Source organism: Cynocephalus volans, chromosome 2 (genome assembly GCF_027409185.1).
Source record: "Cynocephalus volans isolate mCynVol1 chromosome 2, mCynVol1.pri, whole genome shotgun sequence".
NCBI classification, from domain to species: Eukaryota; Metazoa; Chordata; class Mammalia; order Dermoptera; family Cynocephalidae; genus Cynocephalus; species Cynocephalus volans.
In genome coordinates this window covers 59,186,843-59,310,257 of record NC_084461.1, presented here as the reverse complement: position 1 = coordinate 59,310,257, position 123,415 = coordinate 59,186,843, and the positions used below count along the sequence as shown (strand labels likewise).

Here is a 123,415-nt window from a genome sequence, read left to right as displayed (position 1 = left end):
GAGGTCAAGTAGGCAAGATTTTCACTTCAGTAAGTAACAGCACTCATAAGGGAGAAATTCGGAAAAGTTTCCAAATATGCCAGACTCATATTAAAACTATTAGGAGAAATCATAAGCAGTGACTCCCTTAAGCCCCATTATTCTTCAATTCAGTCAAATTAGAAACTTTTCCTTAAAAAACAGGGAATGAGATCTGGAAAGTGATGGGTATCAGGAGTCTTGGATTTCATTCTCTACCTTCCTCCTGAATCAGAAGGTCATTTCAGCAAGTCGTTTGATGATTTTATGCCCTTTTTAATCACTTCCAGAAAGCAGAATTGAGTACTTGTTATCTTCCACCAAGTGGACAGGAAAACAATGGAGAAGAAAGAAAGTTGGTTTTATTTTCCCATATAAAAAGTCACTGACTGAAGAAGTCAGTGACTGATGATAAGATGAACAGCATGTCAATTTAGATCCTTTGGACTGTCATCTACAAGACTGAGGAATGCCATACATTCAATGCATCAGCGAGTTGGTTTCTGAAAATGCATTGGGAAAAGTATGATTACTAAAATTTGCATAGCTGATTGTTAAAGATTCTGTTATAATTTTCAATTCTTTTCATACATTCACCACATCCAACCAATCTTCCAACAATAGCAACAACAAAAGGATGTGGGAGAATTATATTTTATAAAAGGGAGAATTGAAGTTTTTTAAATTTAGGTATCTTGGTTTTATCATGACAATTCAGCACAATTGAACGTGATGAGATCAGGGTACAAGAAAAGAAGAAGAAAGTATATTATTTCCTAGTTTAGAGAAATCTGGGAACCAGGGATGGGGAGGCTAGGATGTCAGGTCTAGGAAGGTCTCTTGCGGTTGCTCGAGTTGCTGCAGCTCTTTGGGGGAAGCCACAAAGGCACGACTGATTAGTAGAAGTAACCAATACATGTATTAGATGTGCTGACTATGGCTGCTTTCATGAAAAGATGTGAACCAGTCTACCCAAATTAAACATCTCCTGGGGCAGTTGGTGGGGGGTGGGGGGGGGTGGGGTTGGGGAGCTGTTGGTCAAAGGATATAAAGTTATAGTTAGATAGGAAGAATAAGTTTAAGAGATCTATTTTACAGCATGGTGACTATAGCTAATAATACATTGTATTCTTGAAAAATGCTGAGAGTGGATATTAAGTGCTCTCACTGCAAAAATGATAACTATGTGAAGTAATGCCTGTGTTAATTAGCTAGACTTAACCATTCCACAATGTATATATACTTCAAAACATCATATTGTGCATGAGAAATGCCAATTAAAATAAATAAATAAATAAATAAATAAAAATAAAACAAAATATAATACCAAAGACGCATATTTTAAAAAAAGACAAACTAATAAAAAAGTAGAGTAGTGGATGTGATAAAATGCCTGAAGTATTACTGTTACTAAGTAATACTGTTAGTAAATAAAAAATATACTAAATACATTTCATTAGATTCTCAGTTTTCTAAAGTCTAAACCAAACTTTAGTTGTGTTAGAAGAAAGTATACAACTCATCCACAAAAATATTTCTTCACAATATTAAATTACAGGAGTAATTTTCCATTGTGGTTTTAATCTTTACAGAGGAGACACCAAGAGTATAACAAAAATGGCATCTACTATTATTTTACCAGAAGACACATTATTAAAATGTACATTTAATTATTGTCTATATGTAAAAGTAAAGAGTTCAAGATATATTCTAAATCAGGGAAGCCAGTTCTTGGGAAGTTAAGATAACATGACCTCATCCTATTTCTTTAAATCATCTGATTCCACATTTCCTAAAATGTGCTGTAGAAAAACTGTTTGGCAGGATAACAGACGTTATTGGTTAAAAAGCATTCCAAGATAAATAAGCTGGGAAAATGCAGGTCAAATTAAATAGCTTTATTTAGTTCAGGGTGAACAGATCTTTAGTTGTGATATTATACACTTAAATTTGTAGAAGGTAATTACAGTGTACAACATTTCCCAACATCACTTAACCATGCACACATCTATCATGGAACATGATAGTGGAATCTACTTTGGAAAGTAAAGATCTATTGTTTTACTGTGGTAAAGCCTAGGCAATCTAGAGAGTTAGCAATACATCCATTATGATTGTTCCCTAAGTGCTAAATCACAACGAGGTTATGGTTTTAGGCCCAAATAGCAATGTTCTGCATTGTTATTTAAGTTATGTTCTAGATCCTTCAATTACCAAATTAAATATCATGGAGAGCTATTATTCTTTTTAAAATACAAATATATGTGCTTGCTTGATAATCTCATCAATTTATTTCCTCAAGATTCAGAACAACGGAGTTGCCAGACCATCAGACTTTTTTTGTTTTGTTTTTTGTTTAGTTTTAGACTTTTGTATTAAGGCATTTTATCAACCACGTGGTTGACACAAAGTAATTCTGGGACATATGATGCGAAAGAAATAATTTTGTCTTGAGAAACTTATATGTAAAGGTACAATCATCTCATCCACATCATGTGGCCCAGAATTCTTTTGCTGAGTAATGTTCAGGAACAAACAAACCCCAAATGGGTGGTTTATAACAATAAAGGTATATTTCTTTCTCAATTAGCTACAGTTTGAGTCATCTGCAGTTCTGTGTGTGTGTGTGTGTTTCCTATTCCAGGATCCAGGCTGAAAACAAAGCCTCCATCTATTGCATGTGACTTTTGTTCAGATACGACATACATTTCTATTGCTTTTATGCTGTGGGTAAAGCTAATAATGTGGCTAAACCAAACAGCAATGAGCAGAGATGTGCGTTACCTCTATAGAAAAGAACAGCAATGAAGGGGGTGGAGGGTAGATATTTAAACCTCTCATAGGAAATTACACATTTTTTACAAATATTAATTTTCATATAGTAAGATTTATCATAGGAAAGAATGGGTTTTTGTTGATTGCACATGTCAAGTTCAAGAAGGCTTTCTCAACTCATTTATACACATATCTTTTTAAGAAATGTATTTCTAATTAATTATATTGAATCGGTTATGAATTAATTTTCAGATGCAAGGACATATATTAATTTTATTTGAGGTGCATTGGGATAGTATACAATAACATTTGTTATCTTACACATTTTTTCACACAAATTTTATTTTATTTTATTTTATTTTTTTTGTCTTTTTCGTGACCGACACTCAGCCAGTGAGTGCACCGGCCATTCCTACAAAGGATCCGAACCCGCAGTGGGAGCGTTGCTGTGCTCCCAGCGCCGCTGCGCTCCCAGCGCCGCACTCTCCCGAGCGCGCCACGGGCTCAGCCCTTTTCACACAAATTTTAAATGCCAACTCTTTACATTCATTTCCAAGTACTAATTTTGCACTTTTAAATTTTTTTTTTTTTTTTTTTTTTAAAGATGACCGGTAAGGGGATCTTAACCCTTGACTTGGTGTGGTCAGCACCACGCTCAGCCAGTGAGCGAACCGGCCATCTGTATACGGGATCCGAACCCGGGGCCTTGGTGTTATCAGCACCGCACTCTCCCGAGTGAGCCACGGGCCGGCCCCTAATGTAAATTCTAAATAATGTGGATATTATCACTAAACCATCTTGGTATATCTTTGGTTACAATTGCAGTAATATTACAGAATAATGTCAGAGGAATGATATGTTTATAATTTTGTGTATATTTAAAGAAAAAGCCAAATGAGAAAGAGAAAACGAAGAGTTTTAGCTTCTTATCTGTTTCCTTCATCTTATGTTTCACTTGGAATATTTTCCCAGTTATGGAGAACAAGCAAAAGAGCAAAAATATTGCAATAGGCCTAGAAAATTACATACAATATTTTAAAACAATAGATTATTAATAATATCTTGGACCTTACGGTTGTCATGAAAATGTGTGGCTCAGATCTCCTGTGAGGGAAGCATAATTGACTGAGCCCAGCTGCATATCTCTGGATCCACTACTGCCTTCCCACTGTGGACACACTTCCCACAGGCTTCTCCCAGCCATGACAGCATGGCAGGGGTGTAAGCAGCCCCATTCTGCTGAGATGTGGGTTCCTCCAATGTCTAACTCTCTGGAGAAGACTCATTGTGCCAGGCAAAAATTTCTTGTAAGTTGGTTACTGCAGTCTGAAACTTTTCCTAACCAATTTTCTTCCTTCTCTCTCTTTCCACATTTGTCAGACCTGCATCGTGATCTGAAGGCTCTCCCCCATCTCTTTTGCTCCCATTCCCATTAAATCTCTTGCACATTTAATCACATCTTCGAATCTATTTTTAACAACTCAGACATGTATACAGTGGATACCTGTGAAAAATTCATCCATTTATTAAGACCGCAGCTGCTATTGTCTCTAAAAATTTGAAAATGCTTTGTGAATGTTGTGAGGTTATTTTTAGATATATATGTGGTTCTTTAGAAATTAAGTTAAACCCAATCTAATAACCACAATATGAACATCTTGTTCAGGAACAGTGGACAGCTGTTCAATTTCCATCCTTTTCCACATGGCATCCTTAGATGTACGCACAGGCATGTCATTTAGTGTTTGGATTTCAAAAATTATTAGCTTCTGAGTTTGCTGTTGCCTGCAAAGTAAGAATCGAGAAAATAAGCAGTATCTAGTACTTATGCAGAGAAAGTAGAAATTGTCAACTAATTTGAAATTAACATGTATTTTAGTTTGGTCAATGTTATAATAATTACGACATACAAAAAATAATGTTTTCTCTTAAGGATTTATTCTTCCGCCAAATATTATACATGTTCAACATTTTACAGTAATATTAATATATCATATCTGTAATACAAATCAATGGAGAGTAACTTTAAACAAAAAATATTGTTTATAGATCTACATATAATATGTATTTATAATTAAATATGTTCATAACTGAATAAATATTGTTCGAGCTCAAATTCATTCACAGTCAGCCACAATTGGCATTAATGGCTCAAATCTCTGAAAGAGTCTTTAAGATGATGTCACTGTACAAATAGAAAAATCAAGTTTTAAGGAATATTCTATCAGATCCTTCTTTTCTGTGACTTTCTGCTGTGGAATTTCATGAGGATGTCTTGGCCTGGTCTTGCTAATCAATGTGGCTAACTAACTTTAATGACAAGTTCCTCTTTGAAGCCGTCATTTACCTTGATTTTGTTGCAGTTAAACTAATGACTTGGTGTATATATTTGTCAGGACTTTCTGCTAAAATTACTGTGGTCTGTCTTTCCTGGACAATTTAAAGAAACAACAAAGAAACATAAAGGAGAAAAGAAAAAGCAAAAAGACTGGAGGAAGTATTTGCATTGTTGGAAGCTTCAACTACATTTATTAGAATGGATCTCAATACTTCATATGTGATAAATATTTTGATACATTTTATTGATATATTATATTCATGGTATTATAATAGTTAATTTGATTCACAGAAAATATATATATGAGAAATTAAAATTTTGGGTTGTTATTATCTTTGTATTTGGCAAATCAATAAACATAAAATGATAGAAAAAACAAAATGCCACCTAAATTAATGGTATCAAAAGAATGAATAAGAACAGTATCACTAAAAAACTTGAATTAAGAATTCAAGTAGAGAAAAAGTTTAGAGTCAAGAGAAATCACAAATCAGAAATTTGTAAAATATAATTAGTTATTTATATAATGCTATAAAAGCAGTATTATAAATTATTTCCCCCATAAAAGTTATTTGGCATTATTTCTATTTTTCAGGTGTCAATTTAATGTGTTAAATTCCACTCTTTGTGAGGTTATTATATTCAATTTTAGAATAACTATAAATTATACTATAGGAGATAATTAGAGAGGTTTGAACAAAATTATTTTAACATAAAAGATTTTTAAAAATTTTAAATATTCTTATGTAATTGTTTCTATTTATCTTGCTATATTAAATTTGATTTGGAAATAAATATAAGTGAATAAGAAAAATAGAGATCATGTTTCAATGAATCTAGTTTTTACCTTTAATCTTTCTAACATTCAGGTAATTTTAACATGTCAGTTCTCCCTAAATTGATCTGTAAATTCAATTCCAATCAAAATTCCATCATTTTTTTTTTGCAGTTAGACAGCACACCATCATACTTTTTAAAAATAAAAATGAACAAGCTGATTCTAAAACTTATATGGATATAAAAACTAAAATAACAAATATTGAAAAAGAAAAAGTTAAAAGACTTACACTATCAAAATTTGCTACAACGACTAAAGCGAAACAATGTGGTATTAGTAAAAGGAGGGACACATAAATCAATGGAACACAGTAGAGTCCAGAAATAAACCGATTTTTGATGGAGATGCAAAGATAAATCAATGGAGGAAAGAATAATTTTTCAACAAATGGTAGACATCCATATCCAAAAAATGAATCTTGAACTTTACTTTACATTATATTCAAAAATTAATTCAAAATGTTTCATTGACCTAAGTATAAAACCTAAAATTATAAAACTTCTATATAAAAACAGGAGAAAATTTTAGTGCCCTTGAATTAGGCAAAGATTTCTCTGACAGGACACAAAGCAGGAAAGAATTGATAAATTGGACTTCATCAAAATATATAATTATTCCTGTCTTCAAAAGACACTGTTGTTAAAATCAAAGCACAAACTACAGATTGGGGAAAAGGCAAAATGAGTGACAGACGTGTATCTAGAATATATAAAAAACTCTCAATAAGAAAACGAAAAACTTGGGCCAGCCTGTGGCTCACTCGGGAGAGTGTGGTGCTGACAACACCAAGTCAAGGGTTAAGATCCCCTTACCGGTCATCTTTAAAAAAAAAAAAAAAAGAAAACAAAAAACTTGATTTAAAAAGATCAACAAAATTGGCAAAACTTTATCTAGACTGATTAAAAAAAAAAGAGGGAAGACTGAAATTACTAAAATGAAGAATGAAAGAGGGGGACTGGATGGTTAGCTCAGTTGGTTAAAGTGTGGTGTTATAACACTGTTATGGATAAATATGCTGCCCAAAGTTCATGATTGGAATTTAATCCCCATTGTGACAGTGTTAGAAGAGTGGGAAATCCTATTACGGTAACTGGAAGATGAGGACTTAAGAGGTGATTAGATTGTGAGGACCATGCCCTAATGAATGGAGTAATCCATTGATGGTTTAATGGTGGTCATGGGCGTGGGTATGATGGCTTTATAAGGAGAGGAAATAAGAAGCTTAGCTCTCTCTTGCTCCTGCCATATTCACATATAACACCCTGCAGTGATGTGAAGAGTCACCACCCACCAACAAGGCCCTCACCAAATGTGGTTCCTGGACTTTGGACTCTCCAGCCTCTAAAACTATAAGAAATAAATTCTATGTCTTTACAAATTACCCAGTTTCAGGTACTTCTGTTATAAGAAACAGAAATGGACAAATGCAAACACCAAGGTCAATAGTTCAGATCTCCCCCAAAAAAGATCCCCAAGGTCAATAGTTCAGATCCCCAGCCACCAAAAAAAAAAAAAAAAGGAAAAAGGAATACTATGAATAACTGTATGCCAACAAATTGAAAAAATGGAAAAATTCCAAGAAATTAACAATTTACCAAAACTGATTCAAGAAGAAATACAAAACATGAATAGATCTACCTATATACCTATAACATGAAAAGAGAATGATTTAATAATTTTAAAAGTTCCCATGCAGAAAATCCCAGGCCCAGATGGCTTCACTGTAGAATATTCTTAAACATTTAAAAAAGAGCTAATACCAATTCTTAAAATATTTCTTCCAACAAACGGAAAAGGAGGGAATAATTCTCTACACATGTCAGTATAAAAATGATTACATGCCATGACCAAGTGGGATATAATTATCCCAGGAATGCAAAGGTGGCTTAACATCCAAAAAGCAATTAATGTAAATCAACATGTCAATAGAATAAAGGTCAAAAACGACATCAATAGATGTAGAAAAAGCATGTGACAAAATCCAACACTGTTTCATGTTAAAGCACTTAAACTAGGAACAGAAAGGAACTTGCTCTATCTGATAAAGGATATCTATAAAAAACCCACAGCTAACATCATACTTAATGGTGAAGGACTGAATGCTTTCCTTCTAGATCAGAAATAAGACAAGGATGTTCACTCTTGCCACTTTTACTAAACAATGTACTGGAGATTCTAGCCAGATAAATTATGCAAGAAAATGAAATAAAAGAATCTCAGGTTGGGAAAGAAAAGTAAAACTATATTTGCAGATGTCTTAATTTTGTATATAGAAAACTGCCATGGAATCTACTTAAAAAAAAAAAACTATTAAAACTAATTAACAAACTCACTAATATTCAAGATTAATATATGAAAATTAATTATATTTCTATGTGATAGAAATGAAAAATCCAAAAATAAAATTATGAAAAAAAATCCAATTATAATAGCATTGAAAATAATAAAATATTTAGGAATTAATTTAACAAAAGAAGTGTAAAACTTGTACTCTGAAAACTACAAAACATTATTGGAAGAAATTAAAGCAAAGCTAAGTAAACAGAAAGATATCCCATATTCATAGATCAGAAGACAATATTGCTATGAGGCAATACTTGCCGACTGACCTATGGATTTAACACAATTCCGTATCACAATCCCAGCTGTCTTCTTTGCAGAAATTGACAAACTGATCCTAAAATTCATATGAAAATTTAAGGGACTTTGAATGTAACCAGCAACTAAGTACAGCTGCTCTTCTGCCAGGAATAAAGGACTTGAGAGAGGTGTTGTGCAAGGTTTAGAAGTTTTATTCAGGAAGTGCAACCTGGGAGACAGACTGTAAACAGTCCAAAGGCTCAGGAGCCTCAGCAGAGTTTTGAAAGGGAAAAGTGTGGGAAACATGGGGGGAGGTTATTCCAATTGAGGAGCTGCCATGTGCAATCTTGCAGACACCAGGATTTTGTTATCTCATGGTCAGTCTTCTAACTCTTCAGCTTATCCTTGGGACACAGGTGTTATCTTGCTCCCACAAGGTGGATAACTGTCTTGTTCCCAAAAAGCTGTGACTCCAAAGGAAGAATGGTTAGTTTACCAAGTGTAATAGATTGAATAATGTCCCCCCAAAACTCACTGAAGCTTGAATTGTGTCCCCCAAGTTTTACGTATTAGAAACTTAGCCCCCACTGTGACTGTTAAGAGGTTGGGAAATCTTATTAGGGTAATTGAAAAGTGGAACCTTGAAGAGGTGATTGGATTGTAGGACCATGCTGTAGTGAATGGATTAAAAATGGTGGTCAGGGGTATCGTTCTGAGGGCTTTAAAAGAAGAGGAGAGTTTGTCTCTCTCCCTCTCTGCTCTCTCTGCTTCCACCATCTTGCAGTGAGACCCCTGAGTCACTATTGCCACCACCAGATGGACTTTGGACTTCCCAGCCTCAGAAACTGTAAGCAATAAATTTCATTTTCTTTATAAATCACCCAGTTCTGTGTACTCTGTTATAAGCAACACAAATGGACTAATACACCAAGTTCTTGATTAGCTCTTACTATCTTGCTCTTTCTGAGCACTAAATCATGCAGCATTTTCCCATGAGCTATGCTGTCAGCCAAGGTTACAAAAAGACTTCTTTATGGCTAGCATTCTGCTTAAAGCTGTGTTCTACAAAATGTCTCTTCTAAGGCTAATTGTCTATGACTATTTGTTGTGGTGGGCTCTTACAAGAACTGCCAAAACAAAGTTGGAGGATTCACATTTCTTGACTTCCAAACTTACTACAAAGCTCCAGTAATCAAAACCCCGTGGTAATGGCATAAGAATAGACATACAGATCAATGGAGTAGGATTGAGAGACTACACATAAACACTTACATTTATGACCAGTTGATTTTCTATAAGGTTGCTAAGACAATTGAATGTAGAAAGATCAATCCTTTCAACAAATGGTGCTGGAAAATCTGGAATAACTCTACATTAAAGAATGAAGGCAGATATGATCCTTACACAAACCCCAAAATTAACTCTAAAGGATCATAAACCAAAATGTAAGAGCTAAAATGACCAATATTCTTAGAAGAAGACAAAGGAGAAAATCTTCATGACCTTGGGTTAGCCTTCTAAGATATGACACCAAAAGCACAAACGACCAGAGAAAAAACTGATAAAGTGGAATTCATCAAAATTAAAAATCTTTTTGAGGGCAGGCCTGTAGCTCACTTGGGAGAGTGCGGTGCTGGTAACACCAAGGCCACGGGTTCGGATCCCTATATAGCGATGGCTGGTTAGCCTACTTGGGAGAGCACGGTGCTGACAACACCAAGTCAGGGGTTAAGATCACCTTACCGGTCATCTTTTAAAAAAAAAAAAAAATCTTTTAAACTTTAAAAGACACCATCAACAAAATAAAAAGACAACCTACAGACTGATAGAAAATATTTGCAAATCATACCTCAGATAAGGGTCTAGTATACAGAATATATAAAGAACTCTTACAACTCAATCATAAAAAGACAAATAACCCAACTAAAAAATAAACAATATATTTGTTTTTTGGTTTTGGCAGCTTGCTGGTAGTCCCATGCGCTAACCAAGTGAGCTGACCAGCCAGCCCTAGACACTGGATTTGAATAGGCATTTCTTCAGAGAAGATATACAAATTGCCAATAACCACATGCAGAAATGCTCAATATCAATAGTCATTAGGGAAATGCAAATTAAAACCCCTATGAGATATCACTTTGCACTCACTAGAATGACTATAACCAAAAACACAAACAATAACAGGTATTGGTGAGGATGTGGAGAAATTGGAACTCTCATATGTAGCTAGTGTTAATATAAAATGGTGTAGCCACTTTGAAAAACCCATTTGGCAGTTCCTCAAAATGTTAAACATAGAGTACTACAGTATATGGCCCAGCAATTCCACTCCTCGGTGAGAAGTGAAAACATACCTCACACAAAAACTTGTCCATGAATGTTCACAGAAGCATAATTATTCATAGTAGCCCCAAACTGGAAACAACCTAAATGTCCATCAACTGATCAATGGCTAAATAAATGGTGATATATCCATAAAGTGGAATATTATTTAGCCATGAAAAGAAGTACTAATACATGCTACAACATAGATAGCCCTTGAAAAATTTTGCTAGGAAAAAGAAGCCAGCACAAACGACCGTATATTGCATGATTCCATTCATATAAAATGTACAAAACAGGCAAATATACAGAGATGGACAGTAGATAAGTGGTTGTCCTGGGCTGGGGCAGTTGAAGGGATTGTGACTGCTAATGGGTAGGGGATTTCTTTTGGGGGCAATGAAAATGCTCTAAAATTGGTTGTGTGATGGTTGCATCACTGTGAATATACCAGAAATCAGGGCTGGCCCATTAGCTCACTTGGGAGAGCTTGGTGTAGATAACATCAAAGTCAAGGATTGGGATCCCTGGATCACCCAGCTGCCAAAACCAAAACACACTACAACAAAAAAACACTGAGTCATATAATTTAAATTGTATGTCATATAGATGATATCTCAATAAAGCTGCTAAGAAACATCAGATTTGAAATGTCCTCAAATTGTTTAAAACAAGTTTTTAAACACATTTAGCATATATTATGATGCAATAGTTTAGCAGCATTGCACATGTCTTTTTTAAATAATAAATTTTATATGCATGCCTTCAAAGTTCTGCATTCTGGAGAAGTTCTGTCAAAGAATATAGGGCTACTTTAAAGTTTGTTGGGAGTGCGGGACTTGAAATATTTTTAGGGTAAAGATTTTACATAGTTATGTCAGTTTTAAGCGAAAAAACCTATTTTTGGTTTGCAAAAACTAATGTGCTATCTTACGAAAATAGATCAGATATTAGACAAACTTAAAATTATAAATATACTAATCTTTTATAACCTTAAATCCTTGAGCACCTCACGTGCACACAGCATTGACCTTATTCTATAATCAGGAGAAATTTTAGAGCCTCAATTCTAAGTCCGGTTTTCCATATACCTAGGTATGTTGACTTTTGTGGAGTGGGTGGTTAAGAGAAGCGTGGGCCGGATCAGAAGAGGAATAAAGTGGCTTGTTACTGCGAGGAAAGGATTTACTAGTTCTCCCTGTTTCTAAACCACAGTAATCCTTAGGCCCAGCCAAGTTTTTTCACCACTACGAAGTCCCTTTGGTTATTCCAAAGTAATAAAGTTGATGACCCAGCACGTTTTGAAGAGCTCAGAGGGAGGCAGCGCCCGTCTCAGGAAACCAAGAGGCTCGGTGGCCCCAGGAGCAGCTTTCGAGGCCCACGGGCCCATCCCGTCGGTCTCCTCCCTGCTGCCACGCATCGCTCCCGCAGTCCCTCTGGCCTGCAACGCCCTCTTCATTTCTCGGTACTGAACGGCTGCTTCTGCAGGTCCGCCTGGACCTCGAACTTCAGCCCAGGTCCAGCTTTCTCGTGCAGGACTCCTAGGGACTCAACGTCTGCGGCGTCCTGTTTTACCCGAGCGCAGCTCACCCGCGTCTTGGCCTCTAAATCCGGAGCGGGAGGCGCAGGCGGAGGCGGAAGTGGCCAGAGCCAACATCCGGCGGCATCCAGGCCCCGAGGCCGCGCCCACGGCCCACAGCCACCTCGCGGGTCTTTCCGGGCCGGGGCAGCGCCCGCACGGTCACGTGGCGGCGGCGGCGGTGGCAGCGGCGCGTGCGCGTGCGACGAGGAGGCTCCGCGCCGGGTGAGCGCGCTGATGGGGGCGCGGTGGGGGCGGCGGGAGAGGGGCTGGGGCCCAGAAGGAGTCCGGGTTCCCAGTCCCGCGACAGACGCAGGGAGGGTGCCCAAGGCACCCTAGCGGGTGGAACGGCAGTGGGTGGGCAGAATCCGGGGTGGGAGTGCGTAGATGCGTGGAAACTCCGCAGGTGGTGGGCAAGCTGGCAACCTGGCTTCTTTTCCCCTAATGCCAGTTTAATGGCCTTGTCTGACATTGAAAAAAAAAAAATCGATTTCAAAGACCCTGTTTCTCTCCCCTCCTCCTTTATTTATTTTTGAGCCTTAAAATTACAACGCACTAAATTCAACGGAATATCCTGGTTTGGATCCTGGAACAGAAAAAGGACATCAGTAGTGAGACTCAGGAAGTCCTAACAAATGAGTGATTTAGTTAATAGTATGTACCAATGTTAATTTCTTAATTTTGATTCATGTATCCTAATGTTAACATTAAAGGAATTTGGGTAAAGATTATACAGGAGCTCTTAGTACTACCTTTGCAACTTACTATAAATCTAAAATTATTCTAAAATGAAAAGTTAAAAAACAAAAACAAGTGAAGTACAGCAGGCCACTGCTCACCAGGGAGGGCTCAAGTCATTTCCTCTTTGCCAAGCCTGACAGGAATTAGGTGTCTGTTTGACTAGCTTGTTTGCTAAGGCAGAGATCTCAGGCTAGTGGGTGTAGATGCTTTTAGCACAACTTTTCCCGCATGAATATGTTTTCTCTTTCAATTCTATCCAGTGCATATCTTTGGAATACCAGTTATTCATGAGCAAACATACTCCCTGCACTAGGGGATGTAGACCTGGCACATGCAATAAAACCCTAGTTCAGTTAAGAAGTAACGACTATTAAAAAGCTGCAGTACAGAGCTAGCAGGGCTCAGAGGTAGGAGAATTCACATCTGGCCCAGGAGAGTCAGGAAGAGGACACTGGAAGGAGTGTTGTCCTCAACTAAGGAGAAGCCTGAGAGGAGAAAGCATTCGTGGGGTGGAGAATGGCTCAAGCAGAGGCTTGGAGGTGACCAGAGCGGGGGAGTGGGTGGGAGTGGCGGGGGACGTGGTGCTGGGAGCAGGTGCAGTCCCTCTGATGTGGAAGCACAGAGTACACCCAGGGAGTACTGAGACAGATAAAACTGGAAATGGAAATTGGAGTCTTGAGGAATACAGGATGACACTTTAATTATATATGCCATGGGAGCCACGAAATGTTTTAGGACAAGAGAAGAACATCATTGGGTTTGTGCTTAGAGATTATTGACTTGGTTGGCTTGGAGCAGACCAATTAAGGTACTATGTGTTTTGCCCAGAAGTTGTGGGATGTTCAACCATGGCAACGAAGTTAATGTGCAAAGAATAACATGGTTTGGGGAGATTTTTGAGGATTAAGAGGACTTAGCAGCTGAAGGCATGTGAGCACCAAAGAGAAAAAAAACAGTAAAAAACAATTCCAAAGTTTCGCACCTGGGTATTTTGGAGCATGGTTGATGCATTTACAGAAATGGAGGACTCAGGAGGAGACCTTGGTTGAGGGGTGGGGAGGATAAAGAATTCGTTTTTGAACAAGCTGTGTTTGAATTGCTGGCAGGATATCCAGCTGGAGATGTGTATTTAAGAGTGTTAAGAGTGGAAGGCAAACATATATAGAAGGGACAGGAATAGGAAAAGGAGCCTGAGTGGGCAGATATGAGGCAGTCAGAGAGGAAGGAAGAGGATCTAATTTCTTGTGGGGTTGAGGTGCCAAGGTGGACCAGGGACCTGGGCAGGTGAGTCGGTAGTGTTGCAGCTTCTGCACAGGTTGGGGAGGCTGAGGAATGAGACAAGATCTTGGATTTAGCAATTAGGAAGTCATTAATCATTTTTCAAAGAGTTGTTTTTGTGGAAAGTGGGAAGACTTCTAATAGTCTGTGCTGTCTGGCCTTTCCCAAGTGGCCAGAGGACTGGACAAGGAGCTAGAGATGTGGTTTCTAGTCCTGGCTCTGCCACTAACTACCTTTGTAAATTTGGGCAAACCATGTATGCCTGGTCTGGAAGAGGGGAAAACATCCCTTGATAAAACCGAAAGGACCTTTTTATTCCTAGCAACACATAATAGTCCAGAGAACTGGTGTTCCATGGGGCACGCTTTAGAAAATGCTAACACAGAAACAGAATTTTAGAGCTCTAAAGAACCAAAAAATCCCTGTACTGGCCAGCTACCAAAAATAAAATTAAAATTAAAATAAAGTACCAAAAAATTTATCTAATCCCCTCATCTGACAAATGAAGAAACTAATACTCAAATTCTAACTCAGTAAACATTGATTTGGCTATGATAGTTGATTTCAAATATATCAGTGATGCCCAAAATGACCTTATAAAGTAGTTATGCTTAATCGCATTTTGAGGATAAAATAGGCCCCTAGAAGTTAAGTGATTTGCCCAGAATCAAAGAGTGGCAAGTGGTAGAGTGAGATTTGAACTCAGACCCTGAGTTACACATGCCTTCTCTGTTACACATGCAGCTGCCTCCCTGTCATCAACATCGAATACACTTAACTGGTTGAACAGAAGGTTAGTAACTTTAAATATTTTCACTTTCTTAGAAGTAATGTGTTCCAAAAATGAAGTTTGATTTTTACTGTATTATATATTAATATGACTATTAGCATATAGAAAGTGGAAGATCCTTGTTAGTATAGTAGAGAGTAAAAAAAAAAAAAAGCAGGTGGCTGAGTACACAGCCAACAGTCCCTGAAGTTACATTTTAAAAAGTAGTAGAGCATTGGCCCACGTGAAAACTCTCTGTATTCAACTCTGAATAGCAGGAAGACGTTCCCGTCACCTGAATACATGTGGTGCGTTAAAAAAAATTCTTAGCTAACCCTGCGATTGCTTACTCTTTCCTCTTACAGCTTTTTTCCCTGTGTTGACCAATTCCATTTTCTTTGCTGCTGGCTGCGAAGACCACACTCTTCTTAAGGCAGGCCCGAGGTTGCACTTAATAAGCAGGAATCTACTGCACTAAAGGTAAAACACAGCCTCCCAAGGGATTATTCTTTGATTCAGTAAATAATTTCCTATCTACCTTGTTGAATTAAAATAAAGTCTATTTTTTAAGGAAATAGCCTTGTAAGAGAACCAAGATGATTTTATAGAAATTTGGAAAAAATGAGTCCAATAGGCTGTGTTGAGAGTTGCTCAAACTAGCTATTTTAGACTTTTACTTTCAGTTCTATTTGATGTCATAAATAATAGAAACTTGGTATACGCTGATGTTAATTTCAATGAAATTCTCCAAATGACATAAAACAGTGGTTAAGGGTTTGGCTCTGACATCAGGAGTCTGGGTTCAAAATCCTTCTTCATCTCTCATTAGCTGTGTTACTCCACATCTCTGTGCCTCAGTTTAATTTTCTATACTTAACACAATAATAGTATTATCTTGCAGAGTATTTCTGAAGAGTAAGTAGAATAATCTAAGTAAAACATTTAAAGCAGTGCCTACCACACGGAAAGCAACCAACAGTGCTAGTTATTATTACAATATTAAAAAAAGTTGTTTCTCATTTAATGAGTCCAATTTTATAATTTTCTTATCTAGGAGAGCACAACTGATTGATAAACTTCTCTTCTTGTCCCCTAATCCAGTTTTGTTCGTTTTTTTCCTAAGCAGTTTTAGGTTTACAGAGAAATTGAGCAGAAAATATCGATAGTTCCTTTGTCTCCCCACCCCCACACATAGTTTCTCCTGTTATTAACATGTAACATTAGTGTGTGTGTTTATTACAATTATGAACCAATATTGCTCTATTATTAGTAACTTAATTTTACATTAGGGATCCATCTTTGTGTTCTACAGTTCTGTGGGTTTTGCCGAATGCATAATGTCATGTATTCACCATACAGTATTATGCAGTGTAGTTTTGCTGCCCTAAAAATCCCCTATGCTCCATCTATTCATCTTGTCATCTCTCCCTTCTTCCCTGATCTAATCCAGTTTTTTTGTGTTTTGTTTTTAAAAAATTTTTAACATCATATTCTGTAGGTATAATTTACGTATAATAAAATACACCTATTGTAAGTCTACATATTGACGAATTTTGACCAATTGCCACTCTAGTTAAGATGTAGAATTTTATTTTTTAGATGACCGGTAAGGGGATCTTAACCCTTGACTTGGTGTTGTCAGCACCACGCTCACCCAGTGAGCTAACCGGCCATCCCTATATATGATCCGAACCCGTGGCCTTGGTGTTATCAGCACCACACTCTCCCGAGTAAGCCATGGGCTGGCCCCAGATGTAGAACTTTTTGAATCAAAAAATGAAAGAAAGAAAAAGAAAACGTTGATATTAGAGAGGCAGAGAGTTGAACAGTGATTGTCAGAGATTGGGGTGATGGGAGACAAAGGGAGAGGCCAATAGGTGCAGAATTCAGTCAGACAGGAGGAATAAGTTCTGAGATTCTGTTGCCCAGTAGGATGACTACAGTTGAAAGTTTTATATACTACCTAATAGCTGGAGGAGACAAATGCATGAGGTGATTGATACATTAGCTACCTAACCCGATTATTATACAATATATATGTGTCAGAACATCAGATGGTACCCCATAAGTATGTATAATTACAATGTGTCAATTAAAAAAAAATTTAGAACTTTTTTCCATCACCCCAAAAAAGTTCCTTCATGAAGTTCCCTTTGAAGTCAGCCCTCCCACACTAGGCAACCATTAATCTGTTTACTGTCATTGTACATTAGTTTTGCCAGGATTTCATACAGTATGTGCTTCTTTTGTTAGCATAATGTCTATGAAATTCATCCAGGTGGTTGCATATATCAGAAATGAATTGTTGTTTATTGCTGAATATATTCTGTTTTATGGATGTACCACACTTTGTCTGTCTGCTTTCCTGCAGACACTTGGGCTGTTTCCAGGTTTTGACTAATTTGAGTAATGTGTGAACATTCATGCACACATCTTTGTATGGAAATAGACATATGCTTCCACTTCTCTTGGGTAAAAGAATGCAATTGCTGGGTCATGTGCTTATGAGAAACTGTCAAACTTTTCCACAGTGGTTGTACCACTTTATACTCCCACCCCCCGTTTTTGAGAATTTCACTTACTCCACATCTTCAGCAGCACTTAGACTTGTCAGCGGTGTGTGGCGGAATCTCTTTGTGGTTTGAATTTACAGGTGCCTGATGAGCGATGATGTTGAGCATCTTTCTATCCGTGTATCTTCTTTTATGACATATCTATTCAAATCTTTTAGGGCCCTTGTTTTTAATATTGAATATATATTGACCCTAAAAACAGTAGAAACCCCTTCATACATGATCAGTTTCATTTGGTATCTACATGTGGTATTATTACAAGTGGGAAAATAAGAAAGAGATCTCAGCAAAAAATGCAAGACTGAGATTAAATTTCCTTGAAAGTGCTGTTCAACTTAAAAAAGCGGGTATTTAGAGAAAGATGTCAGGTGTGTTGATGCTGCCCCCAACCCTTGGCCCCTGCCCCTGCCTCTGCATTTGGTTTTTTTAAGTGTGTCTTGAGAAAAGGATGAAATATTTCTTAACAGCTACAGCAAAGCAGCTGTTTTGAAATGCCTGGTGGTGAAAGCCCCTATTAACCGTACTCTGTACTGGAAGGACAAGGCTGAGCACTTTGGGTACTCTCCAGCTGCCCCACTGTCACCAAGTAGGTGACTGCAGTGGTCTACCCATGGGGAGGGCTCATTGATGGTGATTTCTCTGTAGGCATTTTTGCCAGGAGACATTTCCTTCTGGAAAGAAGGGCAGGCAGTAGCCCCACAGTATCCTGTGTGCAGTCTTTCTGAGATGACTGTTTTGTTTTTCTGCCCTAGACACAAGTATTTCACTTTGCTTGTTTGTTCCTTTCTTCATTCCTTTATTCCTTTATTAAACAAGTCCTTATTGAGCACAGATTATGTTTCAGATACTGTTCTAGACATGGAGAATACAGCGGTGAACCAAATGGACAGAAGCTGCTCCCCTTACGGAGCTTCTGTTCTTCGTAAGGCCATCTACAGCAGGTTTGGGCTCTGTTGGAGGAAAACGCTTGGGGCCGCCCTACCTATTGGGCAACCCTGCCTCTGAAGATGCCTCAGAGGCAGGCCTGCACCACCTCAGCTTCACCGGACTCTCACTTTTGTATTAACTTCACCCTTTTTATTGGCCCTGATTTTAGTGGTGTAATTTGTGAAATAAGTAAAATATGGAGTATGTTAGAAGGTCGTTGTGCTAAGGAGAAATTTAAAGTGGACAAGTGGGATAGGGAGGAGGAGCTTACAATTTTAGATGGTGTATTAGTCCATTTTGTGTTGCTGTGAGCGGATGAGGTCAGAGATGAGTGTTGTAGGGTCTTTGGCCATTGAAAAGGCTTTGGCCTTTACCGCAATGGAGCTGCAAAATGGTGGAGGGTTTTGAACTTAGGTGTGGCATGATTTGAGAGAGAAAGAGGGGGAGAGAATGAGAAAGGGGCACCTTCTTTCCTCCACCTATTCACTGTCCCAAATCACAAAACCTCTGCTGATTGTGTCTGTACAGGAACAGAAAGTGAACCAAGTGAAGCTGTAGTGCCCTGAGCACCTAAAGTGGATAAAGGGCCGAGGAGACAGAGGCAGAAGGTGGGAAACTTCCTGTAAATGTCCCATTTTTCAGAGACTTTTCTGGATTTTGTATTGCTCTTAGGCTTGTGTAAACAGAACCATTTCCTTCATAAGCTTGTATATTAAGAGTGTTCTGTTTCCTTGGCAAAGGCTGATCTGCTTTCTCCTGAGCAGTAGATTGTTACATTCAGTAAAAGCCTTTCCTGCTTCTCTGCAATTCACTGCAATCTTTATATATAAGAAAGGTCCAGCCCTTTATTTCAGTCCTGAAATGTTAAATATTTCTAATTGGACTACAAGTGGCATTAGTGTGTTAGTGCATCCCAGGGATATTCATACCTGCATAATACAGAAAGAACTTTTTTCCCCTGGAAAACCCACCTTTATTATACTGACGGTTTTTTGTTTTGTTCTGTTTAATTTTTATTTTTTAAAATTGTAAATTGAAAAATTGTAATCGTATATATTTACGGGGTACAAAGTAATATTATGATTTATGAATACAATATGGAATAATTAAATCAAGCTAATTAACATATCCATCACCTCAACTGAAATACTTAATTTATGTGATAAGAATGTTTGAAATTTACTCTTAGCAACTTTGAAATATACAGTATATTACTCTTTTTATTCACCATGCTGTGCAATATATCTCAAAGAAAAAAACCCTTATTCCTCCTCTCTAATTGAGGAATTGACTAATTCCTCCTGTCACATTGTACCCTTGACCGTCATCCCCCCATTTCCCCCACTCTCCCCCCGCCCAGCCTCTGGTAACTACTGTTCTGCTCTCTGCTTCTTTGTGTTTTATTGTTTTAGATTCCACATATAAGTGAGAACATGTAGTATTTGTCTGTCTGTGCCTGGCTTATTTCACTTAGCATAATATTTTCCAATTCCATCCATGTTGTGACAGATGACAAAATGTCTTTCTTTTTTAAGGCTGAATTGTATTTCATTGTGTATATATACACCACCTTTTTTTTTTTTTTGGCCAGTGGCTGGTACGAGGGATCCACACCCATGATCTTGAAGTTGTAAGGCTGTGCTCTAACCAATTGAGCTGCTCACCAGCTGGCCCCTATACCGCATTTTCTTTATCCATTTGTCTGTTGATGGACACTTAGTTTGATTCCATAACTTGGCTTTTGTGAGTAGTGCTGCAGTGAACATGGGAGTGCAGACATCTCTTCAACACACTGAATTCAAATCTTTTGGGTAAACTCAGAAATGGGATTGCTGGATCTACTGTTGGTTTTTTAACTACTGTTTTTCTTAACTACAGACACCCAGTTTTTCCTTATGATAAAGACAGTGTTTGGCTAATGAGCAAGGTGGTGAGGTCATCCAGTGAGTCAGAGGGACAGATCTGGGAAACAGAAGAGGATGATGACATGACAGAAGGTGATTTAGGGTATGGCCTCGGAAGAAGATCTGGTGGTGTTTATGAAGTTTCACATTTATTTACATCCAGAAAAAGATCAGATGGAAAGAACTTTAGCCCTCCCCCACTTCCAAGAAAGGGGAAAGAAAGAAGTGAAGCCGTTTTTCAGTATTCCGAGCATAAGAGCTTGCAAGATACATACCTTCAAGGGTCCAGAATTGCCAGTTACAGACGACAAAGTAGTACAGGTAAGAATGCCGAATTTCCTTTCCTTCCTCCTTTCCCCTGTGAATATTATCAGTGCTATACCCCTTCCAACACATAGTGATAACCATAGTGGATTTTAGAAATTCATCTTTATTCACCTCTTGTGACTGGCGATACTACAAAAGTAATCGATGTTTATATTTCCAAGTATTGTGAAAATTGTGAAATACAGTAGTTAATCTGCATTAATAATATATGTTTGTCAGTGATATCAGTAAGTGATTAATCATCTCGCTTTTTTTGTGATTTAGTTTTACTTATTTATTTATTCTTTTAGTCAACAGATATTTATTGGGTACCATTGGGTGTCAGGCACAGGTCTAGGTTCCTGGAATAATGTCAGTCAACAAAACAGTCAAATGCCCTAATGTCATGGATTTCACATTCTAGTAGAGGAGATAGAAAATAAACCTGCAAATCGACATATATTTAACATCTGGCAGTGGTAAGTGAAAGCCTAGTGAGTGATTGTCGGGGGTGGGGCACTACTGTCTCAGGCCAGCATTAGGGAAGACCTCTCTAAGGAGGTGACATTTGAGCACCTGAGTGAAGTGGGGAGCATGCCTCATGGTTATCTGGCAAAGGAGTGTTCCAGGAAGAACTCAGATGCTTCCGGTTCTTTTAGGATGTCATGAAATTCTCAAATATTGTCAAAACAGAATTAATCTTAATATATTATAACCAAAAAGAATTTATGCCTTACATTAGGGAAAGAATAAAATTGAGAGTCATATTTCTACAGAATGTTACAACTCCAAAATGATTGGGAATCCGTGGATGAGTCCATGCCTGTACTGTGGCACCAGCTCTTATTTGGCTGAATCTTTTGTAATACATGTTGTAAAATTTTCACTCCTGAAACTTCCCCCACCAAAGATGAGCAAACACTAATTAGAACAACACAAGAATAATTTAAGAAACATGGTTTCAAAATTTACAAAATGCATGTTGCAGCTTGGGGTTCATCCCCATCCTTCAGATTCTTCTTGAAATTAGCATGGGATTATTTATAGATTTTTCTCTTCCAGTTCCTTATTATACATAGAGGATGGATACTGTTTTGTAAGCAAGAAATGTAAAACTGAACATGATGCTAAGATGCCTTTAAACATGAGGAAACTGCTGGGATATAAACAAGATGTAATAGTAACAGTATGAGCTCCAGTTTTGTTGGTTTATGGACTTTTTGTCTTTTTATCAATGTTTCTCCAGTCCTAGGAAAGGGTATTGTATTAGTTTCTTGTTGCTAATAGATAATTTCCAAAATACCACAAATTTAGTGGCTTAAAACAACACAAATTTGTTATCTTACAGTTCTGGAGGTCAAAAGTCTAAAACAAATTTCACTGGGATAAAATCAAGGTGTTGGCAGGAGAGCCTCCTGTGTTCCTTCTGGAGGCTCTAGGGGAGAGTCTGTTCCCTTGCCTTTCCAGCTTCCAGAGGCTGTCTGCATTCTTCGGCTCATGGCCCCCTTCCTCTATCTTCAAAGCCAGCAATGGCTAGTTGAGCCTTTCCTACATCATGTCACTCTCACACTGACCCTCTTGACTCTCTTTCATTTATATGTACTCTTATGGGTATATTGGACCCACCTGGATAATCCAGTATAATCTCCCATCTCAAAATTCTCAATATGTTGATAACTTCAAGGTCAAGGGTTCAGATCCCTATACTGACCAGCTGAAAAAAGAGAATTCTTTTTTTTTTTTTAAAGATGACTGGTAAGGGGATCTTAACCCTTGACTTGCTGTTGTCAGCACCACGCTCCACCAAGTGAGCTAACCGGCCATCCCTATATAGGGATCCGAACCTGTGGCCTTGGTGTTATCAGCACCACACTCTCTCAAGTTAGCCATGGGCCGGCCCTGAAAAATGAAAATTCTTAATCACCTCTGCAAAGTCCCTTTTGCCGTGAATTCACAGATCCTGGGGATTAGGATGTGGACATCTTTGGCTGCCATTATTCTGCCTACCACAAGTATTAATAGAACAGAAGTTGTCATTGCCAATCCAATGTCACTTGTGTCCCTGTTTGGAACCCTGAATCATCATGGTAAAAACATGATTTAAGTTTTGCCTTGGATACCATCATGCTGATGGATTCAGAATAACAAAGGAAAAAATTGTTTTGAAAAATTTTTAATGGCCTTCAAAATATTTTTTCTAGTGTTATTTTTCTTTCTTTTACTTTTTACAGTTGCTTGCAATTTACCACCTTAATATTTTTTTTGTTGTGAGTGAGACAGAAATGAAGATAAAGCTCCTAGGAGGCTCAGTTTAATTTCTCAATTGATTACATTCAGGAGAGAATAATTGAAGTTACAGGAGCATTCTAGTCATTCTCCTTGGAAAGAAATTAAATTCAGCTTATTTGTTCGATATTCATACTACATTGATCAAGTGTATTAGTCCATTTTTGTGTTGCTGTAACAGAATACCTGAGAGTGAGTGATGTAAAGGAAAACGACATTTATTGCTTACAGTTGCTGAGGCTGGGAAGTCTGAAGTCCATCTGGTGGTGGTGACAGTGACTAAGGGGTGTCACATTGCAAGATGGTGGAAGCAGAAAGAGCAGAGAGAGAGCAAGACAGACTCTCCTCTTCTTTTAAAGCCCTCAGAACCACGCCCTTGACAATCATTTTTAATCCGTTCACTACTGCACGGCCCGACAATCCAATCACCCCTTCAATACTCCACCTCTCAATTACCATAATAGGATTTCCCGTCCTCTTGTCACAGTGGGGCTAAGTTTCTAATACATGAAACTTGGGGGACACAATTCAAGTTTCAGTGAGTTTTGAGGGGACATAATTCAATCCACTACATCAAGCTTAAGTCAAACACCAAAATCTTTTCATTTTACTCACTCACATTCATGTTTTTCTATTTTGTATCACCAATTCATTAACATCAATTTTATTTGAGAGTCCTTTTTTTAAGTCTTTTTATTCAAAGTATGTGTCTTCATTTGTGAAATGTTTTAAGCTACATATTTTTACAATCCAATCACCCCTTCAATACTCCACCTCTCAATTACCATAATAGGATTTCCCGTCCTCTTGTCACAGTGGGGCTAAGTTTCTAATACATGAAACTTGGGGGACACAATTCAAGTTTCAATGAGTTTTGAGGGGACATAATTCAATCCACTACATCAAGCTTAAGTCAAACACCAAAATCTTTTCATTTTACTCACTCACATTCATGTTTTTCTATTTTGTATCACCAATTCATTAACATCAATTTTATTTGAGAGTCCTTTTTTTAAGTCTTTTTATTCAAAGTATGTGTCTTCATTTGTGAAATGTTTTAAGCTACATATTTTTATCATTATTTGGTTTATTACAATTCTTTTTGGAATTAGGGAAAAACCTGTATGTGATATTTTATAAACAAATTCCTCATACTTAACTAGTTAAAGAAAATATTCAAGTTTTTTTTTTTTTTTCCGATAGATTCTAATTCAGAATTGTCAAATGAAGAATTAAGGCAACGGCTTCATGAAACCTTAGAGGTAGGTTCTCTGGCTAGTATAAAAATTCTCATGTGAATAAAGTCCACCAATAGGTATTGTGTTTAAGTAATACCAAAATTGTATGGAAGGCACATATTCTTGATTAACTACAGTCTAAAGCTGATACTTTTCAATTGACCTCCTGTTTCCTATCCTCCTCATCTCTTAAAGAGGCTACTTATGGAAACATGCCCACCAGTTCTTCCAGAAGTAGACCCTACTTCTGTAATATCCTCCTAGAGAAAATAGTTATTACTTCCTTCCCTCTATGTGTGGCTTGAAACAACCTGACTTTACTTAATCTCCTTGAAACCAGAAGACCAGAGTCTCTCAAGTAGTCTGAGGAGTCTGTCCCACTTGGTGGAAATAGCAATTTCTGTGAGGGATGGCTATCCTTTGGGAAACAGGAAGCCCACCTTTGAGTGTGTTTGTGACTCTTGTGAAAGCTACTGAATTGGTTTCCTAGGACTGCTGTGACAAAGTACCTGGTGGCTTAAAATTACAGAAATCGATTCTCTGTCAGTTCTTGCTCCCTCTGAAGTCTCCAGAGGAAAATTCTTCTTTGCCTCTTCTGGTGGTTGCTGCAGTTCTTGGCTTTCCTTGGCTGGTAGCTGCACAAATCCAGTCTCTGCCTCTGTCACCACATGGGCTTCTCCCCTGTGTGTCTGTATCTAAATTTCCTTCATTTTATAAGGACACCAGCCATTGGATTGGAGCTCACCCTCCAGTATGATGTCATCTTAACTTGCTTAATTCTGTTAATTAAACTAAATTTGTCCAGAGGCTGCTTCCTTACCTGGAGTCCCTACATAAGGAACTGCAACCTAACCGTTTGTAAACAAACAGAAAGCCTAATTCAGGAGTCTATTTTTTGTAACAACTAGCTGAGTCTCAGCCAATCACAACTGCTGAGCTTTAGCCAATCACAGGCTGCCAACTGATCAGACCATGTCCAAATTAGGCAAAAGCTGAGCTGATTGGTTGATCAAGCTGTTTCTATACCTCACTGCCATTTTGTCAATAAATGCTGCCTGGCTCACTTTGCAGAGCAGAGTTTTCTGAACCTCTTCTGTTTCTGAAGGCAGCCTGATTCATAAATTGTTCTTTGTTCAGTTAAACTGCTAAATTTAATTTGCCTAAAGTTTTTTGTTTTTTTAACACATCTGCAAAAACCCCGTTTTCTTTTCTTTTTTTTTTTTTTGAGATGACCGGTAAGGGGATCTTAACCCTTGACTTGGTGTTGTCAGCACCACGCTCTCCCAAGTGAGCTAACTGGCCATCCGTATATAGGGATCCGAACCCATGGCCTTGCTGTTATCAGCACCACGCTCTCCCAATTGAGCCACAGGCCGACCCCAAAACTCCATTTTCAAGTAAGGTCATTTTCACAGTAGCAGGGGGTTAGGACTTGAACATATTTTTGATGGGGGGACAAAATTCAACCCACAGCAGCTACTGTAGCTATGTAAATGGCCATGTGCTTATATTTTATGTGGCATAAAGATTTTTTTTTTTTCCATATTATTAGCTGTGTGGCCTACCTGGGTAAAAGCAAAAGATTTGGGCTTTTTAGTTACAACTGGCACCGAATAGTAAGGCTCTACCTCATTTGTGGGTGTTTTAAGCTAAGAATAAATGTAGACTAGCCAAATTGGTAATTTTGGGATTGCATATCTTACTGATAGGAAGACTAATTTTATTTCTGTCCTCAGGAGGTAGAAATTTTAAAAACTGATCTTGAGGCATCTCAAAGACAACTTGAAGGTAAAGAGGAAGCACTGAAAATTCTTCAAAGCATGGTAAGAAGTGATTTTTAAACTTTCATCATTTATACATTCCAATAATAAGTGGTATGATTTTAGCTTTTAATAGAAGAGCAGCAGTGCTTAATACAGATTTTTTAGGTACAGTTTTTTTTAACAGCTTTATAATTTATATATGACAAATTTCACTTATTTAAAGTGTGCAGCACAGTTTATTTTTATTAAACTTAAAGTTGTGCAGTTATCACTGCAATCTGATTTTAGAACATTCCCAACACCCCAGAAAAGGAACTTCGTGCCCATTAGCATTCCTCATTCCCACCTCAGCCCCAGACAACCACTAATCTGCTTCCTGTCACATAGATTTGCATTTTCTACCTTTTCTGTTTCATAGAAATAGAATCACACAATATGTGACTGGATTCTTTTGCATGTGGATTCGTTTGGTTAGCATGTTTTTGAGGTTCATGCATGATGTGGCATATATTGATACTTTTTTCCTTTTTATTGCCAAATAATACTCCATTGTATGGATATATCACATTTTGTTTATCCATTCACCAGTTAATGGACATTGGGGTTGTTTTCACTTTTAGACTATGGTGAATAATACTGCCATGAACATTTTCTTTGTGCGGAAAATTCATTCATTCTTTCCCACATTCAATGGAAAAGAGCCAAACCATGATCTGATTTTTGAACTATCAAACTCTCCACAAAAGGTGGTCACTGTGAAATTCTCAACTCAAGTTAATTTTCTGTTGTCTTAAGATAAAAATGCGAACTTCACTGTGCATACAGGAATGACTAGAAATTTCATTCGTACTGATGCCTTTTTAATTTTTCGTAGGCAATACTTGGCAAAGCTACAAGTCATACCCAGGCAGTGCTTCAAAAAACTGTGGAACAAAAGAGATCCTTGGAGAAGGTATTTGCCACTTTTAGTGTACACTCATTCAATAAGCTTTAAATAGAATTTACTGTTTCATCACACTAATGGATAGGTCATTTGTGTGTACCCTCTGCTAGGTGTGCTTCAATTTCTCATGGTATTCCCTTTTGTAGCTTACAATCTAAAACAGATTGTCACATGGGCAAAGAGTTCAGGGTACTTATACTTCCCCTTTTTAAGGTAGGAGGAGGCCTGCCAAATTGATATTTCCTGGTTTTCTTTTTATTTTTCTATTCTCTGCTTGCCTGGCAGGGCCTGCTTCTTTCTGATCATGCCATCATCACTCTGAAGTTAGGAATCATCCTAGATGGTCATATTTCTATGCCTGTTGTGCCCTCACTTGTTGGGACCATTTGGGCTAAGACTTCCAGGAGTGAATTTTGCTTGTGGTGTCTTCCTGGGTTGGGGAGGGGCACACTGAGAAATCTGGGTTCAGTCCAGCAAATTTTGAAGCTAAACAAATTTCTTTTTATATTAAGTGAGCCTTGGCAAAGTTTATTTGAGTGCTAAAGAGGTGTGCTATATGTGTTTACAAATTAAAAAATACTCTTTTTGAGCGATAATTAATTTTTTCTCTTCAAACTATTTCTGTGAAATGATTAGATGATTTATTTCAGGCATTCACAATGTCCTGAAATGATTTATTTGTAGTAATTTTCAACGAAAGTGGTATTTTCTTTCTATAGGAAATAAATGCCTTGCAGTGGGAAATAGAATTTGATCAGAATAGATTTAAAAATATGGAGGAATCCTGGACCCAAAAATATGACAGGTTTGTGTGTTATTATTACATAATTTTTCTATGAAAATCCTTAAAATGTGTGTAATTCAAATGTAGCTTAGGCTTTCTTCTTCTTTGAGCTAACTGTAAATATTATAAAATTCTTATTGCTTATCCAGTTACTGGTTCCATATTTTCCTGTTAGTGCTAATTTCTTTTTTTAAAAAAATACAACATAAACTGTATTTTTAAACCCAATAAAGAGTTATGTTTTCCAAATTATTTTGACATTGGAACTGTTTGTTTTTTCAAACAAAATCTTTTTAACAACTCTTTTTTAGTGTGTTTATTTGATAACTCTAAATTATACACTTGTTATATAAGTCAGTTATTTAGAAAATGATCTATCTGGAGTTATAAATGGCTTTATCTAATTAAATTTATTGTTTCTTAACTTTTTATTTATTTATTTGTTTGTTTTGTTTTTATTTTTTGGTGGCTGGCTGGTATAAGGCTTACCTAACTGGCCAGCCTTAACTTTTTATTTTGAAATAATCAAAGACTTACAGAAAAGTTGCAAGAATAGTACAAAGAATTTCTATACATCTTTCACTGAGATTCCCCAAATTTAACTCTTTACCACATTTGCTTTATCATTATTTCTCCCTTTCTTTCTCTCTCTCCTTATAGATAGATAGATACAGACACATATAATTCTTATATTTATTTATTTATTTTTTAAAAGATGACTGGTAAGGGGATCTTAACCCTTGGCTTGGTGTTGTCAGCACCACGCTCAGCCAGTCAGTGAACCGGCCATCCCTATATAGGATCTGAACCCATGGCCTTGGTGTTATCAGCACCGCACTCTCCCGAGTGAGCCACGGGCCGGCCCCTAATGTAAATTCTAAATAATGTGGATATTATCACTAAACCATCTTGGTATATCTTTGGTTACAATTGCAGTAATATTACAGAATAATGTCAGAGGAATGATATGTTTATAATTTTGTGTATATTTAAAGAAAAAGCCAAATGAGAAAGAGAAAACGAAGAGTTTTAGCTTCTTATCTGTTTCCTTCATCTTATGTTTCACTTGGAATATTTTCCCAGTTATGGAGAACAAGCAAAAGAGCAAAAATATTGCAATAGGCCTAGAAAATTACATACAATATTTTAAAACAATAGATTATTAATAATATCTTGGACCTTACGGTTGTCATGAAAATGTGTGGCTCAGATCTCCTGTGAGGGAAGCATAATTGACTGAGCCCAGCTGCATATCTCTGGATCCACTACTGCCTTCCCACTGTGGACACACTTCCCACAGGCTTCTCCCAGCCATGACAGCATGGCAGGGGTGTAAGCAGCCCCATTCTGCTGAGATGTGGGTTCCTCCAATGTCTAACTCTCTGGAGAAGACTCATTGTGCCAGGCAAAAATTTCTTGTAAGTTGGTTACTGCAGTCTGAAACTTTTCCTAACCAATTTTCTTCCTTCTCTCTCTTTCCACATTTGTCAGACCTGCATCGTGATCTGAAGGCTCTCCCCCATCTCTTTTGCTCCCATTCCCATTAAATCTCTTGCACATTTAATCACATCTTCGAATCTATTTTTAACAACTCAGACATGTATACAGTGGATACCTGTGAAAAATTCATCCATTTATTAAGACCGCAGCTGCTATTGTCTCTAAAAATTTGAAAATGCTTTGTGAATGTTGTGAGGTTATTTTTAGATATATATGTGGTTCTTTAGAAATTAAGTTAAACCCAATCTAATAACCACAATATGAACATCTTGTTCAGGAACAGTGGACAGCTGTTCAATTTCCATCCTTTTCCACATGGCATCCTTAGATGTACGCACAGGCATGTCATTTAGTGTTTGGATTTCAAAAATTATTAGCTTCTGAGTTTGCTGTTGCCTGCAAAGTAAGAATCGAGAAAATAAGCAGTATCTAGTACTTATGCAGAGAAAGTAGAAATTGTCAACTAATTTGAAATTAACATGTATTTTAGTTTGGTCAATGTTATAATAATTACGACATACAAAAAATAATGTTTTCTCTTAAGGATTTATTCTTCCGCCAAATATTATACATGTTCAACATTTTACAGTAATATTAATATATCATATCTGTAATACAAATCAATGGAGAGTAACTTTAAACAAAAAATATTGTTTATAGATCTACATATAATATGTATTTATAATTAAATATGTTCATAACTGAATAAATATTGTTCGAGCTCAAATTCATTCACAGTCAGCCACAATTGGCATTAATGGCTCAAATCTCTGAAAGAGTCTTTAAGATGATGTCACTGTACAAATAGAAAAATCAAGTTTTAAGGAATATTCTATCAGATCCTTCTTTTCTGTGACTTTCTGCTGTGGAATTTCATGAGGATGTCTTGGCCTGGTCTTGCTAATCAATGTGGCTAACTAACTTTAATGACAAGTTCCTCTTTGAAGCCGTCATTTACCTTGATTTTGTTGCAGTTAAACTAATGACTTGGTGTATATATTTGTCAGGACTTTCTGCTAAAATTACTGTGGTCTGTCTTTCCTGGACAATTTAAAGAAACAACAAAGAAACATAAAGGAGAAAAGAAAAAGCAAAAAGACTGGAGGAAGTATTTGCATTGTTGGAAGCTTCAACTACATTTATTAGAATGGATCTCAATACTTCATATGTGATAAATATTTTGATACATTTTATTGATATATTATATTCATGGTATTATAATAGTTAATTTGATTCACAGAAAATATATATATGAGAAATTAAAATTTTGGGTTGTTATTATCTTTGTATTTGGCAAATCAATAAACATAAAATGATAGAAAAAACAAAATGCCACCTAAATTAATGGTATCAAAAGAATGAATAAGAACAGTATCACTAAAAAACTTGAATTAAGAATTCAAGTAGAGAAAAAGTTTAGAGTCAAGAGAAATCACAAATCAGAAATTTGTAAAATATAATTACTTATTTATATAATGCTATAAAAGCAGTATTATAAATTATTTCCCCCATAAAAGTTATTTGGCATTATTTCTATTTTTCAGGTGTCAATTTAATGTGTTAAATTCCACTCTTTGTGAGGTTATTATATTCAATTTTAGAATAACTATAAATTATACTATAGGAGATAGAGAGGTTTGAACAAAATTATTTTAACATAAAAGATTTTTAAAAATTTTAAATATTCTTATGTAATTGTTTCTATTTATCTTGCTATATTAAATTTGATTTGGAAATAAATATAAGTGAATAAGAAAAATAGAGATCATGTTTCAATGAATCTAGTTTTTACCTTTAATCTTTCTAACATTCAGGTAATTTTAACATGTCAGTTCTCCCTAAATTGATCTGTAAATTCAATTCCAATCAAAATTCCATCATTTTTTTTTTGCAGTTAGACAGCACACCATCATACTTTTTAAAAATAAAAATGAACAAGCTGATTCTAAAACTTATATGGATATAAAAACTAAAATAACAAATATTGAAAAAGAAAAAGTTAAAAGACTTGCACTATCAAAATTTGCTACAACGACTAAAGCGAAACAATGTGGTATTAGTAAAAGGAGGGACACATAAATCAATGGAACACAGTAGAGTCCAGAAATAAACCGATTTTTGATGGAGATGCAAAGATAAATCAATGGAGGAAAGAATAATTTTTCAACAAATGGTAGACATCCATATCCAAAAAATGAATCTTGAACTTTACTTTACATTATATTCAAAAATTAATTCAAAATGTTTCATTGACCTAAGTATAAAACCTAAAATTATAAAACTTCTATATAAAAACAGGAGAAAATTTTAGTGCCCTTGAATTAGGCAAAGATTTCTCTGACAGGACACAAAGCAGGAAAGAATTGATAAATTGGACTTCATCAAAATATATAATTATTCCTGTCTTCAAAAGACACTGTTGTTAAAATCAAAGCACAAACTACAGATTGGGGAAAAGGCAAAATGAGTGACAGACGTGTATCTAGAATATATAAAAAACTCTCAATAAGAAAACAAAAAACTTGGGCCAGCCTGTGGCTCACTCGGGAGAGTGTGGTGCTGATAATACCAAGGCCACGGGTTCAGATCCCATATAGGGATGGCCGGTTAGCTCACTAGGGAGAATGTGGTGCTGACAACACCAAGTCAAGGGTTAAGATCCCCTTACCGGTCATCTTTAAAAAAAAAAAAAAAAAAGAAAACAAAAAACTTGATTTAAAAAGATCAACAAAATTGGCAAAACTTTATCTAGACTGATTAAAAAAAAAAGAGGGAAGACTGAAATTACTAAAATGAAGAATGAAAGAGGGGGACTGGATGGTTAGCTCAGTTGGTTAAAGTGTGGTGTTATAACACTGTTATGGATAAATATGCTGCCCAAAGTTCATGATTGGAATTTAATCCCCATTGTGACAGTGTTAGAAGAGTGGGAAATCCTATTACGGTAACTGGAAGATGAGGACTTAAGAGGTGATTAGATTGTGAGGACCATGCCCTAATGAATGGAGTAATCCATTGATGGTTTAATGGTGGTCATGGGCGTGGGTATGATGGCTTTATAAGGAGAGGAAATAAGAAGCTTAGCTCTCTCTTGCTCCTGCCATATTCACATATAACACCCTGCAGTGATGTGAAGAGTCACCACCCACCAACAAGGCCCTCACCAAATGTGGTTCCTGGACTTTGGACTCTCCAGCCTCTAAAACTATAAGAAATAAATTCTATGTCTTTACAAATTACCCAGTTTCAGGTACTTCTGTTATAAGAAACAGAAATGGACAAATGCAAACACCAAGGTCAATAGTTCAGATCTCCCCCAAAAAAGATCCCCAAGGTCAATAGTTCAGATCCCCAGCCACCAAAAAAAAAAAAAAAAGGAAAAAGGAATACTATGAATAACTGTATGCCAACAAATTGAAAAAATGGAAAAATTCCAAGAAATTAACAATTTACCAAAACTGATTCAAGAAGAAATACAAAACATGAATAGATCTACCTATATACCTATAACATGAAAAGAGAATGATTTAATAATTTTAAAAGTTCCCATGCAGAAAATCCCAGGCCCAGATGGCTTCACTGTAGAATATTCTTAAACATTTAAAAAAGAGCTAATACCAATTCTTAAAATATTTCTTCCAACAAACGGAAAAGGAGGGAATAATTCTCTACACATGTCAGTATAAAAATGATTACATGCCATGACCAAGTGGGATATAATTATCCCAGGAATGCAAAGGTGGCTTAACATCCAAAAAGCAATTAATGTAAATCAACATGTCAATAGAATAAAGGTCAAAAACGACATCAATAGATGTAGAAAAAGCATGTGACAAAATCCAACACTGTTTCATGTTAAAGCACTTAAACTAGGAACAGAAAGGAACTTGCTCTATCTGATAAAGGATATCTATAAAAAACCCACAGCTAACATCATACTTAATGGTGAAGGACTGAATGCTTTCCTTCTAGATCAGAAATAAGACAAGGATGTTCACTCTTGCCACTTTTACTAAACAATGTACTGGAGATTCTAGCCAGATAAATTATGCAAGAAAATGAAATAAAAGAATCTCAGGTTGGGAAAGAAAAGTAAAACTATATTTGCAGATGTCTTAATTTTGTATATAGAAAACTGCCATGGAATCTACTTAAAAAAAAAAAACTATTAAAACTAATTAACAAACTCACTAATATTCAAGATTAATATATGAAAATTAATTATATTTCTATGTGATAGAAATGAAAAATCCAAAAATAAAATTATGAAAAAAAATCCAATTATAATAGCATTGAAAATAATAAAATATTTAGGAATTAATTTAACAAAAGAAGTGTAAAACTTGTACTCTGAAAACTACAAAACATTATTGGAAGAAATTAAAGCAAAGCTAAGTAAACAGAAAGATATCCCATATTCATAGATCAGAAGACAATATTGCTATGAGGCAATACTTGCCGACTGACCTATGGATTTAACACAATTCCGTATCACAATCCCAGCTGTCTTCTTTGCAGAAATTGACAAACTGATCCTAAAATTCATATGAAAATTTAAGGGACTTTGAATGTAACCAGCAACTAAGTACAGCTGCTCTTCTGCCAGGAATAAAGGACTTGAGAGAGGTGTTGTGCAAGGTTTAGAAGTTTTATTCAGAAAGTGCAACCTGGGAGACAGACTGTAAACAGTCCAAAGGCTCAGGAGCCTCAGCAGAGTTTTGAAAGGGAAAAGTGTGGGAAACATGGGGGGAGGTTATTCCAATTGAGGAGCTGCCATGTGCAATCTTGCAGACACCAGGATTTTGTTATCTCATGGTCAGTCTTCTAACTCTTCAGCTTATCCTTGGGACACAGGTGTTATCTTGCTCCCACAAGGTGGATAACTGTCTTGTTCCCAAAAAGCTGTGACTCCAAAGGAAGAATGGTTAGTTTACCAAGTGTAATAGATTGAATAATGTCCCCCCAAAACTCACTGAAGCTTGAACTGTGTCCCCCAAGTTTTACGTATTAGAAACTTAGCCCCCACTGTGACTGTTAAGAGGTTGGGAAATCTTATTAGGGTAATTGAAAAGTGGAACCTTGAAGAGGTGATTGGATTGTAGGACCATGCTGTAGTGAATGGATTAAAAATGGTGGTCAGGGGTATCGTTCTGAGGGCTTTAAAAGAAGAGGAGAGTTTGTCTCTCTCCCTCTCTGCTCTCTCTGCTTCCACCATCTTGCAGTGAGACCCCTGAGTCACTATTGCCACCACCAGATGGACTTTGGACTTCCCAGCCTCAGAAACTGTAAGCAATAAATTTCATTTTCTTTATAAATCACCCAGTTCTGTGTACTCTGTTATAAGCAACACAAATGGACTAATACACCAAGTTCTTGATTAGCTCTTACTATCTTGCTCTTTCTGAGCACTAAATCATGCAGCATTTTCCCATGAGCTATGCTGTCAGCCAAGGTTACAAAAAGACTTCATTATGGCTAGCATTCTGCTTAAAGCTGTGTTCTACAAAATGTCTCTTCTAAGGCTAATTGTCTATGACTATTTGTTGTGGTGGGCTCTTACAAGAACTGCCAAAACAAAGTTGGAGGATTCACATTTCTTGACTTCCAAACTTACTACAAAGCTCCAGTAATCAAAACCCCGTGGTAATGGCATAAGAATAGACATACAGATCAATGGAGTAGGATTGAGAGACTACACATAAACACTTACATTTATGACCAGTTGATTTTCTATAAGGTTGCTAAGACAATTGAATGTAGAAAGATCAATCCTTTCAACAAATGGTGCTGGAAAATCTGGAATAACTCTACATTAAAGAATGAAGGCAGATATGATCCTTACACAAACCCCAAAATTAACTCTAAAGGATCATAAACCAAAATGTAAGAGCTAAAATGACCAATATTCTTAGAAGAAGACAAAGGAGAAAATCTTCATGACCTTGGGTTAGCCTTCTAAGATATGACACCAAAAGCACAAACGACCAGAGAAAAAACTGATAAAGTGGAATTCATCAAAATTAAAAATCTTTTTGAGGGCCGGCCTGTAGCTCACTTGGGAGAGTGCAGTGCTGGTAACACCAAGGCCACGGGTTCGGATCCCTATATAGCGATGGCTGGTTAGCCTACTTGGGAGAGCACGGTGCTGACAACACCAAGTCAGGGGTTAAGATCACCTTACCGGTCATCTTTTAAAAAAAAAAAAAAATCTTTTAAACTTTAAAAGACACCATCAACAAAATAAAAAGACAACCTACAGACTGATAGAAAATATTTGCAAATCATACCTCAGATAAGGGTCTAGTATACAGAATATATAAAGAACTCTTACAACTCAATCATAAAAAGACAAATAACCCAACTAAAAAATAAACAATATATTTGTTTTTTGGTTTTGGCAGCTTGCTGGTAGTCCCATGCGCTAACCAAGTGAGCTGACCAGCCAGCCCTAGACACTGGATTTGAATAGGCATTTCTTCAGAGAAGATATACAAATTGCCAATAACCACATGCAGAAATGCTCAATATCAATAGTCATTAGGGAAATGCAAATTAAAACCCCTATGAGATATCACTTTGCACTCACTAGAATGACTATAACCAAAAACACAAACAATAACAGGTATTGGTGAGGATGTGGAGAAATTGGAACTCTCATATGTAGCTAGTGTTAATATGAAATGGTGTAGCCACTTTGAAAAACCCATTTGGCAGTTCCTCAAAATGTTAAACATAGAGTACTACAGTATATGGCCCAGCAATTCCACTCCTCGGTGAGAAGAGAAAACATACCTCACACAAAAACTTGTCCATGAATGTTCACAGAAGCATAATTATTCATAGTAGCCCCAAACTGGAAACAACCTAAATGTCCATCAACTGATCAATGGCTAAATAAATGGTGATATATCCATAAAGTGGAATATTATTTAGCCATGAAAAGAAGTACTGATACATGCTACAACATAGATAGCCCTTGAAAAATTTTGCTAGGAAAAAGAAGCCAGCACAAACGACCATATATTGCATGATTCCATTTATATAAAATGTACAAAACAGGCAAATATACAGAGATGGACAGTAGATAAGTGGTTGTCCTGGGCTGGGGCAGTTGAAGGGATTGTGACTGCTAATGGGTAGGGGATTTCTTTTTGGGGCAATGAAAATGCTCTAAAATTGGTTGTGTGATGGTTGCATCACTGTGAATATACCAGAAATCAGGGCTGGCCCGTTAGCTCACTTGGGAGAGCTTGGTGTAGATAACATCAAAGTCAAGGATTAGGATCCCTGGATCACCCAGCTGCCAAAACCAAAACACACTACAACAAAAAAACACTGAGTCATATAATTTAAATTGTATGTCATATAGATGATATCTCAATAAAGCTGCTAAGAAACATCAGATTTGAAATGTCCTCAAATTGTTTAAAACAAGTTTTTAAACACATTTAGCATATATTATGATGTAATAGTTTAGCAGCATTGCACATGTCTTTTTTAAATAATAAATTTTATATGCATGCCTTCAAAGTTCTGCATTCTGGAGAAGTTCTGTCAAAGAATATAGGGCTACTTTAAAGTTTGTTGGGAGTGCGGGACTTGAAATATTTTTAGGGTAAAGATTTTACATAGTTATGTCAGTTTTAAGCGAAAAAACCTATTTTTGGTTTGCAAAAACTAATGTGCTATCTTACGAAAATAGATCAGATATTAGACAAACTTAAAATTATAAATATACTAATCTTTTATAACCTTAAATCCTTGAGCACCTCACGTGCACACAGCATTGACCTTATTCTATAATCAGGAGAAATTTTAGAGCCTCAATTCTAAGTCCGGTTTTCCATATACCTAGGTATGTTGACTTTTGTGGAGTGGGTGGTTAAGAGAAGCGTGGGCCGGATCAGAAGAGGAATAAAGTGGCTTGTTACTGCGAGGAAAGGATTTACTAGTTCTCCCTGTTTCTAAACCACAGTAATCCTTAGGCCCAGCCAAGTTTTTTCACCACTACGAAGTCCCTTTGGTTATTCCAAAGTAATAAAGTTGATGACCCAGCACGTTTTGAAGAGCTCAGAGGGAGGCAGCGCCCGTCTCAGGAAACCAAGAGGCTCGGTGGCCCCAGGAGCAGCTTTCGAGGCCCACGGGCCCATCCCGTCGGTCTCCTTCCTGCTGCCACGCCTTCGCTCCCGCAGTCCCTCTGGCCTGCAACGCCCTCTTCATTTCTCGGTACTGAACGGCTGCTTCTGCAGGTCCGCCTGGACCTCGAACTTCAGCCCAGGTCCAGCTTTCTCGTGCAGGACTCCTAGGGACTCAACGTCTGCGGCGTCTTGTTTTACCCGAGTGCAGCTCACCCGCGTCTTGGCCTCTAAATCCCGAGCGGGCGGCGGAGGCGGAAGTGGCCAGAGCCAACATCCGGCGGCATCCAGGCCCCGAGGCCGCGCCCACGGCCCACAGCCACCTCGCGGGTCTTTCCGGGCCGGGGCAGCGCCCGCACGGTCACGTGGCGGCGGCGGCGGTGGCAGCGGCGCGTGCGCGTGCGACGAGGAGGCTCCGCGCCGGGTGAGCGCGCTGATGGGGGCGCGGTGGGGGCGGCGGGAGAGGAGCTGGGGCCCAGACGGAGTCCGGGTTCCCAGTCCCGCGACAGACGCAGGGAGGGTGCCCAAGGCACCCTAGCGGGTGGAACGGCAGTGGGTGGGCAGAATCCGGGGTGGGAGTGCGTAGATGCGTGGAAACTCCGCAGGTGGTGGGCAAGCTGGCAACCTGGCTTCTTTTCCCCTAATGCCAGTTTAATGGCCTTGTCTGACATTGAAAAAAAAAAGAAATCGATTTCAAAGACCCTGTTTCTCTCCCCTCCTCCTTTATTTATTTTTGAGCCTTAAAATTACAACGCACTAAATTCAACGGAATATCCTGGTTTGGATCCCGGAACAGAAAAAGGACATCAGTAGTGAGACTCAGGAAATCCTAACAAATCTGTGATTTAGTTAATAGTATGTACCAATGTTAATTTCTTAATTTTGATTCATGTATCCTAATGTTAACATTAAAGGAATTTGGGTAAAGATTATACAGGAGCTCTTAGTACTACCTTTGCAACTTACTATAAATCTAAAATTATTCTAAAATGAAAAGTTAAAAAACAAAAACAAGTGAGGTACAGCAGGCCACTGCTCACCAGGGAGAGCTCAAGTCATTTCCTCTTTGCAAAGCCTGACAGGAATTAGGTGTCTGTTTGACTAGCTTGTTTGCTAAGGCAGAGATCTCAGGCTAGTGGGTGTAGATGCTTTTAGCCCAACTTTTCCCTCATGAATATTTTTTCTCTTTCAATTCTGTCCAGTGCATATCTTTGGAATACCAGTTATTCATGAGCAAACATACTCCCTGCACTAGGGGATGTAGACCTGGCACATGCAATAAAACCCTAGTTTAGTTAAGAAGTAACGACTATTAAAAAGCTGCAGTACAGAGCTAGCAGGGCTCAGAGGTAGGAGAATTCACATCTGGCCCAGGAGAGTCAGGAAGAGGACACTGGAAGGAGTGTTGTCCTCAACTAAGGAGAAGCCTGAGAGGAGAAAGCATTCGTGGGGTGGAGAATGGCTCAAGCAGAGGCTTGGAGGTGACCAAAGCGGGGGAGTGGGTGGGAGTGGCGGGGGACGTGGTGCTGGGAGCAGGTGCATTCCCTCTGACGTGGAAGCACAGAGTACACCCAGGGAGTACTGAGACAGATGAAACTGGAAATGGAAATTGGAGTCTTGAGGAATACAGGATGACACTTTAATTATATATGCCATGGGAGCCACGAAATGTTTTAGGACAAGAGAAGAACATCATTGGGTTTGTGCTTAGAGATTATTGACTTGGTTGGCTTGGAGCAGACCAATTAAGGTACTATGTGTTTTGCCCAGAAGTTGTGGGATGTTCAACCATGGCAACGAAGTTAATGTGCAAAGAATAACATGGTTTGGGGAGATTTTTGAGGATTAAGAGGACTTAGCAGCTGAAGGCATGTGAGCACCAAAGAGAAAAAAAACAGTAAAAAACAATTCCAAAGTTTCGCACCTGGGTATTTTGGAGCATGGTTGATGCATTTACAGAAATGGAGGACTCAGGAGGAGACCTTGGTTGAGGGGTGGGGAGGATAAAGAATTCGTTTTTGAACAAGCTGTGTTTGAATTGCTGGCAGGATATCCAGCTGGAGATGTGTATTTAAGAGTGTTAAGAGTGGAAGGCAAACATATATAGAAGGGACAGGAATAGGAAAAGGAGCCTGAGTGGGCAGATATGAGGCAGTCAGAGAGGAAGGAAGAGGATCTAATTTCTTGTGGGGTTGAGGTGCCAAGGTGGACCAGGGACCTGGGCAGGTGAGTCGGTAGTGTTGCAGCTTCTGCACAGGTGGGGGAGGCTGAGGAATGAGACAAGATGTTGGATTTAGCAATTAGGAAGTCATTAATCATTTTTCAAAGAGTTGTTTTTGTGGAAAGTGGGAAGACTTCTAATAGTCTGTGCTGTCTGGCCTTTCCCAAGTGGCCAGAGGACTGGACAAGGAGCTAGAGATGTGGTTTCTAGTCCTGGCTCTGCCACTAACTACCTTTGTAAATTTGGGCAAACCATGTATGCCTGGTCTGGAAGAGGGGAAAACATCCCTCGATAAAACCGAAAGAACCTTTTTATTCCTAGCAACACCTAATAGTCCAGAGAACTGGTGTTCCATGGGGCACGCTTTAGAAAATGCTAACACAGAAACAGAATTTTAGAGCTCTAAAGAACCAAAAAATCCCTGTACTGGCCAGCTACCAAAAATAAAATTAAAATTAAAATAAAGTACCAAAAAATTTATCTAATCCCCTCATCTGACAAATGAAGAAACTAATACTCAAATTCTAACTCAGTAAACATTGATTTGGCTATGATAGTTGATTTCAAATATATCAGTGATGCCCAAAATAACCTTATAAAGTAGTTATGCTTAATCGCATTTTGAGGATAAAATAGGCCCCTAGAAGTTAAATGATTTGCCCAGAATCAAAGAGTGGCAAGTGGTAGAGTGACATTTGAACCCAGACCCTGAGTTACACATGCCTTCTCTGTTACACATACAGCTGCCTCCCTGTCATCAACATCGAATACACTTAACTGGTTGAACAGAAGGTTAGTAACTTTAAATATTTTCACTTTCTTAGAAGTAATGTGTTCCAAAAATGAAGTTTGATTTGTACTGTATTATATATTAATATGACCATTAGCATAGAGAAAGTGGAAAATCCTTGTTAGTATAGTAAAGAGTAAAAAAAAAAAAAGCAGGTGGATGAGTACACAGCCAACAGTCCCTGAAGTTACATTTTAAAAAGTAGTAGAGCATTGGCCCACGTGAAAACTCTCTGTATTCAACTCTGAATAGCAGGAAGACGTTCCCGTCACCTGAATACATGTGGTGCGTTAAAAAACATTCTTAGCTAACCCTGTGATTGCTTACTCTTTCCTCTTACAGCTTTTTTCCCTGTGTTGACCAATTCCATTTTCTTCGCTGCTGGCTGCGAAGACCACACCCTTCTTAAGGCAGGCCCGAGGTTGCACTTAATAAGCAGGAATCTACTGCACTAAAGGTAAAACACAGCCTCCCAAGGGATTATTCTTTGATTCAGTAAATAATTTCCTATCTACCTTGTTGAATTAAAATACAGTCTATTTTTTAAGGAAATAGCCTTGTAAGAGAACCAAGATGATTTTATAAAAATTTGGAAAAAATGAGTCCAATACGCTGTGTTGAGAGTTGCTCAAACTAGCTATTTTAGACTTTTACTTTCAGTTCTATTTGATGTCATAAATAATAGAAACTTGGTATACGCTGATGTTAATTTCAATGAAATTCTCCAAATGACATAAAACAGTGGCTAAGGGTTTGGCTCTGACATCAGGAGTCTGGGTTCAAAATCCTTCTTCATCTCTCATTAGCTGTGTTACTCCACATCTCTGTGCCTCAGTTTAATTTTCTATACTTAACACAATAATAGTATTATCTTGCAGAGTATTTCTGAAGAGTAAGTAGAATAATCTAAGTAAAACATTTAAAGCAGTGCCTACCACACGGAAAGCAACCAACAGTGCTAGTTATTATTACAATATTAAAAAAATTTGTTTCTCATTTAATGAGTCCAATTTTATAATTTTCTTATCTAGGAGAGCACAACTGATTGATAAACTTCTCTTCTTGTCCCCTAATCCAGTTTTGTTCGTTTTTTTCCTAAGCAGTTTTAGGTTTACAGAGAAATTGAGCAGAAAATATCGATAGTTCCTTTATCTCCCCACCCCCACACATAGTTTCTCCTGTTATTAACATGTAACATTAGTGTGTGTGTTTATTACAATTATGAACCAATATTGCTCTATTATTAGTAACTTAATTTTACATTAGGGATCCATCTTTGTGTTCTACAGTTCTGTGGGTTTTGCCGAATGCATAATGTCATGTATTCACCATACAGTATTATGCAGTGTAGTTTTGCTGCCCTAAAAATCCCCTATGCTCCATCTATTCATCTTGTCATCTCTCCCTTCTTCCCTGATCTAATCCAGTTTTTTTGTGTTTTGTTTTTAAAAAATTTTTAACATCATATTCTGTAGGTATAATTTACGTATAATAAAATACACCTATTGTAAGTCTACAGATTGACGAATTTTGACCGACTGCCACTCTAGTTAAGATGTAGAATTTTATTTTTTAGATGACCAGTAAGGGGATCTTAACCCTTGACTTGGTGTTGTCAGCACCACGCTCACCCAGCGAGCTAACCGGCCATCCCTATATATGATCCGAACCCGTGGCCTTGGTGTTATCAGCACCACACTCTCCCGAGTGAGCCATGGGCTGGCCCCAGATGTAGAACTTTTTGAATCAAAAAATGAAAGAAAGAAAAAGAAAATGTTGATATTAGAGAGGCAGAGAGTTGAACAGTGATTGTCAGAGATTGGGGAGATGGGAGAGAAAGGGAGAGGCCAATAGGTGCAGAATTCAGTCAGACAGGAGGAATAAGTTCTGAGATTCTGTTGCCCAGTAGGATGACTACAGTTGAAAGTTTTATATACTACCTAATAGCTGGAGGAGACAAATGCATGAGGTGATTGATACATTAGCTACCTAACCCGATTATTATACAATATATATGTGTCAGAACATCAGATGGTACCCCATAAGTATATAAAATTACAATGTGTCAATTAAAAAAAAATTTAGAACTTTTTTCCATCACCCCAAAAAAGTTCCTTCATGAAGTTCCCTTTGAAGTCAGCCCTCCCACACTAGGCAACCATTAATCTGTTTACTGTCATTGTACATTAGTTTTGCCAGGATTTCATACAGTATGTGCTTCTTTTGTTAGCATAATGTCTATGAAATTCATCCAGGTGGTTGCATATATCAGAAATGAATTGTTGTTTATTGCTGAATATATTCTGTTTTATGGATGTACCACACTTTGTCTGTCTGCTTTCCTGCAGACACTTGGGCTGTTTCCAGGTTTTGACTAATTTGGGTAAAGTGTGAACATTCATGCACACATCTTTGTATGGAAATAGACATATGCTTCCACTTCTCTTGGGTAAAAGAATGCAATTGCTGGGTCATGTGCTTATGAGAAACTCTCAAACTGTTTTCCACAGTGTTTGTACCACTTTATACTCCCACCCCCAGTTTTTGAGAATTTCACTTACTCCACATCTTCAGCAGCACTTAGACTTGTCAGCGGTGTGTGGCGGAATCTCTTTGTGGTTTGAATTTACAGGTGCCTGATGAGCGATGATGTTGAGCATCTTTCCATCCGTGTATCTTCTTTTATGACATATCTGTTCAAATCTTTTAGGGCCTTTGTTTTTAATATTGAATATATATGGCACTTTGACCCTAAAAACAGTAGAAACCCCTTCATACATGATCAGTTTCATTTGGTATCTACATGTGGTATTATTACTAGTGGGAAAATAAGAAAGAGATCTCAGCAAAAAATGCAAGACTGAGATTAAATTTCCTTGAAAGTGCTGTTAAACTTAAAAAAGCGGGTATTTAGAGAAAGATGTCAGGTGTGTTGATGCTGCCCCCAACCCTTGGCCCCTGCCCCTGCCCCTGCATTTGGTTTTTTTAAGCGTGTCTTGAGAAAAGGATGAAATATTTCTTAACAGCTACAGCAAAGCAGCTGTTTTGAAATGCCTGGTGTTGAAAGCCCCTATTAACCGTACTCTGTACTGGAAGGACAAGGCTGAGCACTTTGGGTACTCTCCAGCTGCCCCACTGTCACCAAGTAGGTGACTGCAGTGGTCTACCCATGGGGAGGGCTCATTGATGGTGATTTCTCTGTAGGCATTTTTGCCAGGAGACATTTCCTTCTGGAAAGAAGGGCAGGCAGTAGCCCCACAGTATCCTGTGTGCAGTCTTGCTGAGATGACTGTTTTGTTTTTCTGCCCTAGACGCAAGTATTTCACTTTGCTTGTTTGTTCCTTTCTTCATTCCTTTATTCCTTTATTAAACAAGTCCTTATTGAGCACAGATTATGTTTCAGATACTGTTCTAGACATGGAGAATACAGCGGTTAACCAAATGGACAGAAGCTGCTCCCCTTACGGAGCTTCTGTTCTTCGTAAGGCCATCTACAGCAGGTTTGGGCTCTGTTGGAGGAAAACGCTTGGGGCCGCCCTACCTATTGGGCAACCCTGCCTCTGAAGATGCCTCATAGGCAGGCCTGCACCACCTCAGCTTCACCGGACTCCCACTTTTGTATTAACTTCACCCTTTTTATTGGCCCTGATTTTAGTGGTGTAATTTGTGAAATAAGTAAAATATGGAGTATGTTAGAAGGTCGTTGTGCTAAGGAGAAATTTAAAGTGGACAAGTGGGATAGGCAGGAGGAGCTTACAATTTTAGATGGTGTATTAGTCCATTTTGTGTTGCTGTGAGTGGATGAGGTCAGAGATGAGTGTTGTAGGGTCTTTGGCCATTGAAAGGGCTTTGGCCTTTACCGCAATGGAGCTGCAAAATGGTGGAGGATTTTGAACTCAGGTGTGGCATGATTTGAGAGAGAAAGAGGGGGAGAGAATGAGAGAGGGGCACCTTCTTTCCTCCACCTATCCACTGTCCCAAATCACAAAACCTCTGCTGATTGTGTCTGTACAGGAACAGAAAGTGAACCAAGTGAAGCTGTAGTGCCCTGAGCACCTAAAGTGGATAAAGGGCCGAGGAGACAGAGGCAGAAGGTGGGAAACTTCCTGTAAATGGAATACTCTTAGTCATTGGAAGTCTCATTTTTCAGAGACTTTTCTGGATTTTGTATTGCTCTTAGGCTTGTGTAAACAGAACCATTTCCTTCATAAGCTTGTATATTAAGAGTGTTCTGTTTCCTTGGCAAAGGCTGATCTGCTTTCTCCTGAGCAGTAGATTGTTAGATTCAGTAAAAGCCTTTCCTGCTTCTCTGCAATTCACTGCAATCTTTATATATAAGAAAGGTCCAGCCCTTTATTTCAGTCCTGAAATGTTAAATATTTCTAATTGGACTACAAGTGGCATTAGTGTGTTAGTGCATCCCAGGGATATTCATACCTGCATAATACAGAAAGAACTTTTTTCCCCTGGAAAACCCACCTTTATTATACTGACGGTTTTTTGTTTTGTTCTGTTTTTTATTTTTTAAAATTGTAAATTGAAAAATTGTAATCGTATATATTTATGGGGTACAAAGTAATATTATGATTTATGAATATAATATGGAATAATTAAATCAAGCTAATTAACATATCCATCACCTCAACTCAAATACTTAATTTATGTGATAAGAATGTTTGAAATTTACTCTTAGCAACTTTGAAATATACAGTATATTACTCTTTTATTCACCATGCTGTGCAATATATCTCAAAGAAAAAAACCCTTATTCCTCCTCTCTAATTGAGGAATTGACTAATTCCTCCTGTCACATTGTACCCTTGACCATCATCCCCCCATTTCCCCCACTCTCCCCACTCCCAGCCTCTGGTAACCACTGTTCTGCTCTCTGCTTCTTTGTGTTTTATTGTTTTAGATTCCACATATAAGTGAGAACATGTAGTATTTGTCTGTCTGTGCCTGGCTTATTTCACTTAGCATAATATTTTCCAATTCCATCCATGTTGTGACAGATGACAAAATGTCTTTCTTTTTTAAGGCTGAATTGTATTTCATTGTGTATATATACACCACCTTTTTTTTTTTTTGGCCAGTGGCTGGTACGAGGGATCCACACCCATGATCTTGATGTTGTAAGGCTGTGCTCTAACCAATTGAGCTGCTCACCAGCTGGCCCCTATACCGCATTTTCTTTATCCATTTGTCTGTTGATGGACACTAAGTTTGATTCCATAACTTGGCTTTTGTGAGTAGTGCTGCAGTGAACATGGGAGTGCAGACATCTCTTCAACACACTGAATTCAAATCTTTTGGGTAAACTCAGAAATGGGATTGCTGGATCTACTGTTGGTTTTTTAACTACTGTTTTTCTTAACTACAGACACCCAGTTTTTCCTTATGATAAAGACAGTGTTTGGCTAATGAGCAAGGTGGTGAGGTCATCCAGTGAGTCAGAGGGACAGATCTGGGAAACAGAAGAGGATGATGACATGACAGAAGGTGATTTAGGGTATGGCCTCGGAAGAAGATCTGGTGGTGTTTATGAAGTTTCACATTTATTTACATCCAGAAAAAGATCAGATGGAAAGAACTTTAGCCCTCCCCCACTTCCAAGAAAGGGGAAAGAAAGAAGTGAAGCCGTTTTTCAGTATTCCCAGCATAAGAGCTTGCAAGATACATACCTTCAAGGGTCCAGAATTGCCAGTTACAGACGACAAAGTAGTACAGGTAAGAATGCTGAATTTCCTTTCCTTCCTCCTTTCCCCTGTGAATATTATCAGTGCTATAACCCTTTCCAACACATAGTGATAACCATAGTGGATTTTAGAAATTCATCTTTATTCACCTCTTGTGACTGGCGATACTACAAAAGTAATCGATGTTTATATTTCCAAGTATTGTGAAAATTGTGAAATACAGTAGTTAATCTGCATTAATAATATATGTTTGTCAGTGATATCAGTAAGTGATTACTCACCTTGCTTTTTTTTGTGATTTAGTTTTACTTATTTATTTATTTTTTTAGTCAACAGATATTTATTGGGTACCATTGGGTGTCAGGCACAGGTCTAGGTTCCTGGAATAATGTCAGTGAACAAAACAGTCAAATGCCCTAATGTCATGGATTTCACATTCTAGTAGAGGAGATAGAAAATAAACCTGCAAATCGACATATATTTAACATCTGGCAGTGGTAAGTGAAAGCCTAGTGAGTGATTGTCGGGGATGGGGCACTACTGTCTCAGGCCAGCATTAGGGAAGACCTCTCTAAGGAGGTGACATTTGAGCACCTAAGTGAAGTGGGGAGCATGCCTCATGGTTATCTGGCAAAGGAGTGTTCCAGGAAGAACTCAGATGCTTCCGGTTCTTTTAGGATGTCATGAAATTCTCAAATATTGTCAAAACAAAATTAATCTTAATATATTATAACCAAAAAGAATTTATGCCTTACATTAGGGAAAGAATAAAATTGAGAGTCATATTTCTACAGAATGTTACAACTCCAAAATGATTGGGAATCCGTGGATGAGTCCATGCCTGTACTGTGTGGCACCAGCTCTTATTTGGCTGAATCTTTTGTAATACATGTTGTGAAATTTTCACTCCTGAAACTTCCCCCACCAAAGATGAGCAAACACTAATTAGAACAACACAAGAATAATTTAAGAAACATGGTTTCAAAATTTACAAAATTCATGTTGCAGCTTGGGGTTCATCCCCATCCTTCAGATTCTTCTTGAAATTAGCATGGGATTATTTATAGATTTTTCTCTTCCAATTCCTTATTATACATAGAGGATGGATACTGTTTTGTAAGCAAGAAATGTAAAACTGAACATGATGCTAAGATGCCTTTTAACATGAGGAAACTGCTGGGATATAAACAAGATGTAATAGTAACAGTATGAGCTCCAGTTTTGTTGGTTTATGGACTTTTTGTCTTTTTATCAATGTTGACCCAATCCTAGGAAAGGGTATTGTATTAGTTTCTTGTTGCTAATAGATAATTTCCAAAATACCACAAATTTAGTGGCTTAAAACAACACAAATTTGTTATCTTACAGTTCTGGAGGTCAAAAGTCTAAAACAAATTTCACTGGGATAAAATCAAGGTGTTGGCAGGAGAGCCTCCTGTGTTCCTTCTGGAGGCTCTAGGGGAGAGTCTGTTTCCTTGCCTTTCCAGCTTCCAGAGGCTGTCTGCATTCTTCGGCTCATGGCCCCCTTCCTCCATCTTCAAAGCCAACAATGGCTAGTTGAGCCTTTCCTATGTCATATCACTCTCACACTGACCCTCTTGCCTCTCTTTCATTTATATGTACTCTTATGGGTACATTGGACCCACCTGGATAATCCAGTATAATCTCCCATCTCAAAATTCTCAATATGTTGATAACTTCAAGGTCAAGGGTTCAGATCCCTATACTGACCAGCTGAAAAAAGAGAATTCTTTTTTTTTTTTTAAAGATGACTGGTAAGGGGATCTTAACCCTTGACTTGCTGTTGTCAGCACCACGCTTCACCAAGTGAGCTAACCGGCCATCCCTATATAGGGATCCGAACCTGTGGCCTTGGTGTTATCAGCACCACACTCTCTCAAGTTAGCCACGGGCTGGCCCTGAAAAATGAAAATTCTTAATCACCTCTGCAAAGTCCCTTTTGCCGTGAATTCACAGATCCTGGGGATTAGGATGTGGACATCTTTGGCTGCCATTATTCTGCCTACCACAAGTATTAATAGAACAGAAGTTGTCATTGCCAATCCAATGTCACTTGTGTCCCTGTTTGGAACCCTGAATCATCATGGTAAAAACATGATTTAAGTTTTGCCTTGGATACCATCATGCTGATGGATTCAGAATAACAAAGGAAAAAATTGTTTTGAAAAATTTTTAATGGCCTTCAAAATATTTTTTCTAATGTTATTTTTCTTTCTTTTACTTTTTACAGTTGCTTGCAATTTACCACCTTAATATTTTTTTTTATTGTGAGTGAGACAGAAATGAAGATAAAGCTCCTAGGAGGCTCAGTTTAATTTCTCAATTGATTACATTCAGGAGAGAATAATTGAAGTTACAGAGGCCTTCTAGTCATTCTCCTTGGAAAGAAATTAAATTCAGGTTATTTGTTCGATATTCATAATACTACATTGATCAAGTGTATTAGTCCGTTTTTGTGTTGCTGTAACAGAATACCTGAGAGTGAGTGATGTAAAGGAAAACGACATTTATTGCTTACAGTTGCTGAGGCTGGGAAGTCTGAAGTCCATCTGGTGGTGGTGACAGTGACTAAGGGGTCTCACATTGCAAGATGGTGGAAGCAGAAAGAGCAGAGATAGAGCAAGACAGACTCTCCTCTTCTTTTAAAGCCCTCAGAACCACGCCCTTGACAATCATTTTTAATCCGTTCACTACTGCACGGCCCGACAATCCAATCACCCCTTCAATACTCCACCTCTCAATTACCATAATAGGATTTCCCATCCTCTTGTCACAGTGGGGCTAAGTTTCTAATACATGAAACTTGAGGGACACAATTCAAGTTTCAGTGAGTTTTGAGGGGACATAATTCAATCCACTACATCAAGCTTAAGTCAAACACCAAAATCTTTTCATTTTACTCACTCACATTCATGTTTTTCTATTTTGTATCACCAATTCATTAACATCAATTTTATTTGAGAGTCCTTTTTTTAAGTCTTTTTATTCAAAGTATGTGTCTTCATTTGTGAAATGTTTTAAGCTACATATTTTTATCATTATTTGGTTTATTACAATTCTTTTTGGAATTAGGGAAAAACCTGTATGTGATATTTTATAAACAAATTCCTCATACTTAACTAGTTAAAGAAAATATTCAAGTTTTTTTTTTTTTTCCCGCTAGATTCTAATTCAGAATTGTCAAATGAAGAATTAAGGCAACGGCTTCATGAAACCTTAGAGGTAGGTTCTCTGGCTAATATAAAAATTCTCATGTGAATAAAGTCCACCAATAGGTATTGTGTTTAAGTAATACCAAAATTGTATGGAAGGCACATATTCTTGATTAACTACAGTCTAAAGCTGATACTTTTCAATTGACCTCCTGTTTCCTATCCTCCTCATCTCTTAAAGAGGCTACTTATGGAAACATGCCCACCAGTTCTTTCAGAAGTAGACCCTACTTCTGTAATATCCTCCTAGAGAAAATAGTTATTACTTCCTTCCCTCTATGTGTGGCTTGAAACAACCTGACTTCACTTAATCTCCTTGAAACCAGAAGACCAAGTAGTCTGAGGAGTCTGTCCCACTTAGTGGAAATAGCAGTTTCTGTGAGGGATGGCTATCCTTTGGGAAACACGAAGCCCACCTTTGAGTGTGTTTGTGACTCTTGTGAAAGCTACTGAATTGGTTTCCTAGGACTGCTGTGACAAAGTACGTGGTGGCTTAAAATTACAGAAATCGATTCTCTGTCAGTTCTTGCTCCCTCTGAAGTCTCCAGAGGAAAATTCTTCTTTGCCTCTTCTGGTGGTTGCTGCAGTTCTTGGCTTTCCTTGGCTGGTAGCTGCACAAATCCAGTCTCTGCCTCTGTCACCACATGGGCTTCTCCCCTGTATGTCTGTATCTAAATTTCCTTCATTTTATAAGGACACCAGCCATTGGATTGGAGCTCACCCTCCAGTATGATGTCATCTTAACTTGCTTAATTCTGTTAATTAAACTAAATTTGTCCAGAGGCTGCCTCCTTACCTGGAGTCCCTATATAAGGAACTGCAACCTAACCGTTTGTAAACAAACAGAAAGCCTAATTCAGGAGTCTATTTTTTGTAACAACTAGCTGAGTCTCAGCCAATCACAACTGCTGAGCTTTAGCCAATCACAGGCTGCCAACTGATCAGACCATGTCCAAATTAGGCAAAAGCTGAGCTGATTGGTTGATCAAGCTGTTTCTATACCTCACTGCCATTTTGTCAATAAATGCTGCCTGGCCCACTTTGCAGAGCAGAGTTTTCTGAACCTCTTCTGTTTCTGAAGGCAGCCTGATTCATAAATTGTTCTTTGTTCAGTTAAACTGCTAAATTTAATTTGCCTAAAGTTTTTTGTTTTTTTAACACATCTGCAAAAACCCCGTTTTCTTTTTTTTTTTTTTTTTTTTTGAGATGACCAGTAAGGGGATCTTAACCCTTGACTTGGTGTTGTCAGCACCACGCTCTCCCAAGTGAGCTAACTGGCCATCCCTATATAGGGATCCGAACCCATGGCCTTGCTGTTATCAGCACCACGCTCTCCCAATTGAGCCACAGGCCGACCCCAAAACTCCATTTTCAAGTAAGGTCATTTTCACAGTAGCAGGGGGTTAGGACTTGAACATATTTTTGATGGGGGGACAAAATTCAACCCACAGCAGCTACTGTAGCTATGTAAATGGCCATGTGCTTATATTTTATGTGGCATAAAGATTTTTTTTTTCCATATTATTAGCTGTGTGGCCTACCTGGGTAAAAGCAAAAGATTTGGGCTTTTTAGTTACAACTGGCACCGAATAGTAAGGCTCTACCTCATTTGTGGGTGTTTTAAGCTAAGAATAAATGTAGACTAGCCAAATTGGTAATTTTGGGATTGCATATCTTACTGATAGGAAGACTAATTTTATTTCTGTCCTCAGGAGGTAGAAATTTTAAAAACTGATCTTGAGGCATCTCAAAGACAACTTGAAGGTAAAGAGGAAGCACTGAGAATTCTTCAAAGCATGGTAAGAAGTGATTTTTAAACTTTCATCATTTATACATTCCAATAATAAGTGGTATGATTTTAGCTTTTAATACAAGAGCAGCAGTGCTTAATACAGATTTTTTAGGTACAGTTTTTTTTAACATCTTTATAATTTATATATGACAAATTTCACTTATTTAAAGTGTGCAGCACAGTTTATTTTTATTAAACTTAAAGTTGTGCAGTTATCACTGCAATCTGATTTTAGAACATTCCCAACACCCCAAAAAAGGAACTTCGTGCCCATTAGCATTCCTCATTCCCACCTCAGCCCCAGACAACCACTAATCTGCTTCCTGTCATATAGATTTGCATTTTCTACCTTTTCTGTTTCATAGAAATAGAATCACACAATATGTGACTGGATTCTTTTGCATGTGGATTCGTTTGGTTAGCATGTTTTTGAGGTTCATGCATGATGTGGCATATATTGATACTTTTTTCCTTTTTATTGCCAAATAATACTCCATTGTATGGATATATCACATTTTGTTTATCCATTCACCAGTTAATGGACATTGGGGTTGTTTTCACTTTTAGACTATGGTGAATAATACTGCCATGAACATTTTCTTTGTGCAGAAAATTCATTCATTCTTTCCCACATTCAATGGAAAAGAGCCAAACCATGATCTGATTTTTGAACTATCAAACTCTCCACAAAAGGTGGTCACTGTGAAATTCTCAACTCAAGTTAATTTTCTGTTGTCTTAAAATAAAAATGTGAACTTCACTGTGCATACAGAAATGACTAGAAATTTCATTCGTACTGATGCCTTTTTAATTTTTCTTAGGCAATACTTGGCAAAGCTACAAGTCATACCCAGGCAGTGCTTCAAAAAACTGTGGAACAAAAGAGATCCTTGGAGAAGGTATTTGCCACTTTTAGTGTATACTCATTCAATAAGCTTTAAATAGAATTTACTGTTTCATCACACTAATGGATATGTCATTTGTGTGTACCCTCTGCTAGGTGTGCTTCAATTTCTCATGGTATTCCCTTTTGTAGCTTACAATCTAAAACAGATTGTCACATGGGCAAAGAGTTCAGGGTACTTATACTTCCCCTTTTTAAGGTAGGAGGAGGCCTGCCAAATTGATATTTCCTGGTTTTCTTTTTATTTTTCTATTCTCTGCTTGCCTGGCAGGGCCTGCTTCTTTCTGATCATGCCATCATCACGCTGAAGTTAGGAATCATCCTAGATGGTCATATTTCTATGCCTGTCTGTTGTGCCCTCACTTGTTGGGACCATTTGGGCTAAGACTTCCAGGAGTGAATTTTGCTTGTGGTGTCTTCCTGGGTTGGGGAGGGGCACACTGAGAAATCTGGGTTCAGTCCAGCAAATTTTGAAGCTAAACAAATTTCTTTTTATATTAAGTGAGCCTTGGCAAAGTTTATTTGCGTGCTAAAGAGGTGTGCTATATGTGTTTACAAATTAAAAAATACTTTTTGAGCGATAATTAATTTTTTCTCTTCAAACTATTTCTGTGAAATGATTAGATGATTTATTTCAGGCATTCACAATGTCCTGAAATGATTTATTTGTAGTAATTTTCAACGAAAGTGGTATTTTCTTTCTATAGGAAATAAATGCCTTGCAGTGGGAAATAGAATTTGATCAGAATAGATTTAAAAATATGGAGGAATCCTGGACCCAAAAATATGACAGGTTTGTGTGTTATTATTACATAATTTTTCTATGAAAATCCTTAAAATGTGTGTAATTCAAATGTATCTTAGGCTTTCTTCTTCTTTGAGCTAACTGTAAATATTATAAAATTCTTATTGCTTATCCAGTTACCGGTTCCATATTTTCCTGTTAGTGCTAATTTCTTTTTTAAAAAAATACAACATAAACTGTATTTTTAAACCCAATAAAGTTATGTTTTCCAAATTATTTTGACATTGGAACTGTTTGTTTTTTCAAACAAAATCTTTTTAACAACTCTTTTTTAGTGTGTTTATTTGATAACTTTAAATTATACACTTGTTATATAAGTCAGTTATTTAGAAAATGATCTATCTGGAGTTATAAATGGCTTTATCTAGTTAAATTTATTGTTTCTAAACTTTTTATTTATTTATTTGTTTGTTTTGTTTTTATTTTTTGGTGGCTGGCTGGTATAAGGATCTGAACCCTTCACCTTGGTGTTGCAACACCATGCTCTAACTAACTTACCTAACTGGCCAGCCTTAACTTTTTATTTTGAAATAATCAAAGACTTACAGAAAAGTTGCAAGAATAGTACAAAGAATTTCTATACATCTTTCACTGAGATTCCCCAAATTTAACTCTTTACCACATTTGCTTTATCATTATTTCTCCCTTTCTTTCTCTCTCTCCTTATAGATACAGACACATATAATTCTTATATTTATTTATTTATTTTTTAAAAGATGACTGGTAAGGGGATCTTAACCCTTGGCTTGGTGTTGTCAGCACCACGCTCAGCCAGTGAGTGAACCGGCCATCCCTATATAGGATCTGAACCCATGGCCTTGGTGTTATCAGCACCGCACTCTCCCGAGTGAGCCACGGGCCGGCCCTATAATTCTTATATTTATCTAGAACCATTTAAAAGTAAGTTGCATATAAAAGTAAGTTGAGTCCCCCTTACTCTAAATACTTCAGTTTGTATTTTTAAAAGAGCATGCTCTCTCTTTTTTTTTTTTGGTGGCTGGTCGATATGGGGATCTGAACTCTTGACCTCAGTGTTATGACACCATGCTCTAACCAGCTGAGCTAACGGGCCAGTCCTTGGTCATGCTCTTTTTTAACCATAGTATTATGATAAAAATCAAGACATTAGGGCTGGCCTGTTAGCTCAGTTGGTTAGAGCATGGTGCTGATAACACCAAGGTCCAGGGTTCAATCCCTTTACGGGCCAGCTGCCCCCCCAAAACCCAAAAAACATTGTTGTGCAACCATCAGCACCGTCCATCCATAGAACTCTTTCCATCTTGCAAAACTGGAGTTCTGGGCTGGCCGGTAAGTTCAGTTGGTTAGAGCACAACCTTATAACACTAAAGTCATGATTTAGTGTTTTGGCAGCTGGCTGGGGATCCGTACCAGCCAGCTGCCAAAAAAAAAAAAAAGAACTCTGTACCACTAAACAATAACTCCCCATCCCCCCCCCCAGCTTCTGCCAACCACCATTCTATTTTCTGTCTCTATGAATTGGACTACTCCGGGTACCTCATATTAGTGGAATCATACCATTTTTCTTTTCTGTAACTGGCTTATGGAACTTAGCAACTGTCTTCACGGTTCACCCATGTTGTAGCATATTTTAGAATTTCTTTCCTTTGTAAGGCTGAATAATATTCCATTGTATGTATATGACACATTTTGTTTCTTCTTTCTTCCCTTGATGGACACGTGGATTGCTTACACATTTTGGCTCTTTCGAATGCTGCTGCTATGAACATGGGTGTACCTTATGTATCTTTCTTTCCATTAAAGACTTTTTTTTTCAGAGTAGAGTAGTTATAGGTTCACAGAAAAATTGAGTAGAAGTACAGAGATTTCCCATATACCCCCTGCCTGGATACCACTATCAACATCTAGTAGTGGTACTTTTGTTACAGTTGATGAACCTACATTGACGCATCATTACTACTCAGTCCATAGGTTACTTGGGGGCCTATGTATCTTTTTATGCAAGTTTTTGCAGGTGACCTAAACATGTAGTTGGTGCTCAAATGGTTATTAAGTTGAATTAAAACTTTAATAAAGAGAATGAGCGTGCAGAGTGGATGCCTTAGAAATATTTCTGGTTCTGATTATTTCTCAACTAAGTATACAGAAGGGTTAGGAGCATGTTTATAATCTTACCATACTCCTTTAAATTGTTTTTATTTTTATGTACATGTATTTTAGAATATTTTAGAATATTTTGAAGTAGGAAAAAATATATTTAGGTGTTTGCTTTTTAATTATGGAAATAAAAATATTTTTACTCAGCGAGGAGGTTTTAATGTTTTAGTTATTTGAAGGGTACTTTTTTCCAGACTAAACTGTGAAAACTCAGTCCTCAAAGAGACCTTGAAGCTTAAAACAGAAGAAATTAAAATGTTAAAGTCTGAAAATGCAGGTAAGTGAAGAGTGGTATTTTGATGATTCTTTAAAAATATTATGTTAAAAGATCAGTTTTATATAGAGTGTTCTGTATTAAGAACACACATATCAATAGAAACAAAGTGCTAGTATTTTGAAATAAAATATTTTAAGGATAATAGAAGAAAGAAATGCATCATTTAGGTTTTTTTAGTTAAAAAAAATTACCAAGGTGAAATTCACAGAACATAAAATTAACTGTTCAGAAGTGAAGAATTCAGTGGCACTCACATTGTGCAACCACCACCTCTATCTAGTTTCAAAACAGTTGCACCACTCCAGAGTAAAACCTCATACCCATTAGTCAATTTTTCCCTATTTTCTCCTTTTCATTTAGTTTTCAGTGTAAAGCAAAATTTTATACATATTAAATTTATCCTTAAGTTCCTCAGACATCAGGTATTCATATATAACTTTCACCAACTATGATGAATGTTAATGAAAGGATAGTAAGGTGTTTGGCACTAACTTTTTAAACATTTTTAAGAGAAGATGCTAATTCTCCCTTCTTGGCAGAAACTATTTTAAAGTGGTGGCTTGAAGAGGACAAAACAAGCTTAAATCTGGTCCTGGGGCCTGGAGCAGCACTGTATAGTATGTCATGTAGTAATTGAGCTGTGTAAATACCTCTGGATGAGATCTGCACATGCAGATAGGACTTTAGCCATTGGAGATGTCCCCTGTGTTAGGTTAGTTCAGGACAGAAGCTGCTCATAATCACAACCCCTTTCCCTCCTCCTTACCACTCCACCCTGCAGAGAGAGGGGAAAAGTTATTGTTTTCTGCTTTCCAGTAGATGGCAGGACCCCTCTTGTTTTATATGTTTGGTTTGAGAGCTTCTTGTGAAAACACTTTAATAGAAAAATCTGATAGAGTTTGGATAGCTGGTACATTTGACAATAAAACAGGTTGAGTATTCCTTATCCAAAATGCTTGGGACCATAATTGTTTCACGTTTCAGATATTTGAAATAGGGATGCTCAACCTGTACGGTATATGAGATCTCACAATTCTGTCATCTCATTATCCACAAAGTCTCTGAATAATTTGTCTTTATATGTTCCCTTTTTGAAAATCTGACAAATTTTCCTAGAGCAAACAAGGAACAGACTTCAGTTGCAAAGTTAAGATGATTCCACATTAAAAATAACATCTGGGCTGGCCAGTTAGCTCACTTGGGAGAGCATGGTGCTGGTAACACTAAAGTCATGGGTTCAGATCCCTGCACTGGTCATCTGCCAAAAAAATATAAAATAAAATAAAAGTAACATCTTATCTAGTATTACATATTTATTATCTCATATGATACCCACTAATCTATCAGATAGGTTTTTTGGATGGAGCCAGATCTTGTGGGAAATGTCTGTTGTGTATGCATTGCTTATAAGAAATGAGTATATGATGTTGATGTAACTAGATTAAATGAAGCTGTAATTAGACTATATAACTAACACTTCCCTGTATGGCCCCTCCTAGTTTTGAATCAACAGTATTTGGAGACACTCGCGATGCTCGATATCAAACAGCAGAAGGTGGCTCAAGAAAACATGCTCCATGATAAAAGTGGCTTTACAGAAATTTCAGGTCTTGAGGTAGGTAGGCACATATGAAAGTTGAACAGGAAGGGCATTTTCTACTTGCTTTTCTTTCCCCCATCACCTGTTGGTTCATGGTCTAGGATAGCACCATACTCAGCAATGGGGAGACTGAGAGGGAGAAAGGCCCATGGGTTGCCCCGGTCATTTCTTCCATCCTTGCTGGTACCAGGCCCTTTATGTATGACATTCTTGGACATTAGGGAATGTGCTGGCCACATCTTGCCCGGTATGTTTCTTGTTGCAGTTCTAGCAGAAGCTATGTTAGCAGTGTCTTACAGCTGGGTAGGGGCTCACAGTTTCAGGGGACCTTCACACACATTATTTTATCTGATCTTCACAGTAAACTTGTGAGGCCTGCAAAGCATTACCATTTTAGAGAGGAGGAAACTAAGGCTCATATAAAATTCAGTTACTTTCCCAGGATGACAAGGTCAGTCTGTGGTTGAGCCAAGTTCAGAATAAAGATCTGATGCATCACTAATCACTTGCTGACGTGTTAAATGTCTTAACAATGTGTGAGTTTGGCTAATAAGGTCAGAAGGGTCCTATGATTCATAAGAAATTAGAAGCATATAACACAGGGGGCAGCCACTCATCGTAGAACTTCAATAAAAGCAATTGTGATAATACCAGCAAATACTTCTACAGTTCTTAGCAAGTGCTGGATGTTGTTCTAAGTGCTTTACATAGATTGACACATTTAATCCTTACAATGACCCCATAATGTGGGTACTGTTATAATCCCTACTTTACAAATGAGGTAACAGAGGCATAGAAGGGTTGAGTAATTTGCCCAAAGTCACACAGCTATAGTGGTAGAGCTGGAATTTGCACCCAGGTATACTGGGTTTAGAGTCTGCTTTTGATTTCTATGCTGTACTGTCATGGGTAGAAAACTAGTGTAACAGCAAAAAGGAAGAATAAAAGAAACTGAACTGAGAGACGGTTTAGGGAAAGAGTGTATTAATATTATTATAGTCTTGAGTAGGTTATGGGGCAGCGTTACCTCAGGCCAGGCAGGAACAAGGGCCCTAACCCAGCTGATGAAGGAATGCTAAGGCAAGGAAGGAGAATTAGGATTCAGAGGTCCTTGCCCAAACCTTGGGTTTTTATGTTGGCCTCCCCAGGTCCTAGTTGCCTTTGGCAACTTTGGCAGGGACAATTATCAGGAGCAGGAAAATGAAATGGAAAAATACCTATCTGCCATATATCAACCATTTATGTACTCAGTTCAACTGAAAGCTGGCTCTGTGCTTCACAATTATCTGTGATGTGAGAAAGAATTTTCTGAAATGGCATTTGCACTAGGGGAGGCAGTGGAATCTTCCTTTCTTAGTCTCTAGGGTAGGATTATATTTTAAACCAACCCATCTGTGTGAAATTTACAGCAACAGGAAGAAGCATAGACAATAATTTTATAGTAAATTCCATGTGAAACCTTAAAAAGATATGACACAATATGTTGAATAGACTGCCCTCATTAAATTGGTAGTTATTGGGATATGTTGGGAAAGAAACTTGTGGTTAGCTTCCAAAGTGGGTTAAAGAAAAGTAAAATTCTTACTTCCAGCTACAGAGATCAACCAGGAGGGACCTATATGGAATATTTTATTCATTTTTTTTTAGGAGGGGAGGGATGATTGTTTTCCTTGTTGACATTAAAATTCACAAATCATTTCTGAGCATGCACCTCTCTGGGGAGGGAGTGGCAGTGGTGAATTCTGGGCATCTGGGCCACTCCTGGTTGCAGGAAATCCATGCTGTGGGTGTTAATGTTAACGACTTTGTAAAGGCTCTGTTCCTGCCAAGGCTCAGGACTACAGGAAACTGATGCCAGGGTTACAGGTTATAAGAGTGAAAAGAAGGAAGATAGAATTCTTTTAGTTTTTGTTCCAAGTAATGACATTCTTAACTCATTTGTAGTTAATTTCCACTTAGCTCCTAAAATCCTGTTCTGAGTTTTCTTCTATTTATTTTTCCTTTACAGCTTTTTTGGATCAGATGTTTGAGTAGTAGTGTACATGGGTGTGTGTGGGTGCCCCTGTGTTTGTGTGCAGCTAAAACACTGTGACACTTAGTAATGGATGTAATGCTTTTGAATTTAAAGCTTGCAGTCCTTGGAGCCTGCCTTTGTCACAGTCCTGGAGGCAGACCCTGTTCTTGTGCCAGAATGGCAGCGTCCACTCGGAAACTGCTTCTTCAGCTCAAACAAGAGGTATTGCATTATCACAACAGCAAAAGCTTTGGTTTTGTTGCTCTATTAATAGTAGAATAAATGGAGGTATCTGCAATAATTAACTTCACTTTAGTAGTCATTGGCTATGGAACTTATGCTCAGTTTTATATGATATACTAACTTATAAACTAGACTTGGTTTATACTTGGTTCCAAAATACAAATAGTACTTGGCATAATATTTGAAGCCATGTAAAGTCATTTGCCTAAGTTTGTAGTTAATATTTCCTAAATGCATATTTTTGTCATCTCTACATGGTCTTAAAATTACTATATAATAGAGAACAAAGGTGCATTTATGCTTAAAATCACTAAGATCATCAGGCTGAGCCCGTGGCACACTAGGGAGAGTGCGGCGCTGGGAGTTCGGCGACTCTTCCGCCGCGGGTTCGGATCCTATATAGGAATGGCCCGTGCACTCACTGGCTGAGTGCCGGTCACGAAAAAGACAAAAAAAAAAAAAAAATCACTAAGATCAGCAACACTGATCAATGGGGAGATCTACGTAGGGCTTATTTGAAAAGCAACAAGGGACAGTGGAAGGAACCAGCCAGACCTACGCTGGTATCTTTGCCCTGTCATTTACGAGCTGTGTGACTTTGGACAGATAAGTCTCAGTTTTCTCATATGTTAAATGGAGGGTAATTACCTTGGAGGTTGTTGTGAGAATAGAAGAAATAGACATATAATGTTTAGCATAGTGCCATGAACATATCAGGCATTTAATAAAATGAGAGCTGCCATCATAATGGGGATTTAATTATGAAAATAGTACATGAACCATAATTCTAAAAATATTTTACCTTTATTGAAGAATTGGAATTTAGTCTTTGGAGTATATGGGAAAGCAAACAGCTGAACATTAGCAATTAATTAGGAAAAGCATAAGATTACATGGATTGAAGTCAAGGTCACCTATAGAAGATATTTGAAAGGTAGTATTTGTAATGATTTTCAATGGTTTTGTCTAGAATGGCCCAAAGCCAAGTTGAAATGCAGCCTTTGGCATCCTCCCTTCCTTCTTGCTGGGCCCTTCATTTTGGGCAGGACACACAGAAAGCCTGTCTACGGTAGTATGGTCTGAGAGTTGGGTTAGCAGGGAGAATTGACAGTCACCATACTGGAAACTGCTGGTAATCCAGATCAGAGTGGGCCACTACTGCAGAAGGGAATAGCAAATACTACTTAGTTTAAGCAGATAAACTAGATCAAACACAGGCAATAGACCAGTGCTAGGCAGGGAGACAGCATATGCTAATTTGATTCAGCATTCAGGCAAGAATTGTTCTGGTTTTGCCTCTGACACCTCCCAAACTTTCTTTCAAAACCAGTTGGAACTTTTGCAGAAGAGTAAAGAAGAAGCGTACATAATGGCAGATGCATTCAGAATTGCATTTGAGCAACAATTAATGAGGAAAAATGACCAGGCACTAAGATTGACACAAATGGATAAAATGTGTTCAAAAGCTGCAAAACGGATAAATTGGAAGCACCTTAAAGAGGATGGTAACTATAAATTATAATGGCAATAATCAGGTGTAGTTTTAGTTGTTTTGGTTGTAATCAAAGTTGATGAAGCACATTTAATACAATGTGGGAAAACAGGATTGAAATTTCACATATAGCTGTGATTTATTTAAAAATTTAGCAACTGTGGAAAAAAGGGAGTTATTGGGTATTACATATGCAAATAAACTAGTGGAATCAACAAAACCATAAAATAACAGGAGAATCTCTTTTCTAGTATTTTCTTATGTTTCATTTTTTTTTTTTTTTTTTTTTTTTTTAAGATTACCAGTAAGGGGATCTCAACCCTTGGCTTGGTGTTGTCAGCACCATGCTCAGCCAGTGAGCTAACCGGCCATCCCTATATAGGATCCAAACCCGTGGCCTTGGTGTTATCAGCACCGCACTCTCCCGAGTGAGCCATGGGCCAGCCCTTCATTTTTTTTTTGGTGGCTGGCCAGTGGGGATCCAAACACCACACTTTAACTAAGCTAACAGGCCAGCCCTCTTCTATTTCATTTAGACAAGACAGTGTTTGGTGAAAATTTATAGTGAAAGTACTAGATGATTAAAGGGAAACTGCCAAGAAGGAAGTAATATTGAAATTGATATTTAAACTCAACATTACATCTATGTATCTAACTAAACTTTATTGAAATATGTGCTTCTGGAAAAGATATGTAAGGGTAGAGGAAAAATCTGAAGTTGGACAAATCAGTAAAATATTCTTATAGAAAATGAAACAGAAGTTTAGGTTTAGGTTTTAGTTCATGAACCTATCAAAAGTTCATGGCCATGTTTGAGTATTATTATTTTAGTATATGCAAAATATATAAAGATGCCATGAGAGAATGAAATTAATATTGAAGTAGATCTTCCAAAATAAACAAAGTAGCTGTTTAGAAATATTAGTTTCTCTAAATAGTCATATCATATCAGTATTATTTGGTAGAATTCATAATGCATCAATTAAAAATGGCAATTAAGTTATAATTTGAAACCATTTATCAGTCAACAATGATTAAAATGAAGTTTATAAGAAGTTTAAATGTTTAAGTATGAAAATTCTGAGGTGACTATATTTCTAAATATTTTCTAATATGTCAATCCCATATCCTAATTCCAGTATCTCTTATATTCAGATGAACCTCAGGACTTATAATATTAAAAATGAAACCTTTAATAATAGATATCTTGTTTGAAATATTTCTTTTCAAATAGTATATATTAGTAATAGTATATGAGTCAAATGTTGTGAATTTTAGCTTCATCAACTAAACTTTATTCCCTCTCTTTGCTGAAAAGGTAAGAAGTGGCTTGCAGTGATAATAAAAATAGAAGTAGTGTCAGATCTATGAAAGTAGATAAAAGCAGGTCATAAAAGCTATATATTTAGAGTGTTCATCAAGTGGGAGTCAGGGCAAAAAGAGAAAACATAGTGTGTCACAACTCTCATTCCCAAAAAGGCATTCACATTGTCCTCAAATTAAATTCTAAGAGTTTTCTGACATGAGGCTTTCACAGTTCATTGAGCAAATATAATGGCTATGTCCTTAACAATAATTTATAATAAAGACAAAATCAATATTTATATGGCCTTTTCCTATAATAATCCCTTAATAGAAGTGGAATGTAAACCTTAATGTTCAACTCAGGGTAGGTGATTTTGCCAGGAAATAGCTAGCATGGTCCATGTATTCAGAATTTAGGAATCAGTAGAAAACATTAAGAATATCTAGTTGTACCGTGGACAATGGATGCATAGGTGATGTTCTTCAGACACCTCTTCTCTCAGCTAGGCCCTGGACAGGAGCTGGACTGCAAAATTTTCAAAGGTATACTCTTAGCCCTGGTGTTCTGTGTTAACTGAAAGCAGATCCCTTTGGGAATCAGATTTTAATGATTTGTTTGTTTTGATGGGGGTGGCAAGAAGAGTATTGGGATAAAGAAGAAAAGGAGGGAAAGACAGTTAAAGTCTTACGCAAGCCTGTCATGTCCTTTCACCTGTGCGGAAGGCCCCCCAGCTTTGTGTGGAAGTTGGCTGTTAAGATGGTGCTATGTAAACAAAGCTGGGTTTTTCTTAAGAGGTAGATTCATGTTCATTTCAGCACTTGCATATGTGCTCATTTTATATGCTAGAATTCTTGCCTTTCTCAGTGTAAGAGATAAGAAAAACCAGTGTTTTTCCTACTCTCACATACCACTCACCCCACTTCTGACACCAGATTGGGGATGGTGTAAGCAGTCACTTCTCCAGTGGACACTAGCTGGGTGTCCTGCAATTTAATTTAACTCAATTCTAACTCTGTCTTACCTGGAGTTAGAGTCAGATCCCACAGGTTAAGGCTCAGTCCCACAAGACTGCCCCCACTTCAGGTGCCAGTAGCAAGCTCCATGTTGTTTTACCTGTGCTTCTGACCAACTGGCTATAAATCTGGGTTGCCACGACCATTTCCTTGGGTTCAATTAATTTGCTTGAGCGGCTCACAGAACTCGGGGAAGCACTTTACTTACATTTACTGGTTTATTATAAAATATATTACAAAGGATACAGATGAAGAGATGCATAGGGTGAGATATGGAGGAAGGAGCATGGAGCTTCCATGCTCTCCCGAGACAACCCACCCTCTAGGAACGTCCATGTGTTCAGTTATGTGGAAGCTCCCAAACCCAATCCTTTTGGGGTTTTATGGAGGCTTCCTTACATAAGCATGATGATCGACTCAACCTTCAACCCCTGTCCCATCACTGGAGGTTGGGAGAAAGTCCCTGGCAACCAGCCCCCATCCTGAAGCTTTCCAGGAGCTCACCAAGGGCCTCATTAGAACAAAAGATGCTCCTATCACTCAGAAAATTCCAAGGGATTTGGGAGCTCTGTGTCAGATTGTCCTGTCACTGAAGAAATTACAAAGGTCTTAGGAATTCTGTGTTAGAAACTGGGTTCAAAGACTTAACTAGCAGAACAAAAGGTTCTCCTAGCACCCAGGTACAAGAGTTTTAGGAGCTCTATGTCAGAAACCAGGGGCAGAGACCAAATGTATTTCTTATATCACACTCAGCTATTGACAAACCTGAGGAATTTTTCCACAGAAAATATGATTCTGAGAAATATAGCTCCCAATCTGTGTGTTCCAGTAAGGCACCGAGAGAGTCTGGAAGCAGAACTTAAAATAATTGATTCATCTCTTAAAGTTTCACAAGTGCATACAAGTTTCAGTAGCTCTGGGTTTCTTAGTGATGAGACTTCAGTCCATTCTGTTAATATATTTCAGTAATCTGAAGAGGGAAAGGATGACTGTTACAGGTTATTTTATTTTTTTATGTTTAGAAACATTTATAGGATCAACTTTCTGATATGGCAACTTAGACAAGTTATCAGAGATTGGTTGTAAGCATATTTCTTTTTTTAGATTGAAACTAGAGACACGGATTTATCCATTTATCAAAGTTGAGTGCATCAACTTGTCTGGCTTTTCCTCTGCCACTGTCCCTCGTGGAAGGGTCCGGGCAGCCCCAGCCACTGTGGATAGGGTGGAAAGGGGATATCCCATCATCTGCTCTCAGTTCTCCATTAGACAATTGGCAGAGCATTCCAAAAATATTCTCGAAATTTTCTTTGTATAATTTCAAATTTTATACCTTCTACAAATGCGTCCCTTCTATGGATGGAGAATATCAGTCTACATGCCTCAGAATGTGAAGTATTAATACAATGCCAATATCTAGGCAAGGTGCTTTCACAACTGTGCTATGTTTTTGTTTTTGTTTTTTTATCGTGGTAAAATTTACATAAAGTTTACCATTTTAACCATTTTTAAGCAGCATTAAATACCTTTACATTTTTCTGTAATGGTCACCACCATCCAGGTCTAGGACTTTTTCATCTTCCCAGCAGAAATTTTGTACCATTAAACAATAATAACTCTGCATTCCCCCTCCTCTAGCCCTGTGGTATGTTATTTAATGCCACAGTAACCCTGAGGAGTAGGTAATATTGTTCTCATGTTAGAGGTGAGGAAAATGAAGCTCAGAAAAGTCATCCAAGGTCATACAGTTAGTAAGTGTTTGAATGAAGATTTAAGTCCAGGTCTTTCTGGCTCTGAAGCAGAGTTTGCGTGGTTCAGAGGTTTTCCGTGGCCTGCAGATATGTTTTGTTGGGTCTGCATAGTGTTTCCCGTAATATGGACTAGAGGCTGACATTTAAAATGGGAAGATTTCACTTGCAAATGTGGATTTCTGGCTGCTCTTGAAGACTCTGATGATCTGGTGACATGGACTGCATCCTCATGCAGCTGTCAGCTGGCACTGAAGGGCACTTGTGCCATATGGCTGCAAGCAGGGCTGCATTCTCGCCCATATTTGCCCTCCTGGTCTAAAGTCCATGCTTTTTTCACTCCTGTGCTGCCTGACTCACTTGTCCTAGAGGTATCCTGAAGAGGACGATCTCTGGACTGATTTAAGAATTAATTAACCTTGGTTCATATTTACCTCTTTTAGTGGAAGTACATCAGTGAATACATTTTTATGTCTTAGCTGGATTTTCATGTTCAATCTTAGGATTTTCATCACAAAAGAGTAAGAAGACCTTAGGGAAGAAACTGTTGGGTATGTTCCCATCAGAAAACAGTGTTAAGAGGACTGAAGACCAGGATAATCCTCAAGAAGTCCTTAAGATGCTTATAGATTTGGTTAGTATCTTTGCTTTCTTTTTGTTGGAGATAGTGGTTAAGCTAATCTATTTGCTTCCTTTTAATTCAACTCTTCATCTATATATTTGCCTTTTTAAAAAATATTAACAGTTATCTGTACATATTTGTGGGGTACAGTGTGTAGCTTCCATACATGCATATACCGCACAATGATTCACTTACGGCAGATAGCATAGCTTCGTACCTGTGAATCCACCACTTCCCTCCCCTCCCTATGCTTGCCTTTTATGCTCTTTTCTCAGTTGGAATAACATACTACAAATTGGTAATATTCATCTCCTTAAACTTCTGAATGCTCTTTCCACTTCTCTTATTCATGTTTTTACTGTGCAGGTTTAAAGCTCTACCTCTGAAAAGAGGGGGCTCCTGTAACTAACTCCATCCAGCTCTGTCATCTGCATTTAGATATACAGTTTGTGATAAGAAAGACCGTCTATTTATTTAAGCATTTTTAAAGTGTTCAAGGTACTTCCTGACATGTTATATCTTTTAATCATTACCACAGCACTGAAATCAGTCCTATTATCCCTGTTCCACAAATGATTAGACTAAGATGCTGAGAGATTCAGGTTATATGAACATACTTATCTCTAAAGAATGTTAAAGTAATTTATTTGCATATAAATATGTAAAAACAATTTTACATACAACTTAAACATTCTCTTAGAAATAAGTACATGTTGGTATTATATATATGTGTGTACTCCAATATATATATATATATATTCACCACCCCACCCCCAGATGACTTATAAAAGTTTCAATAGAAGGAATGCTGTCTTCTGTTCCTCTTTCTAAAAACAATCCTTAGTAACACAGGATAATGATTGGGGAGCAGGTGATACCTAATTTATTCATACTGATTGACTTGACAGATTTAGGTTTGAACATTTTGATAAGATACTACAATATTCCTTTCTCTGAATATATTCTGTGATTTATTGACTAACTGGTGCATTTTAATTTCTGTGTATGCAGCTGAATGATAAAGAAGAAGCTTTGGCTCACCAAAGAAAAGTTAGTTACATGCTTGCTCGGGCCTTGGAAGACAAAGACACTGCCTCAAAAGAGAATAAAGAAAAAAATCCTACGGAACAGAATTTCCCATTCAAAAACCCCGGGCATAAAACTTCAGAATTCTCTGTTTTGTGTGATGCTGTACATTCACATGTCCAGATTTTTAATTCTTCGGGCTGTGTTTGTTCAATCCAGCATCCTCAAGCAGATCCATACTTCACAAGAACTCTTAAAAGATCCTGTTCTTTGCCATCAAGTTTCATACTTTGAAGACAAACCAGTTGAAATTGGAACTGAGAGCTGTTTATATCAAGAGACTTTGAAAAAAGATTGTGTAAATATTGCTTGCTACATCTTGAGAAGTCGTATGTTTTCTGAGTTTTTCTAAATTTTAGGAGGCAACTTACCTGGATCAAACTTTTTCTACATTTTCTACAGGAAATATAGTAGTAGTATTCTGTGTTGACATATTTTATTTATAAATTACATTGCTATATTTTGTGAAGTTTTCAGTGTTCGCCAATATTTTAAAAACAAAAAAATGATGATTTTTTTTGAGAGACAAAATTATTTAACTATGTAGATTGACTACAGGGATCTTAGATTGGCTAAATCAGCAATATAACAGTGAATACTAATGTTCTAAGATGATAATGCCTAGGAGTGACTGAATGTTAGTTTTTTTTTTTTTTTTAAAGATGACCGGTAAGGGGATCTTAACCCTTGACTTGGTGTTGTCAGCACCACGCTCAGCCAGTGAGCCAACTGGCCATCCCTATACGGGATCCGAACCCGTGGCTCTGGTGTTATCAGCACCACACTCTCCTGAGTGAGCCACGGGCCAGCCCTGAATGTTAGTTTCTGAAATACGTTTGTCTCATTTTATTTGTCTTTTTCAGGATTTTTCATTTATCATATAAAGTTTAAAAATAATAATTTTCTGAAGTTAACTTCAGTAAAAAAGTTATGATGGTTGGACTTTGGCAGAAGTATATTCGGAGTCATTGTTAGTTACCTTCATTGCTTCCTTTTTTGTCAGAGTGATAAGATTTTTGTAGCCAAATCTGCACATATTTGTAGCCAAGTTTACAAGATGCTTACCAGCTGTCCCTCTCTCTGCATCCTGTGAGGTGGATATGATGGTCCAGGAATGGGGTCTTGGATCTGAAGAAGCTTCCTGAGGTGACACATCTAAATCAGGACCTGAACAAGATGAATTCCAGGGTTTTTGCTTTTACCTGCCATGTGATTTTACATAAATCAAAATCTGAATGTAAATAAAAATTTACTGGGGCCAATGGAAAATGGCATAAACAATGACATTTTCTAGTCGTGAGGTATTTTAGTAATACTTCCTTGTCTGTTATGAAACACTGAGAATTAAAGAGAGAACATAAAACAAAACAAAACAAAACAACATAAAGAATACTTTTTTGGTGGCTGGTTGGTATGGGGCTCTGAACCTTGGACCCTGGTGTTATCAGCACCATGTTCTAACCAACTGAGCTAACCGGCCAGCCCTAAAGAGAGAATACTTTTAAAAAACACAAAGCTCTTATTCCATGATACAGTCTAGAGTAACTCAGAAGTTTTCACAGTTGGATTTAGGTTATGGACATCATTATCTTGAAGTGATTGGTTACTATATTAGGCCTGTTAAAGAGAAACTGAAGAATCATGTGAATGCATTTATGTAACTTACCTTTGAGGCAACAGTATATAGTCATGGATAAGGAAATATTTGGGGGAATCAAAAAACTAAGGTGTCTTCATAAATTTCCCCTGAATTCAGAACAAGTATTTGGTATTTCAGTAAGTTTCCTGTTCTATATTATCTATAATCAGTCTTGCTTAATAACTATTGATCATCTACAGGATTTAGGAAAATAGTTATTATTTGGAAAATTATGTAGTGTTTCCCAAACTTTTGGATTATAGTATTTTTATTTTTATTTTTCCAGGAGTACCTATTTAATATGAAGGTACTTCAAAAAGTTCATGGAAAGATTCATATTATCTTTCAATTCTATTTTTCCATGAACTTTTAAAAGTGCCCTTGTATCTTGCTGAACTAGTACTGGTAAATATTGCTCTGAAGCCATACTTGTTTCCATTTATTAGTCTCATCAGTACAAGTGGCACAAAAATACTTCATTGCAACATCATTTGTACGAGTAAAAAAATGAGAAGAACCTAAATGTCTCCCATAGGGAAATAATTAGGTCTGTAATGGGCATTAATATTATGAAAGCTATTGAGAACAGTGAAGAACATCTATATGTACGTCCATGGAAGAGCTCCACAAATGAAAAATGAGCAGTGTGCATCCACACTCTTCTTAAGGGAAGAGTCTCGTGTGTTGATACATACTGTATTAGTCTGTTTTGTGCTGCTATAACAGAATACCTGAGACTGGGTAATTTATACAGAAGAGATTTATTTGACTTACAATTCTGGGACAGCTGCATCTAGCGCAGGCCTCAGGATGCTTCTACTCATGGTGGAAAATGGCAGGCAGCTGGCAGGTACAAACAATTCACATGGTGAGAGGAAGCAAGAGAGAGAGAGAGAGGGAGGTGCCAGAATCTTTTAAACAACCAGCTCTCACAGGAACTAACAGAGTGAGAATTCACTCACTACCTCCATCTCCCAGGGGGAGCCATTAATCCATTCATAAGTGATCTGCCTTCACAACTCAATCAGCTCCCAACGCCGCCACATTTGGGATCAGATTTCCACATGAGTTCTGTGAGGACAATACATCCAAACTCCCTCACGTAAATCATGCACACGTGCCCATGTGAAGAGGAAAGTCGGTAAGACTATCACAAAACTTTTTTTTTTTTTTTTTTAAAGATGACTGGTAAGGGATCTTAACCCTTGACTTGGTGGTGTCAGCACCACGCTCCCGAGTGAGCCATGGGCCGGCCCCATGACTATTACCAAACTTTTAAAGGTTGTTTCTGGTGGAAGGTGTAACAGGTGGAGAGAAGCACATGAAAGAGAACAGAAAGGAACTTTTCCTCTATATTTCACTATCTGAAAAATTTAACAGCATGCATTACTTTAAGAAAAACTATAAAAGAAAGAAAACAGGTATGTGTTTTATATTTTACAATAAAAAAAAAGTTTGCATGAGGAGGGGTTAAAGTATAATGGCCTCCAAATTGAGAAGGTATTTTGAGACTGAATAAGGAAGCAGGCAGGTCCATTCAGAGACAAAGATATTTGCTAATGGGGGTGACTAACAACAGGAAAGTCGCACTCAACGAAGAATCAGATGTCAGCACATGAGAGCTCTAGCTCTCTGCATTTAGGCGAAGTTGTTTTATAGCAAAAGCTGTTATTAAAAATAATTTTAAGGAAACAGGTCAAGAAAAATAACTTGATAACATCGTTCATTAGATGTCTTGTGATCCATGAAGCGGGGTGGAGGGGGCGCGGGGGGAGGAAGGAAGTGTGTTGTGATTTTAGTGCTCAGCCCACTGTCGCCACCTGCTGTAATAAATCACTCCCTGAAACCTATGTTCCTTTTACAGCTTGCCCTAAGATTTAGGTATTAACTAGTCAGTGAAACAAAGGAATGAGATTAAGCAGAAGTCAACATTGCAGTCAGGGCATAAAGTGGCCTTGGTTGTGTTCACCCTCTAACAAAGTTTAAGAAAATTTGCAAAGTTCATATTTGATGCAGCTAGGATTTTATCCTGTACATATGTAGGAATTTATTTTACAGATATCTTAAATGGCTACTAATTGCTGCTCTGTTTGCAGACACAAATGGCTGTAAACCATACAAAGGTCCACCAATACAGAAATGTTTATTTAAATTATGGTACAGCCATACAATGGAATACTCTACATGCTTATATAGTGTGATTCCTGAGATACAGCAAGTGAATAACACAGAATGCATGTGTTAGACACATTTTATGAGTGTCTTCAGATTCCTCTGGTACTATTATCTCCTGGGCCCTTAGCTCCTGTAATTGCCACATACAACTCTTCCAAAGGGATGCTTACAATTTTGCTGCAGTTTCCAGTCAACTTAGCATAGTGCAGCTTTGGAGCTAGTCAAGTCCTAGCCCTGGGTTTGACTTTTGCTGCTTTTTCCAGTCTTGGATGGAACATGTATCATGGGTATGGGACCTTGGCTCCTGAATGGCTGCCAAAGGGGCCAGATGATGCAACATGGAAATGCCGGAGAGCTAACTTTCTGGAAATTTGACCAATGGGAACATGAGTAGAAAGAAAAATCCCTTCTTTCTCCCTTCCAGACTGTTCTGTGGCATGGTTTTCTCTGATTGCCCAGTGTGGCCAAGTGTGTGCCCAGCATGACTGAGCATCCAGCTTTCTCCTTTTCACAGCTTACAAAGCAACGACAGTGTAGCTTTTTTGATTTTCTTCCCAGCCTTGCTTCCCTCACTATTACTGATGTGGATTGTGCCTTGTAAATGGAGCACCAGTACCTGATCCTTGCCTCACACCTGTCTTCTCAAGGTCTTGGACTAAGAAAGAAAGAACTGTGTGTGTATTGTATAGCAGGAAATGGCCTTTGCACTGAAACAACGTGTGGGTGGGGGAATATACAGCTTCTATATGCACAAGATATCTCTGGAAGGAAACAAAACAACAGTAATTGCTTCTGAGGGAAACTTACAAAAAAGGTCAAGGGTGGAAAGGTAGAGAACTTTTTTTTTTTAGCTATATGCATATTACTTAGTTTTCCTAATGAATGCTTCCCAGGTGATTTTGATGGGAAGTCAGGTTTCAGAACCAAGGACCTAACTCCTTTCATGCCAAGACCCTCTACTCAGGATTATTCTGCTTTCTATCAAACTTCCTTGGGTTTTGCATGAGGCCTCACTATGTCCTATAGCCTTTTTATGGGACAGCATAAGGACATGAAATCTACAGATATCCCCAAGATTTCATTTTAACTATTCAATTGTGACTCCATCATTTTAGTAACACCAAAATACTCTTGCAAACGCTCATTTCTGATGGCATAACTGGATAAATCCACATTCAGAAAGTGAGTGCTGTTTCTTTCGGAGGTTTGGTTTTATCCTCTCAGCTGAATGTATAGAACTTTTATATGAGGTTCTAAATAAAAAAAGCCAAAAACTATAAAATTGTTGAATGTAACAATCTATATTATGGATTTACTTTTCTTATATTCTTTTACAGCCAGTAAAACTTAACTGTGAAAAATTACATGATCAAATAAACGTGTAGAGATGATATCCATCTTTTGAGCTGAAAGAGACTTTCAAGCCTGGCATTCACTCTAGATTTGAAGAATTCTGGAAAAGAATAATTCTGAATCTGACAATCCAGTTTTCTAATATAGAAAATGACTGGCAAATTCTAAGAGGCTAAAAATTCCTCTGGGGCATTAGAAAAAAATAATGACATGAAAAATTAGTTCTATCTATCCTATCACAGATGTGAAAACCAAGGTCTGGAGTAGGAAAGGATGTGCCCTTGGACCCCAGCTAGCAAGTGGCAGGCCTAGAAAACCCTGCTGGCATGCTGTATAGACCAACTTTTGATTTATAGTTGGTGGTGGCAGTGGTAAGGGGTCCTTATCAAAGAAGCACAGGTAGCATTTTTTATCAGCATGCAGATCAGAGAAGTTCCTCATAAAAAGGACCAAGAAAGGAGGGCCAAAATAGGGGGAATGCGACAAGAACACATCTGACAAGAAAGAAAAGGATATTCTAGTAATGTCAGAGGACCACTGAGATGGGCTGCTGGGAATGGATATCAGCAAATGTAAGGTGTGCACTCCCATGCACCCAGCACGGAATAAACTTGTTTGCTTTCACCTTTTTTCTTCAGGCAAGGCTGTTTTCTCCCTCAGACTGATTCCATTGAGAAATTTAAGGCAGCCTAGCAGTTTACCAAACTCCAGGTTTTCTAACTGCAAAGCCCCTTGCTTTTGCCATTCTACCACACAGATCTTCATTGGAGAGCATGTCCCACCCTCAGGAGGCGAGGCTATGATGACTAAAGTAGGCTTGTTTTACTGCTACACCTGAATGAAATGTTTTGTGACATGGCAGGAAAAAACATGAAGTGTGTAGATGCAATACATTAAAAATAAACTAATGACAAGGCTGAAATGACTGAAAGACAACTATGATTGAAGTGACCTGCACATAAAATCCATGCCAATATACAAGCAGACTGCTTTAGGTACGTGCAATCTTCTGCAGTAAGGCCAAATTGCAGAATTATAAGTAATATCAGGTGGTCTAAGAAATATACTATGAGGTAGTGATTCCCAAACTGTTGGACCTCAGAACCTTATTACCCCAAATAACTTTTGTTTGTATGCATTATCTGTCAATATTTACCATTAGAAACTAAATAATCTTTATTTCTTAATTCACTTAAAATAACAATACATAGTTTATATTTTAACATTGATAATATTTTTATGAAAGTATTTTTTTTCTGAAACAAAAAATTTCATTTGAAGAGTAGCACTGCTTTTTTCAAAACTTTTTAATGTCTGCCTTAGTAGAAGACTGGTGGATTCTCCTGTTTGCTTTGCTTCTGTACTCAAATCTGTTGTGATGTTATTTTTATTTATGAAGAAAAGCTGGTCTCCCACAGATATGTAGTTTGAAGAGAAAGTATTTTAATAGCCTTTTCAGAAAATTGTGATATTCTTTGATACTATCCAAAACTTCAGGACAAATGGTAGCTCTTTAGAAGTTAGTTGCAGTGTGGAGTTCAAGACCTTATCAGTGAACTTCCTGTACTCTGGTACGTTAAAATCCTTTGCTCTATCTTGAACTCTGAGTGGTTCTTTTACCCATGCATGATTTTGTAACATCATGTATCGGTCATTTGAAAAATACTGGCTCACTAAGTTATACTGATCTTCAAAATGCTGACATTTCATTATACAATATCAAAAAAAGATATTCATTAATATTACCAATGATCTCAGCACGAAAGTATTAGAAGACTGTCAAGATTACAATGGTAAATATAGTTTTTCCAATATTCTAATTTCTGCTTGAAAGTTCAGATTTCATTAACAAACACTGTCAGTTGTTTTCCTTCAAATAGCAGGCTCACTTTGTACTTTGAAGAATACGCCTGCCAACTACTCACATCTGAATAACCATACTTCTGTCAGATATTCTTTCAAATAAAAATGGTATTCCATGAAAAGGTGGCTAGGCCAGCTCTGACCTCAATCATGCAAGGGTTTTTCCTTGAGACAACCGTTGTACTTCAGTATGCAGAGAACTGCTTCGTGCTACTTCCCTTTTCACAGACAATATTAAAAATATGTTTACTAAAAAATAATAATAAAAAAAAAAAAAATAAAAAAAATAAATGCAATCATACAATAAAAAAAAAAAAAATATGTTTACTAAAGAGATTTTCTAAAATCAATAATTTGAACTGCTTGAGTACATTCTTAAAACTGGCATTTTTTGTAAACCTTGAATGTGTGACAGTGGCAAATACAAAGTATTAGTATTTGGAGCTAAGGTAGCAGCAGCCTTACCTACCATTGCTCTTGTACCTTAGACACATATATCAACACAGTGACAAAGGCAATTAGCATTATATTACTATTATGAAAATAGGTCTGACCTGTGGACCCCCTGAAAAAGTCTTGGGAATTCCAGGAGCCCATGGACCACACTTTGAGAACTGCTGCTGTAAGGGAATAGGTTTAAACAGCTGAATGTACAGCAAGCAATTCTCATAGTCACAGAAGGTAGCTGCTGTTTTTTGGGTTTTTTTGTTTTTTTGGCAGCTAGCTGGTTGCTATTTTTAATTGTAAAAAATGCATAACAGAAAATTTACCTATTAACCATTTTGAAGCACATAGTTCAGTAGTGTTAAGTATATTCACATCATTGTGCATCTAATCTCCAGGACTTTTTCATCTTCCCAAACTGAAACTCTGTGCCCATTAAACAATTTAACTCCCCATTTCTCCTGCCCCCAGCCCCTGGCAACCACCATATACCACTTTCTGTTTCTGAGTTAACTCTAGGTAGCTTAAATAAAAGGAATTATACAGTATTTGTCTTATTGTGACTGGCTTATTTCACTTAGCGTATCTTCAAGGTTCATCCATGTTATAGCATATGTCAGAACTCCATTCCTTTTTAAGGCTGAATACTATTCCATTGTATGTATATCACATTTTGTTTATCCACTCATCCCTTCTTGATGGATACTTGGGTTTCATCTACCTCTTGGCTATTGTGAATAATGGTGCTATGAACATGTGTGCAAACATCTCTTCAAGATCCTGCTTAGGTATATTCTTTTAGGTATATACCCAGAAGTGGAATTGCTGGGTCACATGGCAATTCCATACTTAATTTTTTGAGGAACCACCACTGTTTTCCATAGTGGTTGCACCATTTTAATATTCCCTCCAATAGGGCATGAGGGTTCCAATTTTTCCACAATCTCCTCAATGCACTTTCTCTGTTTTATTTTGGATAGTAGACATCCTAATGGGTGGAAAGTGTTCTCTCATTGTGGTTTGACGTGCATTTCTGCTATTAGTGATGTTGAGCATCTTTTCATATGCTTGTCCATTTGTATATCATCTTTGGTGAAATGTCTAAATTTTCAAGTCCTTTGCCCATTTTTTAATTGGGTTGATTTTTTGAGTTGTGGGATTTCAAATTAACCTATTTTTTAATTGGGTTTTTTGAGTTTATATATTCTGATTATTGACATCTTATCAGATATATGATTTGCAAATATTTTCTCCTATAAAGCTGCTTTTTCATTATGTTGGTTATGTCCTTTGATTCACAGATGTTTTTAATTTTGATTTAGTTCAATTGTCTGTTTTTACTTTTGTTCCTGTGCTGTTGGCGTCATATCCAGGGAGTCCTTGCCAAATCTAATGTCATAAAGGTTTTCCCCTATGTTTTTTCTAATAGCTTATAGTTTTAGGTCTTTGATCCATTTTGAGTTAATTTTTGCACATGATGTAAGGTAAGGGGCTTCATTTTTTTTTTCTTTCTCCTATACATCTTTTTGGTAGGGCTTCTTCATATTTTTAAGAACAATTGAACAGCTACTTCCAGCAAACTGATACAACTACTTTGGAGAAACATGGCAGTATCAACACTAATTGAAAATGAACATACTTTATCACCCCACAATTAAAATTCTAAGTATGTACATTAGAAAAATTTGTACATATGCATACAAACACTGCATTTTAAAATAATTACGAAAAATTAAAAACAATCTAAATGTTGATGTGGCAGAATTCGAAAGAATGCCCTCCCCCAAGATTCCTGTCCTGATTTTCAAATGCTAATCTAGGTACTGCTCTAAAGAGATTTTTAAGACATAAAGTCCTAAGTGAGTTTACCTTACTTAATATTTGGATAACCCAATCAAGTGAGCCCTTTTTTTAAAAGCAGAGTTTCCTTCCTTAGTGGCAAATGAGGAAATCGGACAAATCAGAAGCACAAAGGGGATCACTTGGGTTGTAGATGATAAGGACCACATGACAAGGCATGTGAGCTGAGAGAGGGCCCCTAGCCAACAGCAAACAAGGACATGGGGCATATTAAAACTACAAGAACTGCATGAGCTTGACAGCAGATTCTTTCCTAGAGCCTCCTGATAAGAGCCCAATTTGTCCAACAGTCTGACCAACACCTTGATTTTGGCCTTCTGAGACCCTAAGCAGAAAACATAGCTGAGCCATGTCACATATCTGACCTACAGAACTGTGAGCTAATATATCTGTGTTACTTTAAGGTGCTATGTTCATGGTAATTTTTACACAGCAACAGAAAAATAATATAGTCCATAAATACAGCATGGGAAACAAGTGTTGTATACATGATGTTACTGTATGATATTATACTATTTGGTAGCTAAAACAAATGAATTTAATTTGTATGTATTAAGATGGAAGGAATTAAAAAGTTTTGAGTAAAAAACAAAATCACAGTATGACATATACAGTCTATCACTCATACAATTTTGAGCTCCCAAACAATGCTATATATTGTTATGCATATTACTACATGCATTCTTATAAAATAGCAATATAAAATTATGGAAGGATACACACTAATTTCATAAGAGTCATTTCCCTTTGGGAAGAGTGAAAATGAAAAAATAGGAATAGAATGAAGTACTAAGGGGACCTCAATTTTATCCGTAATTTTTCTTTTTTATTTTTGGTGGATGGCCAGTATGGGGAACTGAACCTGTGACCTTGGGGTTATAAAGTTGTGCTCTAATCAACTGAGCTAACCTGACCCCCCCCTTTAATACCCCAAGTTCATTGGGTATATCTGTAATGTTTTCTTTTTTCTCATTTAGTATATTAACATTTGTTAAGTCTGGGTAGTAGGTAAGCATTTGTTACATTACTGACAGTATTCTTCTATTTTTAAATACTACCCACGCTACTATAGATTTGTGATGCTATATACGCCAGATCTTCAAAATAACTGATAATTATTTTTATTAGGATTTTGCTAATGCATTTCAATTCTATATACCAAGAGAAATGAACTTATCTCATCTTTGCACTCTAATTATAGAAACCAGAATTAATTTTTTTGTTTTAAAATACATTTAATAAAAATAACCAATAGTTTTATATATTTTACAAGTGTAGAATATTTACAAATTCACTTCTACAGCATTTACTTAATATTTACCATTTTCCACCATTTGTTTTTTTGACTATTTCCTTCAGTAGTAAAACACTGTCCACTGTTTTCTGTAACTAAAAAATTAGCTTCTTGGGCAGTCCTCCTAGAAAACAAACAAAATAGGTTGTTCACATTTTATAGCGATTTTAACAAGTCACTGCATTCCAATAACATTATTTTACTGACTTAGATTTTCCAATAGCACTTGTGAAACATTAAACGTACAGTGCATGGTGGGGATTTATGAAGGTACAGGCTGATGATAGTTCCCATAACTCCGAGGTATATTCAAAAGTTGCTGAAATACTCCCAATGAAAACAAATATAGCTAAAATAACACATTTTACCTATTTTATACAATTTAAATTTATAAAGTAAATAGCTCACAAATGATCTTTCTTAGCTGCCCTTCAGTCACTAGTTATACATAAGCTTTGGAGTTTTCTTAATTCATTTCATATAAAAATGAGAATTTTACCTTGTTCTAAGGTCTCTGTTCTTTTCCGTTTTGTTGCCCCAGCTGGATTTGACTGCTCCTTTAAGGTTTCCAATGGACAGTTTGGTCTTGGCAGCTGACTTCCAGGTGTTGGCGCTGGCCGATTACTGAAATACTTAGTTTTCAAAGCCTTTTAAAAGAATTCAAAGAAAGTAAGGTTTTAAGGGAGTATCTAAACTATGTGAAGTAAAAATACTAAGTGAACACCAGCACTCCCAAAACAAAACAAAATTAATGTTAAGTATTTGGACATGCAAATTACTACAAAAAACATCTAGGATCCTAAACTTAGCTGAAAATTTTATTACTACAAGAAAAAGACTCCCTTGTAATCTGTACACAATTAAACAGCCTTTCCTAATTATGAACTATACCTAGAAAGATACTGTACATGTCAGTTCTCTACACATGAGCTCTATAGTTCAAAATGCAGAGAAAGGGCCGACACCGTGGCGCCCTCGGGAGAGTGCAGCGCGGGGAGCGCAGCGCCACTCCCGCTGCAGGTTCGGATCCTATATAGGAATGGCTGGTGCGCTCCCTGGCTGAGCGTGGTGTGGGGCGATCCCCTTACCGGTCATGAAGAAGACAAAAAAAAAAAAAAAATGCAGAGAAAATACTTTAAAATAACTTAAAAATAACTTCCAAATTCATCTGTCACAACATCCACACATACTGAAATTCCAAGTCATGTAAATATATATTCTTAAAAATAAGTCTTTTAAAAGAGTGCAATAGATTAGAACCTGGTTACAATCCAAACCACCAAAATAAACAAATCTTACTTGGAAGGGCCTGCCCAAGGTTATTTCTGTGAACCACTAGTCCGATATTCTCTAATATGATATTTTCTAAACTTGGGCCCCCAATTCCAATAATAGTTTTATTCTAAATGACAAGCTTGTCAAGTCATACTTATCTATTTACATCATCAAAATAGTATGTTTAGGGGCCGGCCCGTGGCTCACTTGGGAGAGTCTGATAACATCAAGGCCACAGGTTCAGATCCCTATATAGGGATGGCCGGTTAGCTCACTTGGGAGAGTGTGGTGCTGACAACACCAAGTCAAGGTTAAGATCCCCTTACTGGTCATCTTTAAAAAAAAAAAAGTACTGTATAATAGCCACAATAACTTAGGATAATCCTCTTAGGAAGAAAAAGAAATCCATACAAACTTTTTCAATCTTTTCCTCCCATAACATTATATTATTTACAGTAATGATTTAGAGATTCCTTATCTCAACAGTTGCATCTCTAAAGTATTACAGTTATGTGCTGCATAACGTTTCAAAGACGAACCACATAAAGGACGGTTGGAGCAATAGGCTATACAATATAGACTGGGTGTGTAGTAGGCTATACCATCTAAATTTGTATAAGTACACTCTATGATGTTTGCACAACGATGAAAGTGCCCAATGACACATTTTCCAGAACATATCCCCAGCATTAAGCGACACATGACTGTACTTCCAAATCATAGCAGTTTCATAAGTAAATTAAGCTAATTCTGGACTACACAGAGATCTAAGAAAGTACTTCATTCCAACTTTAATAAAGACATCCATGAGATAAAACCCATTTAAAAAAATTCATTCAATCAAAATACAACCCAAATATGTTATCACAAGTAGTATTTTCCTATAAGTTTTAAGTTACACTATCAATAAAAACAACTTTCTAGATAATTTAACATAGTCTCAAGTTTCTTATGATGGAAATAATACGTATGTAAGTATGGATGAAAAGGCAAAAATAAATTTACTTATTTCAAATTGGAAGAGTAATTCTAATAGTAAATATCCAGCATGCATACACTCATGTAGTGTTTACTGCTAAAAGGAAAAGGCATTAAACAATGATTTGGGGGCCGGCCCCATGGTGCACTCGGGAGAGTGTGGTGCTTGGGAGTGCAGCGGCGCTCCTGCCGCGGGTTCGGATCCTATATAGGAATGGCCGGTGCGCTCACTGGCTGAGCGCGGTGCGGATGACACCAAGCCAAGGGTTGCGATCCCCTTACCGGTTACAAAAAGACAAAAAAAAAAAAAAAAAAAAGAAAGAAAAAACCCCAATGATTTGGTAGTGTGTAAAAAATCTAAGGGAGGGAAAATCTACTTAGTACCCATGAAATACTGTGCATTAATGTGTTTCATTAGATATGAAGACCTGTGACATTTCATCTTAATTTCTCCCTTCATGAGGTCAAATCATTGTACTGTGTTGTATTTTTGCCCTGCCCTGCCCCAATTAGGTGCTTGTAACTTTGTGTTTTTGTTTTTAAAACAAAGAAAATGTTTTTTTTTTTTTTTTTGTCTTTTTCGTGACCGGCACTCAGCCAGTGAGCGCACCGGCCATTCCTATATAGGATCCGAACCCGTGGCGGGAGTGTCGCTGCGCTCCCAGCGCCGCACTCTCCCGAGTGCGCCACGGGCTCGGCCCCAAAGAAAATGTTTTTATCAGATCTATAGGTCTTATACTTTTGTGTTGAATGACATTTTTTTTTTTTTTAAAAGATGACCGGTAAGGGGACCTTAACCCTTAATTGGTGTTGTCAGCACCACGCTCTCCCAAGTGAGCTAACCAGCCATCCTTATATAGGGATCTGAACCTGTGGCCTTGGTGTTATCAGCACCACAGTCTCCCAAGTGAGTCACAGACCAGCCCTTCTCCCTTCTAACAGCAGATATTCCTGTTCTTCCAAATTTTTCTTGAGTTTGATTCTTATTTTCTTTAAACTGTCAGTCTCAGTTATTGTTTTATTTAGAATGTCTTTCAATCTCTTGTTAAGCACACAATTGTATCTGACTATATATACCATTTTCTTCCCATTACCACTTTCTGACTGCATATCTAAATTATATTTTATGGGAGAAAAAAATCCCAAAGAAACCACTTTCAGCATTAGGCTTGCCACAATATTTTAATTAATACATAAGAGGTTCAACTGAAAAATACGTTTCTTAACAAATACAAAAACCTTGGTTTTTTTCTAAGTAAACTACTTAAAAGACAATTATATGAAATAGATATGTATTTATATGTTCCCAAACAACTGTAAGCTCTATAGTTGTATGTGCATATGATATAATTTAATACCAATCTGAACAGTGTTTGTAGATTGAAGAAAACATATATATTCCTCAAAACAAACAAAAATACATCTTTCCAGTATTTAAAGAATTTAGGTAATTTTACAAAATTCTATCTTCCTTATCAATGCTAGAGTTAAGAAATTTCCTAATATAAATAAATATATTTCCTAATATAAAGAAAATATACTAAGGAGTTCAGTATTTCCTAACATAAAGAAAATATACTAATATTTTCTAATGTATTTATATAAAGATATATTTCCTAATATAAAAAAAAATATACTAAGATACCTGTGTGGCCGTAATTCGAGTACACGGATTAAATAAGAAGAAGCCTTGTATAAGTTCTAGCAAGTCATCTCCTGCTGCAATGAAGATGTGTTGCAATGGGATTCCAGGGAAACTCTTAAACGTCACATAATCTGGAAGGCTACACATGTCCTGTAAAAATATTTTTATAATTCAAATTTAAGTAAAGGATTGAAAGGCAAATAGATCTCAAATGAAGAAATAAAACTCATATTTGCAGGTGATATGATGGTGTATGTAGAAAATCTCAAGAAATCTATAACAAATTCCCAGAACTAATGAGTAAAGCAAGGCTACAGGATACAAGATAAACAAAATAATCAACTGTAGTTCTATATACTAGCAATGAACATGCGGATGCTGAAATTAAAAACACAATAACATTTATAATCACCAAAAAAGAACAATAAAATACTTAAGTGAAAAATGTAACAAAATGTGCAGGTTCATATACTAAAAGCTACACAGTGCTGATGAAATAAATCAAAGATACACACCATGTTTAGGTATTGGAAGACATTACAAGTAAGGATGTTGATTCTCCTCAAATCAATATGCAGGTTTAAGGTAATTTTTAATCAAAATCCTGGCAAAATTATTGTAGATACTGACCGATCATTATAAAATTTACATAGAATGGCAAAGGACTAGAGTAGCTAAAACAATTTTGAAAAAGAAAATAAAGTGGGAGGAATCATTCTTCCTAATTTCAAGACTTAATATATGGATACTTTAAGACGATATTAGTGATCAATGGAACACAATAGAGGACCCAGAAATCCACACAATGCCCAAAGCATTTTTTTTTTTTTTTAAAAGATGACGGGTAAGGGGATCTTAACCCTTTACTTGGTGTTGTCAGCACCACGCTCTCCCAAGTAAGCTAACTGGCCATCCCTACATAGGGATCCGAACCTGTGGCCTTGGTGTTATCAGCACCACACTCTCCCAAGTGAGCCGTGGGCCAGCCCTTGCCCAAAGCATTTCTGAAAAAGGTACAAAAGCAATTCAATGGAGAAATGGTCTGTTCAACATATGGTGCTGGAGTAGTGGGACATAAACAGGCAAAAAATTATATCTTGTCCTAAGTCTCACACATCATAAAAAAATGAACTCTAAATGAATCCTGGATTTAAATTACATAAAATTATGAAATTTTTAGAAAAAAAATACAAGAAAACTGTCAGGAAAATCTTCGGATGGATAAAAGGTTCTTATACAGATTGCAAATAAGTGAGCTATCACTATGCACCCATCAGAATGCCTAAAATAAAAAAAGTGACAATACCAAATGCTGGTGAGGATTCAGAGAAACTGAATCACTCATTTATTGCTGGTGGGAATGTAAAATGGTACAGCTGCTCTGAAAAAGTTTGGTAGTTTATTTAAAAAATAAACATATAATTACCATATGACTTAGAAACTGAATTTCTGTGCATTTATCTCAGAAAAATAAAGACTTATTCTTACACAAAAACTTGTACATGAATTTTTTTTTTTTTTTTAAAATAAAGATGACCGGTAAGGGGATCCTAACCCTTGGCTTGGTGTTGTCAGCACCAGGCTCAGCCAGTGAGTGAACCAGCCATCCCTATATAGGATCCAAACCCATGGCTTTGGTGTTATCAGCACCGCACTCTCCAGAATGAGCCATGGGCCGGCCCTCATGAATTTTTTTTTAATAGAAGACTTCATGAACTTGTGTGTCGCCCTTGCACAGGCGCCATGCTGATCTTGTCTATATTGTTCCAATTTTAGTACATGTGCTGCCAAAGTGAGCGCTGTACATGAACATTTATAGCAGCTTTGTTTATAACAGCCCCAAACTGGAAACACCACAGATGTCCTCTAATAGGTGAATGATTAAACCAACTGTGGTATATTCATACCACACTCAGCAGTTAAAAAAAAAAAAAAATCAACTATTGACATGCAACAACCTGGATGAATCTCCAGAGAATAATGCTGGGTGTGAAGTTAGTCAGTCCCAAAAGGTTATACAGTTGTCTCTCTTTATCCATGGGTTCTGGATCCCTGGGTTCAACCAACCTAGAATCAAAAATGTAGCTAGGCCTACAATGTTTGCATATGTACTGAATGTGTACAGACTTTTTTTTCTTGTTATTATTCCCTAAACAATACAACTTTTTACATAGCATTTATATTGCTTATAAGTAATCTAGAAATGATACAAAGTATACAGAAGGACGTGTGTAGGTTATATGCAAATACTATGTCATTTAATATCAGGAACTTGAGCAACCATGGATTTTGGTATCTGTAGGGATGGGAGGAGTGTCCTGGAACCAATCCCCTGCAGATAATGAGAGATGACTGTATATCGTGTGAGTCCGTTCATATAACATTCTTGAAATGACAAAATTACAGAAATGGAGACCACATTAGTAAATGTAAGGGGGTAAGGAAGAAGAGGGAGAAAGGTAGGTGCAGCTATAAATGGGTAGCATGAGGGGTTCTTGTGATGATAATCTGCATTTTGACTGTAACATCCTGGTGTGAGGTACTAGTTTTGCAAGATGTTACCATTAAGGGAAGCTAAGTAAAGGGCACATGAAGTATCTCTGTATTATTTCCTACAACTGCACATGAATCTATAATAATCTTTAAAAAAAAGTTTAATTAAAAAAAATCAGTAAGCAATTACCATTCAGAAAATCATATTAAAGGTAAAATTACAGAACAAATATTATGAACAAGGACTCTGGAGTCAGACAGACCCAGACTGCAGTGCTAGATCTGACACTGTGCAGCCTTAGGTAAGTTACTTAATCTCACTAAGTCTCAGCTGTCTCATTTGTAAGGTTGTTGGGATGATTAATTATAAGATAATTTATGAAAAGCCCACTACAAATGGCATATAGAAAATGTTCAATAAATAATAGCTATTTGGGCATGTTTTACAATTAGAACCAGGCTGGCCAGTTAGCTCAGTTGGGTAGAGGACAGTCTTATAACTCCATGGTCAAAGGTTTGCTTGCTGATACTGGCCAGCCAACAACAACAAAATACAATTAGAATCTATAGCAAACTGGGCTGGCCCGTGGCTCACTCAGGAGAGTGTGGTGCTGATAACACCAAGGGCAAGGGTTCAGATCCCATATAGGGATGGCCGGTTAGCTCACTGGCTGAGCATGGTGCTGACAACACCAAGTCAAGGGTTAAGATCCCCTTACCGGTTATCTTTTTTTTTAAAAAAAAAAAGAAAAAAAAGAATCTATAGCAAACTTCCAATTAGGAAGTTGAGAAAGTAACAGCACAAAAAACCCTCCTCAGACATTGATTCCAGCTTCAGATAATTTTGTTACAGTTTTAACCAGAAGATAAAAAGCCTGATTGAAATCTCTTTTCTAGTATTTATTTATTCCTCAGGAGGTAGGGCTGCAACAGGAAGAAAATTCAAAAGATCTACAATTTTAAGAATGAATAAGTGAGACTATATTACTGAATTGCAATATTAAAAACTTAAATTGCTACAAACTTTACCACAGATTTAATATTTCTTTTTTGAAGATAATGCAATGGATAAAATAATCATAATACAGAAACACCTTAACTGTGCTGGTGAAAATACTATAAATATACCTAAATCCATCAAGAAGACATTGGTTAATTAATTCATTGGTTTTAACAGCTGAGTAATATTCCACAGCTGTTCAAACAGAAAAGGTCATTCCATAGCATGTTTGATTTAAAACAAAAAAAGAAAAAAAGAAAAAAAAAAACAGGAAAAGGTCAGTGATATATATTAAGTAAAAAGAGCAAACTGGTCACACACACAAAAAATACAGTGTCATCCAATTTTTGTTAAAGAACAAAAGAAAACCCTTCGTGTATGTATGTGTTTATGTGTGTATACTCACAGCATGGCTTCACACCAAACTGTTAATAGTGATTGCTCTTGGGATAGGATTATTGGGGTGAGGGAAGAGGCTATATATATACAAGTAGTAGGATGGTATGTCATAATTCTAACTTCTTGCTTTATATATTTATCATTTGAAATTTTGTAATGAGTATATATTAAAAATAAAGAAAATAATGAAATTTCTTTAATATTCTCATGACAATATTATATAAAGCATAAAACAATTAAATAACTTTATAGAATCCTAACTAAAGTTAAAAGAAAATGCATAAAGGCTTACAGGCCACTGTTCCTCAGTTGGTGTGCCCAAAGTTTCAAATATTCTTGTTAGCTGATCAAGGTCTGAATCTCCTGGCAAAAAAGGAACCTGAAAGAAAAGTAAGAGGCAACCATTTCAAGGTGGTTTGTGACAGTTGTTATACAGATAATAGTATAAATTTAATAAGAAAAACTTTAAAACTGTAACAAATATTAAAAATTTAGTCTGAGGTATACTGCATGTGGCATTAGATCCTGCCACTGCTAACCAAGTAAACAGCACTTTTACTACCCATTTTACTCACTCTATGAATGTTTAATGAGCACTTCCCATTTAACAGGCACTGTACTTAAGCCCTATTCATTAAATTAGGGGCCAGTTATCTCACTAGGTAGAGCACGTTGCTGATAACATCAAGGTCAAGGGTTTGGATCTCCAAACTGGCCAGCAGCCAAAAGCGAAACAAGGAACAAGACATTCCCTACCTTCCCCTGGGGTGGAGGTGGTGAACACTACAGATATACATCTATGTACAACATGGTATGTTAAGTGAGAGTACAGGGTCCTAGATCACACAACACCTAACCTACTCTAGATGGGTCAGAGAAGGCCTCCTAGAGGAAGTGGCATGAAAGGTGAAGGATGAATAGGAGTTAGCCAGAGGAAAGTTTAAGATGGAAGAAAAATATTTAGCTAAAAGGCAGGCACAAAGGCTGGGTGGGAGAAAAGAGAACACACCTATATTCCAATCATATTTAAACAATTTTTTAGCAAATTCTTTGAATAGGTGTACTGCTAAACTTTGAATTACAAGTTAAAAATTAGTGAGCTGTTAAGAAATAACCAAAATCCCTACTACCCATAAATATTATTTTGCAATTTATTTTCAGACATCTATGTAAATATATGGAAGGGAAAAAAGTTTTCAGTTCTCTGTGAATAACAATGGCCTTTAGCATGATTAAGGGCCTTGGAAAAGTGTACAGACTCACTGGGAAGACAATGACATTAAGTACCAACATTTTTACTATTGTGGATTCCTTCAGGAAAAAACAAATGAACCAAAAACGAACAACCCCAGTGCCAATTATCAATTTACTGCTTCTCAGTTCCAAATTCACCTTTTTTGCCTTCTCTGTGAAAATGGATCTGGGCTCAATATTTTTCCTTTGTCAACAGGTACTGAAGCTTTGTCAGCAGAGGATGTTGGAGAGACAGACACTACAGGAAAGAAAGGGTTTTGCTTTCTGATTCCAGTTTGCTTGCTCAGCCAACTCCTACAGCACTCTAAGGTTCTCTAGCACCAGGCTTTTTTCTGCAGCCTGGGCAGAATGGGCAGTTTCTCCAGTGCTTAGCTCCAGCAGTGTGTGGAGGCCTGCAGTTTTCTAGCAGAGTGCCTCCTGATACACCTCTCCCTAAACAGCTTTCCTAAGCACCCTAGAGCATAAATTTCTAGCATGTTCCAGAAGGCAGACTTCTAGCAAATTACACCAGCACAGATTCATAGCACCCTCTCTACCATTCAGTGAGCCACATCTGCCCTCTTCAATAAGCACTAGATCTCAGTCTTGGGGGTAGTGGTGGGTGCTCCTTATATCTACAATTCCTATATGCAATTCATTACTCCAATCTCCTGTTATAAATGACAATTCTTTATATTAAATTTCCCCAATTAATGTGTGGTTTTTATTTTTGGTTTGAACCCAGATTTAGTATAATCCCTGTTTATAAATTATACAACACTGTACTATTAAATATACTAAATGTGTACAAAAAATACTGAAAAGATATTAAATAACATTACAAGTATTTTTAGATATGCTCACATTTTGTTCTTTACCCCAAAGGATTATCTTGTCCTCTGGAGGGTGCATGTATCCTTACCTGCAGGCCACCAATGCAAATTGTGGACAACCTTGTAATTTAATCAGATTTGAAGGACAAATGTGGTTTTGTATAATGTGAAAAATTTAAATTAAAATGAACTGCCTAATGTGTGAATTTTAGATGCCAATTTGACTAAGACAACTATAAAAGACATATATGTGAAAAATAGGAGAAATCTGAATACAGACTCATTATTAAGGAATTATTCATTTTTTTCAGGTGACAATGGTGGTGTAGTTATGATAAAGAATCCTTATCTTTTAGAGAAAAATACTTAAGCAACATTTAGATAAAATTATATGATGTTTGGGATTCATGGCAAAAAAAAATGTAGTGTAGGAGGGTACTTATAAAATAAAATTCACCATTCCTTGAAAACTATTGAAGCTGGCTGATGGGTACATTGAGGCTCATTTTACTACTATTTCTGCTTTTGCATGTTTGAAAATAGTCATATTAAAAATCTTTTTTTTCCCCTAAAGGAAGAGCTGCTTTGGAACCACAAGTCAAGCTTTGTGTTTTTAATGTTTTATTTGCCTTAAATTAACACACGAACCTCATTAAAACACTAAATAGAACTATCGTAGAAGTATTATCATTAAAGTACTAAATAGAACTAATCAAAAACTCTTTTGACCCATCACCTCCATCTCATTTATATTATCTATGTAATTTTTGTTCAGTGCAGAGCCAATATTAAGATGAGTTTCTGTTCCTGTATAACAATTTGGTTTTCCTAGAGGTAATGGTTTCCTAGTTTTCTTCTACAACTCCTCATGCCCCCTCTTTGGCAACTCTATTTCTACCTAAGGCTAAGAGTCCAGTTACTCAGTGTCATTCTCTATACGGTCAAATTTATCATAATCCATCAGTTCCTTTTTAGTTTTTTCTGAAGACCATCCGTACCAAAGCTCTTATCCCACCTGCTCCAATCTGCACTAGCTACTCTGTAGGCCTGATGCATACTTATTTTCTCAGAACTTCCCTTCACTACTAAACGGGGAATTCTATTCACCTCTTTCCTGTGTTCAATCTCATATATTCTGGATCCCATATCTTTCTCTTGGTTTACTCTCATGTTACAGTAGCGCACATCTTCCAGTAAGTTCCTAAGGAAGGAACTAACATAATTTTTTTTTTTTTTAAGGATGACTGGTAACGGGATCTTAACCCTTGACTTGGTGTTATCAGCACCACGCTCTCCCAAGTGAACTAACTGGCCATCGCTATACAGGGATCTGAACCCGTGGCCCTGGTATTATCAGCACCACACTCTCCCAAGTGAGCCATGGGCAGGCCCTGGACGTGAATTTTTTATGTAATAAATTGTATTTATTCTCACAGCTAACTGAAAATGTGAATGGGCATAGAATTCTAGGTTGAAAATCATTTTCCCTCACAATATGAAGTTAAGTCTTCCAGGTTTCAGGGGCCGGCCAGTGGCTCACTTGGGAGAGTGTGGTATTGATAACACCAAGGCCACAGGTTCAGATCCTATATAGGGAAGGTCGGTTGGCTCACTGGCTGAGCGTGGTGCTGACAACAGAGCCAAGGGTTGAGATCCCCTTACCAGTCATCTTTTGGAAGGAAAAAAAAAAAAAGTCTTCCAGGTTCTAACGCTGCTGTTAAAAATGCTGATGCCATTCTTTTCCTTAATTCTTTCTTTTTCATATAAGCTGTTCTTAAACTCTGTGGAAATAAAATCTTGTCCTTATGCATTATTACTCTGAAATTTCACAATGATGTGCCTTAGCATGGGTCTTATTTTCACTCACTTATGCAGGGTCTTTATGGCACTAAAGGGTCAGTCTATCAATGGTAGGCTATTTTCTTGAGATTTCCTACCCTCCATTTTCTTTGTTCTCTCTTGGTACATTCTAAGATCAATCTGCTAATTTTCTTATCTTTTCTCTACTATAGCCCATCTCCTTTTCTTTTGATTTCACTTAATGAGAGAGTTCTCCAGCTTACTTTTCCAATCCTTTCATTGTTTTTGTTTGCATTTAGCTAGCCCCTATTTTTAAAATTTCAAGTATCTTATTCCTTGATTTTTCCTTTAAAAAACAGTATTGTGTACTTGTTTTATAGATGCAATACAATCTCTTAAGTCTCTGAAGATTTAGAAGGGGGGTGTGTGGTAGTGGTGAATTTTCTTCTGCTCTGGTTGTTTCTATTTTATTCAAGTTCTTTCTAGTTTGTTTCAGGCTGTCTTTCATGCTGGAAGCTTTCATAAAACATCTGAAGATCCTTAAGAACTATATGGTGATCCCTGACTAACCATTAATATGGATACTCACTTTCCATGTACCACTTTTTCAACTGAGCACAGGGACAGTTTAAAATAGAAAACCTTTCTCTTCAATTTTGTGGCAAAAAGAATGGCAGAATGGTGTAACTCTTTTTTATAATCTATTCTCAATTGCTGTCTCTCTTCACTTCCTTTCTCAATGAAGTGATTAGTCATAACATTAGGGGTTACAGAATTCTGTTTTTTTCTTGGCCAGGAATGAATGTTTGGGGTTGATACATTCTCAATGTGAATATCTGGTATTCTCTTGTGTTGTGAGTAGCAGAGCTGTCATGCCAGCTGATTTACAGGACCTGTTTTTAGCACTGAGATTGCCATGTCACCTTCAGGTCTGAATGTGTGGGTTTCTTCTGCAAGTACCCATGGAGGTGAGCTTCTCAAAATGAATAGAATTTACACTCTTAAATATCTTTAGTATCACTTTTCTCTTACAGATGTTATTTTCTATATACAAGGAAATAAAAAAGCTATCCCATCTTGGGTTCACATTTCTTTAAATACGTATATGGCTTAAGAGGAAGGAGAGTAGGGACTGACTGAAATGTTGGAAGAAAAACTCTCAGCTTCAGAAGAATTCCCCAGTATTCCTTTTCCTTCATCATTCAGAAGGGCTAGTCTTTCTGAAGATCAAAACTTTATAGCTAATGAAAAGTTTCTAAGTCAGTGTCTTTCTCTCCATTGAGGGCAGGAAAGGGATGTTTTACTGTACTAGTCAGAGAAATGCTATAGTACCACCATGTCTGTTCTGTTTGAACAGAACTAAAATGATGGTCTCACATAAGGTTTACGGTTATACAGAGTGGCAGCTGCAGTGCTTGGTATTATGTATGTCCTAAAGTATACTTTAAACAGCCCCAAACAAAAAACTTCCCAGGAGAACAAAAGTTTACTCTAACACATTTAGTTACTATAGAGAATACCGTATTACAAGTTAATTTCTATGTTCTGAAGTATAACTATCTATAATAAAACCCATATTGTCCTAAAAGGGAGGTCTTCTCATCTCACATTAGCATTAGTTAAAATGGCTGCATTTGTGGAAGGCTTTTTCTAAAAATTGGTCTGTTTGTCTGTAGATTTTTTGTTGTAAGGATAGTGGTGGAACGATAATTCTTACAAAAATTAAGAGAACAAACAACTGTAACAACAATATTGAAGTATGTACATTAGTTTAGACTTACCCGTAGAAGCAACTCTGCTAATATACAGCCAACAGCCCACATGTCCACACCCACACCATACATCCTAGCTCCAAATAGTAACTCAGGGGCCCGATACCACCTGAGGAACAAAGAGAAATATTGTCTATTTATTTATTAATTAATTATTTATTTATTATTGATTGACTGATTGGGAGGGTGGTTGGCCTATATGGGGATCTGAACCCTCTTGACCTTGGTGTTATCAACACCATGCTCTAACCAAGTGAACTAACTGTCCAGCCTCGAAATACTGTCATTTTAGAATGCAATTATTAAAGCATGTCTTAGAGATGAACTATCCTTATTTGTTTTCAAAGCCAATTCCTCACCTTAGGTACTACATACCACACTCTCTTGCTGAGTTTTAAGAATACTGCTCTTGCAATTTTCTCCTTTCTCCTACATCATCAATCTTTTGTTTTCTAGTAGACTTTTCCCATCAGTGTACAAACATACCATTATTTCTCCAGCCTTAAACTTCTCTGGACTCTACCTCCCCTAATAGCTACCTCCTTTTAGTTCAAAGAGACATATTATTATCGCCAATTCCTCTTCCCTCATCCTCTCTTAAACCCCTTTCAATCAGGCTTTCATCCCCACCACTCCAACAAAACTGCCCGTCAAGGTTATCAGTGATGTCCACACTCCTAAATCCAATTGTCAATTCGCAGAGTCCTCATCTTAATTTGACTTGTTAGCAGCATTTGATTTGCAGGCAGAAAAATTGTGAGAAACTGGTAGGTGAGAAAGCACAAATATACGATGCTCTCATATGTGGGTCCCCGTTTCTAAGAGTTCCTGAATGATGGGCTTAATTGTTTCAGCAATTACAGGAATAATTACTCACATCCCCTACTTTTTACTCAGGGCTTAGGTCACTGACATTCAACAAGATCTATGTGCAATAAGGTGACAAAATAATTTAAAATAGAGAATCTTAAGATCTTCGCAGATCCTTAGAAGAATCTTAGATATTAACAGATACCATTCTGACAATAATTATAAAACCTATTGTCCCTATCTATTTAATGTGATTTTTCTTTATACAACAAAAGTATAAGCAGAAAACACAATTACTAATAATATGAAAAATCCAAATATTAATACACTGCTTTGTTTAGAGGATTTTCATTCACATGGAAGGACACAGAATCAGGACTGACCAACATAATAAACACAGGCCCAATAAATCAGGTGATTAGGTAAGAATAGCCATTGAAGTTCCACCTTATCTAACTAAAATGCATAAGTATAAATAATTACCAAAAGTTACTATGTAAATCTCTGAGGATAGAGTTAATTCAACTCCATTTGAAAGAAGGGCTGTGTGTTTTTTTCCACTGTGGTAAAACGTACATAATGGAAAAAGATCCACATTTTTTAAAAGACACCAACAATGTCTCCTGAACTCTGCCAAGATATTTCAGAGAAGCCAGTTGATGCACATTTGTAATCAATATCCTGCACAACATAAGGTTTCAATTATTTAAGGGATTCTTACCTGGTTACAACCTGATGTGTGTAAGCTCTATTGGGGCTCCCAAATGATTTGGCCAGGCCAAAATCTGCCAGTTTTAGAACTCCATTTTCATCTAGCAACAAGTTGTTTGGTTTCAGATCCTGTATCATGGAGGTTTTAAACAAACAAATAAGCAGTGTAGGTGACAATACAACACTGCTACATTTAGTTGGCCTAACTTTAAACTTAGCAAAAACATGGTAACATCCAAAATTCAAACAATCAATGTTTTCCACTGATGTAAAAATCTCATCAAAGCAAAATAAGACTCGTTATACTACATAGTTGAGGACTTGGGTAAAGTACTTAATTTCACTGAGCCTCAATTTACCTACTTCACAGGATAGCTGTGAGTATTAAATTTAATATTTTCTGTAAAGAATCTAGTATAACGGTGGCTAAGCACCCAATAAACAGTTGCTACTATAAATAATAATAAATATAAACTTTAGTAAATAAAAATGTTGTGCATTTAAAGGACAAGGCACATATTCTTCAAAATCTATACTAAAAAGATATCAGCAATAACCTAAGAGAAAATCCAAATTTAAGACATGAGACTTATTAGTTATAAATTATATATTCTTAGTGATTAGTCTAAATTAGGTATCTAAACAGGGTACCTATCAGCCTTGTTCCAATAGTTTTTTTTTTTTTTTTTAAAGGTGACCGGTAAGGGGATCTTAACCCTTGACTTGGTGTTGTCAGCACCGGCCATCCCTATATGGGATCCGAACCCGTGGCCTTGGTGTTATCAGCACCACACTCTCCTGAGTGAGCCACGGGCCAGACCCCATTGTTCCAATAGTTGAATGTTCCTACAAATGATCCAACTACTTCACAAATTTTATTTCATAACTTCACAGAATTTTAGAGCTACCAGAAATACTACTTTTCTAAAGGTATTTTGGCATTGTTTTAATTGACACAGATTCTCATATTTTTCCCCATAACAACAACACAGTACAAATAATACTGGACTTAAAGCTAAAAGACCTAGGTTCTGATACCCTGCCAGTTCTCAACTGCCAATCTTGAAAAAAAATATAACCTTAGTCAGGTCACTTAGCAATTTAGCTCTTCTATGAAAAAAACGAAGGATTGGGTCTCTTCCAGTTCTAAATTTCACATAGTAATTGGAGTCCTCACAGCACCACCTGCTGGTACAACTGAAGGGAACACACAGAGGAAGAAAGTGGGACAAAATGGTCTGGCTATACTTTTATTTTGTTCAACAATTTACATATTCAGACCATTATGTACTAAACTGGCTACATAAAACTTGACTAACATAAAGAAGTAATATTAAAAACCTTACCCTATGTAGAATCCAATGCTGATGTAAATATTCTAACCCTTGAAGAGTCATCAACATATAGGCTTTGATGTGTGATGGTGTCAGCACAAGACTATTATCCTTTATTATAACCTGTAATGCAGGTATATGATATACAGGTGTACTTTATTATTTAAAATGAACTCTACCAAATAAAACAATTTACAGACCTAAAATGAGTTTATCCATATAGGAGAATCTCAAGAGAAGTTATTTAACTCTCCTTAGGAAACACTGTCAGAATTTCCAGAGTTAGGTGGTTAGAGAGAACATTTCTGGTCTGGACAGGAAGTGCTGCTTTGGCATGAAAGTAGCAAACATCTACTGATTTTACTTGCCTCTCCTGACAACAGCATTCAGTATTCCTTTAAGAAACCACCTCTTCCCAGCTCATTCTTTATGACGCAGGCACGACCATTACCACACTATAGCCTCCTGGCCAGGTGACTGATTGGTCCAGGGATGGACACATGATACAAGTCAAATCAATCAACCAAGCCAAGTATTTGTGCTAGACTCAAAGGGAACAAAGCACTTTCTTTCCTCAGGGATTATTATATCTAAGAATATAAGTCTGAAAGTGCCTGGACCACCACATTGAGAAACTGTGCCCATGAATGAAGGAAAGAGAAGAAAATAGAGCTGAGTTAAAGTATAAGATTGAGTTCTGATGGCATTATTTGTGATCTGTGCCTAAAGTCAGTTTACTCCTATGTATCAGTTATATGAACTAAAAATTCTTTTTTTTCAACATCAGATTTAAGGTAAAATGTACTCTTTTTAGTGTACAGTTCCACGAGTCTTGACAAACACATCCAGTCATATAACCACAACTACAATAAAGATAGTTCTATAACCTTCCGAAATACCCTGGGACCCCTCTGTACTCAATTCTTCCCTTTAACCCGAACCTCTGGCAACAACTGATCTGACTTGTTTCTTTAGTTTTACCTTTTTAAGAATATCACATAAATGGAATCACACAATACACAGTCTTTTGAGCCTGGCTTCTTTCACTTAATATTAATGCATTTGAGATCCATCTACATTGCGGCATTTATCAGTAGTTTGTTCCTTTTTATTCCTGACTAGTAGTCCATTATATGGACATACCAGTTTGTTTATACATTTACTAGACACAGGACACTTAGGTTGTTCTGGTGATATGAATAAAGCTAAATACCCGTGTACAAGCTGATTTCGGTTTTGGCATGTATTGTTTCTCCTGGATAAATACCTAGCAGTGGTACTGCTAGATCACAAACATTATTGATTAGTGGTACTGAGCACAATATTAGGGATGGTATTACAGATCACAATAATAGTGATAACAGTGGTACTGATGCAGGAAGAACCTATCACAATAGGCTATAGACTTAATCACTACCAGTTTGTATATTTAGTGTGGTCCTTTTACTTTTTTTTAAAAAAAGATGACCGGTAAGGGGACCTTAACCCTTGACTTGGTGTTATCAGCACCACACTCTCCCAAGCGAGCCAACCGACCACCCCTATATAGGGATCTGAACCCGTGGCCTTGGTGTTATCAGCACCACACTCTCCCAAGTGAGCCACAGGCTGGCCTTCCTTTTACTTTTTGATACTGCTATATGAAATTCTTTTTTCCTTTTATCTGGCTGGTAAATGTGTACTTAATTGTATAAGAAACTGTTTCCAAAGTGCCTGTACCATTCTGCATTCTCACAGCAGTATATGAGTGTACTTCCAACAGTTCATGGAAAAAACAGAATTAAAAGATAATATGCGGGCTGGCCCGTGGCTCACTCGGGAGAGTGCGGTGCTGATAACACCAAGTCAAGGGTTAAGGTCCCCTTACCGGTCATCTTTTTTTAAAAAAAAGATAATATGAAGCTTCCAATGAACTTTTTGAGAATTTTTTTTGGTGGCTGGCCGGTATGGGGTTCTCCCATGAACTTTTTGAAGATTAGTCAAATGAGAACTCCAGTTGTTCTACATCCTTGGGTTGTTAGTTTCTTGGGATTCAATTAATACTAACAGAAAATAATTAGAATATTAATGGAAAGCATAAGATTTTATATTTTTTGAAGTAAAATTTGTCTTTCAAAAGGATATTACTCTGATAATATAGAAAAAAGATCAAAATCCTTACAGGCCTAACGCTTATTTCTCTAAAAATATTATTAATGGGACTGGCCAGTTAGCTCACTTGGTTAGAGTGTGGTGTTGATGACACTAAGGTTAAAGGTTTGGATTCCCATCCTGGTATCGGCCAGCCGCCAAACATACAAAAATATTACCAATAAGCTATAGGGAATTTGGTAGACAGAAATGCCAATTAAGTACAAATATTTGTATTTAACAGTGGGAATATAGCCAAATGTCTAGAAGAATTCAGAGCTCCTTTTGACTTCAGAGTACATCCAAATTTCAATAAAATTAAGCATTTTTTTGATTACCAATATCTTCTTAGGTAGAAAACAAACATTTAGGTTCTTTGATAAACTGAGAAAAAAAATTTCTTTAGGAATATTAATCTTACCTCAAGATCAGTTTCCATAAAATCAAAGACTAGGCTAATATTCGATTTATGTCCAAAAGCATCAAGGAGCTGCAATACAAAAAATTTTTAAAAGTTAAAATGTGATTTTCCATTTAATACTTGAAAATATCATACCAACTGAAGTAATTTTTAAAAATATAAACAAGCATTTGGATTGTTGGCAATTCCCTGTAAAGCTTAAATAATTTTATTAAATTTGACATTTGTCTTTTCTTGGACAGTACTAAAGGAATTAGTATTTTGAAGCACAAAATATTAAACTTTACTTAAAAAAAATAAAAATCACAAAACACTTAACCTCTCCCCTCAAATTTTTGAAGTTATAATTAGGAAATGAATTAATGAAAACCTCACCTCAGTTTCCAATTCAAAAAAATTCCCAAGCACGAGGCTTAAGAAAATCCTCTAAATAGCAACAGCTATCATTCAATGAATGAGTACATTCTCTATGGCAGGCACTAGTCCAGATACTCCACACATATTCAATTAGTCTCACAACAACCCTATGAGGTAGGGACTATGGCACAGAGTTGTGAGGGAACATGCTCAAGGTCTCACACAGGCAGAAAGAAGGGTTTCGAATGCAGGCTGACATGCTTAACCACTATGCTAGAGCTCTTGAGGTTTCAAGATGATTTCTGACAAAATTAGCCGATATGTGAATATTTGATTTCATTGGTTGTATACTTTTAAAGACACTGCCTACAGGACCGATTAGGACAGAAAACACATTTCAGGGGCTGGCTGGTTAGCTCAGTTGGTTAGAGCAGAGCATGGGATGATAAAACCAAGTTCCAGGGTTCGATCCCTGTACCAGCCAGCCACCAAAAAAAAAAAGAAAAAAAAAAAAAATACATTTCAGGTCGATAAACTTTTAAACTACTTCTTCAAGGCTCACCTAGAACAACTTATCTTGCTGAGCCTTCAATCAACATCCACTACATTCAGAAAAGGCAGGGTCCGAAATCCCACAAACAATTTAGATCATACTCACACCAATTATATTTGGATGACTTAGCTCCTGTAATAATTTTATCTCTCTTAAGGCTGTTCTATTTATACCTATACAAAAAGGCAAAACAAGAAGTGAACAACAATTCTAAAATCTCAAACCTTCTTACAAATATATTTTTTAGAAAAGATTAGTCATCTCAGGAAATAGCAATAAATATTCCACAGAAAAATAATTTCTATTTAGACAATTTTATGACATATGTTTTTCTTTTATATTGCTTTATTTTTAAAACAGCTTAACAGATTATAATAAATGGTGAAGAAAATATTAACTTTATTTGCAGCATATCAAATCTGAAGACTGCCGGATATGTGTACAGCATGTAGGTGGTAAGTAAACAGCTTCTCTTCTCTTGTCCTATAAATACTAGCAGCAGATTCTTTGTGCTAAAAGAAAACTAGTGATAAGGAAGTATCTTTTCCAATGCAAAAGGCAGATCTCAATATTAAAAGTATGATTTGGTACCGGCACTTACACAGATGGTGGGTCTTTTTTATAAAAACTGTTTTGTGATGACTAAACAGGACTTAGCTTTAGAAAAAGGGATAAAGAAATCTTTTCCCCATACATCTATTCTATAGTAAGCTTTGTGTGCTTCCGTGAAGATGTATACTGAATTTTCAAAGTAATCAGAAGCTCAAAAATAGAAAAAACAACAGCTTGCAACACCTAAAACACTAATGAAGACAGCAAGATAAGCCATTAATAAGCTTGCTGCTTTCCATTTACTTAGGTGATTTGAATCTGAACACCCAAAGGGTGAACATCACCAAACATCCTTTCTCTATCTGGAGTCTATGTTTACTCTTCTGGGACCCTGCGATAACTCTATCTAGAACCACTGCTAGCCCTTATTAATACTTTGCTCACTTCCTCAGTGACAATAAATACTATTCCTATTCTGTCAGATTACATGAAATACTTACCATCTTTAGCTTCTGATCTATGTCCAAGTTTGATCTGGTAGAGAAAAAAACAAAAACATTAAAAATGTGTTGAATTATTTAGACTCAATACATAATATATAAGTACTTCAAAAACTGAGCCACTGTGAAAACATGTAGCAACTCGTAGGTAGCTAGTACTAGGCAAAAAGGGAGTGGGAATCAAGAATTAGAAAAGCAAAATTAACAATAGAATAGAGTTAATCAGATACCTACCCTTGTCCTTTAAGTTTTTGATCTACACATTCAAATAATGGAATTAAGAAAATAAATGCCTCCTTTATCTTTCAAGGTTAAATGTGGACCAAATAACTAAGGGTATGCTGGCTAATAAAAAAGAAAAAAATCACTTCAAGTTAGCCTATTTGGGAGAAAAGATGTGACAGATAAACAGAAAATAACACGTTGTATATTTGGTAACATACCCAATAATATGCTCTCATGTACCACATTTTCCAAAAAGCAAAATTTCAAATTGTGATTGATATGGAAAATGATTAAAGTTACTATGAATAAGCATAACAAATTACATTAATAGGTTTAGTCTAACACAAAATGGGTTACCAGGTTCAAGAATACTCTCTTACTAATTTTGGAGAGGAGGAGAGGCAGGTGGGAGCTGGCTGATACCAGGCTCTGAACTCTTGACCTTGGTGTGTTGTAACACTGCACTCTACTAATTTATGTAAGGATTTTCAGTAATCAAGAAAGATTACTTCTGGAAAAACACAACTATTTTACCACTAAAACAGAACTTTTTATTATAGCACCAAACAATATAAGATACTTAGTTATAAAGCTAACAAGAGATATAAAAAGCTCAAAAGAATTATAAAATCCTATTAAAACATGATGTTGAGAATGTGGTGGGATGACAAACTGGTCTAACCATTTTGGAGAGCAATTTGACCATGTCTGGTGACGTTGATTGTTGTGATACTCTGAGGTAACAAATCACAATAGTTTTCAATTATAGATACACTCTCTAGAGAAATTCAAACATACATATAAGATGACTCAGAAGATCGTCCATAGAAGGACTGTATTAGGGGAAAACATTAAAAAAACAGCCTAAATATCTATCAACAAGACTTTGGATACAAAATTTGAGAAGTCATGTAATGGGATGTATTCATCAATGAGCATGAATAAACAAGATCTACATGTATCAATATGGAGGATTTCAGAAACAATGTTGATTCAGGAAGACAAGCTGCAGAAGAATATATATTATATACACATATACACAGCTTAAAAGTATGGAATGCTATATATTGTTTTGAGATATATATGTTAGAGACAGATACTGAAAAAAATGAGAAATGATCCAAAAGGCCATCAACAGGAGATGGGTTAAATAAATTGGCAAATGTAAATTCAATATAATCTTTTTAAAAGGATGAGGTAGATCAATGATATTTTAAAAGTCTAAGATACAGGCTGGCTAGATAGCTCAGCTGGTTAGAGAGTGGAATTGTAACACCAAAGTCAGGAGTCAGGTGTCAAAAAAAAAAAAAAAAGACTAAAAAAGCAAGTTTAAGGTATAATAGGCAAAAGATTACAAAGATTCCCTTTCAGTAAGATTAAAAATAGCAAATGAATGGAAGTAGAAATTATGCATGTTTGAAGAAGGTCCATAGCACCATATCCTCAATGTTCATAACAGAAGGTACAGATTGTGGAATATACTATAAAGCATATGTACCTCACAGGGCCTGGTTTTCCAAAGCCTTACAGTTTCAAATATTGACCTTGCAGAGGACTGGAAATTTCCCTCAAGCTATAAAGTCTCCGTTGTTAAGATAAAGATTTGTGGCACAGCAAGGTTGCTGGCTGAAGGACAGACTAGTTACTGATTGCTACGTAAAGATACTGAGAATTGCTGTAAGAAGGAATTTTTGCTAAGATCAAGCTTTTGTTGATAGCCTTGCTGGAATGTCGTCTGGCTTGTTTCACTTAAAGTTACCAGCCTATATTGTTAAACTATAACCCCACCTATGTCTCTTCCTGTAACTTCCTGGTCTGGAAAATAAATGCAGGAAGAGAACCCCAATTCGGGGTTAATTTCCCGAGGAAGGGATGCCTCTTGCTTGCGCGTTCCCAAGGGAAGTTAACTGCTTAAGGGTCTCTCACTACTAAGAGATGGGCTTTGAGTAATCCTTTGCGTCTTCGTCACCCAGGGGAAGTGGGGTGATAATCTGTGGGGGGCGAAGCAACACAAAGCAACAATACATAATGTCTAAAACTGAAAAGAACAGAAAACCACTCATGAAATGACATATGCATATTATTTAAAGAAATAGAGGTAAACACCAGAGGAAACAAAGGAATTGAAAAATGTTGCTCTGAGGAGTGAAAACCAGTAGAGGAGCTTGGCATGTTAAAAGCCTTGACCTACTGACTTTTAAAACCATAAAAATGTATTATTTGTAATAAAATAAAAATTTATTGTAAAAGATTCCACTATGAGTAATCTTCTAGGGGGAAAAGTCTACTACAGAGAAACAAGATGCATTCTAAACCCTAATTTTGGTTGAAAACAAGCAACAAAAAACCCTACTAGGACTTTCAGGCAACTATAGAACTTAATATGCTAAAAGTATGAAGAGATTATACTAGTCAGTAAAGTCAATACATTTTAAACCAGTGTCTACAAATGTGCTAGCCATAGTCCTAGGTTTAATATGGAGTTAAACAGACAATAAATTTATAGATAAGAGGATTTCAGATTTTGACAAATGCGATGAAGATGACAGAGAAACATGGTGAAGAACAGGGAAGGAGGGGAGGCACACCTGTTTTAGCTGGAATGAACAGAGAAAGCCTCTGTGTGGGGCAGACATTTAAGTGAAACCTGAATAATAAAGTATCAGTCATGCCAAGTTCTAGGTGGAAAATATACAGACCAGAAGGCACAGCAAATGTAATGATCCTGAGACTGGAATAAATTTAATGTGTTGTCTAAGGCACAGAAAGGTCAGTGTGGCTACGATATTATGAACCAGGGGCAGAATGGAAAAGACAAAAGGGACAGGAGAGTTAAAGGTTTTTACAAAGGGAGTGGCTATAGTTCTGGATCATGAAACATAGGCTGGAAAATGGAGATATGAAAGAAGTCAAAAAGTCAAAAAAAAAAAAGATAATGATGGCAGTAATAATTAAGACGAAGAGAGTCAGGTGTTAAATGAATGAGAGGGAGTACCTGGGAGGCTGGCAGATGACAAAAGCAAGGGAGATAATGTAAGGGATAATGTAAGCTTCAAAGCAGTTACGAATTTTGGAGAAGAAACCGTTTCGAAGTAGCAATAGGAACAAAAGGAACATGGAAGTACCTACTCCACCAAGAGACCCTGAGATATGTGAGAAAAATTGTCCTTGAATATTTCAGTAGTATGGGAAAGAGCAATGAAACCGGCATCAGGAGATGTGGATTGTAGTGACTTCAGCAATTACTGGCTGTGTGGTCTTGACAAGTGAGCTAATCTTTCTCAACTTCAATAGGCTGTTTTGAGAAGTAAATGAAAAAATGTAGCCTGGCCGATTAGCCCAGTTGGTCTGAGCTAGGTGTCATAACACCAAAATCACAAGTTCAGATGACCCCCCCTCCCCATCCCCACCCCTTTGGCCAGCTGCCAAAAAAAAAAAAAAAAGAAAAGAAAAAGAGAAAGAAATAAAATACAGATATAACACAGAATGGATGCAGGTGAGGCAGAACAGTGACCTGAAAAGATCACGGTTATCAAATAGTTCTGAGGACAGAACAGATGGACAGTACTTGAGCCTCCTTAGCCAACGTCCGAGTTTATGCAGCAAAAATAACATACAGCTTGCTCTTCATTTCAGTTTAAATTAAGGGAACAAAAAACTGCTTTAACTCCAGAGTTCCATCTCGGAACCCAAGGCATTAATTAATTCTATTGTCTTTGAAAATGACGTGAGTCCTCATTATGAAAACGCAGTCAAGAACAGTAAAACGACCATCAGTCAACTCATAGTACAGATATCTTCAAAGAGACTTGAAAAACAAACTAACTCACTTTCTTAATGGCGACAATTTGATTGGTGTTCTTGTCTCTGGCTTTGTAAACTGTGGCAAACTGGAAAGAAAAACAGGAATAACATAAGTTTCTGAGAGCTTTTTTATGTATGCCTTTTTTTTTTTTTTTTTTTTTTAACATTTTAGGAAGCAAAGAACCCAGCGTTCGTGAGAGAACTCGAGGCGGCTTGAAACGTGTTCGGCCATTCCACGTCCAGCTCCAGCCTATTCTTCAGAAAGGAGAGGGCCGCTCAGGAGTTCACCTGCAGGATGTGAAGAAGGGCAGCAGGTGCGTCTGGACATTCTCTCCCGAGGAGAACGAGCAGCCAGGCCAGTCCTCTGGCCTCCACGAGAAAACCTGCAAAGGTGTGAGGGGGCGCGGTGCTCGGCTCAGGGCCCTCCCAACCCCGCTGGGCAGTCTCACCTGTCCCTCCCCGAGGAAGTCCAGTTTCTCATAACGCTTTGCTCGAGACTTCACGTCCACAGCCATCCGGCGCGCGAAGCCTAACTCCAGCGAAAAGGGGCGAGCTCCCAAGACTGCAGCAATTTAAAGCCACCTTAAAGCCCCCAACAGCCACTTCCGCTCACTGGGTTCCGACTCTTTAGTAGCTCCGCCTCACTTCCGGGACTGGAGCCAGCCCTACGGAAACTGCGCGAGGCCAGGATTCTCGGCTTACTTGCTCTGTCACGGGAAGCCTGTTGGTGCTGGAAGCGATCTGTTTTCGGTAGCCTCTGTCACCCTGTTATCGTTTTAACTTGAATATTTTCTTCACTACTAGGGACAGGTCAGCGTCTTGATATGGTGTTCTGAGTTTGGGGCTTAGTAGGTGTGTATGAGGGTCGAAAGCTTGGTCTTGTACTTGATCTCGTTCTCTGGTTCTTGGTTCTACCCGTGACCTGTCGCCACGATTGCTATGGACGCCAGACCTCGCGATCTCAGGCTACTTAGACGAGTGCCAAGTTCTTTTTTAACTTAGCTAACCGGCCATCTCCGATTGCTAAGTGCAATTTCAGTTCCTTTATGAAGAAGCAGGCCCAGGGAAACAAAATCCAACTCAGTTGAAACGTGCTGTGGAATAGGCTTCCGGTCCTCAGTTTTCTACTCTGTAAAATGGATATAATGATAATAGACTACATCATAGGTGGTTTTGAGGGTTAAATGAGACATGCGGAAAATTTAGACATAGTAAATGCTCAATTAAGTCTTAGCTGTGATTAGTACCCAAATTCTTGATTATCATAATTTTCATACAAATGAACATATTAATTCACTTATTCAACGAATATATATTGAATGTTTTTTATCTACCAAGCACTGTTGTAGACCCTGAGAAATCAGCAGGGAACAAAACAAAGACTCCTGCCTTCCTATAGGAGGAGATAAAAAGAAAAAAAGCCAAATATATGTTATGATACATAGTGATAAGTATCATAGAGATAATAAAGCAGGGAAAGGGGATGGGGAGGTAGATTGGGGGTGCGTGTGTGTGCGCACAATTTTAAATATGGTGGTACAAGAAAGACATCACTGAAAAGCCACTGGAGGGATTTGAACAAACAAGTGATACAACCTGACTAAATATTTTAAAAGTTTCACTCTGGTTGTTCAGAAAGACTACACTATAGACATAGAGGGACAAGGAAAAGTAAGAAGGCATGCTAGAGAATTACTGCAAAAATTTATGGCTCTGCTAGGGGGTACCAGTTTGACTTCTAGTCAACAGGATTTGCTGACAGGCTAGATACAGGTTGTTGGGGGAAAAGGATGATTCCAAGGTTCTGAGCTGGAGTAGCTGTCAACATGGAAATGTTTCCTCTTTTCTTTGAATTCAATATTTCTACGAGTTGAGCATTCTAATTTTTCAAAGATATGTTGAAGAACGCAGAATACCAAGGCCAATAATTTAGTCAAGTTTGTATAGAAGTTGAGTTTTTGTTCTGGTACCAGACAGCCTGCATTTGAATACTGGCCAGTATTCAATCACTAAATGACTTGGGCAAATTACTTTGTTCCTAGTTTCCTCCTCTGTAATAGGACCTACTCAAAGGACTTCACATGTGTAAAGCCCTTAGAATAGTGTCTAACAGCTAAGTGCTTAGTTTGTTAGCCATTACTATTATTGTATATCTTTCAGCCCTTTGCCACTACTTGGGTCTAGGCAAAACTCTCATACATTGCAGAAAGCACACCATCTTTACCATTTATCCCTCTTAATTGTGGCGAGTCATACCTAGTGATGCATGATGTCACATGAATTAGATCAAAATTCCTTCTGACAGACATCACTGCAACAGTAATTTGACCTCACTTGTAGTAGAAATAAGCTAGTTAGCTAAATTTGATGTTAACACCTGTGAGATGTGAGGTACCCAAGTGTGCCATAACATATGAATTGATAATCAGTACATTATGCTATGCTGCTGACAAGTAAATTCCTATCTGGAGATATTTAAAATAGGATAATGGGTCTGGATGGTTAGCTCAGCTGGTTAGAGCATGGTGCTAACACCATCAAGGTCTGGGGTTTGAACCCTGTACTGGCCAACCACACACACACACAAAAAGATAAAATAGGATAATGAATGCAGTGTTTAGATGACATTCAGGGACAGTGAGGTCATTGTATATATAAATTATCATTAAGCACGTGCATAGCATTTTACAGTTTACAAGCACTTTCACATTTGTATCAGCCAGCTTCCAAGATAGCCATAACAATCCTTGCCTTCTGGTATTAATGCACTAGTATAATCTCCCACATTGAAACAGGTTGTTCTGTGCAACCAACAGAATATGGTAGAAGTGACTGTGTGATTTCTGAGGCTATATCATAAAGGCTGCTGTTCTGATCTCCACATTTGGGCCATTTGTTCTGGGGCATGCCAGTCATGTCATGAATTTACTCAGGCAGCCCTTTGGAGATGACTCCTGCCAATTGCCAGCATCAACTTGCTAACAATGTGTGAGTCACATGGTCCAGCCCCATCCAGGTCTTCAGATGACAGTAGCCTCAGGTGGTGTCTGATTGCAACATCATGAAACACTCAAAACTGCCCAGTGAAGCTGCTTCTGAATTCCTGATCCAGAGAAACCATGAACTATTAAGTGATTATTGGTTTCAGCCACTTAATTTGGGGCTGATTTATTACAATGAGATAATAAACTAAGTTGATCCTTTCTTTCATACCGTGTAGAACTGGAGAAGAAAACTAAAACTTGGACAAATTAAGCAATTTGCTGATGGTTACATATCTTCAAGTGCTTAACCCCTAAGTGAAAATACAGGCTATGCAACTTGAAACCTAGCCAGAATTCTATGATTCCGTCCTTCTTGGGAACTCATCCTGTGACAGCAATTCTCACTAACATGCCTTTTTGCCATGCCTGTAACTCACTAATTGTTAGTGACAAGTCTTTACATTTTGATTTTCATGGCAGCAGTTGTAGTAAAAATTGCCCTCAGATATATATCCACAGTTCCAGGATTAGGGTTTGTAACTGCTGGCTCACAGTATTACTCAAACCATTTTTCACTACCTGGACCTACTCTTTCTGAAAGCAAAAAAATGGCCCTGCTTTTCTTTTTACTGAAATGAGAAAGCTAAGGGGAAAGAGAAAATAGTGCTAGTTTTTGAAGTAATTTTCCCAAAATTTTTTAAGTAAATAAAAAATGTAATGGTATTACCGCAATTGATATTGAAATGATATTACCAGAATCAGAAAGAATCCTGAATTACCAGAAGAGGTTATTGCTAGCATTAAACCCCAACCCCTATCTCACATTTGTGTTGGACAACATTTATACTAGGCCACAGCACAGAATTTACAAGAGAAGATCTTTTCTCTACAGTGAAGTAATAGAAAAAAGTAAAAATCCATAGACAATTGGGAAAATATAGAAACATACTCAAAAACAAGTCTATCTCTTGCTCACAAGCTACTATTACTATTAGGGATGACTCCTTTAAAGCATGTCTGGAAATCATTGAAGGTATGGAAGAGAATTTATTCAGCTTTGTGAGGCTTTTACAATATACACAGCCTTGACACACAAGAAGGCCCTATTAAAATTTCATAAATTGCTTAATAAGTAAATATTTTGGTTGATTTTGTCTTTCAGACATTAAATTTGAGAAAGTTAATGGTTATCAGGATTTACATATGTGATCACAAAACTAAACAAAAAAACAAGACTTTCTTAACATCCCCAAAAGATAATAAATTGCAGTTTCTAGTGAAACATTTATTCCTAGGCTATATTCATTTTTATCTCTTATTTTCCATTTTATACTTTTCTGCATTTTTTAAAATATAGGTTACAAATAATCTTTTCTGTTATCTCCCCAGTCTAAATCCCATAGTCAACTGTTTTATCTCGGCTATATTTTTATCATTTAGAGTAGGATATGCACAATGGACAACACGTCTGACTACAGAGGAAGATTCTAGAGAAGGATACATTTATTAAGCCAGTTATAGTTCAGTAACCTTGTGAATTAAAAAATGTGAGAGAATTCAGAACAAATAATCATTATTTCACTGATCCTCATCCAATTTCAGGAAAATTACATCCTTAAAACGGCAATTCTGCCTGATAAATTCTTCCCGTGTCTAAACAGAAACAGAAAGAAAAGTAAAATTATGGGAAATATATACTAGTATATTGAACACCGCGTGCTTTTAATAGTTCAACACATTATATTTGATAATCAAGAGTATATTAATATGGGCTGGCCAGTTAGCTCAGTTGCTTAGAGCGTGGTGTTATACAACCAGGTCCAGGGTTTGGATCCCCATACTGGCTAGCTGCCTCTCCCCCAAAAAAGAGTAAATAGGCTAACATTTAAAAATGTATACTTTAATAAGTAGAAAGCATATAAACAATTAGGTAAGCTTGTGGAGAAGCTGACCAAGATACATAAATTAGGAGATAAAAGTGTCCATCTAAATTTTCTATATTTCATTTTTTTTTACTTTATTAAAGTTGTTTAATATACAATTTCTCATTTGTTATTTTGGAAGTCCTTTATCGTAAAGTCAATTCTTTTGTTTGATGACAAACTGCTGCTCACAGGGATTATTCTGGACCTCCACGCTGAAAAGGAAAAAAGAAAGGAATAAAGATTAGATGTTAAATTGAAAGAGGAAATGTTTTCATGGCCACTATACAAATTTATACAATATTAAGCAAATGATCTTTAGTTTTTAAAAGACAATTTCAGAACTGTCATAGCTTTTAGGCACTTGTATCAATTGATGTAAACAAAATTTCAGATCTGGAAGGGACCAAAGATTGACCTAGATCAGTTGTCCTCAAATTTCTTAGTCTCAGAAGCATTTTAAAACACTCTGAAAAATTAATGAGGATCCCAAAGAGCTTTTCTTCATGTAGTTATATCTATTGATATTTACCATATTATGCTATAATTATAATCATGCACATTTATTTTTTTTGGCGGCTGGCTGGTATGGGGACCCGAACCCTTGACCTTGGTGTTATAACAATATGCTGTAACCAGCTGAGCTAACTGGCCAGCCCTAATCATGCACATTTATTGAGGGCTCCAATTATGGTTTGTTTCTCAGAGTCCTGGCCTACCTGACCATCTCTGTTTTAGCTGTGACCACACCTTGGCAAGACAATGGGAAGAACATGTAAATCAGCAAATGAAATTCCAAAAGCCAAAATGTTAAGGTGTTTTGCACAGTCCTGTGATAAAGAGCAACAACATACTTGGATAAATTCAATTTCTTCTTGAGACACAAGTTTCCTTCTGTATTTCTGAGGTAATGATTTTAGTATTTCTGCAGTGTCTGGTGGACCTTGATGCATCAGCAAATCTGGTGATTTACTTCCCTTAGAATGCTGTGAAATTGCAGAATGAGATGGTACCCCTGTTGATCTCAAAGCTTCTGATACTGAAATTAAAAACAAATGCCCAATTAGAGAAATTATTCAGGTGTCTTGAAATACTATTTTGAGTTATCTACTATTTAATAATCAAGTCATTCTTAAAATCTACTCATTCTTCAGATAATACTTGAGGTATTATAATTTTTTTTACTGTTATAATTCTAAGAGTTAGTGTGGAGTACCAGTGGGCTATATATAATTTCATAATATTCTTTTCAAAACAAATGAAGTAGTTTTATTTATTTATTTTTTTTTTTTCTCCCCCCGCCCCCCTGAAGTAGTTTTAAGTAACTGAATTACTAAAATGAATAAATTTGTAAAATAATGAAATTTCTAGTTAGTGGAGTTCAACCGATTATGGGTGACCTGCATTACTTAAGTTTTTGTCATCGAAGCCCTCATAGAACAACACACAATGAAGTTTACAGGTAATATCTTACAGTGGGGAATAAGAAAGTTGGTAAATGTAAATGAGAGCAGTTTGCTCAATACCTTTGTACTTGTATATCTTAATTTTTCAACAATTACAATAAGTTAAAAGTGTCCCTATAGAATTTATTAAAGTTTGCCATGAATTAAAGATTAGTATGAAGAGAGGGACGGAGGATCTGGTAAAAAAAAAAAAAAAAGGGGGGGTAAGAGAAAAACAGAATCCTTTCAGAATCTCCTATTGATTTATAGTTCAGTTATTTTACAGTTAATAATTGCTAAAGTCTAAGGCAATCCAAGAAATATTCACTGATTGAGTGAATAGATAAAAGAGTGAAAGAAAGAAAAGAAGGTTGGCTGGGGGAGAAATATAGGAATGCTTATCATTCCTCACAATCTCTGCAAATGTAAGCATTGCAGAATCTTCTAAAGGATAAAGGAAGAAAGGTAGGACAAAAATTCTTCCATATAAAACTAATATCACTAAAAATTTAGAGACATCTGTTGGTCCAGTTGGGTGTGGTTTTAGCATATCCATTGTACACAAATTGTGTGTGTGTGCACGAGCACATGCGAGTGTGTGTGGAATTACTGCAGATGTGCACCAACGAGACAGAGAGAGAAAGAGAGTTTTGGTGAAGCAGGCAGGCGGGCGTCTGCCTCAGGTGTCAGCCTGGTGCAGCCATGCTTTCTAACCTATGGCTCCAAGGACCTTTTGGCCGGTTACCTAGCTCACAGACCTGCGTGTAAGGGGTCTGGTGACCCAGCCTGGTGTGTGTGGGGTTTGTGACCCAGTTTGGACAGACAATGGGCTTGGAGGTCTGTGAGCTTCAGACCCAGCCCTAGCATTACAATTGGCCCAGTCGGTGCAGGATTACCAGCAGGTAAAATAGCCCAACAACTGGGGTGGTTGTGTAGCTTTACAATTGGCATCACAAACAGGATTAAGACTGCTACAATTGGCAATGTCGACAGGATTCCGACATTAGCCCTAGCAGAGTGCCACAACATCTAATGTTGAATCACTTACCTTTCTAAAATAAGAGTAATAAAAAGCTAATTTCTACTTGTAGTCTGCCTAAGGTACCATTTTGATCTGAGCTATAATAGTTTGATTTAAAAGTGAGAAATATTGTCTATAATAGGATATTCATTTAAAAATATGCATGTATACATTTAAAAAAAATCTAAATAAAGTACAACATACCATTGGGTTTAGGATTGTCTCTTCTGTCAGGGAACCTTATTAATGGAGTATGTGGCTTGACTACCTAAAGGAAAAATAAAATGCATGAAAAAAAACCCTCATTAACTGGAAAAGAAATGATTACTAAACCTCATAAATACATAACCTCTGTTAAAATAACTTACTATTTGACAGCAACTTCAAATTGTACTCTTCCCCAGCCAGGAAAGCTGGTCTACAGATTATTAACTTGTTTATCTGCTATTCGTAACTTTGTACTTTATACATCATAAGACATTTACTGAACTATCAACTGACCTCACAAGAACCCAATGAAGGTGATGACATAGATTTTATGTTGTGTGACGTATAGATCACCCTGCTGATTGTTAAGAGTTGGAAGTTTCCTGACTTGTATTGAGTGTTGCTTTTCTACTATGTTAATACCTAAAAGTTTAGAACAGGATAAAAAGCAATCATATTGAAAATTAGGTAATTAAAAAATACTTTGGAGCTGGCTGATTAACTTACTCGGTTAGAGTGTGGTGCTGATAACACCAAGGTCAAGTGTTCAGATTCCCACACCGACCAGCCACCCCCCAAAAATGAAACAAAAAAACCCTTTTTCTGTCTACAAAAGTAACACATGTTCTGTGGGGGAAAATGTGGGAAAAAAGCAGAAAAGCACAAAGGAGAAAACACTATAATCCCAAAACCCACATAAAACAGGTTAAAACATTTGATAGCCCTTTAGTCTTTTTCCTATACCCACAAAAATACATATTTTTAGAATAATGTTTTTAGGACAGATTATTTGAAGAGTATTAACATTTTCATCCCTAAAATTCTAGATAATGGTAGAGAACCTCAAACAGACCTATAAGCATGAAATCTTCTCAATATACAAAATTCTAGATAATGGTAGAGAACCTCAAACAGACCTATAAGCATGAAATCTTCTCAATATACAATGTTAAAAATCTAATGAACAATCCTGTTTTCAACTAAAGTAATCTATAAATTGGTGTATAACTAGAGTTTGAGGTGTGTTTACCTGCAATGTATTTGTAGATATGTACTACATGTTATGAATTCTATACGGGTACAGAAGTAAATAGCTTGTTGGCACTGACCCATAAACTTACCACTGTAATTCTACTGCTATGAGAAAATGCTGGAATATAGTTCTCTCCCTCAGCATAAAAACATGCTCAAGTCTATCACGTTAAAAAAAAAAGTCAAAAAACTGGACTGGTCAGTTAGCTCACTTGGGAAAGTGTGGTGCTGATAACACCAAGGTCAAGGGTTCGGGTCCCCGTACTGGCATGCCGCAAAAAAATTAAAATAAACAAAAAAGCAAAAAACAGGCAAGAAGGAATTCTGCTAGCAGACTGCCTTTGGACTCAAACTGCAACTTTTCCCTGAGTCTCCAGCCTACCAGCCCACTCCATTAGATTTTGGACTCGTCAAGCTCCACAAGTGCATGAGCCCATTCCGTAAAACAAATCTTTTTCTTTCACCACATCCTGCTGGTTCTTTTTCTCTGGAAAACCCTAATACAGATTTCAATGGTTAGTCTGGCCCACAGAAAGCCCCTAAGGAGACAGAAACAAAAAACTCCTGGCGTTGAAGTGCAGGTGCAGATAATGGAAGGCTACCCCAGTGAAGAATTTCAATGCTTGGAACACGGACCTTAAGCTTAAGTGACCTGACTGGCTGAGAAGCAGAACTGCTGCCTTATATGGTAATATTAGTTTCTCCTAGCCTCTGCCACAGCTGAGGGTGTAAAAGGCATCCAGGCTGCAGTTCTGTGCTCCTCTCACCTGGCAGACTTCTCACTCAGCCTGGGCTAAGTTTAGGTGCACCTCTCGGAGATGAGAGAGGAATGGGGAGCCAAGTCCACTCTCCTGCACGCCTGTCCTTTCAATACTCTTTGTGCCACTACAGGAGTAATCCTAAGGAGAAGGAATTTTAAGCTGAGTCTCAGGTATCATTCTCTCCTAGCCTAGAACCCAGACCAAACTTTACAGTCTGGCTAAGCACAAGTAGTGGTAATGCCAAGGAGTGCAACTGTCACTCTCACAGACCTGCTGCTCCATTTGGCCAAACTCCAGCTGCTCTTGGCCACCTCACCTTTTGGTCATAAGGATGCAAACATTCAGCAGTTTCCAGTTTCTACTTCCTTATTTTACCTGGTTTTTTTTTCACAAGATCTTTGTGTCTTATATACATTGCCTTAAATTCACAGAGTCCGCATCTACATTCCTGAATCCTTCCCCTTCTGTAATATGATTGATTCCTCCTCTGATCAATGTTGCTCATTCAACAGTGTAATAAAAAACAGAAATCAGCTGTAACTCTACTATCCAAGGACAGCCCCTATTAATATAACGGGACAGCACAAAAAGGTGAATGACAGTGCCATTTACTTTGATTAAAAGATTAGGGGAAGAGCAAGTTTCAGGGATGAGTGTTAGGGAATAGTGGAAATTGAGAATTCAATTTTGGACAATTTTGAGATGCCTATTAGGCATCCAAATGCAAAAGTACAGTAAGCAGTTGTCTGGAGTTTAGAGGAGAAACCCAGGTCGGAGACAGAACTTGAAAGCTGTCAGTACATACATGGGATTTAGAGCCACGGGCAGGATGAGGTCACCAAGAAAGAAAAAACAGAAAGGAGACCTGAGGATTGAGTTCTGGAGCATTACAACGTCTAGAAGTAGGGAGGATGAGGAGAAATCAGCAAACAAAGACTAGGAGAGAGTGAACAAGGAGGTAGAAGAACAAGAAAGAGATGAGTTTCAGAAGCCAACTGAAGGAAGAATTTCAAGATGTAAGCCATCAGCTGTCAAATGCTGCTGATAAGGTCTAGAAAGATCAGGACTGAGAATTGGCCAATGAACCTGACAACATGAAAGTCATTGGTGTGTTCAACAAAAGCAATTTTGGTGAAGCAGAAGCTGATTCGAAGGGATTATGGAAAGAGTGGAAGTAGGGACAGTTTTTGACAGCTAGTCTAGAGAATCTTTCTAGGAGTTTTGCAGAAAGGGAGGAGAGAGATGGGGTGTGGGACGGAGGAGGACATGGTGGGTGTAGGGAGGATATCTTTTTAAATGGAGGATACATTACACAGCATGTTTGAAGCTGATGACAGACAATCATGATACTGTATCCCAGTTATAGGTGTACCATAGTTTATTTAACCAATACTTCATTAGAAGACATTTTGTATCTCAAATTTTTGCTACTATAAATAATGCTGCGATAAATATCTGTACTATTTCAGGTACAAGTGACAAACCCAACTTGAAAAATAACTGGCCATCCCTTGACCAATAAATGATGACTGATTAAGGGGGTGGGAACTCTCACAGGCCCAGTTTCAGTTACTGGGGAGATGAGAGTTTCTACAAAGGTGAGCGTGTGTGGAAGCTGTTCTGGACAGATTTCAAAAAAGGTTTTTACTACTACATTCTTGTATATCAATCCTTGTTTGCATTTCTAATGATTTCTTAGGATAAATTCCCAAATGAAATTAGAGGGTCAAATAATATGAATATTTTTAAGGCTCTTGACAAGCTGTTTGCCAATCTTTATTTCCACTTGCTGCATGTTACAGAATCATTCCATGTCCCTCCCCCATTTCAGCATTTACTACTATAAAAAACTTCAAGTATTTGAAAAGTGGAAAATGGTTTCTCATTGTTGTTTAGATTTTATTTTAAAAAAGAATCAGCAAGCTTGAATCCAGGCAAAAATTAGCATCAACTACCACGTGTATTAATAGTGCACTCATTGGGTTATTTAACATGGTGGAAGTAAAAGGTGCTAACCCTCAAGTAACCAGAGGCCCGGCGTACAGCTTATTTCCCCTCACTACAGCACTGCCATGGAATATTTCTAAATACAGCCTCAGAGTCCTGTCTCCCTTTTAAAGCCCTCCAGCTTGAATTGTTGGAGAGCAAAGGAAGGGAGACTCAATCCATTAGCCTCCGTCCCAGCAAGAGCAGAAGCCAAGCCTGTCCCATTGCACTGGAAAGCAAAAATTCCAGGCTCAGCTTGAGATTTCTTCTGTGACCTCCATTCACCTCAGCGACTGTGCCTGTCAGCTGAAAGAGAACATGCCTGGGGCCACTGAGAGCAGCAGCTGGTGGTGGAGAGACTGCTGGTTGTCCCCCTCAGCCCTTTCCTCCTTCCCCCAGAGCACTGTTCAGTGTCATCCACAGTGCTTTCTCCTGTCCAGGCACATCCAGCTCCTGAGTCCTAACACATACACACATTCCCAGGCTATCTGCTGTGGTGACTGAATTCCTCAGAGTGAAAAATGGACCTTTTATTCCAAAACAGGGAGAGGAAGAGGGGATATAAAGTCTCACCTTTCAAATTTCTTAAATCTGAGGTCTATGGGAACTTTATAAGCTCAGAATTATGCAGATCTCCATCCTCCATCTCACCCCACCAAAAGGAAGCATGGATTTGCCTTTTTCTCGCTCTGGGGCCATAATTTTGAGTCCATTATTATATGTGGGAAAGTCACGTGATTTGTGTGCTTCCAAATTTGTAAAATAAGGAGAAAAATGGGTATCACTACCTCTTGGGTTTCATTAATGCACCTGTGAGTGGATTTATACAGTGTTTGCTTCTAACAGCAAATAGAGCATTAGAAAACTAAGATGTACTGCATGGTGTCCTTTACTTTTTGGCTTTTTAATGGGTTACAAATTGAGGTACGCTGAAAAAGCTTAGAAAAAATAAATGTCTCCCCTCAATATTTATCAGCTCTGGAGACAAACTTGGATTCAAATTCCAGGTCTCCCACTGCCTAACTGTATGGACTGTGGGCAAGTTCCTTAACTTCATCTGTAAAATGAGGGTGATAAACAATATCATCTAACCTCACAAGGATGTTGTAAGGATTAAATGAAATAATATAAGTAAAGTGCATGTACTTTGCTCGGAGTGCTGTATAAACACTAGTTATTTTACTATTGCCCCCTCACTTGGGCCAACCTTAATGTCACCGGGCTCTAGTGCCTGATTGCCTGGCTCTGCCATGAGCTCCTTTCCCTTTAATACCCCCTCTTCCCCAGATGTTCATCCATATCATGTTCCTTCCCTACCCTGGATCAAAACCCAGGACAACCTTCAAGAATAAATTTCAGTCCATGAGACATCTCTCAAGGATTTTTGCAACTTAAACCTTATCTTGATGGTAAAACAAGGCCCTGATCACTCACTATACCAGGAATTTTAGGCATCAGCAACCAGGCACGTATGTTTCTCAAGCAGCCAGTTTTTTCAGTGCTTTTAATATTGCAGTATTTTAGTGGCAGCTCTTGGAGAAGACCAGACCTGAACAGAATAGTAATTCAAAGTCAGGTGTGTAAGATGACATATTGGTTAGGAATATGTTCAGCTGTTAATAGCAGAGACCCAACTATAATCAAGTAGAGATTTATTCTCTCACATACAACATGCCTATAGGTCAACACTTCAGAAAAGGTATGGTATTTCTGTGATAGTATTGGGGACTGAGGTATATTTTCTGCTCTGCTATCCTCAGCATGTAACTCCCATCCTCAAAGTACCTCCATGGGCTCAATACGGCCCTTGTAAGTCCAGCCATCACATCCTCTTTCCAGAAATGAAGAGAAAGGGTGTGAGACAAAAAACAGGCACGAACCTGCTTAGTCATCTTTACAAAGCTCTTCTGAAAGCCCTACCCAGAGATTTCCTTACATCTCCCTAGCTGCAAGGGAAACTGGGGGAAGTACAGGTTTAGCTAGATATATTGCTTCCCTGAATAAAATCAGAGTTCTGTAACTGATAAAGTGAGAAAGGAAAATGAGTAGAAAACTGCTGTCTCTACTACAAATACTATTTCTTTTAAACTAGCTATGTTCTTTGTTTTATTTTTCAGAGCTGAGTAGGTGGACATATGCCAACTCACACAGCAGAGTTAAGTCATCACCACCAGATGATTTTTTTTCCTCACCAGTTCAAAAGTCTGAATTACAGGAGATTATATATATAAAGAGATTGTCATTTTCTCCTCAAATTCCTATTCATGCCTTTACCTTCTACTTCCTTCTTGATAGTTTAATTGCAATTTGTTTTTTAAATCTATCATTCGCCTCAAGTTATTCCTATCAACATCTCCAGTGATCTTCTCTATATTGATTCAAGGGATCCACTTCAGGACTTATCTTTCTTGAACGTGCTGTAGCTTTTGATACCAGTGACCACTCTTTTGGTTTTAAAACCATTGACTGCCTGTGGCTCATAACTCTCTTTCAACTTTCTTCATTATCTTCCTGTGCAGACACTTTTTCCTTTTCCTACCCTAGACCCCTCTTCTCTTCTTTCTCTAACATACTTCCTTAGGGATGTCTGTCATTGTGGTGACTATATGCTAAGGAAATCAAATCTATACTTCCAACCCAAACTTCTCTCTTGAGACCTGGCATTATATATTCAAAGGCTTACTGGGCATCTCCATTTGGAAGACCCACAGAAAACTCTTCAAATCAGGGGACAGACCCTGATTTCCCCTAGCTATTCCCCTAACCCCAGCCAGAACAAGCCTTGGGGGAAGGGAAAATAGCAAAAGAATATCTGCTTGACCAAGCAGTAAGGGCTGGATTCATACGAGTAACAAATTCAGTTAATAATAAGAATAGAGTTGATTAAATATATACTTCCTTAGGCTAAGACTTGATCTGAGTGAGGGTCAGGATGTTTGTTCCTTAGGCTAAGATTGAATCTGAAGGTCAGGATGTTTATTCCTTAAATGAATGCCTATGGCTTAAGATAACATCTGTAACCTCTCTCCTCGAGTTCGCAAATGACAAACAACTATAAGCCTGCTTTGAAGTCTATCCACCTCCAGACTTGAAGGAGCCTAGGAGGACTTTAGTCAGGATGCCAGGAATATTTACACTACCCTCACCACTGACCAATCAGATTCCCACACAACTCCCCGGACCCCCACTCATGATTTTGCTCTATAAATGCTCGTGATTTTAAGCAGACGAGAAGTGCAAGGTATTTAAGCCCCTTTGGCTGCCATCGTGTTCCTCTGAATGGCCATCCAAATAAATGCCAATCATTAACACTGCAAAAAGCAAAACAAAACAAAAACAAACCAAAAAACCCCCCAAAACAAAACTTCTCTCTCCTAGTAATTGTTTCTTCCCTTTCATAGCCAAGCTCCTTAAAAGAATGTTTTATCTATCCTACTGTCACTACCCTATTAAAAATTTCCAGGCTGGCCAGTTAGCTCAGTTGGTTAGAGCACAGAGCTGATAACACCAAAGTCAAGGGTTCAGATTCCTGTACTGGCCAGCTGCCAAAAAAAAGACAAAAATGTGAAAAATTTTCCACAGCTTTCAGGATAAAGTTCAAACTCTTACTTGGTACTCACAAGACACATAATGATCTGGCCTCTCCTTACCTCTCCAGCCTCATCCCCTCCTTTGTCTTATGTACCTGTTATTCCAGATATTCTGAAGTACTTTTCATTTCCCTAATTTGTCATGCTACTTCCATCCCCATCCATCTAAACTATGTCCTCTGCCAGGAAATCTCTTTTCCATCCCACCCAAATTCCATGCCTACTTCTTTACCTTGACTGTTCATCCTTTAAAATAACTCAAAACTCACTCCTAAGAAGCTCCCCCCAATTCCAAAATCTGAATTATTTGGATCCTCATACCAGCCAGCTGCCAAAAAAATAAAAATAAAAATCTGATTAGAAAACTCCTCTTCTAGGGCCAGCCCGTGGCTCACTTGGGAGAGTGTGGTACTGATAACACGAAGGCCATGTGTTCGGATCCCTATATAGGGACAGCCGATTAGCTCACTTGGGAGAGCGTGGTGCTGACAACACCAAGTCAAGGGTTAAGATCCCCTTACCGGTCATCTTTTAAAAAACGACAACAAAAACTCCTCTTTTGTGTTCCCATGACACACTGAACAGATCTCTCAAGAATCTTTGCAGAGGATAGGCTGGTTGGTTAACTCAGTTGGTTAGAGCGTGGTATTATAACACCAAGGTCAAGGATTCAGATCCCTATACTGGCCAGCCACCCCCCAAAAAGAAAGTAAAAGAATCTTTGCAGAGGACAGATAAATGAGCCAATGATTACAGGAGAGAGCTAAGCTCCTGGAAAGGCAGAGTCAGAAGAACACTTCTGAAGCTTTCCTGGTATATAGTAAATGCTCAAGAAATGTGCCAAATGAGTGGATAGACCATTTTTAAGTTAGGACTAACTGTATAGGCATGCAAGTTCATATGTACACACTTATACAAACGTACTTACATAGGAAAGAAAGAATTCATTTCAACATTGCTTTTGTAAGCTTAAAAATATGATATAGTATGGTCTTATACATTAAATTCCCAGTTTGGTGTGCTCCCTCGCCTTTTTAATAGAAACAATTTAAACGCATAAAAGAAGACAGAGTAGTAATTATAGGCACTGAAATACTCATTATACAACTTCAGCAGTAATATAGTCAATCTTATTTCATCATCCCCTTCTCTTTAAACAAATCCCATACATCATCTTATCTCACCCGTTAATACTCCCATATGTATCACTAACACATAAAGATTTCTGTTAAAATCATAACCCCAATACTTTTACTACACCTAACAAATTAAGAATAATTCCTTACTATTGTCTCATACTTAGCTTATACTCAAATTTCCATTCCTCAAAATGGTCTCTTTAAACTCTGAATGTAAATACAAAAAGAAACAAGTAACTAACTGTGTTAGTTGGTAATGTAACTAAGGGGGGAAAAGGAGCTAATCCAAATAACACAGCACTTGGACTGTGTTATTCTGAAGATATATATATCTTCAGTCTAAAGGCAAAAAGAAATATAAAGAAATCTCGAACTTTTTACTTAGTAGGTTGGCTGTTGGTAGTTGTATAGATACAGCTATCTGAAACCATCGTGTATATATTGTAGGACTTGTACATTTTTATTTCTTAACTACCTTGGATATGTTATCCATATGGCCTCCTTTATAAAATACATTTTTTTTTTCTAGTTTTTTATTTTTTGGCAGCTGGCCAGTACAGGGTGGAATATTTTTTAAAGCTCTGATGATCTTTCTTCTCTCTCTCTTTTTTTTTTTTTTGGCAGCTGGCCAGTAAGGGGAACCGAACAACTTGACCTTGGTGTTACAAGGCTGTGTTCTAACCAACTGAGCTACCCGGCAGCCCAATATTTGTTCCCTTTTAAGTGCTTGATCCTGTTGCCTGGATCAGCAAGAAATTTTCTTTTTTTCTTTAAATTTAAATGATTTTACTAGAATATACCCATTAATTAACCATACCAGGTCAATTTTCCCAAGTACGAGGTTTAAGTATTCTTTATATCAAGAAAATTTTATTAAATTATATGTTTTGGGATTTGTTCTATTTGCTTTTTCTTTATTTAATGTTCTGAGACCATGCTTTGTGATTTCCCATCAGCTTGTGCCAGTCTGTTGAAATACTACTTTATTCAAGGTATGGATTAACGACTAAATTCTAAGGTCTATGCCTGTCTTGTTGGCACTGTATTCCCAGCACTGAGTACATACCTGGCACAGAGATACTCAATAAATTTTGCTAATGTTTTATGTAATATTACATAATACGAGTATTAGTACATACTGCTTTGTGTTATTAATATCTGAGTACAGGTCTTTGCTTCCATGTTAGAAGGGCACAGACCACTTGTCATTGTATATCTCAGTACTTTTTTTTTTTTTGCAACTGGCCAGTATGGGGATCCGAACCCTTGACCTTGGTGTTATCAGCACCAGGCTCTACCAAGTGAGCTAACTGGCCAGTCCTTATTTATTTATTTGGTGGCTGACCAGTGCAGGGAACTGAATCCTTGACCTTGGTGTTACAAGGCCACGCTCTAAATACCTGAGCTAACCAGCCAGCCCTTCTTTTTTTTTTTGGCAGCTGGTGGGTAGCCAGGATCAAACCCTGGACCACGATGTTACCAACACCACACTAACCAACTCAGCTAACTGGACAGCCCTCTCACAGTATCTTTTTTGCATATATCAGTAGTTAGTTTTTTATTATTGCTGTGTATTATTCCATTTTAACAAATCTACCACAATTTGTTAATTGTACTACAGACATGTGAATTGTTTCCAGTTTAGGGGCTATTATAAATAAAGCTATTAACTTTTTTTCCTATGAACATTTTTATACAAGTATTTTTGTAGGTACAAATACTCACTTCTCTTGGGTAATAAACCTATGAGTAGAACTGCTGGGTCTTAGGGTAGGTACAGAGACTGACAGTTTTCCAGAGTGGCATACCATGTTATACTCTCACCAGCAACATATGAGGGTTTCAGGTGACTCACATTCTCATCACCACTTGGTATTATGTCTTTTAAATGTCAGCCATTTTGGGCTGTCCAGTTAGCTCAGACGTTTAGAGCGTGGCCTTGTAACACCAAGGTCAAGGGTTTGGTTCCCCCCCCCCCCCCCCCCCCCGACCGGCCAGCCACCAAAAAAATAAATTAAAAAGGGCTGGCCAGTTAGCTCACTTGGTAGATCCCGGTGCTGATAACACCAAGGTCAAGGGTTTGAATCCCTGAACCAGCCGGCTGCCAAAAAAAAAAAAAAAAAGAGTTTAGTCATTTTAGTGGATGTGTAGTACCTCCTGGTATCTGTAGTACCTCCTTTGTATGACAAGTAATGATGTTGAGCACCTTTTCACGTGTTTACTGCTTACTGGAGTATCTTCTATTGTACAGTATCAAGTCTTCTACCCATTTTTAAATTGGGTTACATATGTATTAATTGATATATGTGATTATATATATATGGATACCAGACCTTTGTCAGAACTTGTCTCATGTTTACAGAATCTTTAATTAGTAAATGCTCAGTAACTACCCACTGAATAAGTGAGGATCATTCACTGCAATGAACCAAATACCGGGATCTTTTTTTTTTTCTTCCTTTGGGATCTACAATTATCAAACTTGAGGAACTTCATGAAAAATTCTAACAGATGTGCTTGTGCAAAGGGAAATGCACTTCTTATATCAAAGCTAAAAGTTTATCATAAAATAATACGCTTTCAGGGTTGAAATAGACCGTAATAATCAACTACAAATGTGGAAGTTTTGACTATATACCAATTTTGCTTTTCCTACTTAAGCTAGAGGCCACATCTGGAGAAGTAAATATAAAAGCTGTCAGGAGTTAGTAGCTGATATGTGGATGAACAATAAAGTTCCTCTAGATGCCTATGTAAACTCTGGCAGAGGAAAGGCCCGAGAAACCAATATTACAACACACACTAAAGTCGAACTTAACATATTTTTCTATTCTCCCCATCCGGCCTGAAGCCAGAAGCCTGGAGAGGTTGGGAGAACCGGCCCCAGGTGAGGACAAAGCCCGCAGGGCCAGCACTCTGGCCATTCCCGAGACCTTGAAGGGACACTGGGTCAGATGCAGGGTTCGCTTCCTTCCACGCCCTGCGACCGCCTTCCTTCCGATTGGCTGATCGGGGACATCACGGGCAATCTAGACGGCGATTGGCCAGGCTAGTGCCAGGGCAGCCTAGCCCTCAGAGTCCTAAGCCTAACAAGGTCTTCGAGGAGGTCCAGGGACCCAAGGGCAGTACGTAACTACCTGCCGAGATGCTGCACTCCCGCCTCCGGACTCGAACTCTCAGCTCTAGTTATTGCCCGACCTACCAAGCTCAGGGTCCCATTCTCGCACCCCCACCGGCCAGGCGCTGCTGCTGGCCCTAATCCGGGCCGCGGTCATCGCGCAGCCGCCTCCACCGCCTTCCTGCGCCGCTGCTATAGTCCGCACCATCCCTACCACCCAAGGTGCGGAAAGGCAACCCGATCTCTTTACCTGCACGACCCTGCTGGCAGACGCCATTTTGCTGCCCATCTTGACCCCCGAGAAGGGGCAGCTTCCGGGGCGCAGGCGAGCCCCGGAGATAACACGAGCCAGGGGCAGCTGGGGCGGGCCCTGCCTTGACGTGACGTCGCAGAGGCGGAGCGAGCGGCGCTCGGGCGGGGCCCACCCCCTGCGCCTGGTCCCGCCCCACCCTTCCTCCCGCCTAGGAACTGGCCCACGTGTTTTCTACTGTTTCCTTCTGCAGACGAAGGTTTTTGCATGTTGGATTTATTTTGCTCATTAGCCTATAAATTATCTAGGACCATTTTATTCCCACATAGCCAGTTTCTAATTCCGTTCAAAACTTAATCTGAAATCAAATAAGTAATACAAGCTCTGTGGCTTCCTAGAACTAACAGTCTTGTTAAAACGTGAGTTAACAGCGAGCTAAGAAAAAATTCTGGTTTGATAAGGGCCACCCCATACAAGAAAACTTCAAAATGTTCGTGTAAAAATAGAATTAAAAGATAATATAGGACTGGCCTGTGGCTCACTTGGGAGAGCGTGGTGTTGATAACACCAAGTTAAACGTTAAGATCCCCTTACCGGTCATCTTTCAAAAAAAAAAAAGAATCTTTCCATGAGCTTTTTGAAGTACCCTCATAGTCCTTTGCTGATTGGCATTGCTTGATTTTAATTTGTTTCTGTTTCTCTGCCATTCGTTTCTCCTAATATTGAACTGTTGCCTCTGCTTCAAGTTTGAGAGAACTCAAAAAGTTCAGGGCTTGATTTTTGAAACATAAGCCAACCATATCATTTCCCCAAGGCTATATTAAATTATATAGTAGATATAAATGCTTACCTTGTTATAATTTTTAATACACAATATGTTGTGGCCATTTAACATAACTTTGCAGGCAATATAGCCTTAGGTTATTGTACATATTTAGAGTGACCAATTTGTTTTGATGGTATAGGTCAGTGATTTCTAGTTTTTTTGGTTTGGTTTTGTTTAGTTTTTGGCGGCTAGCCAATAAAGGGACTAAATCTGGGGAGATTTTTAGAAATATAAATTTCTGAACCCAAATACGGGTTATTCTGATTCAGTATGTCTGTAAGAAGCCTATAAACCTATTTTTTTTTAAAGCTTTCAAAACTTGTTTTAGCAACACATTTTCTAAAAAGAGACTGATAAAGTGATTAGATAGGCAAACATTAACAGGCAGTTCACTGAAAAATACAAATGGCTCTTAAAAATGTTAAAAGACATTCAACCTTACTTTAAGAAAAATTTAAACTGAAACACTTTTCTTCTATCAAATTGGCAAACACACGTAACTTGGACAACACACTCTGGAAAGACTGTGGGGATGAAGGTGCTCACGTACTTTGTTGGTGGGCGTAAAAGATGGTACAACCTCTGTGGAGAGTAATTTGGTAATTTATTTGTTTGTTTTGGTGGCTGGCCGGTTTGAAGATCCGAACCCATGACCTTGGTGTTATAAGGCTGTGCCAATATGGTAATTTTAAAATGCAAAATTACTAATGATTTATTCTTTAACCTAGCAAATTCTTATACTTCAGAGAATTTATCCTACAGATACACCTGCACACATTGGAAATGGCAAAAGTGAAAGATTATCTATTGCAACCATTTTTTGTGTTATAAAAAAATTGGAGCCTGCAAAGTTTTCATAAAGAAGGGATTGGCTAAAACAAACTATAAGTATATCCCACATTGTGATACTATGTAATTGTTTGTTTTTTTTAATGAGAAAGTTCTGTATGTATGATACGGAAAACTTTCTTAGATATAGGTTAAATGAAAAAAGTACAATGCAGAGGAGTGTACATACATAGTATGCTACCTTTCATATAAGAAAAGATTAAAAGGCTGGCTGGTTAGCTCAGTTGGCTAGAGCATGGTGTTAACACCAAAGTTAA

General features: G+C 37.4%; 4 protein-coding genes and 2 non-coding genes across 16 annotated transcripts; 3 read left to right on the top strand and 3 right to left on the bottom strand.

The window, feature by feature from the left end:
- The first annotated feature begins 12,542 nt into the window (after positions 1–12,542).
- On the top strand, positions 12,543–30,883 carry LOC134370027 (coiled-coil domain-containing protein 125-like). Of its 4 annotated transcripts, XM_063086942.1 has the most exons (9): positions 12,543–12,675; positions 15,604–15,718; positions 19,267–19,346; positions 20,617–20,963; positions 24,438–24,496; positions 26,209–26,295; positions 27,110–27,187; positions 27,898–27,983; positions 29,454–29,526. In XM_063086942.1, the coding sequence occupies exons 4-9, from the start codon at positions 20,657–20,659 to the stop codon at positions 29,464–29,466; spliced, it is 630 nt and encodes a 209-aa protein (XP_062943012.1). In that variant the 5' UTR covers positions 12,543–12,675; positions 15,604–15,718; positions 19,267–19,346; positions 20,617–20,656; the 3' UTR covers positions 29,467–29,526. The 4 variants fall into 4 exon arrangements, with proteins under 4 accessions (XP_062943012.1, XP_062943015.1, XP_062943011.1 ...); XM_063086945.1 differs by lacking the exons at positions 19,267–19,346; positions 29,454–29,526 and adding an exon at positions 30,470–30,883; XM_063086941.1 differs by lacking the exon at positions 19,267–19,346.
- A 6,895-nt stretch (positions 30,884–37,778) lies between these two features.
- Positions 37,779–67,026, top strand: CCDC125 (coiled-coil domain containing 125). 6 transcript variants are annotated; one of them, XM_063087492.1, is made up of 14 exons: positions 37,779–38,021; positions 40,951–41,065; positions 44,623–44,702; positions 45,989–46,335; positions 49,489–49,547; positions 51,250–51,336; positions 52,151–52,228; positions 52,941–53,026; positions 55,369–55,451; positions 56,951–57,066; positions 59,180–59,287; positions 60,639–60,813; positions 65,371–65,501; positions 66,501–67,026. In XM_063087492.1, the coding sequence occupies exons 4-14, from the start codon at positions 46,029–46,031 to the stop codon at positions 66,807–66,809; spliced, it is 1,539 nt and encodes a 512-aa protein (XP_062943562.1). In that variant the 5' UTR covers positions 37,779–38,021; positions 40,951–41,065; positions 44,623–44,702; positions 45,989–46,028; the 3' UTR covers positions 66,810–67,026. The 6 variants fall into 6 exon arrangements, with proteins under 6 accessions (XP_062943562.1, XP_062943560.1, XP_062943563.1 ...); XM_063087490.1 differs by lacking the exon at positions 44,623–44,702 and having other exon boundaries at positions 37,780–38,021; XM_063087491.1 differs by lacking the exons at positions 37,779–38,021; positions 44,623–44,702 and adding an exon at positions 40,591–40,610.
- On the top strand, positions 54,172–54,245 carry TRNAI-GAU (transfer RNA isoleucine (anticodon GAU)). Its single transcript has one exon. It is a non-coding gene; the product is annotated as a tRNA-Ile (tRNA).
- A 10,138-nt stretch (positions 67,027–77,164) lies between the features above and the next one.
- On the bottom strand, positions 77,165–102,638 carry CDK7 (cyclin dependent kinase 7). 3 transcript variants are annotated; one of them, XM_063086767.1, is made up of 12 exons: positions 102,478–102,638; positions 102,055–102,114; positions 98,000–98,033; positions 97,053–97,120; positions 96,038–96,106; positions 93,499–93,609; positions 92,163–92,281; positions 90,641–90,740; positions 85,286–85,372; positions 81,102–81,251; positions 77,703–77,850; positions 77,165–77,327 (listed from the first exon to the last, which is right to left on the bottom strand). In XM_063086767.1, the coding sequence occupies exons 1-12, from the start codon at positions 102,541–102,543 to the stop codon at positions 77,299–77,301; spliced, it is 1,041 nt and encodes a 346-aa protein (XP_062942837.1). In that variant the 5' UTR covers positions 102,544–102,638; the 3' UTR covers positions 77,165–77,298. The 3 variants fall into 3 exon arrangements, with proteins under 3 accessions (XP_062942837.1, XP_062942839.1, XP_062942838.1); XM_063086769.1 differs by lacking the exons at positions 96,038–96,106; positions 97,053–97,120 and having other exon boundaries at positions 102,478–102,509; XM_063086768.1 differs by lacking the exons at positions 98,000–98,033; positions 102,055–102,114; positions 102,478–102,638 and having other exon boundaries at positions 97,055–97,117.
- Positions 82,795–82,901, bottom strand: LOC134371335 (U6 spliceosomal RNA). Its single transcript, XR_010022771.1, has one exon. It is a non-coding gene; the product is annotated as a U6 spliceosomal RNA (small nuclear RNA).
- A 4,361-nt stretch (positions 102,639–106,999) lies between the features above and the next one.
- KGD4 (alpha-ketoglutarate dehydrogenase subunit 4) lies at positions 107,000–121,610 on the bottom strand. The gene is made up of 5 exons (XM_063087466.1): positions 121,484–121,610; positions 120,157–120,216; positions 109,605–109,668; positions 107,789–107,973; positions 107,000–107,149 (listed from the first exon to the last, which is right to left on the bottom strand). The coding sequence occupies exons 1-5, from the start codon at positions 121,520–121,522 to the stop codon at positions 107,132–107,134; spliced, it is 366 nt and encodes a 121-aa protein (XP_062943536.1). The 5' UTR covers positions 121,523–121,610; the 3' UTR covers positions 107,000–107,131.
- Between the last annotated feature and the right edge of the window lie 1,805 nt (positions 121,611–123,415).

Bases quoted from the DNA above. Each gene is read 5' to 3' on its own strand.
- CDK7 (XM_063086767.1), bottom strand. From the start codon at position 102,543: ATGGCTGTGGACGTGAAGTCTCGAGCAAAGCGTTATGAGAAACTGGAC. The intron at 102,115-102,477 runs GTGAGACTGCCC...TTTTCTTTCCAG, and splicing joins ACTTCCTCGGGGAGGGACAG to TTTGCCACAGTTTACAAAGC. The intron at 92,282-93,498 runs GTAAGGTTTTTA...TCCATGATACAG, and splicing joins AGCATTGGATTCTACATAGG to GATCTGAAACCAAACAACTT.
- KGD4 (XM_063087466.1), bottom strand. From the start codon at position 121,522: ATGGGCAGCAAAATGGCGTCTGCCAGCAGGGTCGTGCAG. The intron at 120,217-121,483 runs GTAAAGAGATCG...TTTTTTTGGCAG, and splicing joins CTGCCAGCAGGGTCGTGCAG to CCGGCTGGTTCAGGGATTCA. The intron at 109,669-120,156 runs GTGAGCTAACTG...TTTTTCCTTTAG, and splicing joins TCAGCACCGGGATCTACCAA to GTAGTCAAGCCACATACTCC.
- LOC134370027 (XM_063086945.1), top strand. From the start codon at position 20,657: ATGAGCAAGGTGGTGAGGTCATCCAGTGAGTCAGAGGGACAGATCTGG. The intron at 24,497-26,208 runs GTAGGTTCTCTG...TTCTGTCCTCAG, and splicing joins GGCTTCATGAAACCTTAGAG to GAGGTAGAAATTTTAAAAAC. The intron at 27,188-27,897 runs GTATTTGCCACT...TTCTTTCTATAG, and splicing joins AAAAGAGATCCTTGGAGAAG to GAAATAAATGCCTTGCAGTG.
- CCDC125 (XM_063087492.1), top strand. From the start codon at position 46,029: ATGAGCAAGGTGGTGAGGTCATCCAGTGAGTCAGAGGGACAGATCTGG. The intron at 55,452-56,950 runs GTAAGTGAAGAG...GGCCCCTCCTAG, and splicing joins GTTAAAGTCTGAAAATGCAG to TTTTGAATCAACAGTATTTG. The intron at 60,814-65,370 runs GTAACTATAAAT...GTTCAATCTTAG, and splicing joins GAAGCACCTTAAAGAGGATG to GATTTTCATCACAAAAGAGT.